Raw genomic sequence first — 121,920 nt, forward strand, 5'->3', positions numbered from 1 at the left:
CACTGTGAAGCTCATCAGAAGGAGTTAAATTTGGCCTTCAATTTATTGTTTAATTTATTTATAGTCACTTAATAAATAAAATAAAAAACTAAAACTTTTTAGAAAGTATTAGCTAACGCTATTAATGCACTCTTAGTGAAATGAAACTGACACTGAAAATCAAAAAAAAAAATGTAATTAAATTTTAAACTAATAACACTTGTCTTTAGCAAAAAGAGTGCACTGCACCAAAAACCAGTTCTTTGACTTGTACCAATGATGAGATACGTTTTGGTGCTATGTAGAGCCATTTTTAAAAGGTTCTTTGAAGAGAAGAAATATTTAACTGTGCAAAGAAACATTTAAACATTCAAATGGTTCTTTGAGCTGTCATGGTTCTCTATATAACCCCCTCTTTAAAGGAGTACACATTTGAATCAGCTAAATTAAACTCACTTTTTGAGTACACAGCTATAATTAGTGTTCAATTATGATTCACTGCATCATGGAAGCTTAGATTTCACCACCATTTAAGTATTAACTGATACAAACAATAAAAACAACATATACAAAGCTTATTTTTTAAATATTTTTACATTTGAACATAGGCTAACAATTTTATTTTTTCCTCTTATTCGGGTAACTCAGGGGTAAAATAAAATAATCCTTCTCCCTCTGCTGATCGTTCCAACACAGTTTTACCAATAAATGGTCTTAAACGCTGGAATTAACTGCTAATTCACCCTTTAACCCTGAAGATTGGTGTGCAGGCTGTTGGTCATCATAGCAACGCAGACAACAATCTTGCCTAGCTAGTAGCTAACAAAAAGGCAACAAAGATTTAAGATAGACATCGACAATTTGGAGACAAATGGACTTATTTGCATTTATAATCACTCCAGCTGGTTTCCTGATACACTTCATCTGCAACGAGAAATTGTCACACACTAAAAAGTCGTAAAGCTGAACTCAGCTTCTCGTTCGCCAGATTTTAGTTTGAATTTTCCTGTTCCACCTTAAATGGTGCAGCAATTACGTTCTAGCGCCTCAGGCACCATTTAAGGTTGAATGGGAAAATTTTAAAATAATGCTGGCGAATGAGAGAAAGTCAAACGGTGACAGACATTTTACAAGAAACTGTTCTACTTTTGAGGAAAGGTTTCCTGCCGGAGATGCGAGAAAAGCAGATATAGCTGAGCTAAAGCTTAAAGCAGAGCAAAGTGAGTCTGTGTTTTCATTTATTTAACATTTTTTAGCCTATTCTAGTACATTAGCACATACTGAGACATATGTACAGCCAAGACGGGAAAATGGACATAAAATGTTCTGGCTCCCAAGGTGGTTTGATTTGTGTTGAAAGGACAAATTACTCTTCTTAACATTTGGGTTGCCGACCCCTGGGGTAACTGAATGGTTATTCGGGTAACCAATTGGACAACAACTGCAGTGAACTTTTGTTTTTATTTATTTTACCTTTTTTATTTCCATAAAGAATATTTTACATGTATAGAAGTAATAATGATGATAAAAGAACATCAAAGTTGAAAAATAAAATTATAACAAACGCAACACTTTTTTGACTGGTCAGTTTAAGATATGCCCTCACTCTGAAGTGGAAGCTGATTCTTTATGAAATAAAGGAATGTAATAAAGCGCAGTTCCGTAAAGGCTGTGGATGTAGTACACTGTTATCTTTAATTTGTCAACAAAACTGTAATAATCTAGTAATAAAGAACAGAATTGTGAATGAAACATGAACTCTTAGCTTAGCCAATGCCTTCTTATCTAAAGCCATTTCGCCAAGCGTTCGTTTGAAATGGGCCGTTTCGCCTGCTGTACGAGAGCTGAGACGTGATTTTACTCAGGAGTTTTTCCCAAAAGCTCAAGCTGTTTTGTCTTATGTGTGAAACCTGACGATGTGCTGTGAGGACGTCCTAAGATAAACCATAGACGGCTTTTTGCACAAACATCCTGCAGCACAGAGTGCAGCTCAGCAGCCGTGTTTCTAGAATCTCATCTATGTCAGTTACAATAAATATGTAAATGTAGGATATCAACTCACCCCACATGTTTAAAGGTTTGATTAAGTATGACTATTACTGTCTTTCACTGGTTTGCAATGATATAAATCAACAAATGAATGATGAGTTTTTTTAAACTTAAGTTCACTGGAGGCTGTTACCACGGTAACTCGGTTACCCATCCCTGGGAACAGGCCTAATTATAATCAATTATAATCGACCCTAAAATTCCATAACAGATTGACCACAGAATTCAAACTGATGCATTTTTAACAAGCTAAAGTTGGTGAAGTCCAGTTTATCTCCAGAGCTGAGTGTCACTGAGAGGCGGTTGGCTGGTCAGTTTGTTAGTGAGCACTGGGCTTAAGTGGTGATTTTTTAGAGTCTGCAGTGCTCTGCGGCTCGCTGAAATTCGCTGTCGCCACAAAGTTCTCAATCTATAACTTTCTGTTCTGTTCTACACAACAGCCATGACAATCCCATTATCTCAAAACCTGCTGACCCAGAGTATGTGTGTGTGTGTGTGTGTGTATGCACAAGTGAGAAAGATAGAGTGTGTGTGTGTGGGTGCTTGGGAGAATGCCTTTCTGTTGTTCCAATATAGCCCCTAACCTCCAGTCCTCTGGGGAAGACTCATCACAACCACACACACACACACACACACACACACACAAACACACACACACACACACACACACACACACACACACACACACAACCCCCATTTCCTGAAGCAATGTTCCTACTTCTCTAGAGGAGGAGATTTCATTATCCGTCTTAAAAGTGAATGAAAGGACAGACTTTTTTCTTTGCTTGTTTTTCTCTTGATTTTTCTTACTTTTTTAAATCATGGTCTAAAAACATTATTTATTATTATTATATTATAATTATAGTCCCACTTTGCATTAAAACTTTTTGAAGCATGATGGTATGATAGTGAGGTTATCTGTGTCCCATCTTCTCTGAAACATTCAAAATCACCTTCTAAAGTCAACTGAATATAAACCAAACAACATATATTCATTGATATTACTAAATAACAACATACTAATAATAAAATTCTGATCTCCCCTCAGGAGATGTCTGAATTTTGGACCCAATGAACATCAATAAATAATAATACCCAATAAATCCATCATGGAAATATCAATTAGATCCTCAACCGGCAGTGAACAGATTTTATTTGAGCATAGAGAAATGAGGTTTTCTGGATATTCAATAATAATAGAAAAAAGTTCAGTTTTTAATTAACATAATTAGGACGTGACAGAGGAATCAAACAATCACACCTTGATCTCCAAAAGGTGGAACCAATTTAGTCAGAAAAGACGTCATTCTAGGCCTTTTGGAACTCCTAAATACGTTGGTGATTGTGAATACGACCCAGGCTTTATATGTCTGTTAAAAATGGAAAACAGCAGGATCTTGATACTAGAGCCAATGTAACATGTAAGGAAAAATATACTTTGTCTGTTACAAAAACAACTGTTCAAATTCAGCATACAAAATATCTTTCACAAGCTTCAAATAAACGTGTTTGATCAAGAACGGCCAAAAAATTGTATGTACCCTGTATTGTATGTATTGTGTGTTTAGCTTAATAACATACTATTAGAAACCCAACAGGTGTGTTAGCAGAAAATGATCATTGTCACAGGGGTGTTTTTTTCTCATATTCTGACCATATTTATGGACTAAGCTGAAGGCCTAGCTCTATTTGCCATAGTTCAGCAATGGTTTTTATTTAGCCCTTTCTATGAAAACCAAAGGACGTTTTAGGGGCATCTGGCTGATTCTAATTTCTTGCTCAGATCTGATCTTTCTAACTTGACTGTTCACATTTGTGTAGTTTTAGGATTTGTGTAGTAAAAAAACAAACTACCCAGCGGAACGAGGCTTTCAGCTGTTCATTACTAGAGCGAGACAGAGGTGACATGAGACAGGTCAGATGCTTTTGCAGTGTTTACTGGCACTAACTTCAGGTTAGGTGCTGCTGCCACATTAAAACCGAAAGGTGGCACATGCATAGTGAAAAAAAATTAATTCTGGTCTGGCTGTTCTCATCTGGTTCACAAGGCCACAAAAAAGATATGCATCCAATCTAGGATCACATATGACAGTAGCTCAGATCTGATTTGAACAGATTTGTGTGTCCACAATCAGATCTGAGTTGAACAGACTTGTGTGTCCACATAGCTCTAAAAAAAATCAGATCTGTGTTACATTAGGGCAAAAAAATCAGATTTGTCCCACTTCAGCCTGGAAATGTGAATGCAGCCAAAATGCAGTTTAAGATTTCTTTTTCATTACAGAGGATAAGTTTAGCATAAGGTTTGGTGTTAGGCAAAGCATTAGTCAGCAACAGTATTATCTGAGTCAATGGAAGTCCTCACAAAGTTAATAATACCAACATGTATGTGATGTATATAGCCCAGCGTTTAAAACTAGCATCACATCGACAGACGGCCAGATTCTCTTCTCCTTTGTGAAATCTCCGGTTCCTCTACCAGCTAAATCAATACAAGCATACACACACACACACACACACACACACACACACACACATGCTTACGGCCCGCTGAATCTATAAAACGCTTTTATTGAGTAATTAAACACCCATTACTGTCGCCAGCAGCGCAACACTAAATCAGATAAAGCCTTTAACAGGAAGATCCAGACGCATTACACACACACACACACACACACACACACACACAATACGCTACGAACTCTTACTACACACACTGCACCAGAGACACTCGCATCCCGTGAACGATGACATCAAGTAATGCCTGACGGCTGAGCAGTGTAAATCCACATAAAAAGGACAAACTCTCCTTGTGCTTTCATTGCACTCACCCACCTTTAATAAAGTCTACGTTTATAAGTCTGTTTATATAAACCCATTTTACAAAACCAAGAGAAACTTCTTACAGCTAAACTCTGCACAGACAAATCTTTTAAATAGAGATGCACAATGATGTCTGAATCATATCTGCAATCGCAAAATGACTGCTTAAAAAAGTATCATCATCAGACATGTTTCACTTTAACTGACATATTGAATCAATATATGTTATAGTAGTGCAACAAAAGCACAATCCACACCACATCCACACCTCAAACAGACTCACTCTCATCTTACTGCAACTTCTAGCACATCTATACCTGCATATATAGATTGACAACTTGTATATCTATCCATATCTTGTATAATCTGTATATATATATATATATATATATATAAATCATATATATCATACTTGAAAAACATGGTAGGGTAGTAATTTATTTATATTTTAAAATAATATGTTATTTTAACAAATTCATCTTCTTGAGCTATCAATTTCGCAATATTGGTTTTTAAATCAATTATCTAGAATTCCAAGCACCACAGAAGTGCTTGTTCTCACAGTCATGTGTAAAGGGTGAGGCCATATTTTTAGGTAAAAAACGTTTTTCTGCAATATTAACTGCAATAATAATTTATACAAGACTATGAAATATATGATTTAAATGACGTAAAGAAAACAAATGCCAAACAAGCATAATGAAATATATAATGAAAGTTGTGGTCCCCAGGAGTCATCACTGGTGTTAAAATCTCTTATTTTGAAATAAAAATCACACTGAGATTTTGAGAAAATAGAATACAAATGGATTAAATTACATATTTTAGTGGATATTCCATGATTGGTTTGATGCTCTGTAGCAGCCATTTTGTAAAATGCATTTCTCATTAAAAATGTCACTGGTGTTGCTGTCTCTGGTGTTACCTTTCTAATGTGTAACACCAATGACGATCAGTAACACCAGTGAGTCCTATGGATAGATAAAAAAAGTGGATGTTTCTGTAGAATGATGGATTTTCTGTACACTTTGTACCCTGTATCTTATTTATCCACCTCAGACTCACAAATTGTATATATGAGTACTGTATTTGTATATATGTGAACAGCTGTACATATTTTATCTTGTATTTCATAACTTGTATTACTGTACAAAAACTGTATATTGGAATGGTGCAACACTGTGTGCATACTAATGTGTATTTTGTGTATATATTTAGAGTGTAATGTGTGTATATATATATATATATATATATATATATATATATATATATATATATATATATATATATATATATATATGGATCATATCTATATGTTCATATTTTTATAAAGCTGCTAAGAGAATGTAATGAAACTTGTATAGAGAGACTATACAATGCTGCTAAAACAACTAGTGTCTATAAAGCCATGACTGCCCTGAGTTCCCACTCTTTTTTCCCAGGACCATTTCTATGACTTATATACACAACAACTGTTTCTCAAAATATGTTATCTATGTCCAGTATCTAACTTACGTTCATTATTTACAGTAATCATTAAATACCTAGTTTATCAAACATATCCTTCATTGAATTTAAGAAAATCAGGCTGACAGAATTTAGCAAATCTCTGCAGAGGCTGGAGTGCACTGAGAAGACATGGTCCAAACCTGAGTTCTTCTAACTGTAATCCCACAACCAAGCTATTCATAACATGTTGCTTTTTACTGTTTTTCTGATTATTTGCATTTATTGTAATGTTATGTAATGTTTTTGCGGCAAAGGCATACTGCTTTACTGCCGAGACAAATCATTTCAAACTATTTTTTTTCCTTTCGACTTTTTTTTTACACTATTTGAAAACAACAGCTGCCCTTTAAATTCTGTGAACATTAAATTAAGAGAAACTTCTTACAGCTAAACTCTGTACAGACAAATCTTTTAACTACAGATGCACAATGATATCAGAATCATATCTGGCATTGCCAAATAACTGCTTAAAGGGTAACTAGTTCACCATTGTAGTACTAGGAACCAGACGTCCATATGTCTACACTACAAATTTCACTATTTTATCTGCTATCCAAGCATTGCATATCAGCATTTTGTGCAATAACTTAATGGAATCTAGCTTTTACAGCCATTAAATACTTCAGACATCTGGTTCCAAGTACTATAATGGTGAAGAATTCTGACTCGATTTTGTTTACATTTGAACCATTAAACGATTAAGTAATTTTGCCAAAAGAAATGGAGTAAAGTCTAAACTGAAGTTAATGTGAGAATAACTTTGCATGGTTGCATTACTTTCCATGAAATTACTGAAGAGACCTTATACAATGTGCCTGTGAACTTAAGGGGTTAAGAAAGTTTTCCTGCTGCCTAATTCCACCAAAAAAGTAAATGAGCAGCTTGTCTGAGACTCTGTGTCATAGCCTGCTGATATAGTATGCTCTTTCATTTGCACGCTTTTGTTCCTTCCTTTAGCAAAAAATAAAGCATCACCAATTTGGTGGCCAAAAAACCCCCAGCGGCTCAAAATCATTTCATCCACACAGTAAAACAACAGCAGAACCTTCCAGATCACAAAAGTGCTTTTGAAGGAGAACTTTTACAAGCCTACACTCACTTTCAGCGTGAGGGGAGTCGATTTGTGTGTGCGAGTGTGTGTGAGAGAGAATGAAAGCTGGTGTGAACAGTCTCCCTGTTGTGTGGGGCTGGTGGGCTTTGTTGGAAGTGCTGTGTGGCACCCCCTTTAATTCTGCTTTAATATGAATGAGCCATTCACAGAGTCAGTGAGAGAGTGAGAGAGAGAGAGAGTGAGAGAGAGAGATAGACGGACAGACAGACAGACAGAGAGACAGGCAGACACTTCAGCATAGAGACAGACTACAGCCGAAAGAAGAGACTTCTACAGTGACGCACACTCTTTAAAACAGTGATTCTTCAAGGGGTACTTAGTAAAGGCCGTGTTTATATGCAGAACTGTGAACACTCAAAGAACCATTTGAATGCTTAAATGGTTCTTTGCATGGTTATGATTGAAATTGATGTATATGGTTAGAAAAATGCCATATACAGCACCAAAAGGGTTCCACTGTTGTTACAAGTCACAGAACCCTTTTAAGTACTAAATGAAACCCTTTTGGCTGAGTTTGAAGGGCTGCAACTACTGGATATTTGTAGTATTTAATATTGTATAAAATAATAAATTGATAATAACATTAAATTCAACTGAATGGATGAAAAATATATTTATTATTCTTACAAAACAAAATAATACCGTTTAATACTTTATCATACTGTTTTATCATTTATTAGTATTTATTATTATTGTTGAGAATTGCAGAAAGTCTACATATTCTACTCATTTACCTGTTTTTTGCAATTTTTTTATTGATGTGCAGATTGTTTTGCCCTGTTTAGATGCGCAGATGGTGACTAGCTAGCTTTTAGCTTGATAAATAAAAGTTTCCTGTCAGACACATTAAATCTGCTGCATAGAGCTGTGTGGCTGCTTACAAACTGTAAAAGTATTGTTAAGTATTGTTAAATGACTGTGCCATTTTCTAATATTTTAATTTTATCTAATACACAGCCCTACATTGATGTAATTATTATTTTTCTGTAAAAACGCAGTGTAACACATTACAGTAATCACATAACAGTTACTGCTGGTGTGAACACAGGGTAAGTCTCCTGTCTGAGGAGGGCAAAACAAAACGTGGGGAGGGCCAACGATTTCACAGGGTGGGACTAACATGCATGCGCAGCTGAACTGGCTATAAAAACAAAAAACAGAGACGCTTGGATTACACACACATGGGGGTGTGTGAACTCATTCTCTGCTAAGGATGCCATTACTCCACTATGTCTTTACATAGAAAACAATTGTTTGCTGCTGTATTAATGTTAAAAATGTAACCTTTAACTTCCATTTCTTGTTAACTACATTAGCCTTGTAGCTCCAGAGCAAAAATGAAGAAGTAAACTTGAGATAAACAAGATCTTGGAGTTTGGGGAATATATATATTATTAACCAAACTATTACTCAAATGAAAGGAGCCCTCATTTCACAATCTCTCGAAAAAAGGAAAAATCTTTTCTTTTCCTGCTTTCTTCCGTTCTCTCCTCAACCCTCATGTTTCCCACCACCCTCCCTCCTTCAGGAGACAGATTATTTAAATGTGTCGGAAAAGACGTAGACAGGTTTTAAATCGCTTTGTGCGTTTCTCTAATGGAAGGCTGAGCGCCTCGCATGTCGATGACCAATTGAGCTGCGCGCGCCATTTCGCTCGCTTAATTAGAAGAGCAGAGCGTTAATTTGTGGCCACAAAGCAGAGAACACGGCGCTGGCCGTCCAGATCTGATCACACGGCCTGCTGCTGACACGCGCCTTTAATAGGTCGTTAGCGTATTAAACATCTCAATCAGTGCTGACAGTTCTGCGCGAGAGATACGGCGGCCGTCTGGGGGGAACAGATTAAAAAGTGTGTGTGCGTGAGTGTGTGACAGTGAAAAGGCAGTATAATGTTGAGAGAAGGAGTGTGAAATGTGGTGTAGTTGAAAATTGTGTGTGTAAGTGTGAGAGCAGCTGTATAATAGATGGAATGTGTAAATGTGGAAGGCAAAGAATGTGAAAAGAGTGTGTAATGTGCTGTATTGAGTATGTGCTGTAGTGCGGTGTCCTGGTCCTGGAGGCCCACTGCCCTGCATGTTTTAGTGTTTTCCCTGCACCCAACACACCTTATGCAACTAATCAGCTCATTATTGAGTTAAAGTGGCTGTGTTAAAGCAGGAAAGCACTAAGATGTGCAGTGCAGTGGGCCTCCAGGACCAGGGTCGAGAAACACTGCGGGAGTGGGTGTTTAAGTGAAATGAGGAGGTGAAGCCTGTTCAAAAAGGCCAATCAGTTAACAGGTGAGGCTTTCCACAGGCTTTCATTTCATTCATCTTTGCAAATGATGTTGAGAAGATTTTCAAAAGGATTTCACACATAAGCTTTGGCTGTGCTTATACTGGACAGTTTAACTCTACATACAATAGACAATTCAATATTATCAGGACCTTTGAATGTAAGAAGATCATGGTGTAGTCTATATGTAATATTACATTACTGTCTTGACAAAACCTTGTCCGTACATAATATTACTACACTATCATAACAAACTAGCCTGTATGTTATATTATGTCACTGTAGTAACAAAACCTAGTTTGTGTATAATATTATGTCACTATCGTAACAAAGCTGGCCCGTATATAATATTATGCTGCTGTCATAACAGCCTGAGTGTAATGTTGAGTCACTGTCTCAACAAAACCTAGGCTGTATATAATATCACCACATGGGTGTAACAAAACCTAGCCCATATATATTATGTCGCTGTCATAACAACCGTATATTGTATTACATCACTGTCGTAACAAAAATTAACAGTATACAATACCTGACCTGTGTATAATAATATGTCACTGTGGTAACAAAATCTAAACCATATATAATATTACATCACCGTTGTAACAAAACCTAGCCCATATATAACATTACGTCACAAAACCTAGCCCGTATATAACATTATATCACAAAACCTAGCCCATATATAACATTATATCACAAAACCTAGCCCGTATATAACATTATGTCACAAAACCTAGCCCGTATATAACATTATATCACAAAACCTAGCCCGTATATAACATTACGTCACAAAACCTAGCCCGTATATAACATTACGTCACAAAACCTAGCCCGTATATAACATTATATCACAAAACCTAGCCCATATATAACATTATATCACAAAACCTAGCCCATATATAACATTATATCACAAAACCTAGCCCGTATATAACATTACGTCACAAAACCTAGCCCATATATAACATTATATCACAAAACCTAGCCCATATATAACATTATATCACAAAACCTAGCCCGTATATAACATTACGTCACAAAACCTAGCCCGTATATAACATTACGTCACAAAACCTAGCCCGTATATAACATTACGTCACAAATCCTAGCCCATATATAACATTATGTCACAAAACCTAGCCCATATATAACATCCATCCATCCATCATCTAAACCGCTTATCCTTCTGGGTCGCGGTGGGGTGCTGGAGCCTATCCCAGCTGTCATTGGGCGGAAGGCAGGATACACCCTGGACAGGTCGCCAGTCCATCGCAGGGCAACATTACGTCACAAAACCTAGCATATGACATTACGTCACTGTGGTAACAAAACCTAGCCCCCATAACACATTTGCCCAGAACAAAACACTACACACTTTCAGATTACAAACTGACCAACGGTCTAGCCTCTCAAAACTCTCAGATCTCACAAAATTTCTTGTGAAAAAAAACGTCACTTTAGCTTAAAGCAAACATGGCAGACAGAAGCAAAGCACAGATTACTTTGCTAGCTTTTTTAGCCATGTAAAAGTAGATAAACTATGCTAAACTGTGTTTAACAATGTTGAGGATAAACTGATTTTATCTTTCCATTCAGCTCAGCTCTCAATTGTTAACAATCTTTTGTACATGATGCCGACGTTATGTTTCATATGGGAGAATCAGCGATTCCCGTCACGCTAAAGAGTCATAAATAATGAACATGTTTCCTATTTACGATTCAAAGTGGGGGCGGCCATGACTGGACTGTGATCAGAGGGGTAAAGTGTAGATTATACACACACCACAATGTGTAAGACCAGCTTGAAATAAGGACACCTTTTGTGATTGTCGGGACGACAATTTTTTATCTATTTGTTTATTGTCATTTTATTTTTAATATACTTATTTTAAAAATAAGTATTTTTAAAAATTATAAATATTTAAATAAATAATTAAATAAGGACTTTTATTATGTAGATCCTACAATTAAGCTAAAAACAACAGGAATATCACTATTTCATGGCCATTTTATCATGGATTATATCATGGATAAAATGTTCAGCATCCATCAAATGTATTGATAAAAATATCGCTGAAAAAATATCTGCCTCAAAATTGGTCTGGTTAGAATACGCCCTCAGGGCAGTGCTACTTCTTCATCCTCTCATGTGGGACTGATGGCAGTCTTGACACTACAGTGACTCACTATCACCTGTTGAGGTACAAAGTGGTATTACAAGACAGGCCAGAACTAGCTAGTTAGCATGCTAACTAAATTTTGGAATGTTTTCCATTAAAAATCATACAAATTGCACCTTTAACTGCAACGTACGTTAATGTTATGAGATTTTGTAATTTCGGACCATCTCTATTGCTCAAAGAACAGATGCCATTTTTGAATGGTGTAAAAAAATAAGCAAAACAAATTAGAACATTTTGATATGACAATGGAAATATAGTCTGATCTGCAACCTACTGAGCCCAGTCGCTCTGTGAGTGAGTGAAAATCAGAAATAACACAAATAACAGATCAGATATAGTATGTCCATTCATAGCGCCAGAGACGCTCGAGCATTCTCAAATTCATTTCACTGAATTATGTATATGCTGATAAATTTAGCTGTGTGTATACTCCAGCAGCTAGACAGAGGACAAAAACATCTCTACTGGCTTCTGGTAGAGGGACAACTTTGAGGAAGAGAGGAGAGAAAGAGAGCTGACCACGGCCTTGTCCACACATATCCGAATATTTCTGAAAACACCTTTTTCTCTTTGCTTTCTTCTCCACACCAACAGCATTTTCAAAAACCTCTCCATCCACACAAAAATGCAAAAACTATGTGAACACCCACATGAGCATACCAGCCCAGCAGGAGGGAGAGACAATAAAATAGTGATGAAAAACGACAAAGTCGAGAAAAAATCATGTGTTGACGGACGGTGTAATAAATTAAGATATATTAAGAACTACATAAACATACAGTGTTGGGGGTGTTGATAAAACTCAATATCACAATATTTCACACATATATCAGAGTATCACAGCATGATATTTACTGTCTAGACTGCTTGATTCTGTTCATTTGTCCACACCAAAAAGACAGTATGTTACTTTAAACATTGACCCGACATAAACTAAAACATCAGATAAAAAACTTGGTATCTTCTGTTATTTTATCTATTTGTTTATTGTCATTTTATTTTTAATATACTTTTTTAAAAAATAAATATTTTTAAAAATAATAAATATTTAAATAAATAATTAAATAAGGACTTTTATTATGTAGATCCTACAATTAAGCTAAAAACAACAGGAATATCACTATTTCACAGCCATTTTATCATGGATTATATCATGGATAAAATGTTCAGCATCCATCAAATGTATTGATAAAAATATTGCTGAAACTGAAACGCATGTGTCATCATCACAATCCACTAGCCTAGACGACATATTAGCACCACATGTAACAGTGGTGGTGATGGGAACCAGACGTCCGAATGCCTCTAAGCACTACCTCACTAAAGGCTACATGACATTGTTATAAATGCTGCATAACGTCTGAAACATTGTTTTACTATAGTTTGATAAGTTTTTGTCAATGTATTTTTAATCCATGGTGGAGAAACACATGAAGTCCAAACCAGGCAAAACAGTCCCCACAGCAAGTTTTGCCACTATTTTACCCTCATCAGCCTCACATATAAACACTCAGAAGAGATGTGTAGGTTCACTGGTTGTTTTGGATAGTACGATTAAGCAGTATAATGGTAATAAGATGTCTATATTTGCGCTGTAGACATCATGACCCCTGGTTCCTGTCACCACCACTGTAAAGAAATCAGAGTCAGTACATTTCTCTACAGTGAACCATTTCACACCAAACCAGTCTGAATGGCTTTGCTTCCACCTCAACTACTAAATCATAAAAAACATTTAGAGAAACTGATGGAATTCTCTTAAAGTTCTTCACCTTGGAAAGTGTTTTCCAAAAGCACTTCTCAGTCATGTAAAAACGCATTTTGATAAACTTAAAAGTGCAATTTTTTCTGTAAATTTCCCTGCACAATTTCTACTTATTTGCCAAATTTAACATATCTGAAAAACCACAACATGTAAAGCTTTTGCACTGGACACATCTTATGTTTTATTTTTCCCATTATGTTTAATTCAGCAAATAAATTGTAATTGTAAATTAAAATGAGCAGAAGTGCATAAAATGTGCAGAACTCTCAACAGCACATTATAAGAGCTGTACAAGAAAAAATCAGTAACAATACCCTGAGTTTAAGATATCGCAATCATTATCAGAGGAAAAAAATTAGATCAGTACATCCTGAATAAATCAATGTCTGTGTTTACATGCAAAGATTTTTGCCAATCCGATTGAATACATTTCCATTATAGATTAAGACTGAATTGTTTATGCTCACTCTCCTTAATAACGTTTAGAAGATCTTTGTTTTACATTCTACAGGTAATCAGAATCGAAATTACGCGCATGCGTAGAGATCCACTTAGCGTAGACGTTACTAAGACAACCAACATCACGTGAGTCCAGTCACGAGTAAGATTAGCAGCAGGAAGCACACTTGTGTTTTAATTACTATGGTAGATTAAAGAAAAAAACTTCACATGTCCTTATTAAAGAAGGCCGAGAGGAAGACGTCGTGTTCTGAGACACATAAGCTGGACGCCCGTCCCACTCCCGTCTTTTAAAGATCAGAGCATAAAGTTCGTCTCCTCTGCAGACCAGTTTCTGCTCCGCCATGTGAAACGTTATAAAGTTCCGCTATAACGCGTACGTACTTAAACTTTCCGATTGAGAATGTAATCAGATACAGGCGTTTATTCTTCTATTTAACGGATTATTTACAGGATTACCCTGTAAATAACGAGGTGTTCAATTGGATAGAAAGTGTATTCCAAATAGCCTCTGTCAAACTTCCGAAAATTCCGAATAAGGTGTTTACCTGGACGTATTCTATTCCGATTGAGCTATTAGTTGTATTAGATTATTAGGCCGCATGTAAACATGGCTAGTGTTTCACACAAAAAATCTGCTGATTCTGGGTGGATTATGATGCATCCTTGATTACAACAATATTGTCTTTTGGTTTACTCACTTTTAACAATAATTGTCTTGATATTTTTTTAAAATATTTGTTAATAAATGTGTTCACTGCGTTAATAATTGTGTTAATGTATTTTATTCATGTGGACATGATGCACACATTTGAATCAAGTAAATTCAGTGCATCACTTTTTCAATGCTGGCTTTGAAGAGAGAGAGAGAGAGAGAGAGATTTAGAGAGATACAGAGGAAGAAAATGGGAGTGTGGTGAATCAGTGAGAGCCGCCCGATTCTGTTTTGCTTCTCTGCCGTCACAGAGAAACATCTCGCAAGCACTCGCTTCACCTTCTGAATTACTCCACCATCACAGGCTCATGCACACCCTCTCACAGCTGCACTGTCCTGCAGTTTGACCTCTCAAAGAGGTGCCTCAGAGGTCCAGTCCTATTCAGTCCCAAGGACGAATTCATGAATTCAATTCAGTGACCCCAGAACTGACCCCAGCTGTGGTCTCCACAGCGCTGACTCCGTCTGTATGTGTTTGTGCAAATATTCTAATGCACTGAGCTCAGAGGAGCTGCGGATCTGAGGTGTCTGAGGCGCTGATTACTGTTTAACTGAGAGCGCGACCTGCTGTTTAACTCCACTCAGAGGGCATAACGTGCTCTAAAACACACTACATGTAGAGTACGTTCTGAATGGTCATCCACTTTCTCCTCTTCGCAGCGTCCATGTGACGGCTGCTTTTCTCTCTGCTGTCTAGTTGGCATGATGAACGTTGCTGGAAGGATTGCAATTTCCCCGCAACACCATCTGTGAAACTCCGACCCCGAGCTCAGAGCTAAACACCACCAAGCAAAGCAATCTGCTCTGCATATATATCTCTCAGAGAGAGAGAGAGAGAGAGAGAGAGAGAGAGAGAGAGAGAGAGAAGGGGAGAAGGGGGAAAAAGATGGTGAAAAAGAAAGGAAGAATGAGTTAGAGAAATAGAGAGGGGGAGAAAAAATAGCAGAGAAAAAGAGGAGGCAAAGAAAGAAAGGGAGTGAAAAAGGAAGGAAGAAAGAATGAGAGAGGAGTAAACAGAGAAAAAGACAAAGAGAGTGAGAAAGGGAGAGAGGAGAAATAAAGAGGGATGAGAAAGAGACAGAGAGAGAAAAGGAGAGAGACATCAAAAAAGAGGGAGACAAAGAGACTGAGACAGAGAAAAAGAGAATAGGACAGACAGTGAGAGACAGCAAAAGAGAGAGAGAGAGAGAAAGAGAGAAGGGGAGACAGTAAAAAAGAAAGAAAGAATGAAAGAGAAAGAGTTAGAGAAATAGAGAAGGGCGGGAAAAGACCAGAAAAAAGACAGAAGGGAGGAATAGACAGAAAGGGAGTGAAAAGGGAAGGAAAAGCGAGAGAGGAGTAAAGAGAGAAAGAGAGACAAAAAGACTAAGAAAGGGAGATGGATAGAAGAGAAATAAAGAGGGATAAGAGAAAGAAAGGGGGAGAAAGGAAGAAAAAAGAGAGGAGAGAAAGGGGTACGGGAGAAAAGGAGAGAGTCCACAAAAAAGAGGGAGACAAAGAGATTGAGACAGAGAAAGAAAAGAGGGAGAGATGGTTAGAAACAGGGAAAAAAGGAGAGAAAACAGGAAACTGAGGAAGTGAAAAAGAAAGGGGAAAAGAAAAAGAGAGACAGAAAAAAGAGGAAAAAAGATAAATTAAGCTTGAGACAGGAAGAAAGAGACAGTGAGAAAGGGGGGATGAGAGAGACAGAGGGATGAGAGAGAGAGGGGGATGAAAGAGAGAGGGGATGCGAGAGAGAGAAAAGAGGCAGAATGATAAAGAAAAACAGTTTGAAAACAAAGTGAGAAAGAGAAGGAGAGAATGAAAAGAAAGAAAGGGAGGAAGAAGCAAGTGAGGGGAAGAGCAACAGAGAGAAAGAGGGAGCAAAAAGAGAGACAGAAAAAAGAAAAAGAGATGAAAATGAGTAACAGTGTTAGACTGATAGAGATGAAGGAGAGAAGAGTGATAGACAAAAAAAGAAAAATGGAGTCAGAATAAGAAAGGGAGAGATGGAGAGAAAGACAAGACTGAGAAATAGAAAGGTAGAAAGAGAGAGTGAATAGAGTATGAGTGAGAAAGAGGAAAAGGTAGAATGATGGAAGAGGGAGAAAAACAAAGAGCGAGGAAAGAGAGACAGAAATAGTGAGGAGGAGAACAGGAGCGAGAGAGAGAGAGAGAGAGAGAGAGAGAGAGAGAAAAGGAGAATTGAAATATTAGTGAAGCGACAGTTATCAGTCCAAATTCGGTGGATCTGTGGTCTGTAACTCTGTCCCTCCGCCTTCATTCCATCTCTCCGCCTGCGCTACATGATTGAGCTCCGTAACCTCCCATCACTCGCCCAGAAAAACACCATCAGACCCCCAGCACACACACACACACACACACACACACACACACACACACTCACACTCACACACACGCACATGCACACACACACATACACTATGAATAAAATATTGGACACAATAAGACACTGGAGATTGGACTGAGGAAAAAAAACAACCCAACAAGTGAGAGTAAAGTGAGCAGAATCAGCTACAGTGGGCAGCACACGGCGCACAGCCCCCCATCACCGACTCACACTGACACACATCAGTTATCATTCTCCATCACTGAGACACCACAGCCCCTCACTGTAATAACAACACGACTCCAACACGCAATCAAACAGACAAAACAACACAAGACGCACACACACACAAACACACACACACACACACAGACACCCACATACACACACACACATACATACACACACACACACACAGACACCCACATACACACACACACAGACACCTACCATATACACTGCTCATCATGTCGCTGTGCAGGAGATGGAGAGACAGAGAGAGAAAGAGAGAGAGAGAAATCAGAAATCGGAGATCAGAGCAAGAAGAACATTTCCCACACGCTGCTTGGACATGCAAGGATACAATACACAGAGGAAAAACCAGAGAGAGAGAGAAAGAGAGAAAGCGAGAAAGAGGGAGATAGAGAAGGAGAGAGAGCTATAGTTAGAGAGGGAGACAGAGGGAGAAAGAGAAAGAGAGAGCAAGAAAGAGGGGGAGCAAGAGAGGAAATATGAAAAAACCAATTTATGACTGAAGTGAGAAGAGGCTGCACACACACACACAAAATATATATATATATATATATATATATATATATATATATATATATATACAATAAAATATATGACATCAGCACAGCCGCCTGATTAAAGGTCAGCTAATAGTTTAATCATTTACAATCATTAAACACATCTGAACCATGTAAATTTACATCACTTCATCAGTGTGAGAGAGAGAGACAGAAAGAAAGCAAGATAGAGAGAGAGAGAGAGATAGAGAGAGATAGAGAAAAGGAGAGAAAGGGAGAGTTGAGAGAGAGAGACAAAGGAAGAGAGAGACAGAGAGAGAGTTAGAGAAAAGGAGAGAAAGTGAGACAGTTAGAGAAAGTGAGAGAGAGAGGGAGAGAAAGAAAGGAGAGAGAGACATCGACAAAGATAGAGAGAGGGATACAGAGGGAGTGTTAAAGAGAGCAAGAGAAGTGAAGAGTTAGAGAAAGTGAGAGAGAGAGAAAGAGAGAGACAGAGAGACAGAGGAAGAATTAGAGAAAACGAGAAAGAGAGAGAGAGAGAGAGATACAGAGGGAGAGTTAGAGAAAGTGAGAAAGAGAGAAAGAGAGAGAGAGACAGAGGGAGAGTTAGAGAAAGCGAGAGAGAGATACAGAGGGAGAGTTAGAGAAAGCAAGAGAGAGAGAGGGCGAGAGACGGTGAAAGGGGGAAGAAAAGAGATGTAGGTTAATGGAGAGAAACGCAGAAAGACTGTAAAGGAAAGAGACAGAATGTGTCTATGTGTCTGTAGAAACTGACTAAGTCTCTTCTTTTCTCTACCTTCTCTTTTGTCAGTGCGATGTATGACAGGTTTGTATTGTCAGAGTTCAGCAACGTCAAAGAACATTTAAGTTAGACAGTAAACATCCAGTCAGTGCCCACAAGCCCTGCGAACACTGGACATTAAACAGTACAGCGCTGCAAGGACACCTCTCTCTCTCTCTCTCTCTCTCTGTGTTTCTGTCTGTCTCTCCTTCTGTTTTTTCTGTCTGTCTCGCTTTCTCTCTCTGTTTCTGTCTGTCTCTCTCTCTCTCTGTGTGTTTCTGTCTGTCTCTCACTGTGTTTCTGTCTGTCTGTCTCTCTCTCTGTTTCTGTATGTTTGTCTGTCTCTCTCCGTTTTTGTGTTTCTGTCTGTCTCTCTCTCTCTCTCTCTCTCTCTCTCTCTCTCTCTCTCTCTCTCTCTCTCTCTCTCTCTCCACGCTGACCGGTCGCTCGCGCTCGTTCCTCTCTCTTCTATTCACGTGAATTCTTGTCGCTTCTACTTTGTTTCTGAACTCCGCTCTAATAGATCAGCGCGCGGTGATGATGATGGTGATAACAGTGGTGATGGTCGAGCTCTCTAATCACAGCTGCCTCTGATCTCTGTCTCTCTCTCTCTTTCTCTCTCTCTCTCACTGCGGAGCGCGTGTCCGAGTGTCCGAGTGTCCGCGCGCCGCCACGGCCCTCCCTCCTCTCCCTGCCAACAAAACGGACAGCTCGCTGGCGATACGAGCGCGAGGAGAACTCTTACCTGTTCATGTGGAGAGCGCGCGGCGGCTGAGGCGTGCAGCTGCGCGAGAGGAGGAGGAGGAGGATGGAGCTCGAGCTTCAAGCTGGTGTTCAGTGCAGCGCGCTGCCGCTCCGAAGCCCGTCCGAGTGCGCGGGAGCGCGGGGGAGAGGGCGCGCGCCCACTGCCATGTTGGAATTTCCACACGCGCTCACTCAGCACGGAGCTCGCGACGGGGAGGCGGGGGCGCCTGCGCAAGCGCACTGACTCCACCGCAAACTCCAATCACCACCCCCGTCTCTCTCTCTCTCTCTCTCTCTCTCTCTCTCTCTCTCTTTCTCTCTCTCTCAGCGCTATGTTGGCTTTATGGCTTTAGTTATATTATGGCCAATGAAGATGAACAGGAATGATGGAAAAAGAGAAACTAAATTAGACGGAAACACACAGAGTGTTTATTAGTCATCAACAAAGAAAGGCAGAGTTGGGGGAAGCCCCCCCCCTTTCTGAACAACAACAAACAACAACTACACTGATGTAGAACAGCGGTTCAAGATAGAGTTGTTTACAGTGGTGGTGATGGGAACCAGACATCCGAAGAGTTCAATGCCTCTATACACTGTTAAACAATAAAAGGTTATGGCAGCAGGGGTTCATTAACAGTCAAAGTATGTTTAATTAACGATAAATGTTTCATCAATGACGGTAAAGTGTATAAAACTTTATTTCTTAGAAACAATGCCAGTTACTGCGATTCAACAGTTTCACAGCGCCACTACTCTAAAACGTATTGTATTAAACAACACACTTGTGTTTCCATTGTAACACTTTTTCTGTCATATTGTTTTCCGATTGAACACATTCTAGAGACAGAATGTGGTGCTTTAACACATATGTTTTTAGAGTGTAGCTCAACTACACTGTAAAAGTCTGTTTTCACTGTGAAATACACTGTTAGAAATAAAGGTTCTGTGTAGGTAAATTTTTCATACATCAGGGTACAAACAATGTAAACGTTCCCTCAAAAGGTACAACAGTTGATTTAAGGTCCAGTTGTGCACCTAGTGAAAAGTAAATGGTGTTGTAGACATGGCGACTCCTGGTTCCTATCAGCACCACTATTTAGAAATCAGAATGTGTAACTTTCTCTACAATGAACCATTTCACATCACACCACTCTGTATGACTTTGTTTACATCTCAACGTTTGAACTGTGCATCTATGATAGAATTTTTTTAAATGGGTGGAATTCCCCTTTAAGCACACATTACTTAATCAAATAATTTTAGAAGCTTCTTAACATAGTTTAAAGAAGTAAATCCAACACTGTACCACTGTGAAGAGACCTGAAGCAGTAAATGTACCTGCAGTGGACCATCACATCTGACCACTCTGAATGACTGTTTACATCTCAGTGTTCAAAACACACAGACAATCTGTCCATCTATGCTCATTATCAGCCTTTCAATGAAATGTAATAATGTTTAATAAAAATAACATCTTACTCAGTTCAAATAAGAACAGGTGGGCCGCACTGCAAAACAAAACAAATTATGCACGGCAAGACACAGTAAACAGACATCACGCATGAGAGCAGGCCTCACAGCTTAATGAACGTTTGACTACTAAAATAAAAACATTTCATTTTATCTGGTATGTAGGCTAGTCTTCTACCAGTCTAGGCAAATTCATAGAAGAGCATTTCATTTGCACTCAGCCATTGTATTAAATACAGTCTCTGAATGAGTTTGTATGGAGGCGGCAAACACAGCACTGAGTGATTTAGAAAGAGGCTTTAAATGGGAATCACTGCAGATACAAACTCCCAGATTACTGTGATTAATGATACTGTATAATACAGTTAATAAGAGAAAAGATTAGGATACAAATATACACACTGTCTGGACTCTCACACACACAGCAGCATCTCAGTTACACTACACTCTCAAAAAAGATGGTTCCTCAAGGGTTCTTTAGCCAAGATAATGGTTCTATATAGAACCATGAACACTCAAGGAACCCTTCGCATGATCTTTGCATAGGGAAAGGCTTATTCAGATTGATGGAGAATATGCTGTGGACGGTTCTATATAGAACCTTTTTAAAAAGGGTTCTATATAGCACCAAAAAGGGTTCCACACTCTTAAAACCATGAACACTCAAAGAACTCTTTGCATGATTAAAGGGTTCCTTGCATTGTGAAATAGTTCTTCAGATTGATGGAGAATATGCTGTAAATGGTTCTATATAGAACCTTTTTTGAAAAGGTTCTATATAGCACCAAAAAGGGTTCCGCACTCTTAAAGAAGATTATTCCTCAAGGCTTCTTTAGTAAAGAAAAGTGTTCTTTATGGAACCATGAACATTCAAAGAACCCTTTGCATGATTTCATTGCGAAATGAAAGTGTTCTTCCGATTAACTGAGAATGTGCTGTAGATGGTTCTATATGGAACGTTTTTGAAAGGAGTTCTATATAGCAACAAAAAGGGTCCATCTATTATTTCAAGCTTGACTTAAAACCCTTTTTATAAAGGTTCTATATAGAACCATCTACAGCACATTCTCCATGACTCTGAAGAACTCTTTCATGGTGCAAAGAACCCTTTCATCAGGGTTCTTTGAGTGTTCATGGGTCTATACAGAACCATTTTCTTTACTAAAGAACTGTGGGAAAGACTGGGAAAGTCAAAGACAAGCCTTCATTTATTAACACAGCTATTAGGTATGAGTTATTCATTTTTCAGTGTCAGGAAAAAAGTAGAAAACGTATTTAACAGGAAATGACACAGAAGCCTCAACAGCTACATTTAATATTACATTTCTGCTTCTGACAATCCAAGTAACCCCAAACACATTCAGTGATGTTGAGGTCTGGACTCTGGGGTGGACTGTAAATTTGCACATTTTCTTCTTCTTCTTTTTTTTTTTTTTTGTTTATCTCCTTTTCTCAGTCAGGGCTTCTTGATAGCTACACATCCTTTCACACTCATAGTGTTGAGTTGTCTTCTCATCGTAGAAGGATGGACAGAAACAACTGTGGATGTTTTCAGATCTGAAGAAGAGTGGAGCTTGATTTTCTCCTCTCTCTCCAAGTTGAAACAGTTTAACCCCTGTGTGGTGTTCAGGTCTGTGGGACCCATTTTTAATGTTTCGATGTTTAAAGAAAAAATGATGTGATTTATTATTTCAACCTCAGATTCCTTGGCTTTTGCTAATTTTCTGTGAAGAATAACATATTTCTGTTCACCCCTATACATTTATATTACACATGTGGTGTTGGGTGAACCCACAGGGAATAAAAATGTGGAGGTGCTGTGTCCCTTCACTCTGTTTTCCTCCTACATGGCCTGCTGTTAGTGTGTGTGTGTGTGTGTGTGTGTATGTGTTTGTATATGTGTGTGTGCATGTGTGTGCGTGTGTGTGCGTGTGAGGGTGGACAACAGGCTGCTGACTGGCTATAGCTGCTAAAGGAGAACCCCACACTGGCCTCTTGTGATATTTTAAACATCTGGTATTTTTACATAAATTGTTATGGCTGTATTGATTTAAAAAAAACAATAATACAGTGGGTCCACCAGACCACTGAGCAACAACATCAACACCACATAAGGGTTAAGTACTGTTTATCTGATGGTGACAGTTCTGGTGGTCTATGAGGTGTTGCGGGTGGTTGTTATCAGTCCAATTTTCTCTGTATCTATTAATTACTATTTGAACTCAATTTTTTCACTCATTTTCCTTTGATGTTTCTCTTTCTTATGCAAGTGGATTATCTCATATCTAGTCTCCTCAGAAATATCTCTTAAAAATGAATCACTGCTATTTAACCCCTTAAAATCTCAGACTTATTACACACTAAGGCTTATTATTCAGTAACTACAGGGACTTCAGTGCAAACAAGTGTGTAACAGCACTTTCGGCCCACTGGTACACCCATGACTATATAAGTGGTTAATGGATGTTTGGGCATCCTAAAGTTTGCTTTACATTCTACTGTTATTCTTCTGAATCCTCTCCTCTTTCTCTTTCATTGTGTTTACTTCCATCTGAACTCTTCTTACTTGTGTGTGTGTAAGTGTGTGTGTTTTGTGTCTCTCTTGACGCTGACATTTCATGAGCCATCCTAACATTTCCATCCTTGAAAGACGGTTTGACAAACACGTATAAAGCCTGGGTCAACACTGAAAGCCTTTTCAATGATGAATTCGCCAACCGCCGTCTAGTTTAGCCCAAAACCAGACCCCTCATCCCTCTCACATACACATCCATCCACATAACCGCACAGTTCCTTTTTCAGTTTACATACAGCGAAAAGCTTCAAGAAGTACCTTCACAAAGGGAAGAATAATGTTCTTACTTACTAATATGACAGAAAGCTCCCAGAATCCTCGTGTTTTGCTTCAACTAATTACGTCTCCACTCATGTCCCTTTTTTCTGTTGATCGCTTTGCATGAGAGGCTCAAGTTTAGCATAAATCATGAATATTTCTGCACATTAGCGAGCGAAACGGCGCCCCGGTGTCAGGTGGCAGCGAGAATGAAACGGAGAGAGAACTGCAGGAGAGAATAGGGGGACTGAAGGGGGACACTCTATATCTACTTGACATTTTGAATTGTTTTTAATTAGTATTTTTCAAATCTTTTACTTACACACGCAGACGTGCGTGCTCACACCTGAAAAGGAATTCACCGACACAGGTGCTAATCCCTTTTAATGCCGATGCTGAAATGGTGTAATAATGATAATCTTTTCAAAACATATTAATTTGATTTAAGTTCCACAGTCCTGTGTTGTTTAATCGCCCACAGTACCCACTCTCTTTTTCCACACCGCTAACGTTCAGTCTTAGAAATTGGTTGCATTTTTTGCTTCTTGATCCAAGTAGTTCCAAACACATTCAGTAATGCTGAAGTCAGGCTCTGGGGTGACCAGTCCATTGTTCTGGGAAAAGTGTTAAACTTAAAATAAGGAGAATTGGGGGAGCCGTAGGGTGGATAAAGCAGAAAGCATGTAGCTTTTCCAACAGATGTTTTTAATTCACTCTCAGGAAAAAAGGGGCCCCTTCGCACCTCTTAAAGGCCTATGGACCCATGTCTGCCCTCAAAACATTTGACATTACAGCATCAACACACAATATTTTACCATTATTGACCATATTTTGGTCCAGTCTGTTCTGTTTGTATTTACTGCTACTTATAATGAGCTGCTAGCTGGAAGTACAGCCAGCGTTCATGTTTACAAACATTCTGATTTGGTGTATAAGTAGCTGCTTAGGACTCCGTGGCCTCCAGCGGGCCCCCTAACATCTTCTGGCTTATTACTGTACCCTTATGTTGTCTAAGATGCTTGAGTGAGTGGAAAAAAGAAACTGGTTTATCATGTTTAAAAAAAGAATCTGCAGTGTTATGTGATTTGTTCTGTTTTGTAATTGGACAACAAGAAGTTGTCAATCTGGGCTCTGTCTAACAAAGCAGGTTCAACTTGCTTTCTCATTAAGGTCCAAAACATACCTCACGCAAGGACACAAATGCTTCAAGCTACGCAGACACAGTTTTGCAACGCATAGTTGCGTTCAAAATGTGTTTTCCTGAAGAGTGTGTTCAAAAACATCCATTTTCAGTCACCACTTTCAGTCAACTGCTGTGTTTGTGTGGGCAGGAGGCCAAAATGGAGAAAAAAACGTTGTTTTCAAAAATATACGGATACCTGTGGACGGGGCCTAAAGCATTTATAAAGGTCAAAGAGCAACACCGTCACCACAGCCACCAGGGTTAGATCAAACTAATCTTAAAATTAGCTAGGTGAGCAAGAAATACTGCATAGTGAGACAGACCTCTAGATACTGAAGGCTGAGAAGATTATCTGTATTTTAAGTTGTAACTAATTAGAATCATCCAATCATCAGCAATACAAAAATTAGCCAGTTATTAATAAATTTAGACAGCTAGTGGGAGTCACTGTTATTAGTTAGCCTTCAATGTTACAGTACAGTACAGCTGTCTTCTCACAGTGGAAGGATGGACAGAAGCACCTGTGGATGTTTTCAGATCTGAAGCAGACTGGAGCTTGATTTTCTCCTCTCTCTCAAAGATGAAAGGTGCAATTTGTAAGATTTTTAGTTTAAAACATTCCAAAATAAACTAAAATGATCAACAGAATGTGAAGAAATAACAGTTCTATCGTTTTGTCAAAGACGTCTATGTATCATGTTGCAGAGATCCCGACTGAAGTTAGCATGCTAACCAGCTAGCCTGGCCTGTCATGTCTTGTAATACTACTTTGTACCTCAAGAGGCGATAATGAGTCATTGTAGCGTTGAGTAAATGCAATGATGGCTAAAGCTCTTGGTAAGTAACCATTATCATCAACGCCACAACGCAAAGAAAAGAAGTGACATCAAAACAAAACAAGAATGAACACTGGTGTTGCTTTTCACTGCTGGAGAGCTCTCAGTGAAGAAAGGGATAAAGTTTGATGCTGAACTCACAACGTTTCTTCTAGACTGGTAAGTAAACAGCTGTTATAGCTAACATTGGCTATTTAGTGATAGCGAAGTAGCAAGGAGTGAGGAGGAGGGACTGTGCATTTCCTTTTTTCTTACTATCAAAACAAAAAAGGTTCTATATAGTACAAAAAGGTTCTTTGTAACAATAGCGCACTCTTAAAAAAAATGGTTCTTCAGGGTTCGTTTAGTAAAGAAAATGGATCTATATAGAACCATGAACACTCAAACAGCCTTTTGCATGAAAAAGAATTCTTCTATTTTTACAAGCTTGACATCATAACAGCAGCAGGACCCTTTTTGGTGCTATATAGAACCATACAGAGCACATTCTCCATTAATCTGAAGAATCTTTTCGTGATGCAAAGAACCACTTAATCATGCAAAGGGTTCTTTGAGTGTTCGCGGTTCTATATAGAACCATTTACACCATATTTTCCATCAATTTAAAGAACACTTTTATATAGAACCATTTTCTTAACTAAAGAACCCTTGAAGAACCATCTTTTTTGGGAGTGTGGAACCCTTTTTGGTGCTATATAGAACCCTTTTCAGAAATGCTCTATATAGAACCATCTACAACAAATTATTTGTCAATCTGAAGAACGCTTTTGCAATGTAAAGATCATGCAAAGGGTTCTTTAAGTGTTTGTGGTCCTATATAGAACCATTTTCTTGAGTAAAGAACGCTTGAAGAACCATCTCTTTTAAGAGTGTGGAACCCTTTTTGGTGCTATAAAGAACCCTTTTCAAAAAGGTACTATATAGAACCATCTACAGCACATTCTTATCAGTCTGAAGAACATTTTCACAATGCAAAGATCATGCAAAGGGCTTGTTGCGTGTTCATGGTTCTATATAGCACCATTTTCTTTACTAAAGAACCCTTGAGAAACCATCTTTTTTTAAAAGTGTGGAACCCTTTTGGGGGCTGTATATAACCTTTATCAAAAAGGAGTGTTCATGGTACTATATAGACATCATCTTTTTAAAGAGTCTCTAATAAGGGTGGGCACCATAACTTTTTGGTGATATGTTGCCCCCCTGTTTGGTGGGTGAAGTATGAATTTTGACAGACTGCATCATCTTTAGCTCCTTTAAAAGCTGCATATCTGATGGGGACAGTTCTGGTGGTCAGTGAGGACCTACAGGTGGTTGTTAAGGAGTCCCATTTTCTCTAATCATTTATTATGACTATGATTTCCTTAATGCATGCGGATCCTATGTATCTTATATTTCAGTGAATAATGTATATTTAATGGCCGCTTTGACTTGAAATTAAATAAACTAATGGTGGTCTCTGACTTTTGCACAGTACTGTAGCCTATATTTACAGCACGAGGCGCTCTGCTCCCTCGCCCTGGAGGCCAGAGAGGAGAGGCCACCCGCGCGGCATTGTGGGGGTTAGAATGTGGTGACATCAGAGGAAATGTCAGAGATTGTGGGAGGCGGAGTTAAAGAGGGGCTCAAAGCCCAACTGACATTTTTGGACCGTTTGAAAGGTCAGTCTGAGTGTATAACTGTAGCTGTTAGACGGAAATACAGGTAAGCAGGAGAAGAGCTGAAGAAGTTCGCCTTTCTCTTCAGTAACTTGATGCTATTTTTGTGACTTGTAGCTTCAGGTAGCTTAGCGTGAGCTGAAGCGACACACGCGCACTTTGCTATTCTGGTGTTTATTAGTTTCACTGCTATAGTAACCGATTAATGACTCACCACAGCTCCTGAAACGGAGCGGGGATAAAAGCAGATTTCTGTCTGACAACTTCATCTGAAGTCCGCGTGCCGTCTGAGACAGGCTCTATGTAAATGAGCTTGGCTCTGATTGTTAATTAGGGCTTTGGCGGATCAGTATTCATGAGCGCGTGCGGCGCGCTGCTCTCGCCGGGCGCGTGCGTGCCACGACGTGTCGAGGGGGGAGCGCTGATACGGCCGCAGTGGCCGCGAGGAACGCGACGCGTAGCCCGCGCGCGCCGGAATACTGATGAGCGGGGTGAAAAAGGCAGCGGTCCACGAGGAGGGCCAGCCGTTCCCCTCGCCTAACCCAGCGCCATCTCACAAGACTCCCCTCAAAAGCATATTAAATGTGAGCATGTCACTCTCTCTCTCTCTCTTTCTCTCTCTCTCTCTCTCTCCGTCTCTCGCATAAGTTTGTATTAATACCTTTGCGGGCTATCTTTGTTAACTTAAGCGTTCCTGTATCTATAAAGGGGTACTCCACCAAAATTTAAAATCTACCATTACAACAACTGTTAAAATGCCTTCTCCACTGCTAAAAAAAATGTTGGGCCTGCTCAAGCTGGATAAGCTGGTAGATTAACAGACCAGCTTTTGTTTGAGTTTGAGGTTTAGTTGGTCAACTGTAATGACCAGCATGACCAAGCTGGTCAACCAGCATGGCCAGTATGACCAAGCTAGTCAACCAGCGTGACAAGTATGATGAAGCTAGTCATCCGGCATGACCAGTCTGACCAAGCTGGTTGACCAGCATGACAAAGCTAGTTAACCAGCATGACGACTATGACCCAGCTGCTCCACCTGCATGACTAAACTGGGTGACCAGTGTGACCAAGATCTTTAAACCAGTTTGACCAAGCCAGTTAGCCAGCATGACCAAGTTGGTCAACCGCAATGACCAAAATAGTCAACCAGTGTGACCAAGCTAGTCAAGCAGCATGACTAGTTTGACCAAGCTGGTTGACCAGCATGACCAAACTATTTGACCAGCGTGAGCAAGCTGGTTGACCAACATGCGCAGCATGACCAGTATGACCAAGCTAGTCAACCGCAAGACAAGTATGATAAAGCTAGTCATCCAGCATGACCAGTCTGACTGAGCTGGTTGACCAGCATGACTAAGCTAGTTGACCAGCTTGACCAGTATGACCCAGCTGCTTGACAAGCATGACTAAACTGGGTGACCAGTGTGACCAAGATCTTTAAACCAGTTTGACCAAGCCAGTTGGCCAGCATGACCAAGCTGGTCAACGAGTGTGACCAAGCTAGTCAAGCAGCATGACTAGTTTGACCAAGCTTGTTGACCAGCATGACCAAGCTATTTGACCAGCGTGAGCGAGCTGGTTGCCCAACATGACCAGTATGACCAAGCTATTCAACCAGCATGACAAGTATGACAAAGCTTTTCATCTGGCATGACTATTTTCACCAAGCTGGTTGACCAGCATGACTAAGCTAGTTGACCAGCTTGACCAGTATGACCCAGCTGGTTGACCAGCATGACTAAACTGGGTGACCAGTGTAACCAAGATCTTCAAACCAGTTTGACCAAGCCAGTTGACCAGTATGACCAGCATGACAAAGCTCTTCAACCAGCATGACCAAACTAGCAGACCAGCTAAACCTTCAAATTCAAATAAAAACATACTCTATTTTGTTCAAGCAGCTAAGTTGATCTACCAGCTTAACCAGCTGGATGTCCAGCTTGGACCATCTGAAACAAACTACCAACAAAAGCTGGTTTTAGGTGAATGTTTCAGCAGGAGTGCTCCCTACAGTTGTGCTTCAGGAGTCTCGAGAGTGAGAGTTTCTGGTTTAAAGCCCAAGAAAACCCCCTTCTGATGATGTTTCATGAAAGTGGGAGGACGTTTTAAAAGACACTTAACAACTACAAGGCCTTTGGGACGGATGCTTGAGGGCGGGCTGTTACATATTTATTATGAATGTATTTATTTATATACATTGTAGATACTGTATTTATAAGCTTCTACATTAGCGGCTATGCAAAAAGTCAGGGTTTTTATTGCTCTGTAGAGGATCCCAGTGGTTGTATGATATATTTGCATAATATATGCTGGGTATTGTATGGAAAGTATATTTCTGGACAAAACAATAATACTGTCAAATCAGTGAGCCTGAGAGATACAAATCTGCGCTACAGAGCACTGCATAACATGAATAACATGCTAGTTTTAGTCTGGAATGCCCATTTAATCTTTTACCCACCAATTTCCAAAGATTTTGTCTTTTTTAGTGAAATAGTCATACATGATGCCCAGAAGGAACTAGCTCTGATATTCATATTCATCCCATGGTAAGACCTGACAAGCAACAGAACACATGCAATCATAACTGCAGCTTTTCTACCGATGCACATTTATGAACACTGTCGGTTGCGTAGTGTCTGTTTAGCCTTACATCACTGCTTTCAGGTAACCGAAGCTACAACAGCCAGAATACTAGCTAACAAACTCTTAGTTTAAGGGCAAGTTTATGGTTGAAAAAAGTGTCATGCTAAAATACTCATTCATAATTCACACAATAACCCGAGGACGTGATGTAGTCGAGCTGTTTTTATGCTCGCAGTTATACAAGACCTTTTTGAACCTGCAACTGGATGTAGTTCTGTGCCTGGTGGAAGCATTGGGAGGTCACTTTTGCACTCTATTTTACTTTAGAAGCACACTTTTCTGTAAAAAGGAACTCTTGAAAACTGGACAACATGTTTAGAGGAAAATGCCTGACCATACTTTTAACCTCAGAAAGCAAATGGAAATCTTTTTGCAATGCCTTTTCAAGTGAAAGCAACACTTTTTTTGAGAAAATGCAGCCAAATGTCCCCATAAAGTGCTCAGATTCTTCATGTTTTCTGTCATCCTGGGGCTTTGGTCCCAACAAAGAGCTAAATACGTGGCCACACATGAATAAACTCTCTTTCATTCCATTGGCATACGTGTTGGAGCCTTCATAACATTACAGGTTTCCTTCCTGCACCTTCCTAAGCATCAAAATCCAACTCTCTCTCAGCCATTTTCACATATTTTCCAACATACTTGCGCCATAAATATGCACACGGGTCAAAGAATCATCTTTTCACAGCGCACTAGTTTTTTTTTTTTGGTTTCAATAGCTCGGCCCTCTCAGCAGCCAGGCCCAGGGCTCAGCGGAGGCCTGCGTGTATGGACGAGCTTGAGAGGGCAGAGAGGATGAACAGATCAAAACGAACGGCGAGCTGAAAAAAAGGAGAGATGAAGTCACTCGGCACTCCGCTATAGCCTTGACAGTAACCTCTCGGAGGAAAGAGCGGGAAAGACAGTCTAAACTAATACATGTTTTCTTCACTTTTCTGCTGCCAGTGCATCAGGGAGATACACATTTTCTATGCTATTGTGCAGACAACAAAACTAAAGCAATTCAGTGCCCGGCTCTCTCCACTCAGGCTGTAAGGCTTTCTGAGGAGCTAGCTGCTAACGTATAGGTAGCTATGCAGCTCGGAGCAGACTGGGTCAGCGGCTTTGTGCAGGCTTTAGTGAGTATCACATCAGACCAGACAGCATTGTTTCAGTTCTGATTACACTCTTAAAAATAAATGCTGTGAAGGTTTCTTGGAGCAATGCCACAGAAGAACCACACTGCAAAAAAGTTAGCTGTAAAGAATGACAGTAAATTACTGGATATTGGTTGCATTTGTTTCACAGTAACTTGCTGTACCATATTAACGGTAAATAACCGTAAAGTAGCAGATGTATAGTGTGATGTCACAGTCACCTGCACCACAAGATTACTGTAGCTGCATTCTGCTGGACACTTACAGTAATAATCTGTAATTAAAATGTCTTGTAATTTTACATAACTGTAAAAGTGATGCAGTTCAGTGGAAAGTAATTTACCGTAAATTTACATTTGAAAAAAATGGACATTGTAAATTTACCAGCTCTATAAATATGCTTATATATACACATTTATTCACCATGTTTTGTACTGTTCATGGATAGAATATCACTTAAATGTACATACACATTGTATGGGTAATTTAACTCAAAATAATATTATAATTAGTAGAAACATGACCTGAAACATATATCTACCCTGATAGCAAGGGGATAGGGGGCCGCTTCTGGCCTGCTGATTGCAAAGCTGGTGGTCCACTGGCCTTTATTCCTTAGCGTTTTCCAGGCAACCCACCAGTGGTTAAGCAGAGTGTTAGACAAAATTCCACTTATCATCACTCATTTTCCACTCACAGTCCTATTTACTTAATATTCCTTCCTTCATTTCTTTAGTTATACTTTGCAGATTAGTTTAGTTAATCATTTTTGTTTGGCACAGTGTCAGCATCATTTTAAATTAGGCCTAGTCATAATTTTTTCTCTCTCAGTTTTGTGTTATATTTGTCTTAGTTTTCCTAAATAAAAGGCTCTGCACATTTAAAATCTGTTTGAAGAAATTAAAAACTAGTTTTTAGAGCTTGTATGCAGGACAATAATCTGGGAGGTCTGAGGGTGGCCCAGCAGGGGCAAACAGTCAGTGGGGTGCCAACTTTATCAAGCCAGCAACCGATATATGCTTGGTATCTGCAATACCAATAAATGATAACATTTTTTGACAACACCTCAGTGTTCCAGCATTTAAACAATCAAAATTAAAAAATACTAAGTAAAATTTTAAAAGTCTTTAAAACAACATAAATTAATTGTCAGAATTAAAGCACTTAAAAATAAAAGCAAATATTTTATTAAAATGGTTACGGTTCTCAGTTGTTGTAATATTCCACAATGCTGTGCAGTACAACTCAATGGCCACACAGCAGATAGTACAAAGCACAGCCATAACACACAGGAAGCAGCTCAGAAAAGCACTGATAAACATCAAGTTCATTTAGTGAATTTACCACATAGACCCCAATGGGGCCTCGAGCCCTCAGACTGTACAAGTGGCCTTATTGTTTTTTATTTTGTAATTGTGTTTTATATGGCCATTCTAAAAGATCTGTTTAAGCAAGGGAATTGAGCTCATGGTCGGCTCTGGTTCCATGAATTTATTGCTCTTGAGCGCCCTCTCTGGTGCAGCACCAACAGCCTGTGGAAATTTCACTTCAGTAACTCCAACCTTTGCATTTGCACGCATCACCACAGCGTTGGAGATCCCAACAACAAAGCACTGATAACTTCATCATCACAAAAGCAAGTTTTGTTTTTGAAAAACACAAGTGTTCATGCCAAACTCTCTAACTCCCTAACTCCCATAGCTTTGCATGCTGGAGGTTGTGGTTCAAATCTCTGTTTGGACTATAAAGGTAATACTTTTGACTGCCTTGGAAAACCCTTAACAACACTGGTTTCCTTTGAAAAATGATTATACTGTCTCTCTTGATAAGAAAGTCTGCAATTCGCTGTAAATTAAATTAGGTTTCAGTTGGGTCCAATGAACCCCGGCACCTAAAAATGTCTGTGGACGGGCCTGGTTTTCAAGATAAAAGGTGGGAAGTGAAATAAATTATAACTAAGCTAGTAATGTTAGCTGAGGTACTCGATGATTAGCAGTTGTCTGTTTATCTTCACTGCCTTTCTCAGTGTGCATTTCATGTCACATCACCTACTATGGTTTTTTGTGGTCTAGTTCGAGATTCAGTTTTATGCAGTAATAGAGAGATGCTGAGCTCAGACCCAGTGACACCCGGTGATGCTGACTGGCGGCAGTGGTTTGTGTGCCTTAATTAAAAACAATAGTTTTTAGAATTGTGGATGCTGTGTGTCGTCCGCCTGACAAATCCAGTGTCCTTTTTTGGGGGGTGCGGGGGATTTATAGAATTGTTTTTCAATACATCTTTACAAATTCAAATATCAGCATTTACTGAAATGTCATAGGGCTTTGTCACCCACTCTGGTGGAAATGGAAACTCTCCTGGATATACTTAATATGTAACTCTTAAAGCTGGAGGGAATGTGTAATCGCACACTTAGTGCAAGAACATTTTGTAACTCTGATTGAGCGGATCAGCACATTTACAGAGTTTTCATTTAAGAGCTCAAAACTTAGTGAAGGACGTGTCTTCTGAGGGTTTAAAGGAACAGTATGTAATACTGGCAGCAAGTGTTTAAAATGGGTACTGCAGACCAAATTCAAAATGTTGGAGAGAGTTGTTTGCCCTGCTCCCTCCTCCCTCACACGGGTCGCCAGGTTGAGGACACTGATCCTACACAAATGAGCACAAGATGAGCGCAAGGTTAATCTTTGACAAGGGCAAGCGACAGCGAGGCCTACGAAGTAAGTTGATCAGCTAGTGTATAAGTATTGTTTGCGAATTATAAACCAGCTCGTGCATTTTTTATAACTCTGTCAGTGTTAGCTAGACGCATGGCTGGCTATGTACGGTAGCCAAAGCTAAGCCCATAATCCTCCAGTGTGACTGATGGCAGTTAACACTAGCATGTGTTAGCATGGTGGCTTTAGCCAACACTAGTCGGGATCACTTCACTGACCATGTCTTAAATACTGGCTGCCTTGATAAGCCTTGCTAGCCATGATAAATTGGTTAAGGTTAGCTAACCTTAGCTGAAACTTACTGCTTACCTGTTCAGAAGAAAATTAGCCAACTCAGCATCCATCTTAAAGTCATTCTGGGCTCTGAGCTGTCGCCATCTTTCAAATGTATCGCCTATATTTACACACATCTTTGGTCATGGGGCGTTTTATAAGGATGCTAAGGGTTTTTGGGTCCAGGAGAGTCTAACGTTATTTCTGTTTCTTTAGTTTGTTCGCTTGCATCCATGGCTGCATCATGCTGTGTTTGCCAACCAATTTATTTCATATCTGGCAACCCAGGGTGTTGAAATGGTACTGGGAAATGGGCAGTAGGCAGGATCACAGGCCAAAACACAAAGACTTTCTGCTCCAGAACAGAAATTTCAAAGGAGCTGGCTGTGGTGTTGTGGTGTGTATTTCAACTTAGCATGTTTCCTGAATCTCTGATGAAATATTATGGTCATTTTTTGATTTAGTACAGTACATATATTACATATGGTTCCTTTAAGTGAATTATCTACTATTATCATTACTATTATATATTATATATTTTTATCAGTGTATTGCTGATTCTGCATTTGAGACCTAAACATTAGCCTGTGTATGTGACGTTAATATGTAAAGATGTATAACATTGTCCGAAAAAAAACTCTTATTATTTTAGGCTTTGCAGGGCAACCAAACATTACAATTTAGTATGTTTTTAATGCTTCGTCTTTCAATTGTAACAAAAAATCGTACATAGTGGAGCTGTAAAAAAATAAATTACTGACATTTATTGATAATTTTTGTCGTACTTTATTGATTGTTCAAAGTGTCTTATCATTCTTGTCCTCAAAATGTTATTTCCCATTTGTTATTGTGTTTAAAAGTTAGGGTTTGCTCTTGGCGTGGGCAGAGCGGCAGAAGGAAATACTCTCTGGGAGAGAAATTTAAAGCGAGAGTGATGCGTTTGTGTGTTTGGTCTGCGTGTATCCTGAAGAATTCCTGGGGGATTCTGCCCCCTAATGGGACGGCTTTGTTAATACAATAAAGTCTTTGCTCGGAGCCTCGAAAAGACCCGTGAAAACCAAACTTCCATCCAGCCGGAACACATCAAGTCATGATTATATATAAACAGGCTCACAAATAAATTAATAACTACATGTGGTGGAGAACTTAGGCTGAGGATAATAAAAGGTCACTACTATATTGATTCATGTTGCTTTTTTTCTTTTTTTTTTGTTTTTTACACAAGTCCTCTGGCAATGTCAGATCTCTCTCTCTCTCTCTCTCTCTTTCTCTCTTTCTCTCTCTCCTTGCTTGAGGTCATTTATTGATCGTCTTTTCTTTTTGTGTGTGCTGAATATGTTTTCTGTAATCCAGGGACAGAATATGTTTCTATTCTTGCCAGAAAAAGAGCAGATATTTACAGCACTGAACAAAACAGGAAACATAAAAACAAGAAATGAGAAAATGAAAGAGAGGGTGGATAATTTTGTTTTAAACCATGTTTTGATGCCTCCACTTCTATTGTGTAGATGTGCTGTCAGTGAAAAGGTAGTTCAGGTTCCAGAAAACATCAGTAACAATTCTCAGTGGGGTTCCGCAGCACACTGGCAAAATTTCAGTCAGGGAAGTGTTGCCACCTAGTGGCTGTGGTATGCAAGCAAATAAAAAATCTTAATCTGGGTTTCCGAATCTAGCCCCACCCCATTTCAATACTGGGTTTAACAAGCTCTCGTCCCCATTGGCCTCCTCATTTCCCCAGCGTCATCCTAAGGGCTGTTCCATTACTTTATTAGCTCAGATGAAGGGTACTAGATGGGCCTTTGGAGGGTTCAAGTGTGACAGCAAAACTTGCTCACAAATCATTGCGACCTCACGCGTTTCCCTTTTTAAACCCAAAATAACGGCAGACAAAGCTATTTAAAATGACATTTCAAAACCATAACATTTGATTTGCTGGACTTTAAGTCACAAACTACTTCACCAGTTACACATGACTGCTGATACAACTTCATCACTTTCCTCTGCTGGATTATGTAGTGCTCAAATGTTTTGCATTGCAAGGTTTGCATGGTTTGCTGATTAGCTCTTGTTTCTTTTCTTTTTTTTTTTTTGATTTTCCTGTTTTCTTCATTATTTACATTTCTTTCTTGTTCCTCTTCTTCTGTTCTTTCTTTTTGTTTTTCTTTTCCTTTCCTTCTCTTTTTTTTCCTTTTTCTTTCTTCCTTTCTGTTTCTTTTATTTCTGTATTTATTTTCTTTCCTTTTCCCTTTATCTTTTTTTTTACTGCTTTTTATTTCTTTGTTTTCTTTCTTCCTTTTCATTCTGTTTCTATTTTCTTCCTTTTCCCTTTATCTTTTCTGTTCTTTTTGTTTCTTTTCCTTCTTTTCACTGTTTTTTCTTTCTTGCTTCTTTTTGTTTTCTTTCTTCCTTTCTTTCTGTATTTTTCTTTCCTTTTCCATTTATCTTTTTTTTTCTTTCTTCCTTTCTTTCCTTTTCCCATTCTCTTCTTTTTATTTCTTTTTTTTCTTCCTTGTTTCTTTCTTTCCTGCTTTTTTCTTTCTTTCTTTCTTTCTGTTCCTTTCTTTCCTTCCTTCCTTCCTTCTGTATTTATTTTCTTTCTTTATGTATTTTCTTTCTTTCCTTTTCCCTTTTCCTTTCTTGCTTTCGTTCTTAAATAGGATTTATTCTGTCATATGAATTTGTGAAAAGTCTTTTTTTGAACTTCTCTTAACCCGGGACTAAAGATAGGAAGTTTATCTGGTTTGTCTTCTGCTCTCTATGAATCTCTTGTTTTGACTGACTTGAAAAATGAGCAGTAGGACCTGCAGGAAAGTGATGAGGTTGTCAGATAGCACTAATTGAGACCCTGGAAGCTACACTAAAGACCCCCGGGAGAAAATTGAGGACTGTTTGTCTCACATCGACTGGGCTGTGGTCTCTGTAGTGTATCATGCTGTTTCAGAGTTTGGATGTTCAGTTGGAATAACTTCAGCAGCTGTATTAGATTTCTTTATCTCCAGACACCAGACATTAAGATTGATGTGCAAAATGAACTTCAGGACATTGAGGAAGGTGATGTGTTTGAGGAGGAGAAGACTGAGAAAGTAGATGGAGAAGAGAAAAAGCAGAGTGATGGAAAGAAGAGAAAGAAAGCTGGTAAAAAGAGCAGGTGGTTTAGACGGTGAAGTTTAGATGTAAAACTTTAGGCAGTGCATTTCAACATCAGCAGGGACACAGAAAGTGGGGGTGCTGAGGGGGCCGCAGCACTCCCTGATTTGAGAACTGCACCCCACCCCACCCCACCCCACCCCCATTCCAGAAAATGTGAAGCTTTTTGACAAAACCTAAACCAAAAAGTTACTATTAATGTTTAAAATGCTGCAGAAAAGCTACTGTAAATTAATATAAATTACTACTATTACGCTAAAAGTCCTTTCCCTGGAAGCTCATGCACATATTTTATTAATGCATGTTGGCAAAACAGAAGCAATAACATCACATTTCTTCGAAAATCCTGTATCAGAACTCTTTCTGAATTATAATCTTCCTCAGTGGTTCCCAACCCTGGTCCTGAAGCCCCCTCTGCCCTGCACATTTTAGCACTTCACAGTTTAGCACTCAAAGCTCCCAACACACCTGATACAACTAATAAGCTCCTTAACAAGCCCTTTTTGGGCTGCAGTGTGTGTAGAGCAAAGCAACACTACAGTGCGCAGGACAGGACCTTCAGGACCAGGATGGTGACACATTGATTCAGCCTAACAAATAAACATAAAGGAGATGATGCTCAATGCAACTCATAAAAAATGGCGGAAAAACACAGATCAATGAAACTACAATACAAGAAAAGACCAACAAAACAAGCTCACATCTCAATAAAAACATAAGCAGTGACCTGAGAAGGTTTCTTATCAACAAAAACTGAAAAGCTTCATCCAAATCTGGATCTTTGTATTCGTCCGGAAGGTCAGTCAAGAACACTCTTTTCAGCCTGAGGACACAAAACACATTGGATATTGCTCATTCATCAATATAAATACATCATCATTCATTTTTCAATTTCTTTTAAGTGAGCAGGCTCCACTGAATTTTTCAACTTTTAAATTAAAATGTAAATCTCAGGTTCAGTGAAATGGTCATCTAAAGCAGTAGGATTGCAGTACTGTGCAAAAGTTAGAACGCACCCATTCTTTTATTTAATTTCCAGTCAAAGTGGCCAGTTATTCATTTTTCAAGGGAAAAAAGCAGATGTATGTATTTAGATTTACATACATATATTTAACAAAAACATACACAGAGGCCTTAACAACTATATATGATGTTTCCAGTATTCAGTGTGGCCACTCCGCCTTTATTACAGCTTCTATTCTTTTCAGGAGTCTTGCTTTCAGTTTTTCAAAGAAATCTGCAGGGATATTTTTCCACACCTTAAAAGTTCAGTCTTAGAAGTTGGTTGCACTTTCTACCTCTCATTATCCAAGTAATTCCAAACACATTCAGTGATGTTGAGGTCTGGACTCTGGGTTGGTCAGTCCATTGTACTGAGAACACCAGCAGCTTCCTGATCTTCTCAGCAGTGTGCAATGTCCTCAGAAATATCTGCTTCTGCCATTTTAAAAGGCAGCTAAGGTGTGTTTGGGTAGCTGCTTGTGTGATTGGTAGTGTCTCTTTGAAGGCAAACATTGCCTCCTTTGTGAACAGCTTTTGTTGGAAGGACACAGCTGTAAGTGGTTGGTTTCATGATTGGAAGGATGATAGTAGGTGGTAGTAGGTGCATAAAAGTGGACAAATTAAAACAGAAAGAAGTAGCATTACTGAGTATGAAGAAAAAGAGAAAACTAAAATATGGTGTGTTTGCACCGCTGCGAGAATTTGGCGGGAGTTTTTCAGACCACCTCATAAGTCAGACTCTCAAAAGTCAGATTGTTCCACTTGTTTGTTTGTCCGAAGAAAAAAATGGCGTTACAAAATGTTCTTCCGCATGTTGCATGCAATTACATATTTCCACCAGAGAGGTCTCCAAATCCCCAAAACTTATCTAGTGGTAGAGTAAGGGTTGGTGGCTTTTGTGTCATTTTCTATTAAATATATGTTTCCTGCTTCTTTTCCTGACACTGGAAAATGAATAGCTTGTACTCAGTGGCCATTTGACTGGAAATGGAATAAACAAAAGTCAGAGGTCTTAAGTAAATAAAGTATTTTTATGAAACAGAAATACTTAAATTACTTACTTAAGCAAAGAACCATATATATAATAGTAATACATTATAACTTCCCTCATATTAGCCAGGGCTAAAGCACAAAAATATGAAGCATGATAATGAAATGACCCAGGTTTTTAAAGCACACATACATACACAACTCAGGATCCTGACTCTCAGTTTAGTTATACAGGATACGGGCTGAATCAAAGGTGGACACAAAGCAGTTTGCTCCACATAAACATGCATACGTGCTTAGAGGAAGGAACAAACCACTTCCATAAACTTCACAGGACAGATGTGACAAAGCAAGACACACTGTTATGAGAGCTGGATGCCAATATATGCACATTCTGAACACACACACATATACATGCAAACATTCTAACCTTAACAGACCGTGACCTCATAACTCTGAATAAACTGAACAGCACAGATATAGAAGTGCATACATCCTTTTTAGGAGTGCCCTGTTGCTGGATGACAAAAGATAAACTGCTTCTCAACTTATGTCCATCAAAGACTTAAAGGGTCATAGGGTTGTCTAAGCGTTCAGAAAGAAGAGAAGACAGGAGAAACAGGGTTGTGCAATCAAAGCAAGGCATCTTCAAACCCTCCAACACCCAACAAAGTGTGGTGCACTGAACAATGCATGCTCTTTGAAAATATTTAAAGAGTACATATTTTAAATTTTTCTTGTACATACCCCCCCCGCCCAAAGTCCACTTAAAGTGGAATTCCACTTATTTTCTGTATAATGCATTCACAAAATCAGAAAGTTTGATGTGAAATGTTTTGTTCTGTAGAAACTTGGTCAGAATTGTACAGTGGTGGTGATGGGACCCAGATGTCTGAAGCATTTAGTACATCTAAAAGCTACATCACATGAAGTAAATACTTGAAATGGGAAAGAATATGGTTCCTCATTCCTGAAACTCCTGTAGGTTCACTGGTGGTTTTGGATAGTAAATAAAATAGCTATTTGTGTTGTAGCCATGGTGACCCCTGGTTCCCATCACCACCACTGTAAAGAAATCTGAGTCTGTAAGTTGCTCTACAGTGAAGCATCTCAATCAAACCACTCTGATCAACTTAGTTTACATTTCAACAATTGAATTATGCAGAATATTTGGAATAAAATGTGAAAAAATAAAATTCTAAATTTTGGAATTCCCCTGTAAGACATTTGTGTTAAGTGCCATTAATTTTTCACACTGCCATTTTCCAACCTCTCTCAGAATTAAACAGGCTATTTTTGTTACCATGCTTTTAAGACCGATATGCATGAAACAAACTGTTCAGTTCAGACTGAAATTCTCAAAGATGTTGGAAGAAATAAACTCTGGACATCTGGATCCTTTGGAAGACTATTATGCCATGATACATTTGCTTCCCAAAAGCCAAAAAGAGTACATTAAATTGCACCCCCCCCCTTTTAAACTTGACAGTACTACAGACAGTCTGCAGTAACAACATGGCTTATCACTTCAACAGGAATGGGCTGAAAATATTGCTTGAGTGTGACTGAGGGTACATATGTGAATATGTTCATGGTTGTGACATTGAAACACAATCACTTCAGAGCAAGTTGTTTTTGCAGTTTAGTTTGTAAATATGTACTATATGCACTGGAGGGTGAATGGAAAAAATCCCGTTTTTTTTCCTCCTCTGTTTCTTTTCCTAATTTTTCTGTATTCTGTCAGCAGTATGTCAAAAAATATTGTATTACTGTACTTGAAATAATGACATATTTTGTCGTAATATTGTTTTAGGATCTTAAAATAAAGACTTAATTTCTCAAAATAATGACTAGGCATCTCAAATAATAATGTCCAACAAGGAGGTGGACATAACGTTATGCCTGATCGGTGTATGTTTTTGAATTTGAAAATACAATGATCTCTTTTATTTCTTTTTTTTAAGTCATTATTTTAAGATACTAAGTTGATATTTTGTCACATTGCTGCTAAAAATGGAGAGAAAAAAAAACAAGCAATTTGTCCTCCTCTACCTGGCAGGAACTAACACTCTTACATTTTAAAGCATGGAAAACTCACTTCCCATTATATGGGCCATATAATGACAGAACTGGACATAAATTTAAACATATGCCTTTTATATCTCTTATATATCTGTTTTAAAAAGATCTGTTTAAAAAAAAAACGGCTTCGTTAGAAACTGTTGTAAAACACTACGATATAGGCTCACTTATGACCGCCTCACAGCAACTGAATTGACTCATGCTGCTCGCACGGACCACTGAATGTACTGATAAAGTAAAAACTTGGCAACTTATGTTTTATAGGCAGCTAACTCCATCACTGATATCACAGGCTTGAATCAAAGTACTTACAGTATGATTAACTGTAAAATGGCAGTACAAAAGTCTGAAAAATGTCATTTGAATGTCTTACACGCTTCAAATGTTTGTGTTTCAGTCAGAAGTAGCGTCTAACCCAGGCTGAATCCCAAACAGCTTCGTACTCCCTAAACAGTGTGCTAGCTATGGAAGTTTAGAAATTCTAGCCTCTGCAGCCAAATAATGCATCCTTTATTGCGTGTGGATGTGGCTGAATCCCAAATGACCATTTCTCAGCCATATTTTGCACTGTTGGGCTGCAGGATCCATTATTTAAATTCCTATGTAGTGCACTATGTAGGGAGCAGGGAGCTGTTTGAGATTCAGCTCCAGCGTGAGAAGAGGGTGCCGCTAGATTGGTGCTAAACACGACTCGCAGTGGTTATTTAGAGACCAAAAAGTACTTATAAAGCAAACATTTTTGCGCTGTGTTCTCATATGTTCATTGTTATACGGCAAAAAGCAATGATGGGCGACCGAACATTCTTCTCAATTGATCCATGGTTGCTTGGCAATGATACCATACTCTCAAGGAACTACATTTCTTGGTGGAATACTTGTTTATTTCAGTTATTCTAAATAATAAATTATTTTTTGAAAAACTGTGTGTTTTATCATATTTTATGTTGGCCGCTGTGTTATAAAAGCAATAAGCCACAAGAGGCTGTGTGTTACTGCGATTTTATCACAGGGAAGGGCCTCTCGTGGCTTACTGCTTTAATATATACTCAAGTCATACAAGACTCACATTCACTTTTCACTTACTGTGTATGTGGATGGGGAGCTCCAGGCTCGACTCCTTCCACCCTGAGCAGACAGGATACAGTGGCTGGACCTTTGAGAGGGTGGATGTTGAGAGAACCCTCTGGAAGGCTGGGTTTGGGAGCAGGAACTTTGAGTGGAAGGAGATAAAGGGCAGACTGTTTTCTTAAGACTCTGAGCTCTACGAGAGACAGCCAAGGCGAAGAGAGACATGGGGGCTGGAGAAGGAACATCAACAGCGGGGCTGAATTTAGAAGAGGTGTCTAGGTCTGAATGACCAGATAAAGTAGGAGATGCAGGCACTAAGCTAGGCTGGTGATTACTGCAGGGGGACTTTGGATCAGTTTGGGAAAGAGACTGGAAAGAGTCAAGTGGCTGGTAAGTGAGAGACACTTGTGGTGCATCAGAATCTAGATTAGAATCAGGGGAATGAAGGTCAGAAGAACGGTTTTCATTCCAGTAAACATCAGGGAGATAAGCAGTGTCAGCCATAGGCTTATGGTAGGTCTCAAAGCTGGATGGCTTTGGATTGATGGTGGAAGCATTTGAATCTTCATCATCCTCCTCTCTTACTGTCCTGAATCCCACGTTTTCCTTTCTTTCCTGCTGATTGTCTCTTTCAATCTCTTCCTCTTCCCAATAAAGAGGAAGTGGCGGTGGAAACCCATTCTCTACATCCTCTCCTCCATCCCGCATTATTGTGTAACTCAGCGCTTCTTCAAATTCATTCATCCATCTGTCTAACTTCACTGCTTTCCTGTCGACAGTGTCACCTTGAAATCTCCTTCTCCTCTCTCTATACTCCTCCACCCAATCCCTCTCTTCTTCCACTGAGACTTCGTCTTCTATCTCCTCTCCCTCCTTTTCAGAGTGTTTCTCCATATCTCTGTTCACCTCAAACTTGTCAAAGCCTTTCTTTACTGCCCTTGGAATGTCCAGCCCTCCATCTCTTTCCTCTCGATTTTCACCTTCGCCATATTTTTTTTCCAGAATCGCCATCTCATTCTCACACAGCTCAGGACTCCCAATCTCTTTTGGTTCTAAAGTCTCCACATTATCTCCATGTTTGGGAATGCTCTCTAGAATCTCTGTCTCTCCATCGCTCTGCTCCAAAGAGGGTAAAGCCTCCAGGGTAACAAGAACCTCATATTGCCTCAGGATTGGCTGTCTTCTCCGTGGTACCACAGTGAAGGTGGTGAGACCCTCTCTCACAGAGCAGTTCCTCCATAGCAAGCTGCCAGGGGACCCTATGGGATTGGAGTCCTGACTGCTGGCTGGAGAGCCAGGCACTGACTGAGAGTTGTGAGAAGTGTTCGCTGCTGGAGGTAAATATGTGACAGAACTGGAGAGAAGAGAAATTGAAAAAGCACAACCAATCAAAAACAAGTCAGCATGAGAACAATATAAATCATCCAGCCAGTTCAATAAGGTGGCAACTCAATTTCCTGAACCCCAGATTTCTTGTTTTGTACAGTGAGTTGTTGGTTTTTCTTGTATCTTCACTCATTGGCCATTTTATCAGAACCACCTAACAAATAAGTGTGCTTTGTAGCCAACCTCTGCACCCATCATTAGTGGGACAAAAAACACCCTAGGACCATCACTGACCAAAATATTTTGGTGGTGGATCATTCTCAGCATTGTAGTTGCAATTGTGTTTCTGGGACTTTAATACAGCTGGGTTGAGAATAGTCCAGCAGTCAAAACCATCTAGCCTACAGTGGTCCTGTGGTCAGAAACTGGCCACTGATGAAGGGATACTGAAGAGATATAGGATGACTAACAACTTGTTCATTGAAAAATCTTTAACAGTTGGCTTACAAGTTGTTGCTACAAGTAGAGATCTCACTCTTTTTTGTCCAACACTGATCCTAAAACCTTGAGTATCGGCCAATCTGATATTTCTTCTTTAAAACCTGTTAAGCTTTCAAAATGAGCTGTTTTTAATTGAAGTAGGTTATAATGCTCCAACTACTCAAGCTCTCTAGCGCACTCTCTAACCATATACACATATAAATACACAGCAATATAAAACACTGTGACTATGTGCTACGTCAGGCTACATTTGTGACAGAATTGGATCAAATTCATCCTTATAATACGTCCGATCCAGCATTTTCTGGCCCAATACTGATCTGCCATCTCTACCAACATGGCAAGAACCTAATAAAGCAGTCAGTAAGGCCTAGCTTTTTCAATATATGGCATTTAATTAAAATGATTGAAGCTGTGATTTAATAACTTTGAGCTTAAACTGAAAGTCAAAAGGGCCAAAGGAATGAAAAATCAATTAAAATACCTATCAGGCGAGAGCTCTCCCTGTTCTTTTGTCTTCATTACATCCATGAATTCAGACAGGATCTCTGTCATTAAAGAGGTTGATTGGCTGGGCAAACAGGCTGTAAAATCACCATCCTGGTTGGAACAGTTGTTGCTCAAGTGTAATGGTACATCATCTTCCTCTTGAGCTTCTTCTAATGAGGTGAGGTTAAGTGAGGCTCCTACACAGGACCACTCTGATTAAAAAAGAAGAAACCCTCATTTCTGTATGACCTTGCACTACCTCTTTTGCCTACTTTCTTTACGTTTTTAATGATTTCATTTAGAGTAAACTATTAAAAAAATACATGTGACAAGGTTGTTTGGGGAATGCCATAAAAGAACTACTTTCGGTTCCCTAAAAACCTTTTCATGGATGGTTCTTCAGAGAATTTTGTAAATGCGGTGTGTGAATCTTTTTAAAAGAACCTCCACATAGAATAAAGGTTCTAGTAAAAGGTTCTAAACACTCACAAATCTCTAATTCTTTAAGCAATCAAAAGTGGTTCTTCTATGGCACCACCTTGTGGTAGTATAACATGATGTTCACAAAACACTTGTAGTAAAAAGTAAAAAAGCTGTATAACTTTGTAAACTAAGCACCTTTTATTAAAATATGCTTTAATGTTAAAGATGAACAAACTTTAAATTTGGCACAAGAAAAGCATCACAACACAACAGTTTGAAAAGGAAAGCATAACTGACAAATGAATAGATAAAGCAAAGATAAACAGCATACAACAAGAAAGAGACCAAATTTAATGATGGAAAATAATTAAATCAGCTCATGACTTTAGCAAAAAACATTTAATAGTCTTGTATGTAACTGTGCAAAAGTCAGAGACCGACCATCATTTATTTAACTCTGAGAAGAAATGGATATAATCCACTTGCAAAAGGAAGTGGAAAGACAAAAGAGCAAAAGATGGGACTCTTAATAATCTTACAAGACCTGGTAGACCACCAAAACTAACCATCAGATAAACAGCACTTCCACTGAGAAAAGGACAAAAACAAAGAAGAAAATATGCAATAGAACACTAAAACTGGACATCGGAGACATGGAGTAAGATTATATGACTGAACCTAAATTTGTAATTAGGATTTCTTGGATCATGAAAAGCAAAAAATACAACCAGCTTCTAAGACTGAACTTTGAAAGTGTGGAAAAATACAGGCAAAGAGTGGACACACTAAAAACTAAAATATTTATACATATACATATTCAGTAGTTGAGGAGTCTGAGTAATTTTCTGTCAAAAATGTTTTGCTTTTTTCTGACACTGAATAATGAATAACTTGTACTTAATAGACATTTTGACTGGAAATTGAATAAACAAAAAGCCTCTGACTTTTGCACTGTACTGTATTTCATGTTGAAAGAACAGACTACAGCAAAAGGACTTAATCATTACACCACATTACACCACAATGTCAATTATTTGCTGAACAGAAGCATATCACCACTTAAAGCTGCACTATGTAAGATTTTTTCACTTTTAAATTAAAGAACTAGCAATACAGGGTCAAGAGGAAAAAACCTAGTGTGCGTCTGCTGCTGTGAGTTGGCCTGTAAAGCCTAAAATAGTAATTAAAAAGTCAAGAGATGTCGGGAGTTTTTGGGACCACGTCATACGTCTTTACATGTTAACGTCAAATTTACAGGCTCAAAAAGAAGGTCCTGCTCAGTGTTTAGGTCTTAAATGCAAAATCAGCATAATACTGATGAAGATATGATAATGATAGTAGATAATTTACTCACATGCTCTGAAGACACGTATTTCAATTTACCAAGTTTTGACAGAGTTCTCTTTGAATTCTCTTTCAATGCGTTCGCAATCATCAAATTCATCGGCTCAGGGAAGGGGTCAGAAGCACAACTGATGCTATAAAATGTTCTTCCACACATTGCATGCAATTACACACTTCTACCAGAGAGGTCTCCAAATCCCCAAAACTTACACAGTGCAGCTTTAATCAGCTCTGTTACCAAAGTTGCTTAAAAACATAGATATTTTTCATATTAAGGCACCAATGATACCTAGAGGCACATGCCTCACAAAGCGCATAGAGTAATGCTTAATCACTTAATTCAAACAGAATTAAAAATTGAAATGATTAAAATGCTTAAAACTAAAAAGTCTTTCTGCTTTCAAACAATGGTAGGCATATCAAATTCACAATACATTGCTTAAGCTGTATGCAGCTTTGCAATAAAACCTTATAGCAACATAACACAGTTGGTCAGGGGTCATATGAACCCATAAAATCTTGATTATTTCCTTGAGTAGTATAACAAATGCTCAATGAGACCTGATCCGGTAACTGCGTCTATAATTTGACAGTTCACACCAAGGACAGACATTGACATTGACATACAAATGACAGATTGGTGATAAGGCTGACAAACATGGACAAGAGGATAAGAAGGAGATCTGCCCATCACCAGTGAGCAGGACAGCAAGAGAGGAGTGTGAGAAGAGAAGAGGAAGAGAGGAGCCACAGAGTCTCCTAAGCACCCCCTCCTGGTAGGACAGCATCTGAACAAAAGCAGAGAGGCAAGCCACTGCTTACTGCAAACATTCAACTTGCAGGTTACTATCAGGCTGCAATTTTAACTGGCTCAGATTAAAATAGGCTTAGATGAATCCATGTAACTTCATTAAACTCAACTCATTGCTTTCTTTCCACAAATTCAGCTTCCTAGTATTGTTATATAATCTGGCAAACACCTTCAAAGCAATGGGCAACATCATGACACATGCAGTGTGTAGTGCTACTGATATCATGCCATTTGAAAAGCACATGAAAAAGCGATGTACACAAATGGACACTTACCTTTGTCACTAGAGTCTGGCATAGAAGAACTACGGCATGGAGGAGGCGGAGCTCTTCGTTTGGTCCTTTTAAGAGATGACTCGGTGGAAGAGACGCGACTAAGCACACCCTGCACCAATGCACATACAGATCAACTTAAAGATCGCACACTTATTATGTGAGACAACTGTAGCTGCAATACATGCAGCCTTTTTAACGTAAGATTATACAAGGCATGTGGCAATATCAATTTTAAAATCACGATAATTGCCTTACCTTTTATCATCATTTACAATATTATCACAATATTGATCAAAAAAAACATCTTTAAAGTTTTTGAAAGTCATAAAGATCTCAGTGTTGCAGATCGTTATTTTAATTATACATAAGTAATATTTACAAGTAAATAAACATTGAATATAATAATAAAGTCCGCAAAGTGAAGCTCACTGTGCATTACCATACAGAATTTCTTGCAGTGAGGAATGAAGTTAAGAACTCTGCTGTAAAGCACTAAGACCTGTTAGTCCATTAGCAGTCTGCTGAGTTACATGTTAACCAAAACAGAATTAAGTTTAGTATTCTTTCATGCCTTTTTCTGCATACATGTATTAGTGTTTTTGGTGATGTTTTCCCCATTTTAAGCAGTGTACAATGAGTTTTCACTGTTTTAAGAGAAAAGGTGTTCTCTATCTGCCCCCCCTTCTGCTGTGATGTGGCTGTGCTTGTTGTGATTGCTTATAAGCTCCACTCAGAGGAGGGGCTATATCATATGATCAGACTGTGATAGCGCAGCGGGAGTTTGTCAAAGCAGAGGTGATCTGCCACCTAAAAATGTCTTGTAAAACTGCAATTTGTTCAAATAAATTGCAGTGACAGTATTTAAAGTAACATTGTCATTGCAGTATTATTGAGTACTGCAGTATTATTACTGTGCATGTCTACTGGTGAGATTTCACTCACTTAGTTTAAAGCACACTCTTCTGCCAACATCTACACACCTGTTTTCCGTTAGCTTTGTCAGTTGGCAAGTTGATGGACTGGCTAGAGTTCAGTCCGCAGGGGAAGCTCTGGGACCCCATCATGCTCGGAGGCTGCGGTGCCCGTCTCTTCTTGGGCATATCGGCGGATGGAGTGGATGTGGGTGAGTTTCCCTTCAGACAGCTAATATTAACCACATGATGATTATTTATTGCTGGAGAGGTGGGGGAACTGTTGGTGTTGGACACATCCTATGGAAGCCAGAGAAACAACCAATCAACTGAAACAACTAGCAATAATATCAAATGAGAAACAAGCCTACTGATAACTGTAGAGGGCCAAAGATATCAAGTACTTGCCATGCAGATATAGAAGAAGCACACCTGTGATCTATTTAGATATTAAGATATAGAGACTTTCCAAAAATAACATGCAAATTACATTGTAAGATGCAGTAGTTCTTGTAAAATCACTGATTATCACACTCATAAGGAAATCCACTCATGTAGGGGCTAATAAATATACATGTGATACAGGCTTGCAAGCAAGAACGGAAAAAATAAAATGGAAAATATTATCAAAGTGCTGCATCTACCCCAAAGTTCAAGATACATCAGAAAGGGGATTTCCGTCTTTAAACTAGAAAATACCACTCCCAAGACTATTGAGCCACCACCACGTACGGCAAGTAGGCATGTTTACAACAGATGTAGCAATTATTACATTTTTTATTTTGGCCAGAGTGCCCCTTCAAGCAACATACAACACAATATACATGACTAGGGTTTCTTTAAGAATATTTCTGATTGCACAAGAGGGAAAAGATATATTTTATATCTGGTATTTTGTGTGGTGCCTGAAACATCATCTCTTGTTGTGCTGAGTCATATGGGGAGTATCTGATGCAGCAAATGGGATTAACACTAAACGATTAATCATATTTTGTGGTGAAGCTCTTCTATAAAGCTGAGCCTCATTACTTGATAAACAGGAACACATTAATACAGAAAACCAGGTTGACAAACCTCTTCAGCTGTTTTCTTGCTTCTCCTGAACAAGCCGAGGAACCCTTTGTTCTCTTTCTCTCTCTGGCATTTCTCCCTGATCACCACCTTCTCCACCTCGCAAACTGAACAAACAAACAAAAGCAAACTCTAGTACTGAAATGAGCACTCAAAGTCATTTGTACACTGCAATCTGTAAGAAACCAGGCAGTAAGTATTTTGGTTAGTCTGTACAACAGCACATGGGATGTGAAAGGCTGTCTATTAAAGTTAAAGTGCAAAATGCCATTAATTTGTAGACATCAGATAAACAGGCTATTTATGCGTAATATGTCTATTTTAGGCAGGTCATAAGTAAGTGGACAGTTGGCTGCTCAACTGTTTCTTGGCCAGCTGTCTGTTCAATCATTCTTTCATGCACAAACAAGATACGAAACAAGTCCCAGATGCACACCACTGGTAAGCCCCAAGAACAAAAAGCCCAGGCTACAGTTTTCTAAAAAAGTACAGAGAGCTAGGATTGTTAAATGTCTGCAGAGTTCGGACAAACGTTCTGGACAGACAAGACAAAAATCAACAGGAGCATCATATTGAATTCTCTGTGTATGTGTAAGTGTAAAATTCTACAGAGGTAGGAAGAACCTTCACATCTAGACTACTGCAATGCATTATTCACAGGAGTACCTACCCCTATAGACAACTCACTCAGAACTCTTTCAGCAGGAAATAGACCGAAATAATTTACTGAAACAACAAGTTTTAAGAGTTTTTCAGGACCAAAAAGTGAAACGGTCCTGAGTGCCTAAGTCAATTATCCTATTATTGAAGATAAGACTGAAGGCAAAAAGACCCCAAAACAAGTAAGAACAGAAACATGCTGAAACTGGAACACTGTAATTCCCTCAAGTTCATCCAAATCCATTGTGCACTGAAGTACAAGCCAAAAAAAACTGTCTAGTTACTTACAGACTACACTGTAAATATGGAAATGCTGCTTATGAATTAGTTACTTGGCACAGAGAGACACCTTTTTCTTTTACCTTTATGAGCTGGTGTTGCTGGGTCCTTTGGGTCCTTTGGGTCATTTGAATGAACTGCAACAGGATGAAGAGGCTATTAGGTGCAAACAATTGATCTTAAGAGCAAAACAATACAGCACTAACATCTGGATCCGCATAACTAAAGCCAAAACAGAATTACTGGCACTGGTGGGAGATTATGAGTAACATACATCTATACCTCTTGTGTCTTTGGCATACAGATCTCTGATGCCATAGTCATTGAGCGTTTTGGTGAGGTCGAGGGGGTCTTCTGATTGGCTGTCTCTCAATAAGACAGTGGTGTCAGGGTCAAATTCACACTTTTCGCACACAGCAGGCATTAGCTCAGCCAGTGGTACCCTAGGATTGACTCGTACTACAGCTTTATGGGACTTCCTGTAGTTTATCATCAAACGCACTGTGGCCTGGGGAAAAAAAACACAATAACGTTAGTGTATTACAATCTGTTGGAATAACCGTGTGTACCATATGAATGTTACAGAGCATGTCTGTCTTTAAAGAGGCTAAACTAGCATTTATTTTGTTATTCGACATTATGTAATACTGTGTAGTGCAGCATTGTATCCCTCAGCCTCATAGGTTTGATTTTATATCATTTTCATGTTTTTGTTCGTCAACGTTCTCTCACTACAACATCCAGCATGCATTTTGCAAATATGTTAAACAACCACTGGGAATCTTTGCAGTGTCAACCAATCCTGAGCTGTAAGCTAATAAACATAACCAAGCAAGCATTAGTGGAACGTTTACCTCGGCCATCAATTCTATGTCTTTTTGGCACAAAATGGATACCAGAAACAAGTTTTTTACTCTTTTAGCCAGGGAAAAGATTTACTGATGCATAAAGAAGTTGTTGTGGTTCTCCCACCTTCAAGATACATCACTCAAAGAGGGTTTTCCAAGTCTTTTCCAAGTCTTTAAACCGTAAAATATTTCTCTACAGACTGTCGTTGTACTGCTGTAACATCCGAGAAGGCATATTTACAACAGATGTAGCAATGATTAAAGTTTTTATTTTTGCCTGAGTGCCCCTTTAATTAAACAACACATCACCATATAATTTTATTAAAGCAATAAGCCACATTATGGGCTGCTGCTGAAACAGGACAAGAATGTTCAGTCAATAATCGCTGTACACTTTTTGTTGGCGCCTCTGTGCAGTCGTATTTAGAGGTCATATTTAGCACCATGCTTATACCATTGAACACTTCACTTCCCACCCTGCTCCCCACGTGTTGCACTGTGTAAGAATAAAAAAAATGACTTCTGCACCCAAACAATGCATAACAGCCAACAAATAGTCATTCAGGATTCAGCCACATCCATACTGGACGAATAGCACATGATTTGGGTGTAGAACCTAGAATTTTTGGGTGTTGAGGCTAAATACTTAGCTAGCATGCTATTTAGGGCAAAAGAGGGGAATTAAGGACCAGAGTCCAGCACAGCTTGGTGATTTTCCTGCTCTAGCACACCAACTAAACCTGGTAATTAGCTGATGAGTTGAATCAGGTGTGCCTGGGCAGGAAAATCTCCTGTGCAGAACCAGAGTTGCCCACTTCTGATTTCAAGAGTACCGAGCTGTTTGAGATTCAGCCTGGGTTTAATGCTGCTTAAGGCAGATCTGACTAAAACATGGACATCTGAAGCATGTAAGACATTCAAGTGACATATCCTGTAGTCTTATATAGTGAAGTGTTACAGTGAACCATACAGTAAGAACTTTAAATCAAAGCCTGTGATATTAATGGAGGAGCTGTTTAGCCTGTTAGTGAGCTGATCAGCCTAATTCTAGTTAAGAAAATAAATTTCCAGCCTCTCAGTTTAAACCAACCTGGGTTTTTACTTCATCTGTACCCTTGGTGGTCCATGCAAGCAGCATTACAGTCAAATATTATTCCATCAACAGCACAAGGATTTTTCATGATTTGGTGTCGTAATACAGAACTCAGCTGTTGTTAGGCCGTCATAGACGTGCACGTAATGAGTATTTTACAACAGCTTGAACATGGCTCAGCCAATCAGATTTTATGACAAACTATCTGTTCCAGTATATAAACATTATCAACAACTAATTAACTTTTTTGGACTAATTCCTGTAGCCCAACTATGCAGACATGTCCCTAGAATATCTGAGGTGGAGAAGTCTATTTTAATTTGTCTTACCACAGGCATATTAGATGCTCTTCTGTTACTGTCATCACTTCCTTTAGGTTTAAGCACAACCCGCTCAGCTTCCAGAGAGCCAATCAGAGAGTTTGGTTTGAACTTGATCTGGTTCTGATTGGTGGAGATAAGCTCGATGATGTGGTCTGATGGATTCAGGTGGTACTGCCCACACAGAGTGACCAGCAAGTCCATCACCGGTTTACTGTAGAACACACACGCGCACGCACACACACACACACACACACACACACACACACACACACACAAGTCAAATACACACTTTATCACAGTCTGTGCATTCCATTTAAGTTACTCATTCATCTACACATTCTCTCTCTGTGTCCACTTCCCTCACCTGCCATGCACTGTAACTGCTCTCTCCTCTCCTCCTGGAAGCTGCACAGCCAGGGTCAGATCCCTTTCAATCAGCTCCTCCTGCTCCATGTGTGTGTGTCTGGGCGTTTCAGACCGAGTCAGTATTCAAGGAAGAGTATTCTGGAATTTCCGCTGTTTGTGTCCTATTAGAGCCAAAATTAAATAATGTTATTTATATGCAGGTCACCACACAGTCAGGAAATGATAAGGCTGGCAGACCAAAGGTGAAGAATCTATTTGAACACTCAACTAACTTTAATTACTGAAGCAGCCATTCATTTTACGTTTCTACAACCTCACTTCTATCAGATTCAACAATCAAAGAAATTCTGCTCCTTCTCCATTCCAGCATTGGGATGCCAGAGATGCTGGACCGCTGTTAGTTTTCCCCTGGAGTCTGACTCACTGTGACTTTGCTAACACTGAGCAGTGGAATGTGAGATATGTTCCGTCAATGTTGCACACACATAGCATGCAAGAGCCCAGAGGTGAGCAGCTTTAGCATTTTATTTTAGGCCAAAAGAAATCTAAAGAGAAGAACAGAGGCAAACAAACTTGAGTTATACTGGTAGATGCTGAATGTACTGCTGTTCTAAAGGGGAAATTACATCTCAGTCCTTCAGATGTAAACAAAGTCAGAGTGGTCTGAAATGGTGCACTGCAGATAAACTTACTACCTCACTTCTTTACAGTGGTAGTGATGGGAACCAGGGGTCATGACATCTACAACACAAATATAACCATTTCATTCATTATCCAAAACCTTCTTTTTTTAGAAGTAAGGTTGACAAAGGTGAAACAGTGGTAAGTTATCTTTGGGGACTATTTTGCCTCACAGTGCCCTGCATGTACCTCTTCACCATGAACAGAATTAAAAAATATGTTTCAAGTCAAAATCTCATCTCAAAAGCACTTTAAAACAATGTCTCATGCATCAGACAGTGTATTCATAACAGTTTCATGTAATAGCTTTCTTTGAAGTAGCTTTTAGATGCAGTAAAAACTTCAGATGTGTGGTTCCTATCAAAACCACTGAATTCTAACTCGGTAAGTTTCTCTATAATGGCACATTTCACATTAAACCACTCTGAAGGACTATGTTTACTTTTTAGCGACTGAATTATGCAGAAAATTTTTAAAAATCAATGGAAGGTATCCCTTTTTTTAAATTTTAGTCCTAACATCATTGGAGTAACAAAACTTTTACTAGAGGATGTTTCAGGCTACTCTGCCCACCTCTGGAAGTTATAACAAAGAACGTGTAGAGAGGAGAATTACCATTCTGTAATGTCTTCTGGGTTTCTCAGACACTAGAGGGCGCTCCCGAGCGAGTCCAAAATGAATGAGTTAATGTGGAGCATTTGAGCAAAATCATAGTTTATAAATGCTTAAACATTTTAATATAAAAAAACCTTCATTTTCTGAACAAAGAACAGCACAAAAAATTTTAACACGGCTGTTAAAGAGCTTCTGAACTCGCGTTATAAAAGTTCAAAACGACGCCACTATGACTATGACTCCATACTGCAAAAAATGGAATCTTGTCAAGTAAAATCATCTTAAATATAGTCAAGAAATCTAATGTTTCTCCACTTGAGATTGTTGTAAGCTTAATTTAATATTATTTATCTGATTTATGGACATTGTTTACTTGTTTTAAGTAATTTTATCAAGTAACATTATCTCACTACATTGGCATTGTTGCCTGTTTTAAGAAATGTGCTCAAAACCAGCAAAATTTTCTGCCAACATAGTGAGATAATTCTGCGTAATAAAATGACGTAAAACACTTAAGAAAATAAGACAGATAATCTTATTGTAAGTGCACAACCATCTCAAAATGGAAAATGTGGGATTTATCGACTAGATTTAAGATCATTTCACTGCTGCCCAAAACCCATTTGCTGTAGAAAAAAAGACAATATGCAGGTAGGTTTTCTTTGCTTTTGAGTGAAATACAAACTTGTGCTTTCTAAAATTAAAGAAAAGTTCTGGGCAAGTGATTAGAAACTATTTTAACTTTTCATTTTAGCCGTTTAGCTCAATTCACCTCCATTCACTGAGGACTCGCTCGTGGGCGCCCTCTGGCGTTTTGCAGTCCTGTTTTTGATGTAATCGGGAAAATATGAAGAGGTCACTGAGAACATATACGAAGCCCCGTGACAGGGTGATTATTTTTTAATTAAGGCGTGGCCACATATTACTATATTGAGGCCAAGTTAGGTTTCTCATAACTCGTGGCCTTAAAATATTACTTTGTAGCCACAGCTTATTAAAAATAGTCATCATGTCACCTTAGGGGCTCCGTACATATGAGCTCTGTGACGTTTCACTTAATTTTCAGCCCCTGTGTGTTTGTGTGAGGTAACGTTACCTAACAGCCGTTATCGTTCTCCACCGCAAGAGTCGACCACCCGAGACCCTCAAGTGTTAAAAGGCTGCTAACACATTTGCTAACGCCTGGGTGTGTGTTTTGGGTCAGCATTATCACAGCTGCACGTTATTTTCCAAAGCAGCGGAGCGGCGCGAGGTCACGGACCGCCGGACACAAACCGCTCACGCCCGCGCTGCACTGAGCATGCGCAGCACGCACCTGGCGCTAAACTAGCGAGAAGCTGCCCTCAACTCTCAGCCAGCAGTAGTTTATGGTCACATTTTTTCACAGTAACGTAACCCAGTTATGCTTATAGTGATTCTTTTCTTTTCCCACCAGCTATTTTAGAGCTTAACTGGCCACAAGTGGTAAGAAATCTTGGAATTTGTTCAGATTGTTTGGCTACAATGTGGATTTATCTACCCTACATTTTTCTCTCTGACCCACGTGAATTACTCAGCTACTGTTTACACAGTTCAGCATATTTTTCATAAAACACGTTTAACGCGTCGGATATTAAGCCCAACCTTTCAAAACAAGAAACGACATTAAGTTTTGAATTTCTTTTCATTCATGATTTACATTGGCGCCTCCATCCAACCAGTTTACTCGAAGCTTTAAGAAGGCTGGTTACATCAGCTTTACAGGATTAACTAAAGCATTACCAGGTGACACACACACGTCCCCCATTACGCAAAGCGTGGGAAATAACGTGAACAGGCAGACTAGACTGAGACTGAACCCAACTATTAAAAAAACAAAAAGGAATTGCTTGCTTACCTGCCTCTTTGCTCTTCAGCAAACTGATTTTCACTTTTCACAGGTCTGTCAGACAGTGTGTGGAGAGAAGAAGGGAGAGAGAGAGAGTAGTAGGGGGTTTGGGTAATCCTGCTTTGCAGGCAGCTGACAGCACCTTATGGACCTGCCCAGTCCTGTGACATCAACAAATCTGTTTCCTGTGTGTGTGTGTGTTTGTGTGTTACTAGTACAGTTCTAATTTAGGGTTGTGCAGTTACTGAGCAAAAAGACACTGAGTTAAAGTCAATATTTGCCAGTTTGTATTTCCAGAACTGTCATTAAGCCAGTTACTCTGAAGAAATGAGTCTGTATTATATATATATATATATATATATATATATATATATATATATATATATATATATATAATGAGTCTGAATTTAGGAACTGTTTTTAAGAGCTGCTACGTGCTTTTTTTTTTTTTGCAATTGTAACATCTAGCAGAGAGCAGTATAGAATGCTCTCTATATACATGTGTTTGAAATTAAAGGGCCCATCCTACATTTATTTTTATTATTATTATTATAATTTCCCCACTTCCAACTTATGGTTTGATGTACTAAAATGCATGACAATTTTTCCCATACCCAGTGGAAATAAATGGTCTGTTTTTGTTGCTATGCCGTGAAGACTGTTACCTGTGTGTGCGTGTGTGTGTGTGTGTGTGTGAATGACCACTGTTCTAACTGGCTGTTCTTTACTGAAAAAGCTGGCTGGCTGAAATGCTCCACACTACTTCAATGTGAACCTGTCAGATAGGTGGATATTTGTAAATGAGTCGGTTCTTGTGACATCACAAAAACATGAAATTCATACCAGGCTGTTTTTGCAGCCAAGCTTCCATATACAGACTGGATAGACTGAGGAGTGATTAGTACATTTTGAAATTTTACATCTTACATCAAAAACAAGGCAAATTTGATTTTCCCCGATATGGGCCCTTTAAATTAACTTAAAATGTAAATTGTAAAATTTGTAAAAACACATTGTACTGATTGCATCTTTGCAATAATTTAGTCTTGCCTGTATTTTGCCTTCTGTAAAACACGAAGCTTCATCAGTGATGTGGCCTCTTTCTCTTTTATACATAATGGTGTTAATTGAACCAGTAGGGAAATTACTGGCCAAAATGCTCAGCTGTCAGCTTTTCAGCTTTTTGTGAGGCTCATTTGTTTATTTCTTATGACCAGGGCCAGCTGAAGATCCACTGGTTCCCCTGGGCATTAAAGTTATGGCGTCTCATCTCCACAAACTCTGCAAATACTGCACTCTTCTTATCACACACAACCATCTATTAATGATTACATAAAACCAGGTACAAGACTAAAATGTACACCATTCAGTGTTTATACCTATAAGTCTTTGAAACATATTCAATGCATAATATGTAGCATAGCACTTATAATATTTATATATACTGATTTTAATTCAGCTGGAAGGCACAAATCTTTACATCATTTCACACTGAGGATAAAACAAGAAAAAAATCAACAAATTGTTCAGCATAAAGAGTATAAGGGTCTTAAATTAAAGATATAGGCCTATATTTTGCAGTGCTCGGGGGTACTTTTGGTGCCTGTATGGTATATTCAGCCATGCATACATGTTGTTATACAGCTGAGTGAGAATTCAACCCTTCCAGCTAAGAATGCTCTTACAGGTAATGAGAGCACAAATGTGTGTTACTGTACAAGATGACGCGGAAGCTCCAGGAATATCTGGCAGCCAATCACACGAGATTAGTAATCAGCTTACCATTAATGCCTCATCAAGTACATAGCCTATTTAAAAGAGGCTCGTATGTGAAATTTCCATTCACAGTTTTTCTTTAAAATTTTCAACCCCTAAATGTAGTACTATAAATTACAGTGAACAGGACAAGTTTTCCAACCTCTCTTTATCCCTTAGAATTACACAGGCTATTCCTGTGCCTTTAGACCTAATATATGTAAATAAGCTTGGTTTTGATGGGCTCTCATGTATTGTGGCTTATTCAAAAAGCAGGCCAGGCTGTAACACTCCTAACTTCAGTGTGAATAGCCGGGGCTATATTGCTGCAGTCCTGTAGGGTGCATATATTTAAATGATTTGAATTCACAAAAACAGTGAATTCAAAACAGGCTGTTTTTGCAGCTTAGTTTACATAGATGGACTGTATGGACTAGGAGTGAACTGTATGTTTTGTAACAGTGTTTATATATTACATCAAACTCTTTTATTTCAAATAAAAAGTGAGGAAAATTTGGTTTTCCAAGATTTGGTCCCTTTAATAGATTATACAAACTTGGAAGGTATGAGTGAACTAGTACATGCTAAAGACAAAGGAGGTCAGGTGGAGGTGAAAGATGTTTTTCTTGCAGCAATTTGCAGAGTTACTGTTTTTGCTGTTCTATTGTGTGCAGTAACAGAATGATTCAGTTGCTCCAAATTCTCTGTATCAGATGAATACACGCACACACACACACACACACACACACACACACACACACACACATGCGCTTTATTCATCAAACAAGTTTACAAAGGAAATTCCACTCTGTGTGTGCATGTGGGCCAATAACATGACCTCACTCCTCCTGGTTCCAGGTTATTATGCTCCTTCAATAAGCTGTTTACTTTTCACATCCTCCAAATAGCAGTCACCCTCACATAGGAAGTGCACACTCTGTCTGTGCTTACATGTATGCGTCTATATGTGTCTCTGAATGTATATTTATGTATGTGTAGGCTGTATGTGTGCACTCTTGTAAATGTCAGTTGAGTGAGGGGGGCATTTAGCACAGCAACTCTAATGAAAATATGTACCACCACACGACTGTGCTAATACGCAGAGCGAGAGTAGGTGTGTATGTGAGAGAGAGAACCTAGAGGAGCACGAGAAAAAGATGCAGCACTCCCTTTATAATTATCCTAACTTTATCAGGTGTATTGGTTGGCTCTTACTGTACTCTAGATTCTGGTCATCTCAACTGGACAGGCAGGACAATGTTTAAACATTTTTTTGCATGTTCATGTTGTCATGATGGGAATTGTCCAGTTGGTGGGGTGATAACACCAGGCCGAATTTAAATAGGACATCAGGTAAAGTGGGACACTTAAGCTTAGTTGCTATTTTGCATTCTTCAGCCAGTTAAATAATATCCTTATAAATATGATGGCATGAGAACTTGTTTAAAATGGGATGGCTGTATTTTTGTCATTATGTAACATAACTCTTTGTTCACTGGTTTGACAATGAATAGAATAATATATTTAAATGACTGTCAATACCAATTTCTGTTTAATATTTATATGAAACATGTGCAGTAATTTCTATCAGCTTTTGATAAGGAGCTATTCATAATATATTTTAAATGTGGAAGCAGCATCTCTCTCAATCTCTCCAATTGTATAACATACAAAGGGAGCCAGATCCTCTTTAAACAGATGCAGCACTCTGTGGGGGAAAAAACAAATGTCAACACACATCTGTGTAGAACTGTAGATAAGCACCAAAAGACCTCTAAGGTCGTGTGGTCATTCTGTAGTCAGGGTCATACCCGTAAAAGGAACTCCGGGTCTAAGCTGGTTTTCTCCATGACAGAAATGAATGCCGTTTTGGAAAATCGCCAGTGTTGTAAACTAAAATGTTATAAACTCAGTATGTTTTTTTTTCTATGTGTGTTTTACCTGTGAATATCACTGGATCTTCTGAATTGCAAGATAAGTAGCCAAAATACTAATTGCTACTTACAAGCTCAGACATCAACACATTGAATCAAAATCATAAGGCTGACACCCTAACCAAAGTACCCCACACAAACCAGCAAATGTAGTAGTTAAGTTGCTTTGGCTGTAACCTACACTTTGAGTAGTGAGTGTTGTTACAGAATCAACCTCTGAAATAATGCGTCATTCTGTAGCTGGCATCATACCCATATTTCATTGCCGGGCCTATGCAGATGCAGAAAAAAGAATGCCGTTTTCATTCACTATCCCACTTCTGGCACCAGTTTAGCATCAGCAAAGAAAATGATGTGGAAAACATTGCACTTTAAAGCTGAATGCTCTTTTACTGAACAGGCAGCAAGGGAGAACTGCTACTTAGTGACTTGGATAACCAAGAGGCTGGGATAGCAGGCAGGTCACTTCTAGCCATACACTTTTTCATAGCAGGCACTAACATTTGCACCATGTACCCCACAGCCCAGCACAGAATAGCACACAAAACACATGTTAACAACAGCAACACATCTACAATAATTGTCTCTCCTACCGGTGCTTCCCAAGAGACTCTTTGCTTTGTTGCTTTGCATAGCCATGCCTCCTGTGTTGCTATGGCAGCACAGCCAGTGTTGGGATGGCACAATACTAACACACACGTCTCAAAATTAGGATACTACTGCCAAAGCAGCTTAACTAACACACTTGACAAAACTTGCTGGCTTGTATGGGGTATTTTAATGAGGTTGTAATGTCTTATAATGTCAGTTCAGTGTGCAGTGGTGCTAGCATGCATGTAGCATTAGTCATATTTTGGCTCCTTGACAACCTCATTATTCAGAGGATCAAGTGACATTCGGAAGCAAAACATGCATGAGGCAAAACGTGCATAAGGTAACATGTACTGGCTATAAAACATTTTGTTTACCCACAGGGTCTGTGATAATGCCTCTGTTGCATGTGGTCAATCAAAAACATTTCGAAGCTGATATGTTTGTATTTCTGTTCTGATATGTAGTGCATTTCTGTGTACAGGAAGAGGGTCCATAAAAAGAAGTAAGAAAAAAAGAAACCTTTTTCTGTTTTCCCTGTTGTGTAATGTAACTTAGGTTACAATGCAGTTATCTGTTCTTCATCTGATACTCACTTAAACACAATAGATCTTTCCCTTATGTTTCTTGCTTTGACAAGCTCTACAAGCTTAACTTTACCTGCACTTAGGCTAAATCAGTACAGACTCAGCTTAATATTCTTATTATTAAGCCTAATTATTCCTTTAATGCTGGTAACATTTTCTGATTTCTCCAGCTTCTTGTTTAAATTTTCCCTTTCCATTTTAAATGGTGTGGCAGATACATTCTGGCACCTGAGACGTTACATTTACTGCTGCGCCATTTAAGGTGGAACTGGAAAATTCAAAAAAGAAGCTGGCGAATAAGAAGCTGACTTCAGCTTTCTCCAGAGTTGAAAGGCATTAAAAGGGAGGTCGCTCTGTTGGGTCTGTCAGTGGGTAACATGTTTTGTTTTGTTTTTTTCCCATTTGCTAATGTTTGTGATAGCTAATCACAACTGCTGCACTATTTAAGGTGGAACTGGAAAATTCAAACAAGAAGCTGGCAGATGGGAAACTGACTTCAGCCTCGTAGTTATAAGACTGATAGTTTTTTTTTGATAAGGAGATTTAGGCTGTCAAAATATCTAAATCTAGATACTAGGCTATCAGTATACCTTGAGTTTTATGTTCGGCGTTACCTATAAATATGCCCTATGGTAGGACATTTCGACAAGGTAGCACAACGGGTCAGGACAGTGCCATAGTCTGCCTTACAATCGTGTAGCTTAGCAATATCAAATTGATGTGCAGCAGCATTAGCTTGCATGTTGCAGTATTCATATTTTGACTCTACAATCTTGTAATTCAAAGGATGCCGTGATATTCAGGAGAAGAAATGTACACAGGACAAAATGTATTGGGTTCTGAACAATTTTATTTCCCACAGGGGGCAACAGAGGTGATTTTTTCAAAGCCCCATTTATTTTGTCCTTAGAGCATTCAAGCTTAGACCTGGAGTTTCCAATATGGGCACAACACAGACTACAGAATGACGCATGACTACAGTGGTCTATTCATTTTCACCCACTGGGAACAACCGCAGAGACAGTTTATGAGAAGCCTGGCCACTTCCTATTTTCCCTATTATTTTAAAAACAGGACTGCAAAACGCCAGAGGGCACCAATGAATTGAGCGTCCTCAATGGGGTGAATGGAGCTAAATGGCTAAAGACAAAAAAGTTAAAATAGTTTCTAATCACTTGACGTCATGAAGGCATGGAGTAATGAGAGTAAATTGCGCTCAACGAAAAACGAAAAGTTAAAATAGTTTCTAATCACTCGCCCAGAACTTTCATTTAATTTTAGAAAGTAGAAGGATTTATTTCACTAAAAAACAAAGAAATCGTACCTATACATTTCCTTTTTTCTACAACAAACGGGTTTTGGGCAGCAGAAGGCGGGCATTACTGCTAGAGCGTGATGATTGTTTGGCGAGCGGAGCAGCTCATTGGCTGTTCGCGCTCACTGACGTCATGAATGTACATTAGGCGCCGTTTTAAACTCCTATAGCTCGAGATTAAAAGCTCTTAAAAATATAACAGCGGTGTTAAATTGTTTAATGCTGTTCTGTGTTCAGGAAATGATTGTATTCTGTTACATTAAAAATGTTTAAGCGTTTATAAACTATGATTTTGCTCAAATGCTCCATATCAACCCATTCATTTTGGACTCGCTCGGGAGCGCCACCTAGCGTTTGAGAAAACCGGAAGACATTGCAGAGTGGTAATTCTGCTCTCTACAAGTTCTCTGACGACACCACTTCTGAGCTCTCTGGCGCCTCCCATTGAAGATGGGCACGAGACAAACTCTGATTTTGTCCATTGATGGTGACCTCAGTTACTGTTCCCGCTGTATTTCTGAACACTTCTGCTGGATTTCAGGTGAGACTAAAGCTAAAATGTATAGCTGTAAAATATAACAGTACGTTTTTTGAATTTGTAATGCTTACAGAAAGCTAATGTTAGCAGGAGCCCTCCTAGTCTGAAAGGTAGCCTAATTTAAATTACTGGTTGAAGTTAGCTAGTCAGCTAACAAGGTAACGATCCTTAGCATTAGGTATAAACATTTTAATTTAATTTAACATGAATTATATTGTGTATAAAGCAAATGTAAACACATCTAAAATGTATTATTAATCCCTGATAACATATAATTATCTAAACAGTGTCATAGAATTATGAAGTGTAACCAAACAGTTGGAAGAGAAGAAGAGAGAGTGGAGAGAGAAAATGACCTCAAAGGATTGCAGCAAAGAGGATTCATACAAGATGTGGACTCCAGACAGAAGGTAATATTTTCAGGAAGGAGTGACCAGCAACAAAACACTACCTCAGAATTCTGTCTTCATTAACTGCTTTATAACTCGTCCACACTTAACACTAAACACTCAGGGTCACCTAAAGGCGTAAGGAACGCGATGACAGAAACAAGGCAGGAGACTAATGCACTCTTCAGTACGAGAATATAACGGCCTGTAACGTGATATAATAATTACACAATAAACAATAGTATATGAGCATTTAGACAACTTATACCTGGAATTTAAATAAGAAAATAAGTAAAGTGATAAATGACTCAGTAAATACATTAAATAACAATAAAAATAACAAACGTATGAATTATGTATTATTTTTTGCTGGAATTTATGTAAGTATTATGTTTAATATTCGTAATATAATATTTAATAAATGTATTATTTATGACTTTCCGCATTTAGGTTTTGTATTTTGTACTATGTGTTATTTTAATTTTTGATTTATTTTTATTTCTAATGTATTTAATTAGTTTATTCCATCCGTATTATAATAAGGGGACTTGTAAGCATAGCAATCATTAACTTTATTTATTTATTTATTTTATTTTATTTTTTTTACTTTTTTTAACTTTACTTTTTTCATTAAGTGCTGCAGATCTGGTCCTCTATGAGGCCAGGGACTGACCCTGCCCTTCACCAAGGGACGCTACACACAACTCGGAGTCGATTTGAGACTGAACCGCTCTGTGCTGAAGGCTCCCATCAGTCAGGCAGAGCAGATAGCCACAGTGACTGACCGCTCAGCAGTAGCTTCTCCCAGTGGATGAGTGTCTTAACACACCATAACACCTCGTTCATCATCACGACTGTAATAAAGAGCTGATGATTTTTTTCTATTTTTGCTGTTAAGGAAAGTAGAAAAAACATAAACCGCGGAAAAGCCCAGTGATTTACTTGCATTACAGCGATTTTTTCCGGGTGAGCGCGTGGATGCCGCGAGGCCCTCGGTGATGCGTGACGCATCGGCCCGGTTTTGACAGTCCTCGAGCGGCGCTCATTAAACCCTTCAGCCCGCGAGGATCTCTCACCCAGGCGAGCTGGAAAGCTGCCCGAGATGCGGAGACGGTTGAGGGTGATTTCAGCCAAAGCGGGACACTTTTTGGGAAACATCGCAGTTAAAATCCCTCACCAGCAACTGAACTGAGATCCGTTTGGCTCTCATATACATTTACATACTGAAATATGTTATTCGTTTTCTCTCTCTCTCTCTCTCTCTCTCCCTCCCTCCCTCTCTCTCTCTATCTCTCTCTCGTTATGTCTCTTTCTCTGTTTCTCTCTTTCTTTCCCTGTGCTTCTCTTTCTGTCTCTCTTTCTTGTTGTCTCTCTCTTATTCTGTCTCTTTTTCTCTGCATCTCTCAGTTTTTTCTTTCTGCATCTTGCTCTGTCTCTCTCTTTTCCTGTTTCTCTCTCTCTTGCTCTCTCTCTCTCTTGGTGTCTCTGTGTCTCTCTGTTACTCTCTATTGCTTTTCTCTGTTTCTTTTTCTTGCTTTCTCTTATTCTGTCTCTCTCTTTCCCTCTGTTTCTCTCTCTGTCTCTCTCTCTCTTGCTGTCTCTGTGTCTGTTACTCTCTCTCTCTCTCCCCCTCTCTCTCACCTTTTCCTTCTCTTGCTCTGTCTCTCTTTCTCTCTCTCCCTCTCTCTCACCTTTACCTTCTCTCACTGTTTTTTCTCTATCTCTCTCTTGCTCTCTTTCTGTCTCTCTGTCACTCTCCATTGCTCTCCCTCCTTTTCTTTCTCTCACTGTCTCTCTTTATCTGTTTCTCTCTCTATCTCCCTCTCTCTTTTTCTGTCTCTCTGTCACTCTTTATTGCTCTCTCTCTCCCTCTCCCCTTCTCTTGCTCTATCTCTGTCGCTCTATCTTTCTGTTTCTCTCTTTCTTGCTGTCTCACTCTTATTCGGTCTCTCTCTCTCTCCCTCTCTCTCTCTCTCTCTCTCTCTCTCTCTCTCTCTCTCTGTCTCTGTCTCTCTCTGTATTTTTCTCTATCTCCCTCTATCTTGCGCTCTCTCTCTCTCTGACTAGGTGATCTTTAATGGAAGGTTTGCCGTCGACAGAGGGCGCCCTCGCACTGCCCTGTGTTCTCACGCGCCTCTCCCATGCCGCAGGTGCTGTTTATGGGTAATGGACAGCTTGATGCTCATCAGCGTGGCCAACGACTCTTACTGGTGAATCTGATACTCCGGAGTCTTGTAGCCCTACTTTTCTTAATGAATCGAATAAAAACGACAACTGCACAACACAGCAGTGCCCCCCTCCGCCCCCCTCCCCCTCTTCGTCACGTAGCCTAACCTAACAGAAATGTTGAGGCCGGAGTCAATGAGGTAATGCGTTGAATAACATGCCTCACTAAAAATCTGGTTAATGCCTCCACATGGCTCTTCTATATGATATATTTAAAAAGGAGATTATTTGCACGTTTAACATTTACAAACAACTACAGTCTTAACAGTGTCATTCCGATGTGCCTCCTTTAGAAAGCCTACATAGTGCTGCATAACGTTTACTATGAGGTACGTGCAGCTGCGGAGTCTAAAGAATGGCTCTTAACGGCGCAGATATATTGCTACCAAACACAGAACCACGTCACTGCACTAAAAGAGGAGCTGATATCGTTTAGCGCAGGTGTGAAATGGTCGATGCCTGTTTCAGCCGTCAGCTGGCCAGCCGAGCCATCTATCAATATAGCGATATTTTCTTGTTTATGCAATATCTGCTGCACGTGCGCGCGGGTGTAAGGTACGGTGGCGCGCAGACGCTCCGCGCGTCCCTCCCACCAACCACAGCCACCAACAACCGGAAGCGCCTGTGTCGGTGAGAGAGCTACATGGCGAGACGAGCGACGGCTGAGGGGACATTTTCGGCGAAGATAATTACCGTTCGCGCAGAGACAGGAATAACCGCCGGGCTTTCATTCTGACTCATTTTCTGTATGGAAGACCGAACACAGCGGTGGAAACCGAAGGTGAGACGGGCTAACCGGGATTGACCGTCACTCAGGCTCGAGCAGGCAGAGGCTTGGCCATGGTGAGTAGCTAATAAAGATCCATACAGAAACGTCTGGAAACGCAGGAGGACAGAATGGGAAATGTACACGACAGGGCTTAAGATGGCAATATATGAATGAGATATTTACTCATGTTTACCTCTTTATAGTTCGCTATTCGGTCATTTGCAGAAAAGTGTCTTCAAAAAAGGAGAAAGAAAGAGAAAAAGCACCTCAGTCGACAGCGCGCGAGCACTGATTGATCAATCTGTTCTCAAGAGAAAAATACTGACAGGAAAACGTGACATATTTGCCTTTTTCCTCTTTCGTCGTCATTTTTCTTGACACCTCAGGTGTGTTTTTATAGCGAGGCCAGTAGAGTGAATTAGCCTGATTTGGCATATGGAGGCTGAAGGGGGGCTGTGTAATGGGTAGTAACGGAGCTTATGTGGGCAGATGAGAGTAGTTTAAACGGATTAAGATTAAAGAGACTAGATGTCACACGTCATACATCAGATTATACCTTTATGTGGCTTTTTTGTTTTCCATTTTCAAGGCTGTACTAAGTGGTGAATGGATAAGGGGCACGTTTAGCCCCCTCCCTCCCCCATCCCGTTGCGAATGGAGACGGTGGTCGAATCTGGCTGATAAGAGGCTGAAAGGGGGGGCGGGGGTCGTTTTGTGTTGCCTATGCAGCCTTTAACGAGTGTTTTTTCCTGGATGCATTAGAAACTCTGCGGCCTCTGTCATGGCGGCGTATTGATAATGCGTGTCGATGAAGACCCCCCCCCACCTCCTCCTCCTTCCCTACACCTCCTCTTTCGCTTCCTCACCCTCCACACCCAGCCGCGGCAGCCTGGGAAAAAGAGGAATCCAATAAATAAGCGCTTGACAAAAGGCAAATGTTCGATTCTACGAAAGTAGCTTTGCTTGGATAATTTTAAAGTGATTCGTGAATGCGTGCGTGCGCGCGCGCGTGACGGTGGGAAGGCACGCCCAGAGCCGTGTTCGTCGTTGCACGGCCACCAGTTTAGCCCTCAGAGTGAATCCTGCCTGTCAGCGCGCGTTCCCTTCGCTTTGCTAGCGGCAGTGGTTGGTGTTTGCGGTTGGGGTGGGGAGGGGGGAGGGGGAGTTGGCGGATCGGTGCGCGCGGCCCTAGCGGCTCCGTCCTCATACGACGCTCGCGCAGAAGCCGTGCGCACCGTGGCCTTGCGCTTATGACTTCGGTGCGCTCGAGGCTGTGGACGGACCGAGACGTCAACATGGCGCCAGCTGCTTCGCCCCCCTCCTCCTCCTCCTCCCGCTGATGAAGCCGCTGATGTAAAGGTAAGGCTCACCTGCCCCCCTCCATCCTTAAACGGTACACGCAGACCCATTTCCTTCAGCTCCAAACACCTCCGAGCCGAACAAAAAGCTCGCACATGCTAGGCTCGGTATGTCGTGACGGGCGCGCGCGCTCTCCGGTGACCTTGTCCGCCAAAAAATCGCTTCGAAACGGATCTTCAGGCATCCACGTCCTCACCTTGCTGATGAGACGCTCGCATCAACGCCCAGTGATTAGTTAATGGCGCCTGTGGACCAGAGCTCTCGTCTCACCGTCTGTGTTCGCTCCAGAAAGAACGAGCATTTTAACATTTCTGTGGAGAAAAAATGAACAGACTGCGATAGTTATTATTCCTGACCCTTGGACGTCATTACGCATCTATAGGCTTGATGAGTCTGACAGGGCCCTGCCGTGATGACACAGCCTTAACAGGTGTGTGCTGATGGCCGTGTATTTAGCTCTTTATGAGGACCACATGTCCACGGGGTGAGAAAACGTGAGAATATGTGACAGTGTGGGGGCACTTGGTTAGTCCCCGGGAGGAAAATGTATTTTTTTAATAGTAAATTTGTAGCTTTTTGTTGCAAAAAGAAGAAGATGAGCATTTGGTTGCTGAGGCTAAGGTTAGGGTTGGGTAAGGTGTAGCCTAGCAGCGTTTAGTCAGTGGAAATACGTCACTTAGAAAGGAATACAATGCGTGTGTGTGTGTGTGTGTGTGTGTGTGTGTGTGTGTGTATGTGTGTTAATGCTGGTAGCTCCTAACGCAAGAATATTGTAATATTGTCACATTTCTGTGGATGAACAAAAAAACGGAGCACTTTAACGACAGCGTGCTAGCGGTGCACCTGTTTTTCAGCACCACGGACAGCAGCTCGTGTCAACTCGCTGTAAAAGGGGAATTCCACCGATTTTTCCAAATTTCTGCAAAATGGAAACATTAAGAAATAAAAGTCGTCCAGAGTGGTTTGATGTGAAACGCGTAATTCTGGAGAAACTTCAGAATCTGTCAATTCACAGCGGTGCTAACCAGAGAACCAGATGCCTGATTACGAATATCTTGCTCCAAGCCTGAGACATTGTTTTACGAGTTTATTATTAGCTGTGTGATTTTGGTCTGAAATATATTTCTTTAAAGCCCATTTATGGCGGAGAGGCACAAGAAGGGAGCTGTAAGGCTAAATAGTACACATTTACCACTATTTCACCATTATTAACATCCTATATAAAACCACAAGTGTAGGTTCAGTAGTAAATAAAATGGCTATATTTTTGTTGTAGACATCCCAACCCCTGGTTTCTATAACCACCACTGTAAAGAGATTCGAGTTGGCAAGTTTTTTTACAGTGCACTTCACAGCCGACCACTCTGAATGACTTTGATTAGATATCAACATTTGATTTATGCAGAAATAAAAAAATGGTGGAATTCTCCTTTAAGCTTTATAGAGGGGTCTGACTTGAAAGCCAAGAAACTAATTGGTGAAATGGCTTAAAGTTGCAGTCAGAAATCTACAGTATGTAGCTGGAGTCACAAAAAGATACTGGTTTGGGTAACGATAAAAGCATAAACGCAATATATTTACTGAAAAGATTTTACTGAAACCCCACCAAAAAAACAAAGTTGGTCAGGCAAACAGAATTCACACAGTAGTGTCTGGTGTGACCACCATTTGCCTGTAGCAGTGCCACGCACTTCTAGGAAAAAATCTTGAAATTTGTTGGTCAAACTGTTTCAAAATAAGGAAACGAAATGTATACAGAAGTGTGTATGTTAGAGTTCTTTGGCACTATTTTCTATGGCACTGACACAGAAACCAGTGGGTATGCTTTATTGAAGTGTTTCATCCACACTTACGCACAAGATGACTGTAACACTCTTAGGTTTATTTATGACTTTCAAGCTATGAGGCAGTTTTGGAGCAAACACAGTTGACTCGCTTAGGCTTGAGTTTGGGACATTAGATTCATTCTGCTCAGTGACATGCTGTCAAGCTTTTTCAGCATCTTCAGATCCACACAAACTCACACCCACTCATGCACACACAGATGTACTGTATGTCATGGTTGTGAAGTCATCTTAGGTGATGTATTTTCTGCTCTGATTGTAATTGGAATGTTTGAGGCCTGGATGTTTGATCTGGTTTTGATCACTGCAGGGGTTGACAGTCTTGATAGTCTTGTGGCCAAATTTTGTGGCCAGAGTAATTTGTTCACTATTAAGCATGTTTCAGTACCAAAAAAGACAGGTGTTTCTTTAAAGGATGAAAACATTTAGTAAAAACTTTACATGAGTAAGAACATTGGGCCTCATTCTCCAATATCTTCCTAAGTTTGTTCTTAAATGTGTTCTTGAGAAAGATCCTAAGAAAAAGTCTGTCAGATTCATGACGTGTTCTTAAACCGCAGAACTGTTCACACCTTTGTGCTTTTGAGTGTGTAGATTCTGTTCTTACCTAAGAACAAATCCTGAATAAGAAAACATTGGTGAATGTCACAATCTTTGGGCATCATTTGCCAATGTCTTCCTACGTTTTTCCTTAATTTTATTCTTAAGAAAGGTAAGAAAAAGTCTACATCAGATTATCTATGTGTTCTGAAACTGCAGTATTATTCTCTAAGAACAAAACTAAGAACAAATCCCAAATAAGAAAATGCTGGTGAATGTCAGAATCTATGTAAGAACTGTGTACACGCTCAGAAAAAAAGGTAGGAAACTGTCACTGGGGCAGTACCCTTCTTGTTACTGGGGTGGAACCCTCAAGGGTACATCTCAGTACCTTTAGTCAGGGAACATAATTGTACCGTAGTCCACTGAAATTATATTTTCTAAATTGTATTGACTCCACACACCTCATCTCGTCTTTATTGTTCTGTTTTAAAACATTAGGTTATGAAAAGATGGACTTAAAAAACTTGTTTAAGGTACACAATTGGACCTTAAAACCACTGTTGTACCTTTGAGGGAACATTTACATTGTTTGTACCTTGGTGAACAAAAAATGTATCTGCAGAGAACCTTCATTTCTAACAGTGAAGGTGAATTTCACGAAGAAATTTCTTCTTAAGAACAGTTAGTAAATGAGGCCCTTTGTTCTTTGTGAAAACTGCATAAAAGAGCAGCAATATGACATGCCTGGGATACAAATGCTGGTAGAAAGAATCATTAGAGCCCTGAATACCCAGCCTGATGGTCATCAGCATAAGAAGTCATTTTTTAAGTCCCTAAATGATTTGTTTTAAATATTTGTCAAAAATTACCCTATTTTGACTCATAAAGTGATTTATTAGCAGTCGAGGTTTTAAAAGCTATCAGCTCTGGGAAACAGTGTTTTTAGTGCACTATTAGTAAAAATGGTTCAGTATAGTGCCAAAAAAGGTTATTTGACTCAAACCAATAGTGGAACCCTTTTGTAAAAAGGTTCTGTAAAGACTGTGATTTACACAGTGTGTCAATATGAGAACAGTTGAGTACCATTGAATATGAGTGATTTTTTTAAAGCAATTTGCTTGTTCTTACAATGTCTTACAGTCTGAGGATTAGAGCTTCTGGAACAGTGAATAAGGAAGGTGTATGTCCCATAACACACTTAAACACTTACTTGATTGCCAAGGTTATTTGCTGAAAATATGCTCATTATCGTGTTTTGGAATCGTCAGACCTGTCATTTGCCTAGTTGGCCCCATGACACGTAACTGTCTGAAACCCAGAAGAAAACCAAGAAAACCCAATTGGTTTTGGACCATTTGAGAAAAGAAATGTGCTTGTGTGTGTGTGTGTGCTGTTAAAAGAATAGACCCAGAGGCAGCAATATGGGCACAGCAGAGTCATACAGTAATAATGGAGAACATGAAAAATAGTTTTTGGTGATCCCCCATGTCCCTCTCAGGGAGGTGTGGTCAGGCCTTTGGGAGCTGATGTGCAGCATGGTATACTTTGGAGTAATGGCTCTCTTGAGGCTTGTCTTTTTTTGGAGGGGGAGTTAGATGGTAGAAGGCTGATGATGGAGAAGGAGTTGTTTGTGTCTGTGCTCTCAATGGAGAACATGCTGCACTCGCTGGGCGCCACTGAGGCACCGATCTGGGAGAGATGAGGAGACAGTGCCCGCTCGCCATTTGAGGAAACACACACACACACACACACACACACACACATGCACAAATACTGTATGTTCTGTATCTGCCACTGGGCACAGTATTAGACATGAGTGCTGTTCTGTTGTATTGCAAAGAGTATCTGGTGCTTGAATGGACAGTGAGTCAGAGAGGTCCCAGGAGTGACGTACATCAAAGACATGTAGACTCTTCTGCGGTTGCTGTTGGTGCTGTGTGATCAGGCCTAAATACTAAATACCGTCCTGTTAGACACAAACTTACTTTGGAATGGATATAAGCTGAATCTTTGCGTCTCATCGGTTAATGAGATAAAAACGACTGCTTTCAGGCACTTCTCACTTGCAGTAAGATGATAAATGTAGTGTGATGACTAGTTGTAGTCCAGTGTTTCCCAGTCCCACTGCACTGCATGTTTCCCCTGCTATAGGTTAACACACCAATTTTAGCAACATGAAGGGCTTTTCAGGGGAGCTGATGGGTTGTGTAAGATGTGTCAGTCTAGGAGAAGGATTATGAAAAACATTTAAGTAATATTTTCAGATGTCAAATATGTTTATGTGTAGCTTTTATATTGCAACACATGATGAAAATATGTAGACTGCGTACGTCTAACCTGTTTTTCCCACTGTCAGATATATCACTTTATTTTGATGGCACCCTGTAGCTTATCTTTAAATGTTCAAATGGTTAGAAATTCAAATCATGAATGATAATCAACAGGGTTAGGGTGAGGTTTAGGTTTTGAGTTTAGAGCAAGATTAGGATTAGAGTGAGTGTTAGGCAGTCCTGGTGTCAGGAGTCATTTAGAGGTCCCACTAACTAATCATGATGCTTTCCCAAACGGACTATTTTGAAACGTAAAAGATTACTTTAAGTAAAATAGGAGGTTTCACATGCGTCACTTTCATATTGACTGTATTTTAGGGTTGTGCTTGAGAAAGTAAACCAAAAGGAAGGTTTCCTGAACAGGTAGACCTTTGGTGATTTGCTGTAAACTTGGCTGTCCTGTTGATTCTTCTCTGAATTTGTGGCACCTTTAAACAGATCTAATGTAGATTTCTCTCCCAACATTTTCCTTAGCTGTGCTTTGTTTCTATCCTGATGCCTGGTGCACCCCACCCCATTGTGATTTTGGGATGCCCATACATTTTTATCAAAAAGTAATACATAAAACAATATGTTAATCGAAGCAAGAATGCATGCAGACAGCAACAGCAACAGTGGTAAAAAGGAAACAGGAAAAGTAGTTTTTGGTAATTTCTCATATCATTACATCTTTAAGAGGTGTGGTCAGATGTCCAGAAATTCTTGCCTGTGGAGTGTTCTGATGGATATGGCTGAGAATGAAAAGCCATTATAGATAACCAGAGACACTTATCTGCCATAAGAAGAACCAAATACACAGTCTGGCAGGCGTTGTGTTTCCACTGGGACTGATTATTTTGTCGCGCTCATTGCATTAGGTGCGTTTGAGGCCACACCACTGTTTGGAATGACTCCAGCTGTCAATTTACTGCATAATCTAACAGTAATTTACTCAATCCACTTGAATCTTATGGAGATCCATCTTAAAGACTATGTACTTGTCTTTCTCCGTGTCTCTCTCTCACGATCTCCCTTTCTGTCTGTTCTTATATCCACACACACAAATTCACTTTGTATTCTGATGTAGAATGAGTTAGAGAATGAAGAGGAAGATTTGTACATCTCCAGGGTGATGCCCAGTTCAGGGCCATTTATGCCTGGCTGACCTGCTAGCATCACTGCTCTGGTGAAACACATAGACCTGGCACTGTCATTTGCAGAGTTACATGGACCTAAACACACGCATGTGCATGAACACACACATAGAGTTATGACAGATTATCATGGAATGTCTTATGGAAGAATGGTTTTGTGGGGACGATGTCCAGGAGAGTTCTAGAGATTTGCAGAAGACATGCCAAGAGAAATTCCATCATTTTTGTGTTTTGCTGATGATGGCATCTCAGCGGGCACCGTGGACTCTTCTATGAATCTTGCCTGTCTCTTCAGTCGAGATTTGGTGTTGTACAGGGTTGTCTGGCTCAGCAAATCTTCCTTAATAGAAATATTTTAAAACAGGATTTTAACAGAAAATGTGTACCAACTAATTTGGTTGGTGCAGTAATTGTTCAGGTAACTAAATCAAGTTGGTTAAGTCAGTTAACCACATGTGTTTTGACATCCTATTTACAAAGCAAGCCTCCCTATTTTATGCTTGTTAGTTTGGCAGTAAGATGGAAGATTCTTTGCATGTTTTATGTAAGTGAACAACAAATATGAAAATATCAACATTTCTTCTGAAATCAAAGGCATTAATAGGATGTTTGTCTCCCCTTTGCTTGTGGATAACAAATAGAACTCCAGCTTAGAGGTGGGCAATTTTATTATATCACAATATTTTTATCATACACTATAGGCATCACAATATTTAGTTCTGAGGTTTAATGAGTTGCAACAGACAATATATAACCTGTATTGCCATTACAACACTGTTAGAAATAAAGGTTCTCTGCAGGTACATTTTTCGTTTTAAGGTCCAATTGTGCACCTTAAATAGGTTTTTCAAGGTGAAAAGTACATATTTGTGTCTTTTCATAACCTAATGTTTTAAGACAGAACAATAAAATAAAAAGCCTGGAGACTTAGAAAATGTAATTTCAGTGGATAATAGTACAATTATGAAAAAAGAGATGCAGGGAGGGGCGAATGAGGAATGAATTGAAGAAGGAAGGGTATGAGAGAGGTAGTGAAGAAGGGAAAGGGGTAGATAGTGAAAAATTTTCCCTCGAAGGTACAACAATGGTTTTAAGGTCCAATTGTGTACCTTAAACAAGTTTTTCCAGGTGAAAAGTCCATCTTTTCATAACCTAATGTTTTACAACAGAACAATAAAGACGAGATGAGGTGTGTGGAGTCAATACAACTTAGAAAATGTAATTTCAGTGGATAATAGTACAATTATGTTCCCTGACTACAGGTACTGAGATGTACCCTTGAGGGTGCCACCCCAGTGACACGAGGGGCACTGCCCTAGTGACAGTTTAGTACCTTTATTTCTCAGAGTGTATAAAACTATTAAAATACTATAATAAACCTACCACTACAGTATAGTAACTTTTTGAAATGTAATAAAAAGAAATTGAATTCTTTGTATACAATGGTTTTTATTGAACATTACACAAACTGCACAGAACTAAATCCAATTAAAGAGGGCTAATTATGCTTTCTTTGAAATGAAATGTGCGGTTGGGAAGTGTTTTTAAGTGCTGATGATATCCGTGATATGCTCAGAAAAACATAATTGAATTAATTTCATAATTTCTCACAACTATAAAATATCATCATATTGCCCACCCCTACTCCAACTCCCAAATCCCAAAGGTGCTCTAATCACGCCAGAGAACACAGTTCCACTGTTCCACAGTCCAGTGCTGGGGGCTTTGTACCCCTCTTGACATTGGGTATTATAATCTTGGACTTACGTGCAGCTGCTTCAGAGAGTCCCAATCTTTCACATTGCTTTCCTATGGACGTTTACAAGCTGTGTGTGCACACTGCAGTGGGTGCACCTTAAAAAATGGAATTCTGCTGATTTCTCCAAGTTTCTGCATAATTAAATTTTTGAGAAATAAACAGGGTCATTCAGAGTGGTTTGATGTGAAATGTGCCCTTATAGAGAAACTATTTTGAGTCAGAACAGTGGTGGCAGGAACCAGAGATCTTAAGAGTTTATTGCCTCTAAAACACTACGTCATAGAAGGTTATTACGTGAAATGGTTACAAATACGCTGATTAATTTGTCAGACATTGTGTTAAAATGATTTTTGAGGTAAGGCTTAAAATGTGTTTTTTTAAAATTCATTATTGGAAGACAGGTACATGCAGGGCATTGTTAGGCAAAATAATGCCCAGAGAAAACTTATTTTTTCAGATTTATCTCTATTTTACATTCATCAACATTACATATAAAACTAAAAAAATAAAATGAGTAAAATAACAAATAAATGCATTGTAATTTTCTCAAAGATGCACTATTTCACATCAAAACACTTTGTTTACATCTCAGTTATTGAATTATGCAGAGATTTTGAAAAATGAGTGGAATAACTGTATAAGTAGTTGGATGTATTTAGATACTTTTGGGCTTATCGTATGTGTATGTTTGTGTACGTCTTGCTAACAATGACCATCTGTGTTCTTTTTGTTGTTGATGGCCTCTGGATAGAATTGAGGTAGATCTGCTAGATCGCTTTAGGAAATATAGTTGTACATTTAGTTAAGGTTAAGCCTAGAGAATCTCTCCATTTTATAAGTAGTTTATTACACTGTTCCCAGTGTGTTGTGTTCATATCAGATAGTTCTAATTCTTCCAAAATGTTTGTCAAAAAACCTGCTGTTTTGGCTGATGATGTATCAAAGTTAGGGTTCAGGCTTTTATCTTTGAAAATCAGTGTTTTTGGGGATTAGTGTATATGGTTGACATACAGTCAGCAAATACATCTTTATAGATTTATGAAATGACTTTAGATTAATATTTTACACGATAATATTTGTCATTTTCATTTAACTGTCATCTAGCTTTGAATATGGCAGTTTCTTTTTTTTTTTTAAGTTATTTCCCTGTTCATTATATTTTCTACCAGTCTGCAGATACAACCTTGTATAACAGTGGACAAAAACGGATTTATGCCCCATTAAAAATGTAATTGTTCACTGAATTTGCTCGTTATTTGTTTTGGAATCACACTGACCATTTTAAAAGCAGTAAGGAGTCTAGAAGTCTGAATCTCTGTCTGTTGTTTTTGTGTTTGGTCATCAGCCCCCGGTGTGACAGTAGGTTAGCTGGTCCGGCTGCAGGAGCAGGATGTCAATATGGCCGCCCAGCTGCTCGTTCCTCCCGGACCTGACAGCTTCCGGCCCTTCATTCCCGAATCCCTCGCTGCCATCGAGCGGCGCATCGCAGAGGAGGCGGCCCACCGTCCCAAAGGAGAGAGGCGCAGTGATGAAGACGACGAGAATGGGCCCAAGCCCAATAGTGACCTGGAGGCGGGGAAATCCCTGCCCTTCATCTACGGGGACATCCCATCGGGCTTGGTGTCTGTCCCTCTGGAGGACCTGGACACCTACTACCACGACCAGAGAGTACGAGAGAGGAAGGGAGGGAGGGAGATAGAACAGAAAAGATGGAATTTGATAGAGGAGCGAAGGAGCTAAAGAGAGAAGGGGGAGAGGAAAGAAGAAAAAAGAGAGGCAGGGAGGGGCGAACGAGGAATGAAGGAAGGGTATGAGGGAGGTAGTGAAGAAGGAAGGGTATGAGGGAGGTAGTGAAGAAGGAAAAGGGGTAGATAGTGAAAGAGAGAAAGAGACTGGCAGAGGGAAGTTCAGAGAGTGGGAGACTGAAAGAGAGCTAGGGAGGGAGCGAGATAGAGTTAGGGAGGAAGAGAGGGGGAGAAAAAGAACATAGGGAGGGAGTGAAGGAGATGAAGATAGAGGTAGGGAGAGAGAGGGAGCTTGGAAGGGAGAGATGAAAGGAGGAAGGGTAGATAGGGAGGGAGAAGCAGAGTAAGAGGAAATGGGGAGGTAGGGAAGGAGAGATGGAGGTGGGAAAGAAAGTAGAGGTATGACAGTGAGAGGGAGAAAGGGAGTGAGATAGGGAGAGAAGGAGACCTTGAAAGAGGGAGAGAACAGAAAGAAAGGAAAAAAGGGAGGATAAAGGGGTAAAGAGAGAAGTAGGGACAGAGGGTGGTAGGGAAGGAGAGAAAGAGAGATTGAGCGAGTGAAGTTGGCAGAGAGAGGGAGCACAGGAGGGAGAGAGGGAAAGAGAGGGAGGTGGGTGACGAATCGAAGAGCTAGTTGTGAACGTGTAGTAAGGTATTTATTTCATAATGTTTATTGAGCAGAGCAGAGACTGACCACACTCCTCTCACTGTTTCAGACCTTTATAGTATTGAACCGTGGGAAGGCTATATTCCGCTTCAACGCCACGCCTGCCCTCTACATCCTCAGTCCCTTCAACCCTCTGAGGAGAGCCGCCATTAAAGTGCTGGTGCATTCATATCCTTCTCTAGCACAATACCTTAGAACGCACTATAGGAGTTTGGATTTGTGTGTGAGCACTAAAACTGTATGTGTAAGTGTGCATGATTGAGAGAGATGAAGAACGAGAATGTTTTGTCTTGATTTACGCTCCTTGACTGCTGTCCACGATGTTCAGTTTCGTGATCATGTGCACCATTTTGACCAACTGCGCCTTCATGACGCTCAGCAACCCTCCAGAATGGGCCAAGAATGTGGAGTAAGTCTGTCCTCAGTGTAGCTACAGTGTGTGGTTTATTCATGTATGCATATCGTAACTGTCCAACAAAAACATCTCAGAAATGGGAACTTTTTAGGAGAAGGCAAAAACGTTTTGTGGACGTTAGTGCAAAGAGATAGTATTCATTTTGGAGCGTTTCTATTGGTCCATGCTTCATGCAGTGTTCACACAATGTTGTGTTCAAAAGACATAAAAAATAGAAGTTGAAAAAGTGGAGATTCATGTTTTTTTTGGACAACAACGATATGCGTATTAGAGGACTGACAAAGCCATCTGGTCCCCTGATTTAGTTTTCTAAACATTTTTATAGGCTGAGTGGATTGATTACTTGAGCTGCAAGGGCCTGTATATGGGCTCATAATTAATTTCATAGTAAACCCATGCATATTATGAATTTACTACTGACTTCGTAGTAAAATCACAAGTTTCATGACACTTGCTCGATATTTTATAGCAATTCGTAATATTATAACAATGGATAGTTTCAGTTCTAAAATCTGATCAACACAGAGGCTGTTTATTGTGATTGTTATTAATGATACGTTTATTGCTTTACTACTTCGCTACAGCAATGAGTGGCAGTAATAAATATATTACTTTATAGCTTTACTGCAGTCATGAGTGGTTTATTGTTTTTGATAAGTCTTAATAACTGAATAATAAACCTGCTAGCGTTCTTAGGCTAATATATTTCAAATATTTGGATTTTATTATGTCTCTTCATGGATAAGAGTGTTTTTTTTTGTCATGCAGGTACACATTCACAGGGATCTACACATTTGAGTCTCTGATTAAGATCCTGGCCCGGGGATTCTGTGTGGGGAATTTCACGTTCCTGCGAGACCCCTGGAACTGGCTGGACTTCAGCGTCATCGTCATGGCGTGCGTGTCCCTGAGTGTCTCTTGCTGTAACGCATGCTATGGATTATTATGCATATTGTTATTATAGTGTATTATAGCATAGCGTTATAGACAATGTATTGTCTGAGAAATGTAAGAGGTATTCTTATGTGTGCACACTGTGGATAAACCTTAGTCAGCTCCTTAAGTTGCTTTAAGAGAACTGTGTGATTGTTAGTATGTGTCTGCACTGTAAAGAATTAAAAGTTAGGTCAATTTGAATGTTTAAACAACAAAATTCTGCCCTCTAGACACCTTATTGGAAATATGCTTCACGTGCTGTTATCTAGGCCTCATACATAACACTAATTGACCACAGCGAATCATAGTCAACCTTGTATTGCATATTCGTAAATGGTGAAATCAACTTGCCCCACCACATTATTCTACTGGACAGTCTGAAATGGCCTGAATTTCTTTCTTTCAATTTTTTTTCTTCTGCTGGTGTTGTCTACCAATCATCATCTTTATCCACGATCAAGCACAGCCTGAACACGCTAAAATAAAAGATAGGATTCCAGTAAGATCATGAACTTTTTTATTTTTGTCATATTTTTAAACCTTACCAGCTTTTGTTTAAGCGTTTAGCCTTACTAGCATTGTGCTAGCATAATTTCTGCTTGCACCTATATGGAATTCTCCATTGTATGTTAGCATCAAGCTAACAGTGCAATTCATTCATTGTCTCCCAGGAGGTTTTTGTGGCAGCTGAAGACGTCCAGCTGAAGACACATGTAACATGTTTTAACTTTATACTTCGTTAACTTCAACGTTATTTTTAGTTTTTTAGTAAAATTTGTACAAATTATTTGAGCTTAAAGCCTAATATTAACTCCCCAAAGCCTGTTACCCTGTTAGCTGTCTGAGAGCTGATTGTTTAAAAAATATGTTGTATACATGTATATATGTTTACAATGTTATAAGTCCTTCTACCTCTAAGATGAGTTAAGGTACCATATATTTGAATAACCAGGCTAATCCTTAGTTGGTGTCTGGTATTAGCACTCTCCTCAGACTCATTCATATAAGGCTGAATTAGTGTGATGCATCTGCGCCTTACTTAAAACTAAGCTGCTCTGTTATGTTTGACACATACTGTCAATGAAGAGGTGCCGATGAATATACAGCATGCCCACACAGCGAAGTGGAAAAAGCCAACAAATAAATAAAAAGTATGAAACATTCGTTTTAATGCCCTTTTTGAGGAAACTTTGGAAGGTGACTAAAATGACTGAAATAAGCTAAACCTAAAATTAAAAAAGCTTCTGTGAAGCTATGCAGAAAAAGCTATGCAGAAAATGGACTTAAACCTTCAAGTTGGCCTGACTTTACCTTATTTACAGTGTTGGGTGCTGTTTTAGTGATGCCATGTTTGATTGTGAGTATGTAAATGAAGAGGATGACCTTAGTGATTTTGTTTGAGCGATGTATATGCGTGTCTGTGAGAGAGAGCGAGTGTGTGTGGGCTCTGTGGTAACTCTCTATTTGATCCTACAGGTATGTAACTGAGTTTGTAAACCTAGGCAATGTGTCAGCTCTCCGCACTTTCAGAGTGCTCAGAGCATTGAAAACAATCTCAGTTATCCCAGGTAAGGGATGTGCGTGCGTGTGTGTGCGTGTAGGCGTGCGCATGCCTCCTTATTGCGCACGTGTGTGTATGCGCAAGCACAAGGTGTCAGTCAGGTGTGCGTCCGTGTGCGTGTGTGTGACGTTTCCCTTCTTTCTTGCTGCCTTTGTCCCGTCCTAACGTTGTGTGTGTGTGTGTGTGATTCCCCCCCACCCTATCCCTCCCTCCCCTCCTTACAGATATGTAACTGAATTTGTGGATCTGGGCAATGTCTCTGCACTGAGAACCTTCAGGGTTCTACGAGCACTCAAAACTATTTCAGTCATCCCAGGTGAGAGCTAGCTCACAGCTCACAGCTCAAGGCCAGAGGCTGCCTCTTTATCCATCCGAACTCTCGCTCACGCCATCCCCTCCTCCGCTGGCCTCTCTCTCTCATTCTGTCGCTCCTAGCGGCCTGAGAAAGCAGGAATCCATTCGCATGGAAAAGCAAAGGGGGAAAAAAAGGATTCCAGGCTTTTGTAGAACACTTTGTAATGTTCCTTACTCCTTCTGTTAGATTCCGCTCTGTTATTTCCCAAAGATCATGTCTTGGGGAATAGACAGGCCGTTTTGATTTGTGTTATTGTTTTGCATGAGACATTGCTAAAGGCTACAGCGTGATGTTTTGGAGGACTTTTATTACCTTCTCTTCTTTTTCTTTAAATCTTCTCTATTCTTCCTTAATATTCTCTTTATTTCCTTTATCTTCTCTTCTCTTCCTTATTTGTCTTTTCTTTAACTCTTTTCTTATCTTCTCTTCTCTTTTCTTCTGTTCTCATCAGTTCTCTTCTCTTCTCTTCTCTTCTCTTCTCTTCTCTTCTCTTCTCTTCCTTGTCTGTCTCCTGTTTGAGTTCTGTGTGCATGCGCACCGTCGCCAGTCTGTTTTATTTCGTGTTGTGTGAGTGTGAAGCATGGCAGGACTTTGCCATGACACACACACTCACACACACATGAAGCACACACACAGCACATTTGCACATACCCATACACTATTCTGACCCCTTCATACATGTGCAACACCTGCAAACACACAAACACAAAATGCAGTTATACAGTGCACGCACACACACAAACACTGCATGCCTTAATGTTTTTAACAAGCAGCATCTCAAAACATTCTAATGCACTAATAATGCAACAACATACTTTCATTACTAGCAAATACTAAACTGGCTCATCTACTAAACTAGTTAAATAATGACTACATGACTGTTGTCATAATACCAGTCATGAAAAGGAAACACAGAAGTATCTCACTCAGTAAAGCAGCCACACAGTAATATGCATGCTTGCGTATGGCATTCATCAGCTTTTTGCCTAAATACTGCACAGATACTTAGTTACTTGTTACGTAGTAAAAAAGCAAGTCTGGTGTTTATGCTTTTGCTAAATACCCAGATAGAAAAATGTATCTTAATTATTACGCTTGTTCTTAAATCTCGGTCTGTTTAATTCTGTCATAGAGCCTATGAAACATTTCTTAAACCCTAAGTAAAGTTTCAGAGCAAACCGTGTGAGTGAAGGTTTTTGTGGTTGTGTGTGTCTGCGCGGGTGTGTATGACGTCTGACATGTATCCCTGCAGGCCTGAAGACCATCGTGGGCGCTCTCATCCAGTCAGTGAAGAAACTGTCGGACGTGATGATCCTAACTGTCTTCTGCCTGAGTGTGTTTGCACTAATTGGCCTGCAGCTGTTCATGGGGAACCTGCGGCAGAAGTGTGTGAGGATGCCGCAGTCCAACGGCACTGAGGGCCTGGCCAACAGCAGCCTGACCGCAGCATTCAACCTCAGCGCAGACAAAGGGCTGAATACCTTTAACTGGACTCAGTACATTCTCGATGAGAGTAAGCACGAATGAGATGTCTCAGTGTCCTTGCTTTTTGTTTCTCCTCGCTTTCTCACCAGTCTCCTATTAATATCTTCACTGCACCATCAAACGTTTGGTGACCGCTTGCCTTCTTTTGAAATTTTCAAAGTAATGTTTGATTTTCACTACTACTCTAAGTAAGAAAAATAACCCCAAAAAACTCATTTTTGGTATATCTGTGCAACTTTTGGTCCTCCTTGGTGTTCGCCTAAATACTAATTAGACAGTTTTTATTTTCAAACTGTTCTCTTTTGCCACAAAAGTTGGTTTAAGCACCTGAAAAGTTTGAGTGCTAACTTAACAACAAAAATAAAATGTGAGGTTTCCCGTTATTCCCAAGATAGCATTTTTATCAATGGAAACAGTCACGTATGGCTATCATACCATACATTCGAAGAAGGGGTTTTAACATAAAAGCCATTTAAAAAGAAGTGCAAGGAAAAAAAACAGACCAGTGAGGTCTTTGGTCATGTATCAAACAGAGAGAGCACTCAGCTCCCAAGAATCACTGTAGTGGCTTGATGTACATGGTGTATACACTCTGTATATACGCACTCAACCACAACTGAAACATTCTCACATCTACTCACTCAGCTCTTTTCAAACCCTTCCACTAATGCATCAAACAACAGAAAAAGTGGGAATACAATATTTCGTAATATGGCAGAGACTAGTGACGCAGTTACATTTTCTGAGTTGATTAAACCATGTAACCATATACCATATAATTTATCATCAGTTCATGTTAGGAAATGATAAAAGAGACACGACGGCAGCTGAAGTACAAGAGGGAAATGCATACTAAAGTCTGTGAAGTCATCTTATGAATGCAAAACTAAATACCTCAAAATTTTTCAGGTAACTCTGCTCAGCTTAGACAAACATAATGTTGTCAAGTGAGGACTCTTTCTAACAGCTAAAGCAGTGTGAGTTATTACAAGCAGCCTAACGCAGCCTCAGGTTTTCCGTTTCTGTCAAGTGTCCACAGAAATACGTGTGTTCCAGTATGGATTTGACGCTAGTTCCAAAGTCCTTCATGAGATCTTCTGGTTTGAAGTGTTTTAAATGCACGCAAATGTTTCTCAGTACAAATTATGTGTTTCATTGCAATTTAGGTTATTTGTAGCAGCAGCAACTTTTAACTGTTACCTGTTTCACAGTTTTTCAGTAGTTTGCAGTGAAGTACTGCTTTTCTTCCTGCACACATTGGCATAGTGATTGACATAGAGTAAAAACATTTAATTGCACAGAAAGCTAAGATCTTTACTGAAATTGTAATGCTGAATGTCTTACGGTAGGCCACCAACTGAAGCAGTGCAAGGAACTCTGGGAGACTGACAAGTTCTCCAAGCTAACAGTCAACTCTGGAACTGTACTGCAAAATGTCATGATTTTTATTCTGAACGTTTATTTGCAAGGCAGGAAAATTGAGCAAGACTATTTGACTATAAGTTTTACAGTGTTTTCAAAGAAATATCTTTGCCATTTTTCTACATAATATGTTGTTAGATGTCTCCAAACCTGTAGCAGACACCATATATCTATGTTTACATTTTTGTGAGTATGTATATGAGAGCATGAGTGTGTACACCTCTCCTTGTGATTTAGTTAGCGTATATGTGTCACACTCAGATGTGTGGTGACACAAGAGGGCCTTGGGGCCGTGGGGAGTGTACCACTGGTCCAAGTCAAATGAGTCACTGTGTGCTTGGAGCATCTGTGTATGTGTGTGTGCGACCTCTCTGCTTGAGGGAGTGAGCTCATAGTCTGTGTGGTTCAAAGGCCAAACTTAGTCTGGACACAGATACACTCCCTGTAAGCTACAGCATCCAGTCCAAGAACAAATTGCATGAGCATGTCAAAAGTGCCTCTGTGTGTATGTGTGTGTGCTTGCGTCATACCTATTCCTTGCTTTGTCATTCATCTTTTATTGTTCTCTTCTCCTTAGGTAATTATTATTTCCTCCCCAACCGCCGAGATGCTTTACTGTGTGGGAATGCTAGCGATGCAGGGTAGGAATCCCAATTATTTATTTCATCTAACACACCCCATTTAGCAGTTTGCTTGAATATATTCTTTGATAACTGGAATACAGTGGAATCTAACCGTAGGTCCTTTCAAGTGGTTTGAGTGCATAGTATTCCACTGATTGATTGCGCAGTACTTCTCTCTGATCTGTGTTCTACTGTGGACTCTCTGATTGGTTAAACATGCTGAGAGTGTCTCTTTGACTGGCTGGACTTTGCAGGCAGTGTCCAGAAGGTTTTCAGTGCATAAAGGCTGGACGTAACCCTGACTACGGCTACACAAGCTTCGACACGTTCAGCTGGGCCTTCCTCTCCCTCTTCCGCCTTATGACACAGGACTTCTGGGAGAATCTCTACCAGCAGGTGTGCTGTCCAACATTCGTCATGCTTTTAAAGTGCTGGTTTGGCCAAAATGCTAATTCATTCACACACTTGCCTCAAAATGCATGAAGTTATTGAGTTATCTTAAATACTTGCCTATATGGTTTCTGACACTGTATAACATTGATAGCTAAAAATAGCAGTAACAGCTTGAATTTTGTTTTTACATTTGTCCATTATGTCTGCTTCTATTTGTTGGAATGACTGTCTGTGTCTGAACCATCTCTTGAAATGCTATTAGCAAGCTTTGATTTGCTTGGCTGATTCAATTCATCCATTGCGTTTTCCAAAGGACAAGCTCTCTTGCATAGAGAATGACTTCCACTTCCAGGAAATGGAGTTGTAAAAACTAAATAATGGTTGTAGTCTCTCAGTTTTAAATGACAACGGCAAGAGGGAATACACAGTTCTCAGTCTAGCTCTCTGCTCCTACCATTAGCTGGCTCTAGCTTTCTCTCACACTGCTACAACAGCCTCTGCCTTAGCAGAACCTAGCCCCGCCCTTCACAACAAAAGTCCCTGCAAAAAAGCATTTCTAATGATCTACATAACCTAAAACTAGCATGCACAATATTTTCTGAAAAGGCTACCCTATTATTTTTACGCTAAACAGAACACAGGCGTGCTCTGATGCCACAGTATGATTGTTTAAACGTTATGTTTATTTTGCCTTCCAGACTCTTCGTGCTGCTGGAAAGCCCTACATGGTGTTCTTTGTGCTGGTGATTTTCCTGGGCTCCTTCTACCTGGTCAATCTAATCCTGGCTGTGGTGGCAATGGCTTACGATGAGCAAAACCAGGCTACCATTGAGGAGGCCCAACAGAAAGAGGAGGAGTTCCAGGCCATGTTGGAGCAGCTAAAAAGACAGCAGGAGGAGGCACAGGTTAACAAATATACACAGACCCACACATATGTACTAACACAAGGGGTTGTACTGGAATTTGATTGGGGGTTGAACTCTTCCTGAGTTCTCAGACGTTTACCTTTGTAGCTCCTGTAGCCAACAAGGCAACAGAAATGGATGTTGTTAGGTAGTTAAAAGTTACACCATGCACGTACCAAAGCAGCTAGGTAGTTCCATTTACGCATAATCTGCAAATTTGGAAATTATGAGGGCTGTCTTAAAGGTAAGATCTGTCATATTTGTTTTTATATGGATAGTGAACTCAATTCATCAATGCAGTTTCACGTGATCTTTTACAAAAGATTTTAGTCCTAACCGGCATCTAACATGCACCCCCTGCCCCCACCTAATCATAAAGCATCTGGTCCAGCCAATCAGGGACTCCTGAGGAAGTTAAATAGCTTGAGCAGTTGTTGGAACTATATTTTGCAGGAAGGTATATATCCAGGACCAGGGTTGGCTTACACTACTCTGCACCATCAAGCCTGGTTCCAAATGGCACTCTAAACAGTGCTGTTCTCCTCAAAGTCCACACATTGATGAGGTCAACAACGCACAGACCTATAGGACAAGAAACCTCAATGGTGCTTGGTTTAAACAGATGCTATTGGCCATGTTGGGCAGACAGCTGTAAACAAACCTCTCTTAGCTGATTGGTCCTCAGCTACAACTTAGGAACTTTAGGAAAGAGGCCGCTACTGAGTTTGCATGATTGCAGAAGGAGCTGTTGAGCACCCCTTTGATCACCAAGCCCGGAAATTGTACATTTTACAGCACGTCAGGATCCAGTCCTCACGGGCCAAAATACTGCGGACATCAGCGCACTGCCTCATTAAACACACCTCATTCAGCTCATCAGCTAATTTGCCAGGCCTACATGAACTGAAATTAGAGCGTTAGATGAAGGTAAATGCTAGTCTCTGCAGCATTTTGGCCCGGAAGGTCCCCAGTCTATCATGCTTGCCCTACAGTCTTGTGGCCCTCACATGCATGCGCGATTGTGGACTGCACCATTTGGGACTGGGCTTCAGAATCTGTACTACAAGCAATGAAAGCAGTGCCCTCTGTCAAAGCTAAAACATGATTGGCCCTTCATTTTTCCGGTGACACATGATTAGTCTGTATCTTTCTGTGATGTAGCAATAGCAGGAATAGTTAACGATGCTAGAACACTCTTGTAACCCCTGACTAATACTCCCACCAGTAATCAAAGACACTGATACACAAATACACAAGAGACACCCCTGACTTGCTCTAACACACCTGCATGCACACACCCACACATACATGAACTCATATATAGTTTTTACACTTGCAGTCATCCAGTTTTTCACATCATTGTGTATGTTCATTAGTTACTCTTTTCTTCCTGTTCTTTTATCTTGCTTTCCCCCCCTTCCTCTGTGGAGTTGTTCTGTGCACTGGTGTGGCTAACGTTCTTCTGTTACCATGGAAACCAAAGCAGATAACGAGAGAGAGTCTCCTTCCTAAGAGTAAACAGTGAGAGAGACAGAAATGTGAAGTACAGCAAATGGTGGCTCTATATGTATGTTTATTCCAGTTCATAAGGTTCATAGGAAAGGTATAAATTAATAGTGGCAGCCATGCTGTCTGTTGGTACGCATCTTGTAGATTACTGGAATTTAAAGCTTAGTCCAGATTTGGCTAACTTTTGATTCTTTAGCTTTCCAGGTAGTCCTTTTCACCCTAACATGCTATTTTCCTGTCTGACTTTTTCCCTAACCATTAATCTATTTTCCTCCCCATCCCCCTCTCCTCCCCCTTGTTCTCCCCTGTCTCTCCCTCCCTCGCTCAGAAAGGTCAAATTGGTTATTCACATTAAGGTCATAAGAGGCACCTAAAGCCTCTTCTCATTATCAAGGGAGCAGTGATGTCACATAGAATCAAACAGTGACTCATGAGTTAGAGAAAGAGAACACCATGTTAAAAATGAAATGGAGGGGAAGGAAGAAGCCTAGCATTTGAATTGAATTCATGTAATCCTGCAGCTAAAAGACAAGCTTCTTTCTCATACTCCTTTCTGTTTACTTCCCTCACTGTCCGTCTGTCTCCAAAAGCTGATATTTGGGTCTGTCTGTTTCTGCTCCTGGTATGTGAGCTTGAACTAAGTCTAGCCCTTGTTGCCCCTGACAACGGTGCCTGTGCTGTGGTTGGCTGGCAGGTTGCCGCGGCAGCAGCGACAGAGAGCGGCGAGTACAGCGGGAGGGGCGGGTTGTCGGAGGAGAGTTCCTCTGGGGGGTCCAGACTCAGCTCCAAGAGCGCCAAGGAGCGGCGGAATAGGCGTAAAAAAAGAAAACAAAAGGAGGAGGAAGAGGAGAAGGCAGACCAGGAGAAGTTCCACAAATCGGAGTCGGAAGACAGCATCAGGCGATCGGGATTTCGCTTCTCCATAGATGCTAACAGACTCTCCTACGAGAAGAAGTGCTCCACCCCAAACCAGGTGACTTCCTGTTTCGCGCTGATGTGGCCTTGTGGGTAATGTAGTTGATGCTGTGCACATCAGATGGTGGTGGGCACTGTACTTAATCATCAGACTAAAAAAAAATCTCAGCATGTATTACATAATGAATAGTAGAGAGACTAGAAGACATTTTACATTTGTTGGCTTTTTGCAATACTGTGCAAGTGTCTTAGGCCATGTGAGAAAATGCCATTAATGTGGGTGTTTATTTAGTCTGGAAAAACACTAATATTCATTAATAAACATTTATAAACATTTCTACAGTAAATTGTAATTTTATGTTTGTAATTATGTTAGCTTAAAAATTAGAAGTCTATCTTTGAAGTAGCCCATGTTTGTTGTTATCGTCCAAATCCTGCTTTATCTAATCAATACTTCCTTATACAACCCCATTTGGGAAGCTGTGCAAAATGTAATTAAAAATGATGTGCAATTCATTTAAATCCTATATTTAATTGAAAATGGTGGAAAGACAACGTATCAAATGTTGAAACTGAGAAAGTGTATTGTTTTTTGAAAAGTATATACCTATTTTGAATTTAATACCAGCAAAATATTCCAAAAAAGCTGGGACAAGGACATGTTTATTACAGTGTTACATCACGTCTTTTTTTTAACAGCACTCAGAAAGTGTTTGAGAACTGAGGAGGCCAATTGCTGTAACTTTGACAGTGAAATGTTTTCCCATTCTTGCGTGATTTCAGCTGCTCAACAGTTCAGGTCTCCTTTGTTGTATTTTTAGTTTCATAATGTGGCAAATGTTTTCAGTTGGTGACAGGTCTGGACTGCAAGCAGGCCGGTTTAGCACCCAGACTCTTTTACTGTAGAGCCATGCTGTTGTAATACATGCAGAATGTGGTTTTACATTGTCTTGCTGAAAAAAGCAAGACCTTCCCTGTAAAAGACGTCATCTGGATAACAGCATATATTGCTACAAAATGTGTGTATATTGTTCAGCATTAATGGTGCCTTCACAGATGTGCAAGTCACTCATGCTATGTGCACTTATGCACCCCCATACCATCACTGATGCTGGCTTTTGAACCATGTGCTGATAACAAACAAGATGGTCCCTCTCCTGTTTAGCCTGAAGGACACGGCGTCCATGATTTCCAAAAAAAAAAATTAAAATTTTGATTCGTCGATCACAGAACACTTTTCCACTTCACCTCTGTCCATCATAAATGAGCTTGGGCCCAGAGAAGGCGGCAACATTTCTGCATTTGTTTATATATGACCGCTAGAGGGCCCAAAGATAACAGCTATCCAGTATTGTTTTTTGGCCTTGTTGCTTAAATACAGAGATTTCTCCAGATTCTCTGAATTTTTTAATGATATTGTGTACAATGGATGATGAAATCCCCAGGTTCTTTGGTATTTTACATTGAGAAATGTTATTTTTGAATTGTTGCACTATTTGCCCACACAGTCTGTCACAGAGTGGTGAACTCCTCCCCATCTTTATTTATGAAAGGCTCAGCCTCTCTGAGATGCTCTTTTCATACCTAATCATGTTTCTGACCTGTTGCCAATTAACCTAATTAACAGTGAGATGTTCCACCATTTGTTTTTTCAGCACAACGTTACTAGTCTTTTGTTGCCCCGTCCCAACTTTTTTTGAAATGTGTTGCTGGTATTAAATTCAAAGTGAGCATATATTTTTCAAAAAACAATAAAATTTCTCTGTTTCCACATTTGATATGTTGTGTTTATACTGTTTTGAATTGTATAAAAGGTTTAAATGATTTGCACATCATTGCATTCTGTTTTTATTTACATTTTGCACTGCCTCCCAACTTTTTTGGAAACAGGGTTGTACTTCATTAAGTTAAATCAAGTGTGATGGTCATGGAATGTAACATCCATGATGTAGCTGGAGCTGCATCAAGGAAAAGGAACAAAACCGTGTTCATCTGTTCAAATCATAAGATAATAATAACTTTCTTAAAAAACAAGAAACAGTATTCATGTTATTTAAGAAAACCGCATTTATGTTTATTTGTATTTAGGTTTATGAAACGTTATATAGAGTTTTTACAAGCAGAAACACTCTTTCCTGAGATAAATGATCTTAAATAATGTTCTTGGCTGGCTTAAGTTTTTGGAACAAGATTGTACAGTTTAACCTTGACCCTGATGGTTTGTGTGTGTTCATGATTGTATCTCTCTCTCTCCCTCAGTCTCTCCTCAGTATCCGAGGTTCTCTGTTCTCTCCGAGGAGGAACAGTCGTGCCAGTTTGTTCAGCTTTCGCGGTCGAGCGCGAGACTTCGGCTCAGAGAATGATTTTGCAGATGATGAGCACAGTACATTTGAGGACAGTGACAGTCGTCGAGGATCGCTCTTTGTGCCACGGCGCATCGAGAGGAGAAACTCGACCGTCAGTCAGTGCAGCCTCGGTGCCCCCCGGATCGTGCTCCCAGCCAATGGGAAGATGCACTGCACAGTGGACTGCAATGGAGTGGTTTCTTTGGTGGGTGGGACGTCTGTGCCTACATCACCGATTGGCCGGTTGCTTCCTGAGGTACATCTTACATTAGCATATCAAGAATGTCTGACAGTTGCTCATTGCTTAGAATTCAAGTGTTATTACTGTCATTTTGCGGCACTGTTTAATGACATTCTGTGAGCTATGAGCAAGAAATCATTCAACAAAATGTAAGATGAAGGTGTCATGGCATATACAAGATGGGGCACTCAAATGCATGAATCCTCAACAGAGTTCTTCTTTGCTCTCTATATGTCCTGCGTTTCTCTCTTTCTCTTCTTCCAGGGCACAACTACAGAGTCTGAAGCCCGTAAGAAACGGTCAGGGTCACATCAGGCCTCTGATTACCTGGATGATGCGGTGGCAAGAAAAAGAGCTATGAGTGTGGCCAGTATTCTCACAAACACCATGGAGGGTATGACACACACTCTCACACTGGAGATGTTCAGTCTACAGCCGCTGACTCACACCTTCCTAAGACTCTCTGTGCCCTTTAAACACTGTCCGTAAAACATTTCCCACTCTTATCTTCACACAGTGTCCACATACACAGAGCCACTTTGTATGTGTGTACATTCATACCTTGTCTGAATCTGTTTTTGCGTAGTGCAGTGCGATTAATCTGTGTCATGTTATGCTTTCCTGACCTCTGTACAGAGCTAGAGGAGTCCAGGCAGAAGTGTCCTCCATGCTGGTACAAATTTGCCAACACCTTCCTGATCTGGGACTGCTGTCCACTTTGGCTGAAGGTGAAGCAGATTGTGAGCTTGGTGGTGATGGACCCGTTTGTAGACTTGGCTATCACCATCTGCATCGTCCTCAACACGCTCTTCATGGCCATGGAACACTACCCCATGACCAAAGAGTTCAACGATGTGCTCTCTGTTGGAAACCTGGTGAGAACCTCACAAATGCTAATTCCTGTGCTTTGTTTTGAATAGAATTTCTACTTTCATTACATTATTTTCTTAGCACAGAAAGCTGGTATAAGAGTGGAATAACAAAACTGCTTTTCACCTGAGAAACACAAACAGTGCATTTTTGTAAGCTTTATTGTTTGCTTACTCATTTTACATGAACAAAATTTATACAGAATGAAATCTATATTACAGCAGGTTTATTGGTAATATCATAGGCATTTGTTCAAAATTTATTCCTGGATCTGTTTGCTGCTCACAATGTGGCAAAAAAAGTTTCAGCTTTACTTTTTTTTTATTGCAGGCACGACAACATCATTGAGAGATTGACTTAAAAGCAGAGTAGATTAAAAGGCAGAAATAGCCATTTTACCCCAGCATTAGGGGACTAAAAACTATTAAAAATTAGAATTTAAGATAATTTCTAAAGAAAATTGCCACACAGAATTACATCATATTAGACTTGACTGCATTGCTAATGCAGTAAAATAGAAGCAAATGATGAAATTGCTCCTTGTGGTTATTTTGATACTGAATGCTCTTTTCCTGTTTTGAATTGTTGCGGTGTTGGGTAGTAACGGAATACATGTAACGGTGTTATGTAATTGGGATACAAAGAATGTAACTGTAATCACTGTAACTGTAATCAGATTACAGGTGCATTTTAAAGATGATGTGATTACCAGCAGGATTACATTCAAACCACATACAGGCAGACTCGCCACCGTAATGATAAATATGTCCTGTGAATCATGTAGATTTGAAGAGTTTTGGTGGGGAGGAGGGGCAGAGGCCTCTGCTGCCAGGAGAGCTTTCTAAAGAATCCCCCTCGCCAGCAGCACTTCAGTCATTTATTCTGCCAGTTAACAGAACTTTTAGGAAGTATTTTATTTTCACTGTCAGAATTGAGATCAGCAGACTGATCTGATCTGGAAGTCACTTATTCTCTTTTGTTGCTCTGTGAAATTCTACAATTTGATGAGTTATAAATTTAGCTTTTTGACAGCCCTCCTCCGTGCAACTTGCCAGATTTTAATGCTGAAGTGAGCTAACGTTAACAAACAGCCTTGAATCGTGAGAAGGGAGCGAAGTCTCATGAGCGGCAAAGTTGGTTTAAGTATTATTCTTTCTTTCAATAGTTTTTGAATGATGGGTGCAAAATGTTAATGTGTGTAATTGATCATTATTTGTAACTAAGGTGATCAGCTCCCTCGTAGTACACGTTGATGTCTTTGCACTGAAACCCTTGAAAGCTGATTAGGAAGCATCTGCGAACTACCATCATCAAAGTCAGAGCATGACACACCAACATGAAACCTTATGAGCCAGGACAGCCTTTTAGCAGACAGAACACACATGATGGACAGTTTTTGAAATGCCATCTATTTGTAATTACTGGTGATGAGGGGTCTCAAATTTGATTTCTGCCTGATTGATCTTTTGACTTCAGCATGGTAACCAACAGATTTTTAACAAATAATGCAAAATCAGAGGAAAGCAGTATACTTTTAAACCATATGGTGTTTACATGTTGAACTTAATGAACTGGATCAGCTGTTACTTGTTTCACTGTGTTCCCTTTTAGTCTTCCTTCATTTTCCTGTCACTCAGTCTTTTTTCTGAGGAGTTCTACCTTGATTTCAAATGTGTCCTCTTTGTGTTTGAAATATTTCTATATATTTCTCGACTTAAATTTGTCTGCTTCGCTAATCGTAAAATCAGTGACTGTTTGTATGAGGCACAGTATTTAAGTCACCTATAATCTATCATTCTATTTCAGAAAACAGTAAAGTTTTTGTGTTTGCTAAAATCTTGGTGAAAAAGTCTTGAAATTATTTTTAATGATTTTTATCTCTTCTTTATTTAACTATACAAGTTTAAAAAGACAGGTAATCCAGAAGTACTGCGAAGTAATCCAATTAAATTACTTTAATATAGTAATCTCTTTGGATTAGGTTACAATTACAACAGGTAGTCAGTAATCTGTAACAGAATACATTTTAAAAGTAACCCTCCCAAGCCTGATTGTTAAAGCATGTCAAAAAGTGTTATTGAGGTGTAAAAATATATTCTGTTGAATTTTTAAAATCCCACTGAACATTTCTACAACAGCGTTCTGTAGCATTTAGTGAAAGACAACTGGGGAAATATGACAAATATTGTTTTAGATGGATGTTCACGATTTTGTTAGAAAGACAACAAACAATGAATCTCAACTCTAGAATATATAAACCGACACATATATTCTGTGTTCTTTTATCTACAGATTCAAAAAATGATGGTTCTTCAAGGGTTCTTTGGTAAAGAAAATGGTTTTATATAGAACCATGAACACTCAAAGAACGCTTTTCATGATTAAAGCGTTCTTTGCATCATGAAAGAGTTCTTCAGATTGATGGAGAATGTGCTGTAAATGGTTCTATGTAGCACCAGAAAGGGTTTTTCTATTATTACAGGCTTGACACTCACAATAGAAGAACACTTTTTGGTGCTATATAGAACCCATTTTAAAAAGGTTCTGTGCAGAACCATCCACAGCACATTTTCCATCAATCTGAAGAACGTTTCACAATATTTAATCATGCAGTGGTTTCTTTGGTCATGATTTTATATAGAACAATTTTCTTTATGAAAGAACCCTTGAAGAATCATAATTTGAAGTATGTCCTTGTTTTAATGAAACTGTAGCCATAGTGGGCCTTCACAATAAACAATGTCTGAGAGTTTGATTACAATATGAATTTTAATAGGACACTTATTTAAGTCAGCACTGTTATTCTAAGCTGCTGAAGTGTGTACAGAGCTGAATGAGTATGTACCTCTGTAGGTGTTCACAGGGATCTTCACAGCTGAGATGTGTCTGAAGGTCATTGCCCTGGACCCTTACTACTACTTTCAGGAGGGCTGGAACATATTTGATGGCATCATTGTGAGCTTAAGCTTGATGGAGCTGGGCCTGGCCAATGTGGAGGGTCTGTCTGTGCTCAGGTCATTCAGATTGGTGAGGAAGCCGTTCTTGATTTGCATTTACAGGTGTATTGCATTAACGAAATCTTAATCCAAACCGCTGATGTTGCTGGTAATTAATGGAAACTATTGGAGGCCATATATCTTTATACAAATGATACAATGCTAATGTCTTCCTTAATCTTTAGCTATGGTTGCATTTATGCTTTAAGTATCTTTAGTTAGTTCGCATCTTTTTGTGTCAAACCCCACAAAAAGACGTTTATGTAAGTAACATTTTCTTGGTTAAAAAAAAAGGACCAATAAAAGATTCATTTGTCCCAGACATTTTACATATATGCATGTTATGACCACAAATAACCTTTTGCCCTTTCTATTTATGTCATGAGAAATTGATTCTAAAGTTCCAAACCGCTTCCAAACTTTTACTGTTTTTAAAATTCACTCTGCATCTGTTCACGTATGTTCTCCTCTTGTTCTCCTCTAACCTCATTTCCCTGTCCTGTAGCTGAGAGTGTTCAAACTGGCCAAGTCATGGCCCACTCTAAACATGCTGATCAAGATCATCGGGAACTCAGTTGGCGCCCTGGGCAATCTGACCCTCGTCCTGGCCATCATCGTCTTCATCTTTGCTGTGGTAGGCATGCAGCTGTTTGGGAAAAGCTATCGTGAATGTGTGTGTAAGATCTCGGAGGACTGTGAGCTGCCGCGCTGGCACATGGTGGACTTCTTCCACTCCTTCCTGATCGTGTTCCGTGTGCTGTGTGGAGAATGGATCGAGACTATGTGGGACTGCATGGAGGTGGCCGGCCAGACCATGTGCCTCATCGTTTTCATGCTGGTCATGGTGATCGGCAACCTGGTGGTAAGATCTGTAGATTTTCATGCACTCTGTTGCCTTTTCCTTTTTTGTCTTTTTTGTCTTTTTTCCCTGAACAAAGAACAAAGCAGCTATTTAGGTAGTAGTTAACCATCCAGCTAATTGATTTTTTAAGTTGAGTTGTGAAAAGCTGGTGTTTTTTTGACTCTGTAACAGCAATTGGAAATTAAAATAGCCATACTGAATACTCTATTAGAAATAAACCCTAGAAAAAGTAACATTACTCCTGTGGTACTTAAGTACCATTCAAGAAAATGCACTGTAGTGGCAGTAGTTTTTGAGTTCTTTTCATCGCTCTCAGTGCAGATATATCGTGGTGATGGTGTTCAGGATGGTGTTAACGCTGTGTATTACATTGTATATCATGTTTGCGGTTGCATTGCAGGTACTAAACCTCTTCCTGGCCCTGCTGCTGAGCTCTTTCAGTGCTGACAACCTGGCTGCCACAGACGACGACAGCGAGATGAACAACCTGCAGATCGCCGTAGGCCGCATCCAGAAGGGCATCGCCCTGATCAAGTCGGTCCTTCAGCAGTTCTTCCAGAGCCTGTTCCTGGCCGGTGGCAAGCCCGGGGCCCTGGATGAGGAGAAGCCCTTGGATGACCTTCACAGCGACGGCAAAGAGAACTGCCTGGCCAACCATGCTCCAGTGGCTGTCGACCTAGGCAAGGACTTCCTCAAGGAGGGCTGTGTGTCCCCTGGAAACGGGGTCGAAGGTCACGTGAAGTACGGCATTGAGGAAGGGGACTACATGTCGTTTATCCACAACCCCAGTCTCACTGTTACCGTGCCCATCGCGGTGGGAGAGTCGGACTTTGAGAATCTGAATACTGAAGATTTCAGCAGCGATTCATCCGATGTGGAGGGCAGCAAAGAGGTAAGGAAAGTGCTTTAAACTGGCTGGACAAATATCAGAATGGTGTTGATTAATGTGTAATTATTGTCTTAAAAAACAAAGAACAGCAAAGTCTTGATTTGTGTTTTATTGTTATTATAAATGGAAAGTTATTCATTGGAAGTGCGTTTAAAGTGGATTCAAGTAGGACTTTTTCCCTGAAAGGGACAGTGAAGTTGCATTGAGTTATGTTGCCATTGCATCATCTTCTATTACACATGTAGTTCATCCTGTGTGTGTGTGTGTGTCTGTGTGTCTGTGTGTCATGCCAAAGGCCCCAGTGCTCATATGACCCAGATCATAGTCAGCTAGTTAAGACAAACCTCTGGGCCTTGTAGCAGGTACAGTTGCTGAATGCTCTCATTATATCAGTACACACACTGCTACACACACACAAACACAAACACACACACACACACACACACACACACACACACACACACACACGGAGTAATGTTTATTATTTACAACCAACTGAGCAGGCACAGAATCATTCAGCCCAGACTATGAATGGAGTGAGCTTGCTGAAGAAATTGCTAAATGCAGCATCCTTGCCCAGGGTGAAATTGGGTGTGCTTAAGTTTGTGCATGCATATTGTGTACTGTGTGTGCGTGTGTGTGTGTGCGTGTGAGCGAGCTCACATGCACGTGTGTAAATGAGTGTGTGTGGTTTCTCAGTTCATCTCCATAACTCAGGAAGCAATATTGTCAGATTGTTCTTAATCTCCTTTCTTCCTCCTTGTAATCTTTTCCTGGTGGTGTGTTGAAGTTGCCGACGTTGTTATCCATGTTTTGTGAAGTGTGTATCTCTCTGTGTGTGACCTGTTATTGCAGCGTAATGAGAGACGAACCCCAGGTTTTCTCTGAGAGACCCCTGTAAGAGTCTTTCCTCTTCCCACACACTAACCATGAAGACTGCCTCTGCCATCTAAACCCAACCAAACTATCGTCTCTCTCTCTCTCTCCCTCTCCCTCTCTCTCATTTTTACTCTCTCTTTTGGAACGGATTGCCCTTTCTTTTCTTTCTATGCCTGTGCCCTCCCCAATCCCCTTTGAAACCCCCCCCTGCACTGGAGAGAGTCAGCTGTTAGCGTTTTGGTTTCATTTTTTTTTTCTTTACTTGGATTTTGTGTTTCTGTTGTAGCACCGGGCTTCTTTGCAGTATCAACAATCATACGGAATGAGCAAGTCCATCATTTCCCATCTATAGTTCAAGCCATTGCGCATCTTTTATATTTCATTTTTTTTTTGTTCTGATTTAATTGTTTCTTTTTTATTTTAGACTTGATCAGTCAGCCATTGAGCATCCAAAGCTGAACAGATTTACTGTATGATGAGTGAGTGAGGAAGAGAGTGTGAGCACATGTTTGAAAGAATGAGAGTGAGTGCGTGAATGAGTGAGAAAAAAGGAATGACTTTGCCTCAGTAGAATTAGTCCATGTCACATATTTGTTTGATTGCATCTTGACATCAAAATGGTCCATAATGGAATGATGAAAGCTGCTATATTCTATTGCAGCTATGTAACCAGTTAATTCAACTATCAGCTTGGTATCAACAGGGTTGTATATTAAATCCTTAACAGTTGACATAAGGAACATTTGTAGGCTGTCTATATTAGTTCATCATAAATGCTCTCAGCTTTGTAAAATTTCAGCAGCGTACATGGCTGTGATGCTGCTGTTGTGGTAAAGTGTTATTAAAGCCTTGTCCACTAAGGGTCTGTATTCTGGTCTGTACCTACATGGTGGTGTCAGTACAGCTGTCATGCCAGTGATTTGGCAATTTAACCCTGATTGAAACCAAGCTAATCGTTCATCAAGCTAATGATTTGAGCAAAAATCGACTTTCAATTTGAAATCTGTTGTGTTTTTGTTTAACCTTGCTTTGGATGAATTTGCATATTTTCCCTAAGCTTGCTCTAACGAGGAGGTTTGCTCAAAATACTGGAAGTCGTAGACGGCTGTTCCCAATTGGACCAAAGAAAGCAAAAGCAAAACATAGAGGGGGTGGCAGGAGAGTCGCAAAGAAACCACCATTTCTTGAAATAGTTTTGCTGCTGTGAAGCAAACTGTAAAAGGCACAGGAAATCATTGGTGAAAAAAAGAAAAGATGACATTAGCTCTGAGGACCAGTTCTGCTTGAATGGGCCTGCACAGCTTTGCCTCTAATATTAATAAAAATAAAATCTGGGAGACAATCTAGAACATTCTGGAACATTCTGAATCTGCACACAGCATGCTTACATCATTCCCCTGCGCCGCATTAGCTGGGTACCACGGCAACCAGTGCTGCCACTCGGTTTCAGACAGCATTCGTGCGCATTGTTTTCACTCTGGCTGGCCTTCGCATCGATCCGGCCGCAGTCACACCCACGCTGTAGAATTCAGCTGCTCTGCAGACTGTGTTCTGCCGTGATTACATCATTCCTGTGGCACACAGCAGATTATAGAGAGACTGTTGACGAACAGATCATGCCATACTTATACCTTTATCTTGGATATACAATGTATAGACTAGACGACAAGCTCTAAATATATATATTTCGTTATGGCATAGGCCTGTAATGTTTCATCAACAGGCCTCATATAGAACACTACTCAGTCAGCAGTTTAGTAGTGGATGTTGTGTCTCATTTCTTCCAGCACACTAAATGTAGAATTGTGGTGCTGCTTAGTTAGAATAACAATATGGATAATGTAAAAAAAAATTGCAGTGTGTATAAATATTAATGTCCAGTAAAAGGTCAGAGAACCTGCACTATATAAAAGACTATAGGAATGAAAGGCTATATTTTTGATATTCTAAATTTTTTGAAGTCTTTTGTTGTTAATATAAATTTTTTGTAGTAATAATCATGGCAGTACAAGGTTAGTGAATATTTTTGGCCCCACCTCTAAAAGCACCACAACAGTCTATCAGTTATGTAACTGATGTGTTTTTGTTTTAGTGATTTGAGAGAAAATGTGTAAAGAGAATGCTGTCTCAGACTTAGCGTGTGGTCCTGGTGTTAGATATTTGCTAATGCGGCTCCCCTCCTCTTCAAACTCCGACTGGCGGACCGAAGCTTGACCGCTGCTTAACGGAATGGACTTCCACCCTGTGTTTTCATGTCAATCAAAGGAAATGCATTCAGTGGGGCGGGATTATGTTCTAATATGTTGTAATCTGGATTATTGTAATTGATCTGTCATGGAATAATCACATAGATATCTTTTATTTTTTGGGTGGGGGGGGAAAGGTGGGTTGTTGTTTGCACTGGACATGAAAATACTCAAAGCACTCAACATTTGTTGACGAGATCACAAGCTTGGATTTTTTTAAAAAAATGCACCTTGATTCAAAAAAAATTGCATGAGGAAGGAATGAAGGCACATCAAACGTACCCACAGCTAAATGTGAGATTACCCATGAGCCCGTGCTGAACCTCACAGCACACGGCTACCAATCCGGACAAAATTGAAACAAATCAATAAATCCACAGGCTCGTAGGTACTTTTGAATGATCTGACTGAAGCTGCATGAGTCAATGAAAAAAGTGCAAGAACCTGAAGAGACCTGTGAACCTTCTACAGAGGTTTTAATCATGTGTTTGCATGTGTGTGTGTGTGTGTGTGTGTGTGTGTGTGTGTGTGTGTGTGCCTCTGCTTGCGTGGCTATCTTCATGCACGTCTGTGTGTGTGCGTGTGTGTATGCATAGAAGCTTCCCGTGGACACGGTACTCAGCTCGTCCGAAGGAAGCACAGTGGACATCCGACCCCCCGGAGAGGGGGCCGAATCAGTAGAGCTAGAGCCAGAAGAGTCACTGGACCCAGAGGACTGCTTCACTGAAGGTGTGTGCATCATGTGGTGTGTATATGTGTGCTTGGGGGGGGTTAATGTGCATGAGAGTGCAAGAGAGTAGGTCGAGGACAGAAAGGACTTCAGGAGTTGGAGAATCAGGAGTTGGTATCTGTCAGTAGAATCCCGAGCAGCTACATGGCAGAACTGGATTTAAACTGACATTAGCTTCCACTAGCAGTACAGTAGGAGGCCACGAATGCCATTATTAATAGCTTCAGTGTGAACTAGGCTAAGCACAGAAGTCCACCACAACCAGAAAGTAAGTCAATTTTATATAAGGCATGTGGGTTTCAACTTTTTTTCAATTTTTGAAATTCAGATAATAAGAAAATATTTCATATAGGGCTGCACCGATGCCAATATCCAATATTTTTTGGTAACACTTTATTCAGATGGTCCACTGTAGATGTTGTAGATGCTCAGTCTACATTTAACCAACTTTCAATTAAATATCCATTAAATACAACTGAACTTGAAGTTGTGTGTGAAAGATTGTTAAATCTGTCCCTAACACTAAACCTAACCCTAACCTCAAGGCAAAACCTGCACCTACTCCTAAACCTAACCCTAACCTTAATGTTGTTGATAATCAACTGAGTATCACCAGAAAGTTTGTAAATAATATAAGTATCTGTAGATCGTCTATAGAGGACCATCCAAACAATGTGTGACCTATTTTTCATGTACATATCTGCCAAACTTTAATAAAATGTAGAAATTGTGACTTGATCCATCTGGAAATGTAACATTTATTTGTAGATGGTTACAGATGCAGTAAAATGAATAAAATGCTGATATGTTAGCACAATAAATCCTGCATCACCTAAATTCTCTAAACTCTAATTCTCCGGAATACAATAAATACATCATCAAATATCGGTTTGAAGTATCAGTGAAGTCTAAACATCAGTCCAATGTGAATATTTTTATGCAAATATCTGCTGACAATAATATGATCCCTCCATCCTATAATATATATTCTTAGGATAATTGAGAAAAATGAATAAAAACTGAAAACACTGAAGGTTTTGTTGTTGTGTTCAGTTATTTAGTTTACCGTAGTTTACTGTGAAAGGTGATCCGTTTCAGATTCCTTTGTTGATTTAGCGTTTGTCTTTGTGTTTTAGCCAAACATGATTAAACATACTGCCTGTTTACCTACAGAAAAAATGAGATGCTATATGAGCTGCTCCTGTCCCACTGTTCTCTGCGGTTTAGGTTTCATAGCCAGTAAAAACTTCGTTATATATGATGCATATCATTTTTAATTCCAAACAGAATGCCTTATGTGAATAACTGATTACACAGACAAATACTAACTGTCATTAGCATTACTGTTATTAGCATTATTTTTATTATTATTTATTAATATTATTACTTTTGAAGGGAGATAAATAGACACAAAGACAGAAAGAGCTTCTTTTGAAACTGTACAAAGAGAAGGGATTTCTCCTCCTTAGTCAGATTAACTCTGTAGTACAGCGTTGCTCATTGAAGGGTGAATGGGTGAAGGAGTGAATAGGATCTGGAACATGATTGAGGCTTTCCCCAAGTCAATCAATCCCCTGTCCACACAGCTAACGTAGATTACCTTCATTCCTGTCACTTTACATGGGCTTAATTTAAATCACATGTGAGAGTCTTTTGCAGATTAGAAGACATTTTCCTTTTAGAGTATTTGACTCCTGCTTGTAATACGATTTTTTCTCTTTTCATCTCACGATACCCACCACCCTCTCTGTTGTAGGCTGTGTGATGAGGTTTCAGTGTTGTCAGGTGGACGTAGAGAAGGGAAGATGGAGGAGCTGGTGGACTCTGAGGAAGACATGCTTTGTCATTGTCGAGCACAACTGGTTCGAGTCCTTCATCATTTTCATGATCCTCCTAAGCAGTGGAGCTCTGGTGAGAATGTGCACTTGCAGACACTCTTCTACCCTGAAACACACAAACGCTTTGCACATGCGTATACATATACACTAGCTATTCAATTCAGTTACGATTCTTTAGGAAACAGTTCAGTGCATCATCAAATACATTTAATTTGATTATTTTGGCATAATTTGGTACACTAAATACATTAGGTACCCATGTAAATGTAAATGTTTACTCATATAAAAAAGGACATAAAAACAGAATACAATGATATGCAGAACGCTGTAATTAATTGAAAATAGCACAAATTCAACATATCAAATGTTGAAACTAAAAACTGTTATTGTTTTTTTGAAAAACATATGCCCATTTGATGCCAGCATTACATTTCAAAAAAGTTGGGAAGGGGCAGCAAAACACTGGTAAAGTTGTGTAATGCTAAAAAATCACCTGGTGGCTAATTGGCAGGTCAGTACCATGATAGGGTATAAAAGAGCATCCCAGAGAGACTGAGTCTTTCAGAAGTTGATAAGGTGAAACTGCTCAGGCAAATAGTACAACAATTCAAGGATAATGTTTCTCAATGTGAAATAGAAAAGAACCTGGTGATTTCATTATCTATGGTACATAATATCATTAAAAGATTCAAAGAATCCAGAGAAATCTTCGTATGCAAGGAACAAGGCCAAAAATCAACACTGGATGGCTATGATCTTCCTCAGGTGGCACTGCATTAAAAAACAGACACGATTCTGAGTTAAAATCTCTACATGGGCTCAGGAACACTCCTGAAAACCATTGTCTGTGAACACAGTTCGTTGCTGCATCCACAAATGCCAGTTCAAACTTCACCAATCAAAAAAAAAAACATATATAGGATGCAGAAACACCACCACATTCTCTGGGCCCAAACTCATTAAAGAGAACTGGAAAATAATAATAATAATAATAATAATAATAATAATTGTATGTATATAGCACTTTTCTTGCCGGTGGCAGCTCAAAGTGCTTTACAGACAGGTGATAAAACATAGTTATAGAAGAGATCATTAGTATTTAATTAGAATCAGAAGAAAATCAAGAAGATTAAATCATAAGATAAACACCACAAGACATTCAGTTTTAGTTAAATGCTAATTTAAAGAGGTGCTTTTTTAGGTGTTTCTTAAAAGTGAGCACTGAGCTTGACTGACTAATAAAAGGTGGAATTGAGTTCCACAGTTTAGAAGCAGAATAACTGAAAGAGGCCTCTCCATGTTTTCTGTATTTTACAGAGGGTATCTGTAGAAGGCCACTATCTGCAGATCTTAGATTACGTGCCGGAACATAAACAGACAGACACTCTGTGATGTAAGCAGGTGCTAGGTTTTGAGCTTTAAAGACTAGTAGCAGAACCTTGAAATCTATCCTGAATGATACAGGCAGCCAGTGCAGTTCTTTCAAAACGGGAGTGATGTGATATCTCCCTTTTTTTGTTTTTGTTAGGATGCACGCTGCTGCATTTTGCATGAGTTGTAAGGGATGTGTAGTTTTCTTAGGAAGTCCAGTAAGAAGAGCGTTACAGTGGTCAAGTCTGCTTGTAACAAATGCATGAGCAAGTTTCTCTGCGTCGCTCTGAGATAGAAAAGGCTGAACTTTAGCGATGTTTCTTAAATGATAAAAAGCTACTTTAGTGACCGTGTTTACATGTGGGGTAAAACAGATCTCAGAGTCTAAGATCACACCTCTCACTGGAGAGATATGACTGTCTGGATATTTTCATAGCATTATTATAGACTGAGATCTGCTCTTTGAGAATATCATAGTGTACCCACAGTTTAGTTTTCCTCCATAAGCGCTCTGATTTACGACAGTTTCTCTTAACTTACTTCTAAATTGATTTGAAAGAAAATACAGAAGTGATCTGATAAGAAAACATCCGAGATTTGAGACACCTTTGTGTTTAAGCTTGTGGGCAGAGCTTCTAATGAATTACTATCTAAAGGACTATCGATATGTAAGTTAAAGTCCCCAGACAGAAGAATCTTATCGTAGTTTGTGGACGCTACTGATAATAATTCTGCAATTTCTGACATAAATGTACTTTTTTGCTTTGGAGGTCTGTATATTACAATTATTAACACAGGTGTATCATTAAAAAGGTTGATTGCAACATACTCAAATGACATGAATTCACCAATAGAGGTACTTTTGCAGATAAAGTCACTATTATAAATGCAGGCCACTCCCCCTCCTCGTCTGCCCTGTCTTACTGTATGCATAAATCTGTACTTTTCAGGAGCAGCTTCAAGTAGAGTTGCTGTGCCATTATCACTAAGCCATGTTTCTGACAAACATAAAATCTAGCTTATGCTCCTTAATAAGATCTCGAATCAGCAGGGTTTTGTTTTGTTATTTGTTATTTTGTGACTTTTGTGTCTTTTGGTTTGACAAATGAAAATTTGAAATTCTTTTTGGAAATCATGGACACTGTGTCCTCCGGGTTAATGACCACCCAGCTTATTATCAGCGCATAGTTCAAAAGCCGGCATCCATAATGGTATGGGGGGTGCATTACTGCACATGACGTGAGAGACTTGCACATCTGTGAAGGCACCATTAATGCTGAACGATATGTACAGGTTTTGGCAACAAATGCTGCCATCCAGACGTCTTTTTCAGGGCAGGCCTTTCTTATTTCAGCAAGACAATGTCAAACCACTTTCTTCACGTAGAGCAATAGCATGGCTCTGTAGTTAAAGAGTCTGGGTGCCATTGAAAACGTTCGAGGCATTATGAAACGAAGAAGACCCCGAACTTTTGAGCATCTGAAATATATGAAGCAGGAATGGGAAAACGTTTCACTTTCAAAACTACAGCAGTTGGTCTCCTCAGTTCCCAAATGCTTACAGTGTTGTTCAAAGAAGAGATGATGCAACACATTGGTAAACATGCCCCTGTCCCAACTTTTTTGAAACATATTGCTGGCATTAAATTCAAAATAAGTATATATTTTTTTCAAAAAACAGTAAAATTTCTGTTTCAACATTTGATATGTTGTACTATTGTATTGTTGTACTGTGGGTTTACATGATTTGCATATCACTGCATTCTATTTTTATTTACATTTTAGTTAGTCTTCCAACTTTTTGGGAAATGAGGCTGTATAATGTAATTGATTCTGATAGTCCAAAATCAATTCAGTAGAATGACCACCTTGAGGTATTATTTACACAAACTACAGTACTGTGCAGAAGTCAGAGGCCATCTTTTATTTATTTGATTTCTAGTCAAAACAACCATTAAGTACAAGTTATTAATTTTTCAGCATCAGGAAAAAACAGAAATATATTTAACAGGAAATTACAACAACAACTGAATAAAATTTCATTTATTGTGTCTTTCCTTTTCCTTTGTAACAGCTTCCATTCTTTGCAGGAAACTTGCTTTCACTTTTTTTTTTAAATCCGCATTTGTACTTTTTTCACAACTTAAATGTTCAGTCTTAGAAATCGGTTCGATCCAAGTAATCCTAAACCTAATTCAGTAATGTTGAGGTCTGGGCTCTTGGGTGGTCAGTTCATTATTCTGAGAACACCAGCAGCTTGCTTATTTAATTACCAAGTTTGTCTATTTCCTTTTCCCAGTAACGACTTCTTGACAGCTGCACAACCTTTCAGACCAATAGTGTTAGGTTGTCTTATTGGTGGGAGGACACAACTGTGACTCATTGGTTTAAGATTGAAAACATGGAAAAGTGGCAGTAGGGTGCCACACCCTACTGATGGGTTTGATATTATGCTTAGTGTTTGTTGCTTAATAACAAAGTAGTTAACCTAATGGCTGTTTGAACTGGAAATCAAGTAAACAAAAGGGTGGTCTCTATCTAGCTCAGTACTCACTATTCACAAAAACAAATATCATTAGCATACACAAGAAATTATATAACTCAGCTGTAAGCTCCTAGTTTCCCCATCCAGTTAGTGTAAATATTCTTGTTTTGTCTGTTTCTGTGCAGGCGTTTGAGGATATCTACATAGAGCAGCGAAAGACAATAAAAACAGTGCTGGAATATGCTGACAAAGTTTTCACCTATGTCTTCATCCTGGAGATGTTGCTGAAATGGGTGGCGTATGGCTTCGTCAAATACTTCACCAATGCCTGGTGCTGGCTCGACTTCCTTATTGTAGATGTATGTACAGTCCTCACTTATTGATTGGTGTGTATGTGTATGTGTGTGTGCTTTGGGAGTGTTGTGTATAGTTGGACTTGTACAGTCTCATGCGGATTTTTTCTTGATTTTCCAGGAGACAAGTTAGCTAATCCTCTATAGACAATACACTTCTGCACATTTAATACACAGTTACTGTTTATTTGCTGAATTTAGCGTATTGGGATGAATAAAACATAATGTAGCCTGTGCATAAGTTTACTATACAATTTGTTGCCCAAACTGTTCGTCCTCTTCAACATTCTTATCTATTTTTCACAGGTTAGTAGTGGTTACATTTCTTAGTAGTTGTGTAATCAGTATGCTAAAGCATGACCAGTAATTTCACAATGCTTTTAAACCTAGCTCATGATTGTGCATTGTCTCAGGATTTCTGTGCTTTTATACTTTTGGTTGTTTGCTCAAACAGCTACCCAAAACACAACGTGAAAAAAACTGTTTTTTTTTTTTTATTTTGTTACTAAAGCCAGTTTTTATTTTTTCTTCAGACTCTTGAATGTTATGTGGAAGAATGTGTGAAAAATTATGGGCACGTTTGACTTCAAGACTACAAAGTTACCAAAATTTAAAGCATTTGAAAGGGTTTCATCGACCTTGATTTCCAGCTGATAGAGCTGCATGGCCCAAGAAGAATTTTAATTCAGTCAATTTAGAGCAAAGGCAGTCTTTATTTACCATGCATACTTGGGAACACCAGAATGCCTTATTTCTAAATAGCCTCTCCTTTAACTGTACTGCAGGGAGGGGTTACTGAACTGAAAGTCCACCTTAATAGAGTTTCTCCAGAGCACACTGGGTTAAATGCACTGCTCAAAGGCACAGTGGTGGTAGCTGTGTGTTATCTGCTGACTCATTGGTGACTCATTCCCACCTCATTCACACATGCCACTGGGCGTGCAGGCCTGCACTATTAGGATCTGGGCCCCTGAGTCTTCAGAGAGTGCCAGCCTGTCACCAGGACACCAACACCCACTCTCCACACAGCACCTGACTTCATCCAGGAATTCTAATAATTACTTTAAAAATCAGTTTGAAAATGTTACAGTGAATGTAAATGCTATTTTGGGACTAGTTTGGGTCTATTGAATTGACTGAATTGAAATGAAACTGAAAGGGCATTTGCCTTGGGAACTAGCCTGGACCTGAACTCACAATAAGCAAAATAATATCATTTTCCCTTTTCCTTAAATGTGTAGTCAGTCAGCCAAGATGTTTGGCGCCTAAAGTTTGTGTCTTTTTTGTGCACTGAAGCTATGAGGCTAATGTAAGAATGTAATGGATGCTTACGCCCAACTAATTAGCATCATGCATTTCATAGACTAAAAAATGAAACCTCAATTTATCTATACTTTTTGACAGTTTTTAGAAATAACAGCATATCATACATAGTACAAGAGTATATAAACATTTCAGATTATTTAACAAGCTGACGCAACTTGAGTAACATGATTTAAGCCTGCAGTTTGCACAGTGCTGTTTGTTAGCTACCTGGCCTCATATCCAATGGGCAGATCGTAAAAGGGAGGAATGGTGACTTCAAATGACAGCTTACTCATGCAAGGCAACCTGGTTGACAAAACATAATGACGATCATGCAAAGAGGATAGAAATGGGGTTTGAATGCTTTTCAAGAGGGATGCTTTTTGTAATTTTTCGGACACTGAAGTGTAGTGCTGTGGGTCATGTCTTTCTCTTTCCGTGAACCAATTGGGTCATTCCAGTTTGATCTGTGGTGACACCTCATTGAATCCAGTTCTAGTTTGCAGACCTCATCACTGCTGGAACTGGAATGTTTTGGTTGTAAGAAATGGTGAGACAGAAACATTGAATGCAGGCATTGTGTATGGTGCTGTTTAATATGTGTGCTTTATGTTACCATACTTAAGACTATCCTCATTGTGTGTCTGTATGTATTTGCCTTTGTTTGTATGTGTTTTCAGGTGTCTTTGGTCAGTCTGATTGCCACTGCTTTAGGTTACTCTGAGTTAAGTGCCATTAAATCACTGAGGACCTTACGTGCCCTGAGACCACTAAGAGCATTGTCACGCTTCGAGGGCATGAGGGTAAGCACAAAAATGAGCACACACTCATGCACATGAACACACGCTTTATATTACTTGTGTATGTACAGTAACGTCTACACATTATTCTGTACTGTACACACAGTCAAAGCAAGTCATGGCTCACTGTCACTGTTAGCATTTTGGTTTCTGTAACTGTATCGTGTAATGCGGTTCAACAGAGGAATAAGTACTGTAATATGTGTACAGTAAGTGACTCTGCATGGCTCTCTTTGTGTCTTTTGGTGGAAGCTATCTGATCTTCTCTGATAAATCTCTGGTGCTTGTTGTGATGTTTTTGTTGTGCTTTTGACCTTTAATTTCTTTCTCTGTTATGTGTCTTTTTTTCATTTGCAGTAAACAAATGTAGTGGCGTCATCGTGTCTCCACAAGGTTTTTGGTTTCTGTTTTGATTTTGTGTGTCTACCTTTTTGTTAGCTCAAAAGATCTCTGTAGAAATGTTAATTAAACTCTTGACATTAGCCTTACCAGCAGCTGCTGTATAGACAAGGATAGATGCTTGCTGTGCTGTGTAATTAAAGTGACAACTTTATCACAACATGAAATAAACTCCTTAACATGAACCTCTGTAGCGTTTATAGTCATAAGTAAACACATTTCTTCTGACTATATAATCTAAACTTCACTTCAGTCAGTATGCAATCCACTGCACCATATTCAACTAACATCATGAGTATACAGTATGATTGATTGAGTATAGTGTTCACACTAACATGTGTGAATATTATTCAGGGGTACAGTGAATGACATTTAAATGTGTGTGTTGCTGCAGGTTGTAGTGAACGCTCTGCTGGGTGCCATTCCCTCCATCATGAACGTGCTGCTGGTGTGTCTGATCTTCTGGCTCATCTTCAGCATCATGGGCGTCAACCTATTTGCTGGCAAATACTATCACTGCGTCAACAGCACCACGGATGAACTCTTCCCCATTGATATGGTCAACAACAAGTCTGAGTGCATGGCCCTCAATGACAGCGCTCGCTGGAAAAATGTCAAGATCAACTTCGACAACGTGGGAGCTGGGTACCTGGCCCTACTGCAAGTGGTAAGGACAAACACAGTTCACGTTCTGTGCTCTTCTGGTACTCAGAAGACAGAGAATTGGAAACTTGGAATATGCAACAAATGGAATGTTTGTGTTTATGTCCCTTTTGGAAGCCTTTTTGTCTCCCTGCTACTCTGGTTTGTGGTTGTTTTGATGCTTAAAATCAGTAGCCCTTTCTTGGGTTAATCTGTTGTATTACTCTGAGTACAGGAGTCTAAATTACATATTTATATATGGCTCTTTTTATTCTTCCCACATCAGGCTACTTTTAAAGGTTGGATGGACATCATGTATGCAGCAGTAGACTCTCGGAATGTAAGTCTTTCAAGCCGTTGTGCAATGCACTGTTATTTGAGTGGATCATTTATATGTAGGCTACCTATTTCTGCCTTTCAGTCCTAGATAATTATTGACACTCTGTGGGCAGGCAGTAACCCTGACGTTTTCCCTGTAGCATGTTTGTTTAGGTTGAAGTGCATGAAGCTTACTTTTAGGTAAAATTATACCAATAATATGTAATGATCTCTTTTTTTTCCTTAAGTAGCAAATGCACTGCCCAGCTGTTCTACTTTTGAAATTCAGCTGCAGCGATTGTATCCTGCATGACTGAGCAATTACCTTTTTTCTCCATGCTTTTTCTCAGTTCAGTAATCTTTAGTGGTGTAATACTGGCAGCTGAGTGGTGGCAAATTTGGCAAATTTGAGAAAAATAAATCTGAAAATGGTTAATATTATTTTTTTCCATTGCAGGTGGAAGAGCAGCCAGACTATGAAGTGAACCTCTACATGTATCTGTATTTTGTCATCTTCATCATCTTTGGATCCTTCTTCACACTGAACCTCTTCATTGGTGTTATCATCGATAACTTCAACCAGCAGAAGAAAAAGATGAGTGTTTAGAATGGTTAAGTGGGGGGTTTAGCCTGTTTCTCTTCAGTTTACTTTTATTTATAGCTTAGTTTTATATTAAAATCTCACCCAGATGTGTTATCTCAATGCAATATTTAAATCATGTACAGAGTAGGTCAAAAGTCAGGACCCACCCAATGTCTGTATGTAACGTTGATGCCTTATAGTAAATTTGTATTGTTAGATTGATGCTTAATAGTAAATTTGTATAATTAGTATATTAGTAATTTGTATAATGATCATTTTCATAATTGCTCATTAAGACAAGATTCCTAAGAATTACATTTTTCTTTGTGACTTAAATAATGTTATTATTATTGCAGAACAGTACTGACATGTATAAAAAGACATCTTTTAAGGTCTTTGTGCACTGTGATCGGCCTTGGTTGTAACCAGTCTCTTATTTTTCCCCCTTTACTTGGGAGGTCAGGATATCTTCATGACAGAAGAACAGAAGAAATACTACAATGCCATGAAGAAGCTAGGCTCAAAGAAACCCCAGAAGCCTATCCCCAGACCTACAGTATGCTCCTTCTCTCATTTAGAGACTATTTAAGTTCATAAACACATAAATACAAGGATGGAGTGTTTTAGTGTAGCTCTCTTTTAAGAAGACATTTATGTAAAGAAAACTAATTTGTTAATTCTCTTGAACATTTTTTAACTTACAAAAATACAAAGAAATTACTTTTAATGTTTTTGCTGACAAACTTAATTGTATTTTGTAAATATAAGAGGCAGAGGCAAAATAAGGGTAAGGAGTATTGAAGTTACACCATTTTAAACATTTCACAATAAGCAGGTGAATTGGTAACAGGTGAGGGTATCATGATAGGATGTAAAAGGAGGATCCTTCAAAGGCTCAGTCTTTGCAAGCAAAGACGGGTGGTGGCTCATCACTGTGTGCCAAACTTTGTGAGAGAATTGTCAAACAGTTCAAAAAGAACATTTCACACTGCAAGACTGCAAAGATTTCATCTCTGTCACCACATACCATACATAATATTGTGAAAAGATTCAAGGCTGGAAACCACTATTGAATGTGCATGATCTTTGAGCCCTCAGACGGCACTGCATGAGAAGCCGTCATCCTACTGTGTTAAGTACAGCCACATGGGCTCAGGGAGTACTTTAGAAAACCATTGTCACTTAACACAGTCCGCCGCTGCATCACGAAATGCAACTTTAAACCCCATTATGCAAGAAGAAAGCCATATATCAACTCTATACAGAAACGCTGCCTAATTCTCTGGGCCTGAGCTCATCTCAGATGGTCCAAAAGACAGTGGAAGTGTGTGCTGTGGTCAGGTCATTTCACGTTTCAGCTTGTTTTTGGAAAAAACTTGCATCAAGTTCTCTGTGACAAAGACAAAAGGAACCATCCAGACTTTTATCAATGAAAGGTGCAAAACTCAACATCTGTCATAGTATAGGGGTGCATCAGTGTCCATGGCATGGTTAACTTTCATATGTGTTAACCTCATAGACACAGAGTGCATGTGCTGTACTGGCAATCAGACAATGACAACCACAGACAGCTGAGCAGCTAAACCAAGATCACGCAAGAATAAACAAAAATTCCACTTGCAAAAAAGCAACATTAGTATATTCAGCTCCCAAACAATTAAAAAGTGTAATTAAAGGGAAAAGTGATGTAACACTGTGGTAAAGGTGCATCTGTTCCAACTTTGAGAAAGTTGTAGGCATAAAATTCTATATTTTTATATATTTACAAAATACAATTAAGTTGGTCAGTGAAAACATTACAACTCTTTTCTTTGTACTTTTGTCAGTTAAATAAAGATTCAAGAGAATGAACAAATCACAGATTCTTGATTTATTTCATTTTACAAAATGTTGCAAATTTTCCAGAAATGAGGTTTGTAGCTTTATAGCTATTGATTAGTTGGGTATTCAGAATTGTATTGTTATTGTATTTGTGTGGTATAATCTAACTAAAATTTTTACTTGACATTCTTCCAGAACAAGTTCCAGGGCCTTATCTTTGATTTGATCACCAAACAAGCCTTTGACATCATCATTATGATCCTGATCTGCCTGAACATGGTGACAATGATGGTGGAGACAGATGACCAGACAAAAGAGATGGACAATATCCTGTACTGGATTAACCTGGTCTTCATCGTGCTCTTCACTGGTGAATGTGTGCTCAAGATGGTTTCACTGCGACATTACTTCTTCACCGTCGGCTGGAATGTGTTCGACTTTGTGGTCGTGATTCTGTCTATTGTCGGTAAGTGCTAGAGAGAGTATGTGGAGAGAGATAAACTAACATAAATATTTTAATAGACGTTGTCTGCCAGAATCAATACTAAGCAAAACTCTTAGAAAATTGCATTCAAAAAGCTATTTATCAATGTGTTTTTTTGCTTAGACAAACACTAATATTAGAAAAAAAAACAATATTAATACAATAAGCATTGATTTTATGTGTGTCACTGTTTTCATTCAACCAATTGTAACCTTCTCCTCGTGGCAGCCCAGTATTATTTGTAGTGACATCCAGTCCCTGGTTTGGCTAATTAATCCTTACTTATATTAAAACAGTTGTGCTGGTGGTGAAATTTAACAAATTCATGAGATTGCTGAAGGCTTCGAGGAGATATCTTGAACCAAACCTGTTTTCTTCTAACAAGCTCAAAAGATATCAACTACAAAAGTTTTACTTTTTATTGACTCAATGTTTGCATTTATTCCAATGTTACATTGTGTTCTTTACTTGCAAAAACAGCTTTTGTCCAGATAATTGGTTTTAAAGTTTTCTGAGGCACCTAAGGCTTCAGCAGGCTTCTGAGCTTAATGCTATGACTTTAAATAATAAGGACTTATTTCATGAAAATAATGAAAACAGGCAGAATACTCAATCACCGTCAGTCGCAGAAAAACCATGGGAACAGCAAACGAAGAATAGCAGCACAGTGTTTATTCATTTATATTCAGGAGCTAAATTTGACATCTGCTGGCCATCTTGGCTTTCAGCTATGTCCGCCCAATTTCAAGATGGCTGCCAGATGCCATAATGAGTGTGTTCTGTCATAGATATTTGTGCATGAGTGTAAACTCTGTTAATAAGATATGAGCTGTGGAAAAAAATGTAAACATGTCTTCCATTTTCAGGTATGTTCCTCTCTGAGGTAATCGAGAAGTACTTTGTCTCTCCTACCTTATTCCGAGTCATCCGACTGGCTCGGATCGGCCGCATCCTCCGTCTCATCAAGGGGGCCAAGGGTATCCGTACGCTCTTGTTTGCCTTAATGATGTCCCTTCCTGCCCTTTTCAACATCGGACTCCTCCTCTTCCTTGTCATGTTTATCTATGCCATCTTTGGCATGTCCAACTTTGCCTATGTGAAGCATGAAGCTGGCATCGACGACATGTTTAACTTTGAGACGTTTGGCAACTCCATGCTGTGCCTCTTCCAGATCACCACGTCAGCCGGCTGGGACGGCCTGCTGGCGCCCATCCTGAACAAACACGAGCCTGACTGCAACAATAAGGCCGAACACCCTGGCAATTCATATCGTGGTGACTGCGGCAACCCCTCGGTGGGCATCTTCTTCTTCGTCAGCTACATCATCATCTGCTTCTTGATTGTGGTCAACATGTACATTGCCGTCATCCTGGAGAACTTCAGTGTGGCTACGGAGGAGAGTGCAGAGCCACTGAGCGAGGATGACTTTGAGATGTTCTATGAGGTGTGGGAGCGCTTCGACCCCAACGCCACACAGTTTGTGGAGTACGACAAGCTGTCTGACTTTGCCGACTCCCTGGACCCGCCGCTGCGCATCCCCAAACCCAACAAGATCCAACTGATTGCCATGGATCTGCCCATGGTCAGCGGGGACCGCATCCACTGCCTGGACATCCTGTTTGCTTTCACCCTGCGAGTGCTGGGGGAGGAGGGTGAGATGGACGCACTGCGTGGCCAGATGGAGGAGCGTTTCATGGCATCTAACCCCTCCAAGGTGTCCTACGAGCCCATCACCACCACGCTGCGCCGCAAACAGGAGGAGATGTCAGCCATTGTCATCCAGAGAGCCTTCCGGCGCTACCGAATCCGGCTCACCGTAAAAAAGGCCTCAGACATGTACCGGCAGAGGCTGAAGGACGGCGGCGAGCACCCCCCCGAGAAGGAGGTGCTTGTGATTGGCAAGTTCCATGAGAACTCAGCATCTGACAAGACAGACATGACCCCGTCCTCTGCCTCGCCGCCCTCCTACAACAGCGTGGCCAAGTCGGAGAAGGACAAGTATGAGAAGGAGAGGCGCGAGAAGGAGGACAATGTGAAAGACAATGCACGCGAGAGGAAGAAATGAAAGGCCTTCGAGAGGTTCGCACACAAGCGAAGGGAAAGACCAAAAGGGGGGACTTTGCCGTTTCAATGAGACACTGTTTACAGATCCAATGGAGAAAAGGGGTGTGGACTTCCTTGCAAGGTTTTGGGACCCATGCCAAACAGAGCGTGTGTGTGTGTGTTTGTGATGGATGTGTGTGTGTGTGTGTGCACAGAGACGGACTAGTGCGTCTGTAATGACAAGGTTCATATAAGGACATGGACACACAAACACATGCTTTGCACACTAACGAGTGTGACTGTGACTGTTAAGAAGGACAGTGATATGAAACAGAATGGTGTAGAGCGAAGGTGGTGGGTTTGTCTTTTCATTTCGAGTGTTGTGAAACAATCCTGAGGACTATAGGAAACTGTTACACGGTCATCAGTAGCTAGTACTGCCACTACCACTGGTGTCCTTTGAATTGAATAGCGTATTATTATATACCTGCACATTTTTGTTACATTAGCTCATTTTTTTAAAAAAAACACCATGTTGAATTTTTCTAGTCATAAGTTTGATTGTGTGAACTTTCATCAAAGGACAAATCTGTGGGGGATAGGGAGATGTGGTGGTGTTGAACTTTGATAAAGGCATGTGATGGTCCATTTTTACCATATTACACATGATATCAATTACATGTGGAACAAAAATTTAAAGATGGGAACCTCTGTCGGTTCACTCTGGAGGTTCTACAATCTCCTCATTGTGAGCACAACATGGTTTTGAGGTTCAGGAGATTCACTGCCTCTGGGATAGCGGGAATGTTTTACATAATCATAGCTAGACATGTATTGCTGCGCTGCCTTATTTAACAAAAAAAAAAAGACAAAAAAATATGTAACACGATTTTAGAGTATGTGAGTGAAGCTCAAATCTCAAGTTCCGAGTCAGCAACGTAAATGTCTCACTATGGTGGTCGAAACCCCCCTAAGAACAAACTGCAGTTTGAGCATATGGGGGAACGTTGATGACGAGACCACATTCCCTCCTCTTCCTGGTTAGTGTATGATCAGCAGACTCATGCAAGCCTGAATGTCCACTCCTGTGAAAGAAATGTCCACTGAACAAAATCCCTGGACCAGGTTCCCCAAAGATCATTTTAACTGCTACAGAGAGAGAGAGAGAGAGAGAGAGAGAGAGAGCTCAAAAGGTGTTCTTTCTCTCTACCACCTTAAAATGATCTCAGTGCTGCAGTGCTTTCGGGAGCCCATGTCCACAACAGTAATGTAACCTTACTGAATGTCTCTCTTGCAAGACCTCTTAGTCTCTTTGTTTTATCAGATCAAAAGAGAAAGAGTTACCTCCCAAAAACAAGTGTTCTGTGCAGGTCAGCTGATGGAAGACTTTCAGCTAAAAGAACAACTTATCTGTCACGTGTGGAACTCGAAATGTCTGTCGTTGAAACCACAGAGCCACTATGGGTTCGTTTGAATATTATGGTTATGATATCAGCTCTTCTATTCTGAACTCGTGACCCGGTGGTGATTCTGTATGTACATATTGGCACTCTGTATCTCACCTCTGTACTCAACACTGTAGAGGAGCACTTTTACATGCCACTTAAAACTGCCATCTGGATGCATATTATCTATGTGTGTATGTGTGTGTGTGTGTGTGTGTGTGTGTGTGTGCGAGAGCACATGCGCTCAGATGTGAGTGTGAGTGTATGCGCAAGAGACAGAGAGTTATATAGTATATATATGTGTGTGAGACAGAGAGCTAGTATATGTGACTGTACTGGGACCAGCATTGATGTGCTTTATTCCCATTCTCTTGTTCAATGTTTATATTGTAAATAGTAGTTTGGAGCTCATGTTTTCTTTTTTTTCTTTTTTTTTTTAATTGACTGATTTATTTTGTTTACATTTTTGCACAGTGCTACAGTATGTGTGAGGGCCAGGTCCCGGTTTTAAATGTAAATATGAATTTATGAAGCAATCAGTGGTTGTCATATTTCATTCGTAGTGTTGTAGTAAACTGCATGCACTATACTAACCAACTACATGGTGACATTATTTTAAAAAGCCAAAAGAATAAAGATCATATTTTTTGTACCAAAGTATACTTAATTTCCTCATCATTAACTGTCACACAGTACTCTATCATGAATCCCCAAAATGTACCAGAAATTTTTATCTGACTATCTCTGAGAAATGCATACATTTTTTGTTACATTGAAATGTTTTTGAGTTGAGAATCTGTGACCTTTTTTTTTTGTTCAAAATGTGCAAAATTACTTTTTTTTCTTTTGAATCAGAGCAAAGAGGTTTCGGACTTACACTGTAGTTTTCCAAAATAAAGCATATTTTGGGAAGCCAATACCTTTGAAAGTCTAAGAAATGTGTTATTTTTTGAAAACAGGTTAAACAGTATGTTGCGCTTTATAAAAGACTGTAGTCGGCCCCAGCCCCGCCATACAGAAAGCAAGGCTTTAGGCTAATAGTCAGCTTTAGCATTAGCTCAGGTCTGCACACTTTCGCTGCTAAGCTCTGACTGACCTGTTCTTCCTGTTGTACAGGCATAAACATAGAACAAAGTGGGCTAATCCCTCCTTCACAATAAGAGGCCGTATACAATAAACTAACACAGATGAGACAAATGGCCCACCAATAAGTGGAGGGTTAAAATATACCTTTTTTTGAAAAGATGTAGATTTTATAAATAATGAATTAGTTGATATAACTAATGCTTAGACTCCCCTCATCATCCAAAGCTCAGTTTTAACTGAATGGACAGCCATTGTTTTTGTTATGCATATGCAGCAAATTACATAATAACTATTTAATTGTCCTGCTGTTTTACAAAGAGAGAGTGACAGTCATAGATTAGGCCTGAGGCTTACACACAAAGCATTGTTGCATCTTACTACACCTTTATGCATGAGCTGCACGTTTTTAACATAATGAAAATGTGTGTGAAGAACCTTCTTGAAGTTTAAGGTACTACTTTTCCAACACAAAAGAACCTTCCACATACTGTTGCACACCAGTTAAAATGGCTACATCTCAAATAGCTCCATATCCCCCACATAGTGCACTAAGTAGGTCTTAAAATAATGGTTCCTGCATCCAAACAATGCATAAAATGTCCAACAAAGCATTGTTTCTGATTCAGCCACGTGTGTACAATCCCCTACTGGACCTGGGCTCTTTGGGTGTAGAAGCCAAAATTAATATATATAAGGAGAAGGGAGCCGTTTGAGATTCAGTTTTTTCACGGACATGTACATCCAAGCTAAATGGAAACTTTATTTTAAAGTGCACTCATGTTTGGTAGCTATTTGAGTATAACGGTAGGCTGCTCTATGCCTCTGTGCCTCAGTGTACAGATAAATGTGTTGGTATACAGTAAAAACGGTATATTTAAGAAGCAGAATTGAATTTACATTATTCATGTCAGTTGAGTGCACGTTTTGGCACGTTTTTTGGATGTAGTGTTTACCACTGTTAAAAGAGACACGCAACTTATGCATAAGTTGTGCTTTATGTTGGCCTCAGCCATGCCGTACAGAAAGCGAGGCTTTAGGCTAACATCTAGCTCAGGCCTCAGCTCAGGTCCACACTCTCTCGTGTCCGAGCTCCAACTAACCAGTTCTTCCTGTTGTACATGCATAAACATAGAACAAAACTTGCTGACCCCACTTTCACAATAAGAGTCCTTACAGAAAGAACTCAGAGCTACTGCTGTAGAACAAATAGCCCAGAATAAATATGCACAGGTTTCTTGAACACGCTACAAATTGGGGGCCGCTGTCTTTTCCTGGGGCAGGGGACCTCCCTTGGCTGGGACGTCATCCATACTGACTGATGCTGGCAGGCAGCTGAACTCTAACTCCATGGCGCCCTCTCCACCGGTGCGCCAGAGTGGAGAGACTGAAGCAGGGGCATGTGACAGGCGGTCCTTTCTTTACCACGCACTGGTCACAACAATGCATGAACAGCTTTTGTTGTCCTCTTGAGTGTGGCAGAACTTTTCAGCTCACTGTGTAAAGTCCCGTGCCACTCAGGGCGCTGAGAGCAGCAGTAGAGGCACTGGTGGTGCTCCTCATGGCCGCTGCTGTTTGGGTTTGCTGAAATGGCTAAAATCTCAAATCTCAACTCCGTAGTGTCCTCTCTGCCGGTGCACTGGAGTAGAGAGACTGAAGCAGGCCTGCGACTGCTGGCACGGTTCTTTCTTTACCGCACACCAGTCACAACAATGCACAAACAGCTCCGCATCCACCTTCCTGGTGCAGCGTAACTTCTGCCAGCTCACTGTGTCAAGTCATGTGCCACTCAGGGCACCAACAGCAGCAACACAGACGACACAGAGTATGTTGGAGAAAGCAACAGCCGTATCAATGACGCTCCTCACAGCCGCCCTCTGCTTTCTCCAGCGTCCTCTGCATTGTCGATGCTGGAGGATGTGCTGCTTGTGTGCTCAAGCACAAAGTCGTGCTGTGCTTGACCTGACAGGGCACTCTGCCCCTGGAAATCCTCCAACTGGCTTGGATGGTGCATGTTCCACCATGCACTGGGCACTCGGTGGCTTTATTGTCACCGCATGGCTGCCTCTGAAATTCAGCGTGGCACCCTCTAGGTCCTCATTTGGCACTCGTTCCTTCTCAAAAAGTCTAGGCCTAAAATGCATGTCTTGGACTTTAGCTATCCAGACTAAATGGCTAAATCTTCTTGCCACCAACTGTCAGCATTAGCTACCCTGTCCTCATGATCGGTGCTACCTCACCAGTCACCACACAGAGATGAACAGTCATGCCTTCCAGCTTGAACCCAGCAGGTACCACTTCTGGCTGGGCCATTGTGACTGATGACCCTGTGTCCTCCAGAGCAGTGCATGGAACTCTTTTTATGTGTCGATGGAAATGTGGCACAAATCTGATATGGACATTCGCCCCACCACAGTCATTGTTAGTTTGCTGCCTGTTCTGTTTTGACCAGCATTCTTTCCCACTGACTTTACCCCAATGGACAAGCCCTAGCCAGATGTTTTGGCCAGCCACACGTCCAGTACCGGCGATAGTCTAGTGTCACCGGGGCTATAGCTGTGGGTATGGCCAGCAGACAAGCTCTAGCCAGATGTCCCAGACAGCCACAGGCTCGGCAGCGGTGATAATCCCATGTTACTGGCTGTCTAGATGCGGATTTGTCCAGCCCTTTCATCAGTTCTGTCATGACCTCTGCCCATGCCAGCAATGGTGCCACACTTGACTAACGTTCGACAGCTCTGATCGCTGGACTGCCCGTCAAATGCTGCATGTGTGCGTCGCCAACTTTGTTTATATCTGCACCCGGAGTTTCCGCTGACATCGCAGGCAGAGGAAGCAGTGCACAATGGCCCGAAGGCTAGCCAGTGCCAACCACGTTTTTTTTTTTTTTAACATTTGTATTGTTAGCTATTCGCCTCAGTTTGAACCCAATACTTATATTTAAAAGTGTCTCTTCAGCTGCCGTTCACTTCTCTGCTGACGCTGCCACATTCTCGAATCTCCGCCAGCACACAATAAACCCCCTGATATGTTAGCTGGCAAAGGATCCATCCATTGGATTCTTCGTTGCCATGGAAAAGAAGGACACATTTCTCATATGAAGTAGATTCAAAATGGGAAAGTGTAGTCGCGCCGCTGTGACGCAATGGGCCTTCAAATCGCTTCCGAGCCCCTCCTGACCAGTTCCTCCTGTTGTAACCCAGCCTTCACAATAAGAGTCCTTATAGAAAAAACTTAAAGACTAAATGATGTGGAACAAATAACTCTAAATTATTGAACAAGCTACAGTATAAATGAATGAATGACTGAATGAATGAATGAATGAATGAATCACGTTGTCAAACAAACGTATACTGCAGTAATAGAACATGAGAGGGTTTTATTGTGGATTGAACAATGCTGTGAATTCGAGTAAGTGTAGGCCTAATTTTCGGAAACAGCTAAAGAGTATAGACATTTAATTATCAGCGAGCTACCGATTTGTAACTAATCAGTGATCATAAAGATCATAAAGTGATCAAAAAATCCACCCACGCACATTTAGCACATGACAATGTCGTAGAGGCGTAGATGAGCTGCGTTCGGAATCAAAAAGATCTAAAGAATCTTAAAATGAGCTGCTAGTGACGTCATTTTCCAACTTTAGCTGAGGTTCAACTGCTTTTAGCCCTGTGTGTGCTTTAGTGTGCGAGCGCACGCGTGTATGGAGGCACTCAGTAATCAGGAGTGACCCTACTGGAGATTCTCTCCTCCTGTTGCCTAGCAACCTGACATCATGTGGTGATCAGTCTAACAGAACCTCTACCCATAGTTCTGCTCGTTGTTTAGCAGGCTTCCCCCAGCCAACACCCATCTCTCTCTCTCTCGCTCTCTCTCTCTCTCCTTCCATTCATGCCGTGTTTTCATGTTTACCTTTTTCATTGTCGTAGGGGCTTCTCGGGCGTTGGCTGTTTAAATCCACCATCTTTTCACATCAGGTCTGGTAACTGAGATAAGAGAGAGAGAGAGAGATAGAGAGAGAGAGAGAGAGAGCGCGTGGGTGTGTTTAAGAGGAGAGAGTACGTGGGTGTATTTGTTAGCCAAAAGAAAGGCAGCAGCTGAACGATCAATGACATTCATGCATAGTTAAAATACTGCTGGAGCTGCTACAGTAAAGCGAAGCACACGCACTCTGGAAAATTTCACACAGTGGTCACACACGCCCTCTTGTGGCCGAAGAATGAGTTACATGTGCATTTTGGGTTGGGTGTGTTTGTGCATGGAGGACCACTAGAGGGAGCCTTCTCTCCCCACAATCCTCAAAGTTCAGGCCTGTTGTTAAATATTTTCTTACATTTATATAGATATCACAACAGGCCTGTCTATTATACATAAAGCCCCTGCTTTATTAACTGTTTAAAGCTGAAGTCAATACAAAGGGGTTGTGAAATAATGACTCAAGTAGAAGTAAAAGTACATTTCCAGAAAAAGAACCTGAGTAGAAGAGCAAAAGTACC

At 39.8% G+C, this 121,920-nt stretch overlaps 2 protein-coding genes across 2 annotated transcripts; one reads left to right on the forward strand and one right to left on the reverse strand.

The window, feature by feature from the left end:
- Positions 1–37,556: 37,556 nt before the first annotated feature.
- cobll1a (cordon-bleu WH2 repeat protein-like 1a) lies at positions 37,557–56,548 on the reverse strand. The gene is made up of 11 exons (XM_036569952.1): positions 56,404–56,548; positions 53,230–53,392; positions 52,872–53,076; positions 50,884–51,109; positions 50,685–50,738; positions 49,666–49,769; positions 48,661–48,891; positions 47,681–47,789; positions 44,823–45,039; positions 42,527–43,865; positions 37,557–38,192 (listed from the first exon to the last, which is right to left on the reverse strand). The coding sequence occupies exons 2-11, from the start codon at positions 53,316–53,318 to the stop codon at positions 38,169–38,171; spliced, it is 2,598 nt and encodes an 865-aa protein (XP_036425845.1). The 5' UTR covers positions 53,319–53,392; positions 56,404–56,548; the 3' UTR covers positions 37,557–38,168.
- A 9,815-nt stretch (positions 56,549–66,363) lies between these two features.
- On the forward strand, positions 66,364–116,993 carry scn1lab (sodium channel, voltage-gated, type I like, alpha b). Its single transcript, XM_036569954.1, has 27 exons — positions 66,364–66,572; positions 76,812–77,134; positions 77,928–78,046; positions 78,198–78,287; positions 79,062–79,190; positions 80,706–80,797; positions 82,398–82,658; positions 84,630–84,693; positions 84,930–85,071; positions 85,767–85,973; positions 88,177–88,455; positions 90,657–90,998; positions 91,248–91,377; positions 91,620–91,858; positions 94,707–94,880; positions 95,355–95,711; positions 96,112–96,603; positions 100,322–100,454; positions 102,212–102,366; positions 106,334–106,507; positions 108,487–108,609; positions 109,400–109,672; positions 109,934–109,987; positions 110,423–110,560; positions 111,000–111,104; positions 112,565–112,835; positions 113,720–116,993. Exons 2-27 carry the CDS (start codon positions 76,865–76,867, stop codon positions 114,916–114,918), a joined length of 6,012 nt encoding a protein of 2,003 aa, XP_036425847.1. The 5' UTR covers positions 66,364–66,572; positions 76,812–76,864; the 3' UTR covers positions 114,919–116,993.
- The last annotated feature ends 4,927 nt before the right edge of the window (positions 116,994–121,920 follow it).

The sequence above is a fragment of the Colossoma macropomum genome, unplaced genomic scaffold (assembly GCF_904425465.1).
Source record: "Colossoma macropomum unplaced genomic scaffold, Colossoma_macropomum, whole genome shotgun sequence".
NCBI classification, from domain to species: Eukaryota; Metazoa; Chordata; class Actinopteri; order Characiformes; family Serrasalmidae; genus Colossoma; species Colossoma macropomum.

Bases quoted from the DNA above. Each gene is read 5' to 3' on its own strand.
- scn1lab (XM_036569954.1), top strand. From the start codon at position 76,865: ATGGCCGCCCAGCTGCTCGTTCCTCCCGGACCTGACAGCTTCCGGCCC. The intron at 84,694-84,929 runs GTAGGAATCCCA...TGGACTTTGCAG, and splicing joins GGGAATGCTAGCGATGCAGG to GCAGTGTCCAGAAGGTTTTC. The intron at 100,455-102,211 runs GTGTGTGCATCA...TCTCTGTTGTAG, and splicing joins AGAGGACTGCTTCACTGAAG to GCTGTGTGATGAGGTTTCAG.
- cobll1a (XM_036569952.1), bottom strand. From the start codon at position 53,318: ATGGAGCAGGAGGAGCTGATTGAAAGGGATCTGACCCTGGCTGTGCAG. The intron at 50,739-50,883 runs GTATAGATGTAT...ATCCTGTTGCAG, and splicing joins GTATGCCAAAGACACAAGAG to TTCATTCAAATGACCCAAAG. The intron at 48,892-49,665 runs GTTTGTCAACCT...TGGCTTCCATAG, and splicing joins GCAAGAAAACAGCTGAAGAG to GATGTGTCCAACACCAACAG.